We start from the raw sequence: 115,199 nt of genomic DNA, 5'->3' as shown, positions 1-115,199 counted from the left end.
CATCTATCCTCAAGCTCGCAAGCATGTTGAAGAATGCCTCAAAATTAGTTCAATGGATGACTTCATTGCCATTTTGATCTTATACAAGTGTCGAACAATGCATTGAAATTCTATGTGGATCCTTCAGTACTTCATTAAGTCCAGGCTCATTATCCTTTGCCTTTGTAATTTCATTTTGGAAAATGTAAATTTCCAGACTTTGGTAGTTTTGCTTCTGTATCTCAAAAAGTTTCTCAAGACCTCCTTATGGATAAGAGAAGATGTAGATGCTTCCATCAGCCAGCTTAATAATTAACTAACAAGTCAAAGTTCTCTTGCCAAGCATCGCTGCATTTATAGAAAGATGGAAGAACTTTGACACCAATTTTCTTGTATGACAATTAAGACTTCAGTAAATTTGCATCTACAACGATAACAAAAGAGGTATGAAAAGCATGAACCTCGTTTCACAGAGATGAAAAGTATATAGAGATTAAATATCTCATACTCTTTGGATAATGTCTATATACTATGGTTCCATGAATCTAAATAGAAGCACCATTAGTATAATAAGCAGAAGATTAAAGAGATTTCTTTCTAAATCAAGCAAGTGAAAGATAACAGAAAGAGAACAGAATTAATCATTCTGGATCCAATCATCATAGTTAGGGTTTAATTCTTTAGTAGGTTTCCCATCAGCAGTGGTTTTGAATTGAGAAGGACATTTGTTGGTGCCATCGACAAAGCCAATAAGATTTCGACTCCGCAAAATAGGGACAATATGTGCCAACCAAAGAGAGTAGTTGGTACGGTCTGATAACTATATGAGAGAATTGCATATTTGGGAGAGAAGAAATCAAATCTATTACTGAATGGATAGGAAAAACGTTACAGTCTGAGAGTGAGAGGCTGTTACATATACACCATGAGAACCAATGAGAGGAAGACATGTGTCAGTAGAGTAGGTACTACCTAACCATGCAACTAATCCTGAAGCAGTAGGTAATTAACAGATTACGCTAATTAACCCTAATTAGACTAGGAAACGACAAATTGAGCTCATATATTCTAATACCCCTCCTCAGCTTGAAGGTGAGTCATTAGCTTCAAGCTGTCACAAAGATATTGATGTTGAGACGTGCCTAAGCCTTTGGTGAACAGGTCAGCAAGTTGGTCTTTGGAGCTCACAAATTGTAGCTTGATTGTGCCGGCCTTGACTTGATCTCGAGTGAAGTGGACATCCACCTCAATGTGCTTCAGTTTGGAATGATATACAGGATTGGTGGCAAGAGCAAGAGCAGAAATATTGTCACAATGCAGAGTGGGAATGCAACTGAGAGTAATATGCAAATCATGAAGCAGATGAGAAAGCCACATTAGTTCTGAAGTAGTGTCTGCCATGCTCCTATATTCAGCTTCAGTGGAGGATCGAGACACTGATGACTGCTTCTTACTACACCAAGACACAGGTGATTGATCGAGAAGAATAACAAAGCCTGTGGTGGATTTCCTATCATTGGGATCCCCAGCCCAATCAGCATCACAGAATGCTTGCAAGTGTAGAAGCTGAGAACTAGGTGCAGTGGAGAGATTACCCCTCCTGAAACAAATGCCAAACTCAAGAGTTCCCTTCACATAACGTAGGATTCTCTTTGCAGCAATAAGATGATCTTCTGAGGGATGTTGCATGAACTGACACACAGAGTTGACACCATAGGCAATGTCTGGCCTGGTGAATGTTAGGTACTGAAGGCATCCCACAAGACTCCTGAAATGTGTACTCTCGGATGTATCTAGTTCCTTGCCCATATCTTTGATAAGTTTAACTCCAGCTTGACATGGGGTAAGATGAGTATGACAACAATCCAATCCTGCCTTGTGAATCAGGTCAGTGGCATATTTTTGCTGAGAAACAAAAATGCCTCCGTTTTTTAAGTAAGTAATCTCAAGTCCCAGAAAGTAATGAAGTTGGCCAAGATCCTTCATGTCAAATTCCAGTTGAAGTGCATATTTAATTTCGGAGATGAGAACTTCACAGTTACCTGTGATGATAATGTCATCTACATACAGCAGCAGGTAGATTATGGATTTGCCTGTGATCTTGACAAACAAGCTTGGATCGGCATAAGATGATGTAAAACCAAGAGATGGCAAATGAGCTGTGAATCTTTCGTTCCAGGCTCTAGGGGCCTGTTTGAGTCCATACAGGGATTTATGAAGTTTGCAGACATAAGAGGGAGTGAAGGAATCTTCAAAACCACCCGGTTGTGACATGTAAACTTCTTCTGTAAGTATTCCATGCAAAAAGGCATTTTTCACATCAAGTTGGTGCAATGTCCATCCGGCAAATGCAGCATATGCAAGAATCAACCTGACAGTAGTATGTCTTACAACTGGTGAGAATGTTTCATCATAATCTATGCCATATTCTTGACTGAACCCTCGAGCAACAAGTCTTGCCTTATGCCTAGCCACAGACCCATCTGCCTTTCTTTTTATCTTAAACAACCACTTGCAGGAAACTAAGTTTTTGTTAGGAGGGAGTGGAACCAGGGACCAAGTCTGTTGGTTCAGTAAAGCATCGTATTCCTCCTGCATTGCTTGTCTCCATATTGGTATATTAAGAGCTGCCTTGTATGAACTTGGCTCAAAATTTGATGGATCATCTGAAGTGGTGGTCATAATGGACAGATAACATTTTTTCTTGAATATGCCACGTTTACTCCTAGTAACCATAGGATGAGCATTGTCTAAGGTAGGAGATAGACCAGCAATGGGATGCAGAATGTTTGCATCAGAGACTTGATGAGCAGGTCTGGATGATAAGCAGTCTAGAGTAACCGAAACTGAGCCGCCACCTGGCTGAGCTTGCACAGATAAGTTACCATTGGACTCCTCAAAGTGTATGGTAGTATCAGCATGAGAATCAAAGGCATGACAAGAAGTGGATGCATCATTGTTGGCAAGTGTGGATATGTCAGGAGCATTATCAATAAACTGATGAAATTGATTGTCCACAGATTGAGCAATAGCAGTATCATTTGTTGTGCTTGTGAGAATGGTGTTTGCATGGGATATAGTAGGAGGAGCTGTCACAAGATCATCATGAGGACTAGATATAATAATCTCAGAAGAAGAAGACTGACCTGAAGTGGATGCTGCACAATTTGAGGTGGACAAGTGTGTTGGCATGAGGGACTGAGTAAGAGCTTCATCAGAGTGAGGCTGTGAAGCACTAGGGATACTTGACTGAGGCTTCTTCTTGACAGAAGCATATGGGAAGCAGCTTTCCTCAAAGAAAACATGCCTAGAAATACTGTACTTTCTGGTTGCAGGACAATAACATATATAACCCTTATATCCAGCTGCAAATCCCACAAACACACATCTCACAGTTTTAGGTTGTAACTTATTGCTTCTAGACATTAAGAGAGGGTAGCAGGCACATCCAAAAACTCTGAGTAATTCTAGGGCAGGTACACAATGATATAACATTTCAAAAGGTGATTGCATGTTAAGTGTACTAGTTGGCATCCTGTTGATCAAGAAGGTTGAGATAGCACAGGCATGGTACCAAAATTGAGAAGGCAAGGATGCAGCCTGTAAAAGTGTTACAGCTGATTCTCTAATGTGCCTATTCTTTCTTTCACAAATTCCATTTTGTTCTGGGGTATATGGGCATGAAGTTTGATGAATAATACCATTGTTGCTCATATATTCTTGAAACTTTAGGCTCATATACTCACCCCCACCATCACTTCTGAGACATTTAACTTTAGTTGAAAATTGAGTAACAACAAGAGCACACAAGGATTGAAAATAACTGAACACCTCACTTTTATTTCTCATAGGAAATATCCAGGTAAACCTGGTACAGTTATCAATGAACAAAACAAAATACTTAAAACCATCTAGGGAGAAATATGGAGCAGGACCCCAAACATCAGAGTGCACCAACTCAAAGGGAACCTGACTTCTAGTCTGAGATTTAGGAAATGGTAATTTCTTAAACTTTCCTAAAAGACAAGGTTCACAGATGACTGGTGCTGTGTCACCTACACTATGGATATTACACTTATTTAGCATTGCCCTAACTATATCATTTGAAGGGTGCCCAAACCTTTGATGCCACAAAGAGTGCTTGACAAGTTTTCCAACAAACGCAGTTGCATGAGGTGAAGAAGCTGCCTGAGCTGCTGTTGACTTCTCTGCAGGTTGATTGAGTAGTGGCAAATCAAATGGAATGGGATACAGCCCTTGCTTACTCAGTCCCTTGAATAGAATTTTGCCCAACACCTTGTCCTGTATAACACACATAAATTCATCAAACCAAACCAGACAATTATTTTGTTTACATAATTGATAAATGGATAAGAGATGAGCAGCAAGTTCTGGTATTAGTAGCACATTATTCAATCTCAGAGATCCCAACATTGTGTTACCAGTGTGAGTGATTTGAAGCTGTGATCCATTACCAATTTGTACTGTGTCATTTGCATTGAAGGGAGCTAAGTTGTTAAGCATAGGAGCTGCACTGGTCATGTGATTGGTTGCACCAGTATCTGCAAGCCAAAACTGAGGTACATTGGTAGTTGCTGCAAGCATGGCAGTGGCATCATTATTATTGTTTTGCTGCTGTTGGTCTGGAAATCCAATGAGGTAATAGCATCTTTCAACAGAGTGATTCTTCTTTCCACAATAGATACATCCACCATTACTGCCATTATTACCAAAATTCAGGTTGCCTTGAAGGTTGGACAGTGATCTGCATGTCCTAGCACCGTGACCAACCCTATTGCAAATTTGGCAAGTAAGGGAGTTGTTGTTGTTTGCATTGTTGAACCCTCCATTATAGCCTCCATTACCATTAAAGCCTCCACCATTAAGGAGTCCATTATTAGTACCATTGTTGAAAACAGGAGCAGCATTATTGGCATTGGCATTGTAGAACATCTGTGAGTTGCCAAAGCTTCTGTTCCCAGAGCTAAAGAACCTGGCAGGACCATTATTGTTTGGTCTAGGATTGCCCCTTCCTGCAAAGAATCCAAAGTGGGGAGCAATGTTGTCATTCACAGGAAAAGGATTCATGTTCATGGGTGTAAAACCATATGGGATGGCAGGGATAGAGACATAGGATGACTGAGCTGTCATTGGAATAGGCTGGGATGCAAAATTAGAGTGCACTAATGGTGTGTGCATTCCTGCCTGCATAGGAGCTGAGTGTAGCATGGTCTGAACTTGAGATTGTACTGGAACAACTGGACTTGAAAAACCAGGAGGAACTTGAGAAGCTTGCATATTAGCAAGCACAGGTGAGCTGGTGATGATAGTCTGTGGTTGTGGTACATTGGTAGTCATAACACTTGTATTGGATGCAGTTGACATCATGGTTTGAGGTATAACACCAGTTGATACCTGAGAAGGGTTGTTACTAGCTACCATAGCTGTGAGAGGAATGGAACTTTGACTTTCATTGTCAATATCTATTTCAGCAGCTTTCAGCAGAGTTTTGAGTTCTCCCAAAGTACAGCTCACAAATTGGGCTCGTATCACAGTTTTGATAGCAGCAAATTCAGCAGGTAATCCTCTTAACACAATAACCACAATATCCTCATCATCAATGTGTACACCAACAGTTTCGAGAGCATCCCTAGCAATCTTAATCTTATCCAGATAAGTTTCAATATCATCAGTACCTTTCCTCAAGTTCTGTAGGTTAGATTTGAGTTGCAAAATGTTTTGCCTATTTGGAGCTGCAAACTTGAGTTTCAAGTTTTCCCAGAGTTCCTTTGCAGACTTACTACCTACAGCACAGGTCATAGCCACTGAGCTTAGAGTTTGGCCAATCATGTTGATGATGCTTTGATCCTGAGTTTTCCATGTGATGTACTCGGTGGAAGGAATTCGCGTGGTGCCATCAGAGGCAAGAACAGTTTGCAGAGGGCACGGAATTGTGCCATCCACAAAGCCAAACAAATTCTGGCCCCTCAAAAATGATTCCATTCTAAACAACCAAGCAGGATAGTTGTTTTCATCAAGTAAAATATTAGGCAAGTACACAGTAGTGTGAGATGAGAGAGATCCACCGGCTTGAGTCATGGTTTTCTTATAATCTCAGTAATAAGTAGCTTCAATAGTAGAAAATAAGTGAACCACGAGAATCAATTTAACAAACTGAACCAGATCTAATCAACAATCAAGAGCAAATTTCACAGATCTAGAGTATCACTTCATCATTTTGCATATATGACTAAGATTAATATAACTTCAATCTCCAACTAGTGTAAACAAGGTAGAATCAAGCTTCGATGTAGGATAATAGCAACAAACTGTAATCAACTTGAAGAAATTTCCAGATCTAAATGAGCAAGAGAAGTGAAATTATCAAAGATAATAAAATACCAAAGAGACTGAGCAAACGAAAATCACTAGATCATCAGAGCAGCGGTAGTGGTTCGATCGAACCTGGCTGTTGATGCCATGATAACTATATGAGAGAATTGCATATTTGGGAGAGAAGAAATCAAATCTATTACTGAATGGATAGGAAAAACGTTACAGTCTGAGAGTGAGAGGCTGTTACATATACACCATGAGAACCAATGAGAGGAAGACATGTGTCAGTAGAGTAGGTACTACCTAACCATGCAACTAATCCTGAAGCAGTAGGTAATTAACAGATTACGCTAATTAACCCTAATTAGACTAGGAAACGACAAATTGAGCTCATATATTCTAACAGTGGGAATATCTATTGAGGAGGAGGATGAAGAGGCCATGGTAGTGACGATGGGATGTAGAGGGTAAGGGTTGCAAAGGAAGAAAAGACAAAAAAAATGTGTTGTTTAGCTTTGTGGCCGTGATACCATGAAAGATAACAGAAAGAGAATAGAGAGTTTGTGGAAAGCCTCACACAGAGAGGATCAATTGTACTGCCTATTTATATTAAGACTAAATCCAGTTTGCCCCTCTAACTTTGGAGCAAAAATTAATTTGGTCCTAACCTTTTTTTTTTAATCATGATGGTCCTTGCACTTCCATTTTCCATCCTGCCTATTTTTCAGACGTATACCCTCAATTTAGATGAAATGTCCAAACTGCCCCCTTAAATATTCTTCTCCTTCCTCTGCGCAACCCTTCTTCCTCTTCCTCTTGTTCCTCCTTTCAGCAACAAAAGCTTAAGAATATGGAGCTCATCCATATTCATGTAATCCTAAACAACACTCCATTACACTCATGTAATCCACTTGGGCCGCAAGGCTCAACACACTAATACAACATCTAAGTGGACATAGTCTCCGGCTCCGTGGGGGAAAAGTTTCAAAATTCATTCATCAAAATGTGATAGACAAATTCATCTTCTTCCTCATCGTTTTTTTTTTTTTTTTTTTTTTGACTCATTTATCTTCATCTTCTCTTTTACCTCTTCTATTGGCATCGACTTTTCGGACTTGAGAATGGTGGTGCTCGACTGCTTCTGCGACGGCAGCCGTCGGATCACCTCTCGACGCCGCCATTAATATGGAGCTCAAGTGCATCGTCTGGAGGAGATGGATCTTCTCCTACCCGGTTTTCTAGGTTTTTTTGTGTGTGAATTTCTAGGCTCATCTGGGTTTTATCAGTATACGGACCATGAGAGAGAGAGAGAGTTTGGCCGAGGAAAAAAATAGGGTCAGTGCTAAAAATTGGATCAAAACAAAACCTGTTAGTGTCTTGTGAGCCAAAACAGATTTGAATCGGTTCGTGGCGGCTATCAGTAAGGTCTGATCCCGCTCAGGGTGGCGATCGGTTTGCAGCAGCCCCAAATCTCACCAAACCCCCTCTTCTTTCTCCACCCCCACAAATCACACCAGAGCCCAATTCTCTTCCCCCCAACCACTCCATAAAGACCAACAATATGAGCCTAAGCTTTCTTTTCCCCTTCAGCGTGTCCCAATTCTCTTCCACTTTCTTCTTCGTCTCCAGCCTCCGCCGTCGTCGTACACATGGACGAGCAGCAGTGCTTCTTCGTCTTCTTCATCAAAATCCCTAACCTCTAAGCCAACTCACCTTGGTGGCTTGTTGCCTCTGTATTTCCGCTTGGACGCCGCCTCCTTCTCGGCCTCCACCGCCGCGATTCGAAGGGACGCAATCCATGGCGGGCGGGTCTTGGATGAAGATTCTTGGGGATGACGCTTGAGACATAATTAGGTGAAATTCGGTGATGGGTACCTGGAATTTCATCGAATTCTCGAGGTTTTCGACTAGATTGTCTTGGACAGAGTTGTTTAGCTGGTGGAATTGAACTGGGTCTGAAGGGGGTTTAATCGTAGTGAAGCTTGGGAAACTACGGAGTTGTTCACAGTGCACGTCAGAGTCCTCTGTAATTATATTACATGTAATAAGGAAAGTATTAAATACATAGATTAATTACAAAGAGATTACAGAGGCTAAGCTTAGGCATCAAGTAGACTTGGCCTCTAAGGCTGGAATCATTTAGAGGACTCTGACGTGTTCATCAAGACACAACGATTCTGTTCATCAGCAAGTAAACTTAGGTTCAAAGCAGATGTCACTAACCATCCAAGTTCGAAGTCTAAAATTCTTTTTGTTGCAGCTTTGTCTTCTGTTGTATTTGAATTAGGCTCAACATATATACTGACCTACAAGACACCATCCTATTCGTCCACTTTGTTTTTCCTAAGACATATATTGGCCAACAGAAAATTAATTTAGGTAAATTTGATACTAGACATCATAAATTATAATATCATTGAATCATAATGTGTTGACTCACCTGAAACTCCTCTCTAAGAGCTTAACAACAGTAGCATGGCTGCATGGGAGAGGAGAAGATTATGGCTCACAATATAAGATTCTTTAGATGAATTGTCAACCGTGCATCCAATCTGGTTTTCTGGTAGTACTTGTACATAACACTTGCCTGGTGGAGCACCAACAAGATCACATGTCATTTTTTCCATAATTAAGGCTCGTTGATTGTAATCCAATTTTTGACCCTGTCTCCATAAGTCGTAAAGCAAATTTCACTCTAATATTTGAAATCATTACTGAGAAAAAGCAATGATGAATATCAGGGTGATGGCATATTGACATGGGTTCTAGACTTTGATTGGTGAAGAGATGATATTTCTCTATTTTCACAAAGTAACTATTTGACATGATGAGTAGAAGAAGTACCTACACAGAGGAGCGATTTAGAACAATGTTATACTTGTTATTCGATCAAGCTTGTGGTGGATCAAAATGTAATAGATTACATGGGGTGTGATGCCTGCATTAATATTTTGTTCTCAATCTCGTTATTGAAATGAAACACCAAAATATAAATTATTGGTATGAACTCTTTTGTTCATTAAGGGATTGATCTCAACTTGGACACACTCTTTTGTTACACAAAGAATTCATTTAGTGAATGCTATGATTGACCTTATTGTAGAATTTCGATTGGGTAAAATAGAAATGCAGTGGTGCTTCAATAGTCAGATTTTGAAGATTTGTTTATCATGTTGTAAAGATTATATAGAGAGAATAATATTTGAGCTATTTGTGAGTGGTTAAAGCACTGGAAGTTTCATGATGTTTTTATGGGCTCTGTGGAAGAATCGGAATGCCACTTTGTGGGAAGACAAACCAAGACTGCTGGCAGACATTGCCATCACTACCTTGGGATGCTTTGATGAATACAAGTTAATCCATGCCTCAGAAGTACAGCATCACAGAGTGGAGCAGCCATGGACTTGTGTGCGTGTAAACTTAATTTTTGAAGTATAATATTGATGGTAGTTATGAGTATGGAAGCATGCAGGGAGGAATATATTGGATGTGTTATACGTGACCATCAGCGAGTTTTCAAGGCTGCGACATCAAGACCAGTCAATGCAGCAGCGTCAGCTTTCCAAGTAGAACTGCAGGCCTCACAAATGGCAGTGCAGTTTGCTATCTCGTTGCAGCATGAAACTGTCTGTTTTGAGAGTGACTGCCTACAGCTTGTTCGTACTATAAACTCTCATGAAGAAGATGGTTCCGTGATGGGTAATAATGTTGTTGATGAAGTTAGATTTTTGTTTCAGCAACATCCTAATTATCTTCTCTCTCATGTCAGTCAGTCATCGAGCAAATAGTGTAGCCCATAATCTTGCTCAGATGGCTCTTCATTCAATCATTTTCCATTCATGCGGTTTTTGTATACTCCCGAGTTTATTAGCGATGCTAGTTCAATGAATTCAATTATTTTCATGCAAAAAAAAAAAAAAACAGCCTTATGATATGAAATTGCAATAATGTTCATCTGGTCAATTACTGAACAAAAATATTTTGCTCAACCACCCTTAGATGTAAATTCAACAGTGGAAATAATTATATCTAAGTTGAGTTGTTTTATTTTTCACCGTTATATTTACATCCAATGATGATTTAGCATAGTTTCATGGTCAATTACTGACATAATATGGTTACTAACAAAGAGAATCGTTATTAGAGTTGCACTTTAATAACCTTGTAAAATATAGGCATTCATATGGTTTTTTTTTTTTGATCAAGAGGCATTAATATGGTTGATTAGTCAGACTATCCAATAAAGGAAAAATTATTATATTGTCACAGACTATGGTATATGTGGTGGTCCAGGCTGATATTATTAGTCCATATGAGATGTCCTTATTTCTAATTGGTTATCTTAATTTTTTTTTTTTACCCCCTGCATGGTTCCCACTAAATTCGAGTGATATTATTGGCTTTGACTACCACATAGCAGAGTCACGTAATAATCTGAGACCATAGAATAATGACTCTCAAATGTTGAGACCAAAAACATTTTTCAAAAAAGCCCAATTCGAGGAACTCCCACAAATAGGTGGTCGTGGTGTTTCATTAAAAGTTGGGGTCGAAAGCAATAATATACACATTGATTTGGCCACTAGATCAGCAAAGCAATTTCATTTAATTGTTTGATCAAAAGAAACAAAAGAGATAGCTAGGAAGGGAGGTGAGTGGTTAATTGGTCGTTGTGTTTATCTCTTAAGGAATAGAGAAAGTGAGCCAACAAGAAATGGAGGTTGGCTTTGACTATAATTCTTTTTGAACTTGTGAACTTATGAGCAAGTGTTCAAACGCATATGCAACCAAAAAAGACTCAAGAGTCGGTCAAGAGAAGATAAGAGCCATAACTACGCATGAAGATCGGGTCAGCTAGATTGAAATTTGAATGTACATATTCATTTTAAATGGAAGCTCATCCGATCAAAAACCAGTTCTCTCTCCATTGCCTGTAAAAAGAGAGCATACGCAAAAAAGAGGAAGGGGAGCAGAAGAGCAAAAGAAATACAGAGAGCAGAGGAGGAGACGAAACAAAAGAAACAAAAAAGAAAAGCTACCAGAGAAAGAAAGTTGCTGTTATATGTCTGTCTTCCCTGTGATACAAGCCTCTCCAATCAATCCTCATAAGTCTTGTGATCCTCTAAGACTCTAATAGGCCGTTCATGAACAACCACAGCTATTAGAGTCTTCCTAAGCCCATCGAAATGACGTTGTTGCTCTCAAATGCTCCAACACTTAATGCATAGAAACAAAATGGTTGTTCATGAACAACCTTGTTTCAATGCTCGAAGCTCCTCTAAAATGGTGTTGCTCATGCAAGATTTAATGCATAGAAATGGTTGTTCATGTTGGAATTATATCATAATATCCAATTAAATATGAATGAAAATATAATTAATCATCACCTTTTAAATTGAAAGGGTACATGTCTTTATTTTCTACAAGTTTCTTTAGGAATTACTATGTCTCTTAAGGAGATAAGTAAACAAACATGTTGGTTCACTTCGGGTTCTATATAAACCATAATCATATCTCCTTCTAGATAGATCATAGATCAAAGAGATCAAGAGAGATCAAGAGTATCAAATTTATGATTTCTTTATCATTTCTTCTACAAGTATTTTTCGTGTCAAGAGAGTGCAAAATATAATTTATGGTTAGTCAGAGTCCAAAATTATAGTGGTTTAATTTTGGATCATTGATTGTTGTATTGTAGAAGATGGACAGCCACCGAACTGCATGCACAAGGGCAGGGGCGAAATCTGCCTTTAGTCAATTGCAAGCCTCAATCGGAAAATCAAGTCAGTAATTTCAGTTCTGCTCTATCACTTGTTTCATCAATTTTTAGTAACTTCGAGTTCAGTAGTACGTTAGGATTCAAAGACTACAACAATCCTATATTAGGATTGAAAACATTACTGTAATCCTATTCATAAATTTGCAATCCTTGTCGTACATATATATAGTTGTTTACAAACAACTTATTTTTCTACATCGCTCGATCTTGGTCATTGTTGTCATTGATGCAACCAACACCATTATCATCCTTTAAAACTAATGGTGAAGCTATCAAGGAGAAGCCGCAATGGTAAAGGAAAAACTTCAACTTGCCGTCAAGAACAACAAGAACTGATTGCATAAAGCCACAAGAAGAGAAGCAAGCGTATGAAGCAAACCATAATACACATTGATTGATATTTAAAATGACTAATTTCAGTTTGCCTCCTCCAATTTTGGGTCAAAAATCATGTTAGTCCATGATCTTTTTTTTTTAATCAAGTGTACCCTTGCACTAATTCCTAAATTCATCTTCAGTGTCCAATCCTCATAGCTCCGTCTAATTGTGCTGTCAAATGGTGATGTGGCACCGACAGCCTGACATCTTTTTCACGTTAGGACCACGTACATAAATGGCTAAATTTCCAAAATAACCTTTGAAACTAAAAAAAAAAATTCACAATCTTCTTCTTCCTCTTCTACCAACAATCATAGATAATGGAATTGATTCATGAGTCCATCTCCCATCTTGAAAGAACTCCATGAGTTCTTCCCCAGCTGTCAGCAAACCAACCAAAACAACAGGTGACAACATCAGATCACCCAAATTCAGGTTCCAAGAACATGCACCTGCCTACCACAGTGCCAAACTCCTCTGCCCCTACTATCCTCTGTCGTCTAAAACCCATATTCCGGCGAGCCTCACCAACACGCCTCGATCTGTTATAACCTAGATCGACAACTAAGTCCCTCGCTGGCAACAAGCCACAAAACGCCTGCAACATCATACCAAGAACTGAGGGCCACCTTGTATCCACCAGAATCCTCTGTGCAGTTATGCTCGATTCCAAGGATTGAGGAATCCACAGCAGCAAAATACAAAAAACAAAACCAAATTCAGATATGCTCACAAAGTTTGGTGCACACATAACACTTCAGGTTGTACGTTGGCTAGTTTGAAATTACCGGAGCCCGGTCGTGGTTCTCCTCTATAAGAAAATTTATGGACTTATCACATGTTTATTAGAGTAAACAATAATTGATAAATGATTTAGACTAAATAATATGAATATGGAAACAGAACTCAATTCTAGTAACCTAATCAATGTGTATATCTATTGGTAAGAGATAGAAATCTATTTACTGGATTATTAACTTAATTACAAAGATATAAGAGTGAAGTTTGAGTCCTATTGAACTTCCTTTATGGGAGGGGTTCAAGGCTAAACCTAACTCATATATAAGGATGTCTAAGTCCCTGCAACCTCTACGACTTAGAGCATAAGTTCTTGCCCCATTCATAAGAAGCTCAAACTTGGAGAATTGCACAAGATTTGTGCCTGTGGCTGCTTCAATCACTTCAATCGATCATACAGGTACATCTCTCAATTTTAATTTATTTATCCTAGATGTATATAGAATTGTATCTATATTCTTGTGAATGATCTTGTGACAACTTAATGTATATTCTCACATCTTCCACCAAGGAGACTCCTATGACAATCCAAATAGTTGGGTGCAACAACATCCCCCGATAAGAAATGCCATCGATCAGATATATGGGGTTTGGGATTGGGGGAGTTTGAACCGTTTGATCATCGCCACGACGACCTCGTTGCATCATCACTGCCACCTTCTTTGACCTCAAGTTCCGCCTCTTCCACTTCAAAATTCTGGTCAAGCGCGGCGGAGTTCTCAAGGCGGAGCGCGTACTATTTCAACACAAGGGTGATGGTGATCGATATGTGGAAGTGGAGAGAAGGCGAGTACAACAGATCGCTGGAGCACTAGATGAGCGAGCATAAATGGTGCCGTATTTACGAGTCGGTGAATCAGAGAGGGAAAATGTCTATTTTGCCCTTCTTGTGGGTTGAAATGCTGAAAAGTGGGCCATGTTGTCGGTGCATTGTCACCATTTGATGGCACAATTGGATGGAGTTCAGAGACTTGGACACGGAAGATGAATTTGAGAACTGCAAGGGTACACTTGATTAAAAAAAAAAGATCAGAGACTAACATGATTTTCGATCCAAAGTTGGAGGAGTCAAAGTGAAATTAGTCCTATTAAAAAATGTTACAAATGGCAGAAGCTCAGTAAGTGGTGAAGTTGATATGTGACCGAAATTCAAGTAAGGGCGCAATGTAAAATAAATAAATAATTGGTATAAAGGCCAATGAGGATTGTCATAAAAAATAATTAATTAATGGATCATAATTTTTCATTAATTAATTTAACTTGAAGAGTCGCATGTGGAAAAGTCTGAAGACTTCAAATTCAGTGATTTTAGTTTATCGGGCCTCCGAGACAAGAATTGGAAGCAAGCTCATTTTTCATCTCCAGCTTAACCTCAGAAGCTCAACACAATGGATGTCTAAATAAGTTCACCTCGGAAGCTTGGGCGCGATTAATTTGTTCGTCGACAAGTGCAAAAGTAACACAAAGCCCATTTGAAATTTCGGGCCTCACTGCAAAGCTTGGTATATCGGGTTTCCAATCAGCAAACACTCTACTAAATTGGGTGTCTACAAAAAAAAAAAAAAAAAAAAAAAAAAACCATTTATGTGATGGGTACAAATACATACACACGCCAAACACAAAATTGGTAAAAAACCACAAATCCCACAAAATATGAATTACGAGTGGCTTGATTTATTTCCAGGAGTACATAGGCAACCCATTCAAATATTTGGGTGCAGCCACAAAAACAAACATACATACATCCTCACAGTTGGTTTCTTCATAAGTGGAATCAAATGGTGTTTTTATGTTACAAAAAAATGTAATTAAGAGACACATTTTGTCTTGATCAGAACAATAAAGTTATCTGTTTCTATAACTAATACATTGGTAATTTTTTGTGCTTCATCAACAAGCAGTGTAGTATTACATATCGGGAGGAAGGGTGCTATTTTAGATGAATCACTTACTATGACGAATCTTTGTAGTAGTATTTTCGTCATGAAATAAAAAATAAAAAAAATACATTAATGGATTACTTTTTTTTTTTTTTTTAAAGGGGTTTGGAACCCAGCCTAGCTGGGAGGCTCAGCCCCACGCCCGGTTCCATTTATTATATTAATAGTAGGACTTTGCATCCGGGGGGGGGACATAAAACCTGAACCCCGCGCTACATTAGAACAATTACAATAATCCTCGTAGAGAACGTCCTGAATGCATTACTCTTTTCTCCAAATAAGGCTTCTAAATTTTTCAAACCCTATTTTCAAAAGAAAAAAAAAGCTTCTGAAATTTCGTGATCAGCCCATATAATTATGATTTATTTGAGAGTAATAAAACACCATAATTAACACCATAAAAAAATTTAATCCAGGATCCAAACAATCTAGTGATTTTTTTTAAAAAATTGCCTTACAATCTTATATAGTTACCATTTTAATTGACATTGTAGGATCAAAAGGTTCCATCTCACTATTTCCCAATAGTGTCATCCATGATCACTTTACCCTACTCAAAAGAGCATCCATATCTCCCAACTGAAAATCAAAACCCTAGAAAAGGTAACTAATACAGATAATTGAGCTGTACTTTCTTTTATTATAAGAGCCTTTGATTTGTACTCTCCCCAAATTGCTAAGCTGTTTCACCTTTTACATGAGACAAATTTTAGATCTTCAAAACCAAATCCTACTCTCGTTATCATCTCCGAATTACAAGACTTAAAAATCATTCCCAACCCGACAGCCAAAATCCCCTGCAAAACCACCTCACACAACCCCCACCTCCATCCTCCAATAACTCCCCTCCACGTCACCACCACACCCTCCTCAACCAATCATCTCCAAGTGTATCTATGGCTTATCCTGGGTCGTGCTGCAGTGGATACCAAAACCACATTTCCAACACTACCCTCCCCCAGAAACAATCAGAAATGCACAATCTTTTTCTCAGAAATCTAGAGAGAGACAGAGAGAAAGGAGCAAGCTTTAAGCCAGAGAGAGATAGAGACTGAGAATTAAAGATTAGATTTTTTTTTTATCAAACCCTAACCCTAAATTTTACTTTATATATCTTTTCCATAAATGTCCTCCTACTCCCCAAAGTCACCATCTTTGAAGAAGAAGAAGAGGCCAAGAACTCATAGCCTCCCAGACCAAGTTCTCAAGCATGTTATCTTCAAGATGCATCTTCACAACGACCCCCCTCCTTCTTCCACTGCACCCACTACTCCTCTCTCCGCCGCTTTCCGGGCCCTCACCCTAGACCCGACCCGACCCGATTTCACCTCCCTGCTCTCGGACGAGCTCCTGCTCCTGATCTTCGCCAAGCTCCCGGAGTCGCAGTACCTCCTCAACTCCCTCGTCTGCCGGCGGTGGCTGTACCTGCACGGCAGGCTGGTGCGGTCGCTGAAGGTGCTGGATTGGGGGTTTCTGGACTCGGGTCGGGTCTTCGCCCGGTTCCCGAATCTGGCTGAGGCGGACATTGTTCATTCCTGCATTCGGTCGCCGAGGAGTTCGGGGATTATCGTGACGAGGAGGGGTTTGTCGGTGCATGTGGACTCGCTGTTCAGTTCGGGCGGTGGGTTTATTGAAGAAATGGATGTGTTGAAGCAGAGTGTGGTGGACGATGGGCTGAGGCTGATTGCGAATTCGTACCCGAATCTGCGGCGGATTGCGGTGATTGGTGCCGGGGTTGATGGGCTGTTGAGCGTTGCGGAGGAGTGTCAGACGCTGCAGGAGCTGGAGCTGCATTGCTGTGGGGACTTGGCGCTGAAGGGGATTAGTGGGTTTAGGAACTTGCAGATTGTGAAGTTGATTGGGTGCGTGGACGGGTTTTACAGCGCGCAGATTTCGGATATCGGGTTGACTATTTTGGCTCAGGGGTGCAGGAGGTTGGTGAAGCTTGAGCTTTGTGGGTGTGAAGGGAGCTATGATGGGATTAAGGCGATTGGGCAGTGTTGCCAGATGCTTGAGGAGCTGACTCTCAGTGATCATAGGATGGATGGAGGGTGGTTGGCGGCGTTGCAGTTTTGTGGGAATTTGAAGACTCTGAGGCTTGAGTCTTGCCAGAATATTGATTCGAGCCCGGGACCGGATGAGTACTTGGGGTCTTGTGGAACAATTGAGGAGTTGCATTTGCTGCGGTGTCAAGTGCGAGATAAGGATGGAATGAAGGCATTGTTCTCTGTTTGTGAAGCTGTGAAAGAGCTTGCTCTGCAGGATTGTTGGGGTTTGGTGGATGAAGTATTTGGCTTTGCCAATATTTGTAGGTATGACTCTTTTTCGTATGCAATTATCTCTGTTTGTTGTCTGCTCCAAAAATGCACTATTGTGTATATTAGTAAGAAAAATGCACTCAAACGTATATTCATAAGGGGGTGACTGATATAGATTTAACTTGACTGTCTGATATGCCCTGTCTGGCTTTAAATTGTTTGTGTGCAATTGGCTATCAATGCACTCAACTTATCATTTCCTTTTTGAATTTTGTCTACTACCTGCGAATGCTGTTTGCATATAACATGACCGGGAAACTGTACTATCAAAGATGGTAGGATGGTTTTACCAGAAGTCATTTTGTTGAAAAAGTAGTTGTACTAGATGGAAGAAATATACTCTTCAAATCCAATAACTATACATTGCGAACTGCGTTTCACTGAATTTATTTTTGTTTTGAACTTTTCAAATATAGCTTTTTGGTAATCCAATTTAAGATTCATTATTTCCAAATAAAGCTTTACTCAGCACTTTCTCCCTAGAATTGATGAATTGATTTAGATCTGTGGAGTCATTTATTCACTGTTACCTGTTATGGTGAAAGATCTGAGTTGAATTTTTTAGATAAGGCTAAAATTATCCATCTAAATTTTTTGGTTCTCCACTATCTTGTTCACTAAGTTATTGGCTTTGTATAGTCCAACTATCCAATGCTATATGATACTTTAAACGCTTGAAACATAAATAACTTTTGTTACAGTGATTAAGAAAATCATTACCTATACTATTTTCTGCATTCAGATGGTGTTTGGTCTAGGCACTATATACTTTCTAGAAATCCCAAACATCAGAATTCCATACCTTCACTTAATTCCTTTTTGGTGACTCATTTTATGATGCGAATTGATACCTTGATTTAGAAGTAGGATTTGATGAGTTACACTTAACTGTCAACTCTAAATCTTGATGTTTATCTGCGCATTGGAGCAAAGCCATAATAAGTTTAAATTTTCAAAGTGCTTCATAGGTCATGTTGTGCTATAGGTTGCATGGTAAGAAGTTTAGCATCAAATTCATGTCTGAACTAAGAAATGTAACTTCATAAGAATAAGGCAAAAATTTTAATCTTACTCACACAGAATGAGAGTTTAAGTAAAGAATGTTGATTCTTTTCTTGGTGAAGGTATTACTCCCTAGTTTATTGTTCTTATTATCAAATGAGAGTTTAAGTAAAGAATGTTGATTCTTTTCTTGGTGAAGGTATTACTCCCTAGTTTATTGTTCTTATTATCAAAGGCATGAGTGATTAGCGTGTCGTCAAGAATGTGTTAATGGCTTCTCTCCTTTTGAACAACCCTTGTGGCTGTTGACCCATAAGCTTAATTGTTTCACTCTGTACGGAGCTTGTATGAGTGATTAGCGTGTTATCAATATGTGTTAATGGCTTCTCCACTTTCGAACAACCCTTGTGGCTGTTGGAGCCATAAGCTTAATTGTTTCACTCTGTCCAGAGCTTGTAGTGTTGTCATTTGCACAAGCTGAATCAGGTTTAGGCCTTGCCCAAGGTTATCTTGAGGTACAAACAAGTTGAGTATGAGTTCATCTTGGCCCGCTGTTCGAAGCCTAGAGTTTTAGATTAAGACTAGCCAGCTGTATATTTCCGGTTTTGTGCCTAGTTCGGACCAGTCCAATGAGAAGTAGGCGCATGCCCTATGACTTTAACACTATCTCAAAGCAAGAGAACCACAGTTTATCCGCCAATATGATCCAGAAGACAAATTTTGGTTAGAATGATCTAAATATAATATATGTACAAGTCTTAGCGTAAAACACACTTTTATTGACCTGATTTAAGTCCAACTCTTATATGTGATTTTATGAGTTGGTGAACATGAATCTGGTATGGTTGGATATCAAATCCAGTTGGAATGGTGTTGGACTCCGTATTTTTCAACAAGGGAAAAGGTTTTGAACTCTAACCCCATCCAAAAGAATATGAATCTGGTATAGTTACATAATTATATGGTGTTACTCTTTTTCGCTAAAAGTTAAAGCGAAATTAGTGTTCAGCAAAGTTGGAACCTTGAGCAGATATAGAGAAATCATGGTTGTGGTATACATTGTTCTTGGAAATGCATTTGACAATGGTCATATGATTCTGTTCATTACCAGAACTTCCTCCGGAAGATGTACCAAGACAGTAAGAAGTTCTCACACAAAATGATTATTTATGAAGAGAAGCCGTAAGTTCTCAACAAGACATTTTTCTGTTTTTATGTTTAGACAAGGAAAAGGAATCAGTGGGGACAAAAGTATTTAGGATTTATTATGATCACTGGAAAACATGAAACTAAGACACCCTCACTCCAAATTTGTTGATCGTCAAGGTCAGCACATATAAACTCCCCTGAATATTAACAAGAATTTTTTGTTGGAAAAATGTTTAGAGTTGGTTAAAGGTTGTTATAATATTTGATAGAAAGGAACATTTTGGAAATTTATTCTAATATATTACAATAGCTTTTACTCCAATGTAGGGAATCGTAGATTTCTTGATATTTAGAAGATTTAATGGTCTTTGTATTGCTTAATGAAATGCCTTTGTGGATGTTGTAGTCATAGCCAAATAGAGATATTACTTAGGAAGTTCTATAACAAGTGTTACATCTTGAAATAGTATCCCAGGCCTATAGTTTTCTTTGACATCACTGCTTGCTGATGGATATAAATTAGAATCTGTTTGGTGTTTGGTTGCTTGAAGACATCAGTCTAATTTCTCCCTGTCTAGGCATTTTGTCCTTTGGGCCTTCATCTTCTAGTGTTGAAGAGTCTTGGGCCATGAAGAACCCCACATGAACTTGTCAAACTTGTAATTTTTTTCCCCCTTTTTTCTTTTTCTGTTTTATGTATGACCATCCATCATCTTATGTTTTAGCCAGGTCTTTCTAAGTGGCTGACTAAATGAGTCTACAATTCAAAGCATTGCATTGATTGAAATGTACTTCCTTCTTGTTTATAATATTTCTACCCTTTTCTTTTCTCTTTTGATAGGAGAGTGAAGCTGATCTCCTTGGAAGGATGCTCACTGTTGACAACAGGAGGTCTGGAGTCAGTACTCCTTTGTTGGAAAGAGCTTCAAGAGCTTAGAGTAGTATCATGTAACAATATATCAGACAGTGACATTACTCCTGCATTGGCATCCTTATTTTCTGTTCTTAAAGAGTTGACATGGCGACCAAATTCCAGGGCTCTCTTGTCATCAAGTCTTGCTGGGACTGGAGTGGGAATGAAAGGTGGTAGGTTTTTCAAGAGACTAAAGCCTTGACTTCGCTGCTTGTTGATGGTCCAGATAATTTAACCGTCAGGTGTTCAATGTTGGTCCATACACTAAATAGGTAGATTGTAAATGATCATATCTTATTTAGATGTCGGCATTGGGGTGAGTGAGGGTAATTTTTTTCTCGCTTACAACTAGCTGCCGAAGGGAGATTGTCATTGGAATGACATTCTAGGCTTCTCCTGTTCCCACTTGTGTTTTGAGAACCTACCTGTTTGTCCGAAATCAGCAGCAAGTTGTCAATGTGGTTGAAGCTAGCCTCTGTTTGTCTAATATTCAGTGAGTTTACACGGGCTAATTTTGTCATATTAATTAGTCGCTAGGAGTTAGAATAAGCTAAATCATGAGTACAGTTTATTTTATATTGTTGATCTATGACATGTACTGGGAATGAAGTTCTTTATCACAAAATGTAATACATATTATCTGCAAATGTTTGAGCTCATTGCGCCTTGCTTTAACTGCAATGCTATGTGGATGGTTGAATTTGTTTTGTTTAGGTTAACCTTTGATTAAGGGACATCTGTCATGCACTTTACAGTATGTCCTCCCACTCCATTTCCATTCATTCATAACCTGTATGGATTATCTCCTTTTTCCTGTGAAGGATTTTCACACATGCACTATGAAATGCAATCCTACTCAACTGCCACAATTCCTTCGTGGACGATAAGATCACAATTGCTGAACATTGCAATGTTGGAAATGAATATTTGTTTCTACCGTTAATCAGGAGACATATCAACGAGTCTTATTTAAATTTGGATATTATTATTTTACTCAATGAAATATGGGAGGCAACTAAGTTATCGTTACTGAGTACATGGAGGACACTCAAAATTAGTGTTGATGGACCTTTCATCAGTGGCGCTGGTCATGGTAGTATAGGCGTGGTAGAAAGAGATGTACGTGTCTGCTAACGCTTGGATGACCAATGGCCAGTGTACAATGGACCTTTCATCATCAGTGGCACTGGTGATGGTAGTATAGGCGTGGTAGAAAGAGATGTACTTGTCTGCTAACGCTTGGAAGACCAATGGCCAGTGTACAATGAGAGCTGGAAAGTTAATTATCATTCATTAGGTTGGGAGAGTATAGAACTTGAAATTGATTGTGCTTTCAACTCTCGAACATGATACTAAGGATCTCTTTGAGATTGGTTGCATTTTAGGGGATTGCAGTGCTTATTTGAATGCTTTCAATTCTATTAAGTTGAGTCATATTTACCATGAAGTAAATAGTTTTATGATTTTTCAGTTAGAAAAGACTCATGGTATTATTCAGGACGTTCTCCATGAAAATTTGTGTAGTACTTCTTAGATTTCAATTTTTATGTCCTCTCCGTTGTATATTTAATCATCAATAAATAAGTTGGGCGTAAGACTGAGCCTCCCAAATTGGTTGTGTTCCAAACCGTTTCAAAAAAAAAATATCAAACCCATAACTTAGTACAGTACAAAGTACAAACTCAGAGTTATGATTTTATAGTTACAATATATTATTTTTATCATGTAAACTATCTTCTTGGAAACAAAAGATTATTTCATAATTACTTTATTCAAAGAATAATGAAAGGCCAAAATATGCTACATTTTTGGCGACAAACAAATCATGATTAAAATTATGAAGATAACACTCTTGGTGATTACAATTCATCGGCACAAATATTTTCTAATAAAACTATGAATGTAACACTTTGGCCGACCAAATTTCGTCAGCATAAGTATTTATCGATTAAAATGAAGAATACAAAACTGTTATATATTTTTTTCTTTTTGAATTAAGAGATAATATTATTGATTGAAGGCCAGAAATGACATAAACATCAACTCCACGACTCCGATAATATCTCTAGATCTAAGCATACAAAGACTTGACAAATACCGATCATTATGTCTAATAAGCTCATTTATTCAATATGAGCCTACAAAAAGAAACAAAACCAAGTAAAACCTAACTCCCAAGATAAGAATTAGGTTGACTAGATCGTTGGAGTCCATCTTGTAGACATAAAAAAGCTAGAAAAAAATAAAAAATTAAGTAAAAAGTAAGGGTGACAGTAATTATGGTGCTCAAAATGATGGTTCTATTTGGTGGACTTCATCTCCTAGGTTCATTGTTGGATTCTATGGTCAGGATCTATCTTATGTTACTCATTATCGTGTTATGCGTAAAGACATAGGTTTTTATTTGCTTTTAGTTTTGCTAGTGTCTACGAAGGGGGTTTGTTTCTTCCTTGTATTGTTTTTGGTGGTTGGGTTTTGGTCTAATCTCCCCAACTTTTTTTGTATTTGTCAACTATTCTTCTTTTAATAAAATAGGGGGATGAGGGGTTGGTTCCCAGAGTGTGGCAGACCCTTCTCCTTCGGGATTGAGGGTGAGACTTGTTCCCTACATTGTCTGCTTCCGAGGAACTAATATTGCCTAATCTCTTATTATTAAAAAAAAAAAAAAAAAATCTTCATAGCCCACTCCAAATCAGACTTGAGGTCAGACCCCACTCTAATGGCCCAAGGGTGGTCATCAATAGCCATGATCGGAAAAGCAGCTCACATTGGCTATAAAGAGTACTACCCCTTCTTTGGAAGTTGCCGATTATAGTCGCTCCAAGCTAACCCAGGAAAGCTTCTAGTCGCAACCTAGTCACGCCAGAATGAGAGCTCACCACAGCGAGAAGGTTCGCTTACACGAACCAGCACCGCCGCGTTCCATCCCTCCATTTGCAGATCTCTTGCAGTTGAGAAGTACCACAGTATTGCCTTGTGACAGCTAACACCGTTATTGAGACCACCATGAACTAGTTAAGTGTTAAGGTTGACCATTGACAGTTGGAAGTGGAGATCCAAGCCTTGGTGGGCTAGGTTTGAGACTAGAGGGAGAGCAGTGAAACTCCCATACAGTTTAATCTAATACAAAACTCTTATCGATAATGTTTCGTCAGCAAAATATTTCTTGATTAAAATTATGAATATAACAATTTTGCCAACGACACTGTGTTGGTAGAAGTATTTTCTGCTTAAATTATAGAGGGTGATTCTAGTTGGACCTCCAAATTTGATATTTGAACCTCTAACTTTTTTCAATTATTAATAGACTTTGTCAAGTCATATGAAAAGACAAATAATTAAGGACAAAGTAAGAAAAATGTAAAAAAAAAAAATTACTCTTCTTACCTCCCCAAATATAACATTCAATTAATTTTTTTTTTTCTGGAATTTCCTTGTATTGCCATATAGTTTTATAATTTACCTAAAACAATTAAGTAAAAATAATAATTTATATACATGGCCCATCATTTAATACAAAAGTAAATTTAAAACAATATGATTTGGAGAATATTATGATATAGTTATTACTCAATCTTCCAATCCCAAGGTTTGAAATCCTTCTTTTAGAAAATTCAAAGGGATTTTCTAGCAACATATCAAGATCAAGAACTTACCCTCTGATTAATTTTGGTGGAGGAGAGACATAATCATAAGAAAGAAATATCATGTGATTTTGATTCATTCTTCCTCTCGTAGTTGAAGATAGAGATAAAAAAATAGAGTAACAAATTATTGTATCTCATGTTCAAGAGTGTTTTGGTAAAAATAAGGAGGTCTACTTAGCTTTTCAAGTATTCTAAAAAGTAAATTAAAGGTATATTAAGTATAGGAGGTCCAAATAGCAAATTTGGAGGTCCAACTAGAACCACCAAATTATAAATATAGCATTGTGGTGATGAATAAATAGTCGGCAAAAGTAGTTCCTCATTAAAAGTATAAATTAAACACTAATGCATGCGAACACCTCGTCTGCAAAAGTATTTCCTACTTAAAATTATGAATACAAAAATATTTCCGGAGACATTTCATCTATTTTCTAATTAAAATTGTGAATGTGACATTTTGTTCCGATGACTTATTCATCAACAAAAGTATTTTACAATTAATTGTATTTTCTTATATTTATGGGAGTTTTTGGCAATAGTTATTTGTCATAAAATGTGTGTCCATTTTTATGTATAATTTTTTTTTTTTACCTCATTCGATTGTGAGCCATAGGGTAAAGCCTAGTATGTGCGCCTAGAAACAGAACTTGCAGCTAATAATTTTCTATGGACTCAGACTACATATGACATTGCTATATGAAATTCTAGGCTAATTAATGTGATCACTTGAATTTGGTTGGCCCATTGCAGGGCGTAAAAAAAAAATATACACACACACTATTATTAAGACAAGAGGTGTTGTTAGCTAAAATTAATTTTTTTTACCTTTATAACCCTCAAATATTAAAATATCATGGATTATATTTTAACATCAGAGACAAAAATGTAAAAAGCAAAATAAAACAATAAAAAACATAAAATAAAAGAAAATAACAATTTCAAACTCTCCACTCTCACAATTGCAATTATAACTTCCCGCCACTTTCACACCCATCGTGTAGACATTTTCTAGTATATATTAAAGGATCAAATCAATGAGCTAGTACATTACATATGGATCAATGACATAAACTGAGACCACTAAATATACCATAATGCGGGATCATGGAATAATTTTTTCTAGCCCTGTAGATTTGCTTCAATCATTTAAAGATTGAAACTGACAACATAATTAAGGTAATGATAACGTAATTAGAGGCAGACAAAAAAAGGTTTGTGCATGGTGATCTGTATGCAATATGATCTTTTTGTTGACTTCATGTATTCCATACAGAAATTTGCATATGATACTAGTAGTCGGAGAAAGATTTGTTTGTCTATATAACCGGATGATTTGTTTCATCTTTCCAATATATATCCATAGGGAAGATTACCTTTATATGGATTTATATCCATCGAGGACGATTTGTTTCCTCGGTTACAGCAAGATTTTGTCAAGGTGATAGAACCCTAGTTTCTTATTGTCTAATAATATTCATCAAGTTTACACATAGATTTGTCATATTACGTAGTTGCACTGACTTGATAGGAGTTAGAATAAGCAAAACCCTCTCATGTTTCGAGGGGATTATCTGTTCCGAATTCAACATTATTTTGTCAATGTGGTAGAAACCGAGCTTCTTATTGCCTATAATATTTCAAGTTTACACATAGATTTTCATATTAAGTAGTTGCACCGACGTGCTAAGAGTTCGAATAAGTAAAACCATGAGTACAGTTCATTTCCTCTTTTAACATTGTTGATCTGTTACATATCATCGATTTGCATATGTGCAAGCTATGTGAGTGTCTGAATGTATTTGTTATGTTGTCATGATCAGTTAATCTCTCATCTGACTGGGCTCAAGTTTCTTGATATAGCATCAGTTGTTGGGATCTTCTGATAAACTTTCAGGTCATTTAATATTTGTTGATGATGTACCGCTCTTATTCTTTTTGCTATCATTTCTGTATTGGTTGTTCTAACCAAGGGAAATCTGCCATGCACTTTCGAGCGAGTAGGGAGGAATGAGGATCACCTCCTACTACAAGTCCAATCATTCATAACTTGTATGGGTTCTCTCCTTTTTCGTGGTGCAAGAATTTTCACATATATGCAATTTGCAATGCAAGCCTACCGAACTGTCACAATTATCTCATGACAAAATATCTGTCACAATTCTTCAACAACATGCATTGCAAGTTTGAAAATGAAAAATTTGTTTGATTTGTTTCTTAGGACAGATCAATGATGAGTCGTAGATAAAGGTGAGAAATCAGATGATGGTTTTGGATGGGAACTCAAAAACTTTCAACAGTTTCGTTTGCCCAATATGTATATGAGTTATCTGGTGAAATATTGGAGGAAACTAACAGGTACATAAGATATAATGACGCTATGTAGATTATATATCTTTTTATTTGACTAGTTTCCATAAAGAGTGCATATATTGCAAATCAAAAGTTTTCAGTTACATCTTTTGAATAGAATTCTGTCATCCACATTATAATTAAATAAAAAGTAAAACTAGCAAGGTGTGCAAGCCTATCCTTAATTCATCCTCATTTACAAACTAATGGTTTGTGTAAATGAGGATGAATTAACGATAGGCTTGCACACCTTGCTACGTACACTACTAGAAACCACACCCCACCCCCACCCCCCCCAAAATGCACACAGATACAATTTTGTATGCATTAGTACTATTACATACGCAAAACAGTGTGAATTGTCTAATTCACACAACATAGCCACATAATTTTAATTCGTATGTAATACAAGCGTCGCCAATGCTCCATTCACACGAGCAAGTAAGTCCGTGTGAAAATACATGTGGGTCCCACTCTTATCTGAGCAGCTGCTCTCCTGTCCCATAAATTAATTAATATTTATTTTTCAGAATAAATGTATTACAAAATTATTCATATTTAGATATTTATTTTTAAATTCCACCGTTTATTTTCAATTATTATTTGTTCTTCATGGTAATTCGGCATATCTTGAAAGTTGTTCTTTATGTTCTTCCTCATAATTCTGCAGATCTTGAAGGAATAATCTTGATATCCAACTTGCGTTATGTAGAGATTGAGTCTTTGTTTGCATCTAACGAATTCCTACAAGACAATCCTAGTAAGATTAGCAAATCAATCCAAGAAGGAAGCGAATTGACGCATTCAACAACCACAAAAAGGCATTTACCTATAGATCCAAGACCCATGAACAATTCGCTGAGGTAAGTTGCTGATCTGCGTGTGAATTTTCACTGATTAATAAGGCCATCTACTTCTTGGCCAGATCTACATTTAACTGAGGGAACAAAAACTGAGTCAAGTTAGCCACAATAAGGAAAACCCAGAAACAAAACCATGAAAGAGAATCAAAATTGGCTCAAAAAAATCTCCAATCACCCAGATCTCCAAAACCCAACAAAACTCAATCACAACCCAAAAATACTATCTTTAACAAAAGTCAAACAAATCAACACCACCCACAACCCAAAACCAAATCAACCAATTCAGAGAGAAACACTTAACAGATGCGCAAGGGCTTTGACATGCCTGACCAGAGCCGAAGTGCACTAGTTCTCTCTGGACTCGTTCATGTGGTGCCTCCGTATATATTGTGCCTCCATTGAATCACCCCACAGCTACTCATTCCGGCGATGGTGGAACCGGAAGCGGCTTCTGCGCTTGGACTGCTCCCTCCAAAGTCAGATTAGTCTGAGAGAGAGACATTAGAAGAGATAGATTTGAGAGAGAAATTCGAAGGAGGGAGATAAGTGTCACACCCCGAATTTTGAAATAAGGATTCAAATCCGGAACATGACTAATAACAATACAAATAACGTTCTGAATTTTTCTCTCAGAAACAACCACTAGTTTACACCTCTTAATATTACATAAACCAAATCCTCAAGCTACTTATTACAGCACACTCTCACCAAATCAAATTGTAAGCTCAAATGAGTATAATTCTCCTCACAAAAACAAATGCTGTAAATCTAACACTAATACTCTAAACCGCACGATCACTGCCCTGATTCTCCTGACCTGTGAGATTACCCGCTACACAATTTGAATAGTGTACCGGGATTGCAACAACACAAAACCCGGTAAGCTTTTTGCAAAGCTCGTGAGTAAACAAGAAAGAACTGTTGATTGATTAAATTACAATTCTTATAACTCAAGTAAACAATCAACAAATATTGCAGCATTAATATGTGAAATAACATTTAAGTAATTCATGCTTGATCACAACCAACAATTATTGCAACATTAATATGTGAAATATCATTTAAGTAATACATGCTTGATTTTCTTTTTCACAAACACCTTCACATAATCAAAATATATCATAGATAGATATTTGATCAATTTCACATAAGTATATTTCTCTTTTTAGTGAATTTTCAGATTAACTGGTAACAAATCACAAATCCACGTACTAGGGACCGACGTACTATTCCCAAAGTACGGGTAAGCCGCAGCATACCAAAGACACAACTAAGGTATGTATACTCAAAGTAAGCACACTTCCTAAGAGTATAATAGTGCATTATCTGAAGGGACTAAAGCCCACAGCTTCCACGAAGCATAACCACGAAGCACAACCACGAAGCATAACCACGAAGCACATTTACCAGTAATTCACTTAAGCACGGGGTTGTTGTAATCACCCGGCTTCATAATTATATTTTTCAGACATAATCAAATTCACATCATACAATCTTTATAAATTTTAGATTGTATAAATGTATATGCACACCCATATAAAGAGACATATTATTTCAAGATAAATCTTTACTTAATAATTTCCACATATTCACAATTGGCCATATAAAATAGCTTTCACATCACATGATCAACATTTCATTATTCAACAATTAAATGGGAGATTAATAGCTTGAATAATATCCAATCAATTCTCAATCATTTCATCATGCTAATCACACGCCAATCAACATATATATTTCACGTAAATATATATATACATAATCATCCGCTCAGGAATGACTACTAATACCAACTATAGTTCAAGTATAAAAACCGTGAAATTCATTTGTATAATGAAATCATTTTACTTACCTATGGACCGTAGTTGATCAAGTCCATATGATTTAAAACAAATATTTATTCCATAAATATTTTCACACAATTACCACAGAAAATAGAGTAATTAAAGGTACTCGGTTCGTAATATGAACCACGTGAGGTTTACTCACCTCTAATCCAGCTGCGTCTTCTAAAAAGTCGAATATATCAATATTCCGAACGCTCGTCAACTCAAACCGTCAAGTACCTGGAGCTAAGTCTGGTTCGGCCTAGATCGTCCTAGATCAAGCTTTGAAGTTTGGATTAATCTGGTGCGTCTGATCAGATCCTGGATTGAATCAGGGACGTCGAAAAAGTCAAACCTTGATCTAGCGTTCTACACACAAAATCGTGATGAAAGACTTACATGGGGATGATCAGGGGGAGGAGGAGATCACGAAAATGGGAAGGATCGGCCCATGCATCGCCGGAAAAGTGGTTTTCCGGCCGGGTCCGATTCCTCTCGTCTGGGCTCCTTCGATCCAGGTCTGGGGGCAATGGCGGAGCAAAGAGCCACCACAGGACGACTGGACGGCTTGCGGCGATCACCTGGAGGGCCGGGTCGTGGCCGGAGGACACCGGAGGAAGGAGAAAATTCCGGGTCGGGTCGAGCGGTTCGGCCGCGTAGGGAGGAGAGAGAACGGAGGTTTTTCGGGGACTGTTCCACAAAAAAAACCAGATTTTCGTCCTTAAATGAAATTTCTGATTTTTTTTTTATATTTATAGAAAATTCCCAAATTTCAAATATTCATAACTTATTCATACGAACTCCGAAAATTACGTTCCACATATGCACGCGATCGTATCGACGAGCTCTACAACTTTCATGAAGGAAGTTTTCCCAAATTCCATACGTAAAAAAAGTCACTTTTTGAGATTCCCCTAAATAACGTTCGATTTCGAAAATAAAATCGTTCGAACTACTTCCACAACTTCTCCAAGCTTCGTACTCGCTCCTATTATCGTAAAATCGATTCTAAAAATCCACGGAATTTAATTTGGATTTTTCGGGGTATTACAATAAGTGTTTTTGAGATACTAAAGAAGATATTTGACTTAACGAAAACACTTCACACAGATATCCGTGTGAAACAAAATGTTTGCCAGAGAAAATGTCCCAAATATAATAAATTAATTTAATTTAATTTTATTTATTTGTTTTTGTTTTATTTTGAAATAAATATTAACACATATTTCGATATATATATAATTAAATGATAAATTTTGATCAAAATGAGAAATATTAAAAAATAGAGGAAATAAATTTTCATACGGACATCTGTGTGAGTTTCTGACACATATGCACACAGATGTCTGTCGATCTGTGTATTATCATAATTCACACGGAAATCAGTGTGAGTTTCATACGAAAATCCGTGTGAATTTTCGCGGCCCCACTTTTAGCATATATTTCACACAGATCTTTGTGTGAATGCTGTGTTCATACAAAAATCTGTGTGTATTGCCGGTTTACTTATACAGAATCTAATCTGTGTGAATATCATCCGTGTGAATGTCATCTGTGTGCATTGGGGGGTTTTTCTAGTAGTGCTAGTTTTTCCATTAATGATGTATGGTTAGATCAGGGTCGGCCCTGAGGGCTGCCACCTGAGGCGGCAGTCTCAGGCCACAGGTCCGGGGGGAGCCTCTGAAGATTTCGTTCTATGTATATGTCATATGTAATACATATATATTATTTGGTTTAACTGGGATAGCAGAAGTGCTGCTAAGATGCTCATTCCCAACCAATGTTCGAACCTTGCTTCCCTCCCCACCCTCACTTTTTCAGTTTTTTACAATTTTCCCTTGGCCTGTGGCCCAAACCTACCTTTTTCTTTTTCTTTTCCATATAAATTTATGTTTAACTATTTTTTTTTTTGTATTTCAGAAATTTATCTTTGAATAAAAATTCATATACTTTTGTTTTGTTATTAGTTCTAGTTCTACTTTTATTTTTATTCAAAATACATGATTTTGTATTGTTATTTGGTAAAAATAAAATATTTATGTATGTGTATATACTATATACACACACACATATATATCTTGGAGGCCACATTTTAATTCTTCGCCTCTGGCTGTTAGAATCTCAAGACCGGCCCTGGGTTAGATGAAACTTTTGCTATTATTTAGAATGTTCTCTACGAGGATATGTGTCATTTTTCTTAGGATAATACTTGGCTGACCAGCCATGGGCAGCCAATCCTGACCAACGCCACTCAGGGTCCAACATGTGTATTTTTGGGCCCCTCTCTTTCTGTTCTCCTTCTTCCTCTCCTGTTCTCCTTCTCTCTTCTCCATCCCCTATCGGTTGCTCACCCCGACCAAGCTGACCATCCCCAAACCTCATTCCTCCTCCTCCTTAATCTTCAACCCCTTCTCCACTCCCTATCGCCGGTTTCCAGTCACCACCACCGCACCCACCCTCTCAATCAAAGTCTACACTGTGGATCGAGATATCTCCTTACTTGTCTCCAGTAATAGGGCTAGGCGTCTGGACCCGAGAACCCCAGAACCCGACCCGAACCGAGCAAAAAATCCCGATCCGGTTCTGTTTTGTGTTGGAAAATATCGGTTTGGTGCAAAGCCCGACCCAAATTACAGTTTATCGGGTCGATGTCGGGCTTGATATTTTCCGGGACCGAAAGACCGACCTGAACCGATTTCTCCTCCATCTCAACCTTTCGAAACTCTCCTCCCAAGCCAGCTCCTCCTCCATACTCAAATGTGCAGTGGCTCCTGAAGCAACCAGTCTCCATAAATGAAGAAGCAGAATTTCAGTAATCACCCATAAACCATGTGAATTGAAAAGAACATGGAAATGGATTGAATCATTAGAAATCAAAATTTCAGAATCTCATCCTCACTCCTCTTCTCTCCCATGCCGCCCCAACTTTTCTTGATGGCCTCCTGAGCTTGAAGCTCGGAGTGGAGTAGATCGCAGTAGATTCTCGAAGTAGATCGAAGTCGCCGAAGAAGAAGAAGAAGATATGGTAAATAGAGAACTGCATAATGGGGATTGGGGAGAAAGAAAAAAGAAAAAAGAAAAAAGAAAAAAGAAAAAAGAAAAAGAAAAAAGAAGAAGAAGATATGGTAAAGAGAGAACTGCATAATGGATTAATGGGGATTTGGGAGGAAGAAAAAAGAAAAAAAGAAAAACGAAGAAGAAGAAGAAGACGGCTAGAAAAGAGAGAGAGCAGAAAGTGAAAGAGGGTTCTGGACTTCTAGGTTTTGTTTTGTTTCATTTCTCCCTGCTAGGATCAAATAAATATAAACTCTGCACATATTATACCGAGAGCGTCTCATGCAATAGTGGTTGGGAGCAAGACTTTCTTGTAAGAGGTCGGGGGTTCAAACCCCACCTCTGACCCAATTTTGTGTGTATTTTGCATAAAGCTGGGAAACTGCATTTGGGCCCGAAAAGCCTTGAATATCGAACCGGCCCGTTTGGGGTCGGTTTATGTCGGTTTCTATTTTTGAAAAAGCCCGAACCGATTGTTTCTAGATCGGTCTCAGTCTCTCCAAATTTCGGGCCCGGCCCGACCAGAGCCGAGGCCTATCCGGTAATGGCACGTCTCCGGCAAAGGTAAATCCTCCTCCGGGGTGCTACCCTACTTCGCAGCAGTACTATACTTGCTTCATCCACCTCCATCCCCGTCATGAAGCACAGCGCCACCGACGGGATCAAGCGCGTGTAGAAGGCTTAATTGGCTTAGGGGGACACGTGTCTCCCACTTAGTGGTTATGGTCAGCCAAAGCTGACCAGGTATGGTCAGCGAAGTATCTTCCTTTTTCTTATGTAGTTCGGAGTTCAGGTTTTATGTCCACCCTGATGCAAACCTTTTTCTTTTATTTTTTTTTATTTTATAAAAAGGATGAACTAAGGATTAAAAAAAAAAAATTTAAAATAAAACCTAAAAAGACTTGTAGAAAAAGTATGGCGGATCACGGCAATCAAGCGAATACCGGAAATCATGATGGAAACCATACCCATTCAAGGATTTGAAGGGTGATTTTTAATAGTTTGTGAGTATCGTGGTTGTCATTTTTTTTTATTATAAATATTATGGTGCCACTGCTAATGCTCTTTGTATAGACTATAGAATGTAGAGAGTTTCTATTGGGACCTCCAAATTTGCTCATTTGACCTCACTCTATTATGAATTATTAAATGACATATATAACCTATTATAAAATGACTATTAAGGACAATAATTATACCCAAAAAAATATTATATTTATTTTATGTAGACTTTCCAATTCAATAATATTAGATTGTATTCCTTATCTATTTTCATTTTCCAATTTCACTACATACTCATTAAAGCATTCATATATATTTAATAAGAATTAAAAATATGATTAAGATCATGTGACATAAAAATATATGATATATATGTTGAACACATATTGGTGAGGGAAAACAAAATAAATCCTCTTATGATTTATGACCTAAATCTAAAACAATCCATTATATTTGCCAAAAAAAAAGTATTTAAATAATTAATCATGTGGTACAAAAAATACAAGAAAAAAATAAACATTAAAAAACGAATGAATTTTTTTGTTTGAGAATAAAAAAAATGATTTTTTTTTTGCACAGCTAAAATAGAAAAAAAAAAAAAACTAATAGTTCATGGCATTTTTTTATTAATTAGACATTAATTTTTGAAACTCAAGTTTGATTAAGAAATGTATATTTAGTTAAGATTTACAGAATGATTAAATCATTGAAATGACAAATTTTTTTATTTTAAAGATAATAATTTGTTTGCAAATTATAGGAGTAAGGTTATTTGAGGAAGTTTACTGAGGTTTAGTGAGTAAATTTAGTATTTGAAAATTTGATAAGAGGTGTAAAAAACATAGAGGTCAAGTGAGTAAATTTGGAGGTTCCAATAGAAAAACTCTAGAATGTAATGGCATTGTTTTGCCATATATTATTTTGGTGAGAAAGTAGGGAATAATTTTTCAATGAACAAAGCGGTTGCTTTGATTGATAGCATCTTCTTTCTTTTCAAATGTAATTGTTTTTTTGGATAATCAAGACTTTTAATTTTCTTTTTACTAAATAAATTTTATTGAAATTGTTTGTTGAGTAAGGTTAGATGAACCACCTTTTGGTGTACCATTTGGAACCACTCTATGTGGCAGTTAATGTGGCATAACTATTCACGAATCATAAACTTTCAGTAAATGATGTGGCAATTCCACATCAGCTGCTACATAAGGTGGACTCTAGGCAGTGCATCAAAAAGTGGTTCACTTTGTTTAAGGAAATAAGATGCAAGAGTGATTGATGAGAGAATTGTGTCTATTCATTGATAATAGAAACCCTATATATAGGGATTACAAAGTACAATTTCTTAGAGTACAAGGATTCTTATTCTAACTTGAAATATGAAGTCTCTCCTATTACAACTATAAAACTAATCCTAGTTTGACAAGGTATTCTAAAGTCAACATCCTTCAACACACTTAACATTATTACCATTTCCTAACCTTTAGCGTTGATGTTTCTCTGAATTTGATCGACATTAAATTGGTAAAGAGATTGAAGCTTAGTCTTCATTTGTCTGATATTTAACTATTTACCCAGACTAAAATTTTGTCATATTTTGAAGTTCTACCAACTTGCTAGGACTTAGAATAAGTGAAATCTTGAGTACAATTTATTTCAACTTTTTACCTTGGTCATCTATTAATTAGAATAGTCACTTAAATAAAATCATTTAACTATACATCACATTGCACATACTCATCATATGCTGTGGCTGTCTTCGAGTCTGAGTTTATTGTTGGTACACATTGTACGTATATTCATGTAGCTTTTCCTTACGCTTTGCACCCTAGTTTTTTACCACAAAATATGCAATCCTGCAAGCTCATTGTGCCTGCTTCACGCATGCAACTGCTATGTGGGTGGTTGAATTTGTCATGTTTTCACTAAGTTAATCTCTCAACTGACTGTGGTTGAGTTTCTTGAACAGCAGCAAGAGTTGAGTTCTCGTGATAAGCTTTTGTTGATGATATACTACTCTTTTTGCTAACGTCTATGTATTTTGTAATGGAGCCATTGATCGAAATTTGATCTGGTTATGAAATTGGTTGTTTCTAACTGAGGGAAACCTGCCTTGCCCTTTTGCGTAGGGATGATGGCCTCACGTTACAAAGCATTTACTATCTTCCATAACTTGTGTGGATTCTCTCTTCTTGTTCAGGTGGAGGATTTCTCACACTTTCTTAATGAACTGTCACAATTATCTCCTGACCAAAAGATTGTTGCAATTATACGACTATATTGCGAATACATAGATAAATTGTGTCTTTTCATTTGTTTATAAAGAAAAAAAAAAAGTTGGGAAAATAATAGTTGATGTTTCAGTTCATTTCATTCATTTACGAAACAACCTTAAAATCTTCAATAATAGATTCTTCCTTCGCCCAACTTATATATTTGGATACTATATCTTTATTTTCATATCCAGTAAAATATTGAAGGAAACTAAATGGTATATACAATATGAATTTTATTGCTTTCTATTGACTTCATCGATCCATATGGATATTTGAATACCATGGGAACGCAATGCGAGGTGATTACAAGAAAAGGAAGAGAGAGGTAAAAACCAAGATGAGGTAAGAGCAATGACTAATGAGTCTACCACAATCGCCACTAGGTTTCAAGCTCGTCATTCTTTGATCAACATGCTGCATACAAAAAGTGTTGAAAGAACTTTTATCATTAGAGGAAAATTTGAAAGAGAAATGAATGAGACTCGTAGATTTGAATTTTAAATAGAGCGAGGTTGATGTGAACTAAGCTCACATACCACCATAGCACCATAGCTCTACAGTAGAATGTTCAACGACCTCCGGCTGAACATTATGTTAGAACGTAAATACGTAGGTAAGATACAAGCTAAAAGAATTAAAGGTTCAATTCAAATATAAATTTTGAATCCTGCAAAAACAAAAACAAAAAACATAAACCTGATCCACCAAAAAGAAAAAGAATAAACGTGTAACTTTCATCAATTCAACCACAATATATAACAAAAATCTAGTTTTACTATCATTGAGGGAACACCTGTTGTCACCCGAAACATAATTTTATTACCAAAATAACCCTAAACTAATTAGAAAAATTAATATTAAGGGTTGAGAGAGGAATTAGACTCTTTGAGAAAGGGATGTCGAATCTTTTCTCAGAACCTAAAAAAAAAAATGTTCTCCCTACTAAGGCTATTGGCCTTCATGATGGTTTACTCAAAGATTGGAACAAGGTCCTCAGAATCTTTGTTGAAGGAGACTTCGAACTCATCATTAACTCTCTCAATAGAAGCAGTACGTGATATTCCTTCAAGGCTCAAGTCCATTGTTCATGACATCCCACCAATTATTAAGTCTCTCTCTTCAATCATCTTTCAGCATGTTCTAAGAGAAACAAGTTTTACAACAAATGCTCTGGCTAACTTGAGTCATTCAATTTTTGGGATAATTCTCCCCGTGTGTTAATGGCTTACAAAAAAAAACCAAAATTTTTTTCTTCTTTTTTGGTCTTTGAAAACATATCTCTACTACTATAAAGAGAAATCAAAATTTAGTGCCAAAGACTTCACTTTTAGTTTGCAATAAATGTCTTTTATAATAAAAAAATAAAAATTCATAATTAAATAATCTTAAAAGATTGTTACGAGAATCTACAAAAACACAAAAATATAAAGTTGAAGAAATGGGTGAAAAGAAAACTTTCATATTCTCCCCTTTTCAATAATAAAACTGACATGGCACATATATAAGACTTAGTAATAATAATAAAAAGAAGCCCCTAAAATATTTTTTTTACCTATAAATAAAATAAAGACAGAGATATTTGGCAAAACTGCATACGCGGGATTTGACGTGGCAGGAGACGATTGGAGGAAGAGGCGTGGAAGGGTAGTCCACGTAGACAAAATAACCTTCAAACGCTTTGCACTATATAACCAAACTAATTTCAGGGCCATTGGAGTCAAACACGCTCTCTCTCCCTTCTTCAATCTTCAAACAACTCTCGCCTTCCTTCAACTCGTTTCCTCAGGCAAGTTCTCGTCTACGCCATGCAACCTTCAATTTCGTATTTCAATTATCAATTAATTTTTGATCTGGGAATTTTGCATTGCTTTCGTGATTGGATCTTGGTTCCCATTCACGGATCTGGGGTTTAGGGTCTCCGAATTGTCTATATTATCATGTGAATTTGAAAACTTTAGAAGTTTTGTTTGATGGGTTAGATAGATTCCGGTTGTTATTTTTTGGATTTATAGCTATTTTTCTGCTGCTGATGTTCGTAGTGTGATTCGAATTCTAGATCTATACGTTATCATCATACCTTTTTGTTTCTAGTCCAATCAAGATTTAGAATTGAGCCGGGTTTTGGGTACAGAGTTGATGAGCTATGAAGATTTTTATCAATTATTGTGAATAATTCTGCATGCAATTGATTAGTCTTTTGGTTATGCTATCAGAATTGCTTATAGGAATCGAATTCGTGTGTATTTTGTTTTGTGATACCCAACATCAATCGGGAAGAAACTTGGGTTTGCATTAGGATTTGGTAGAATCAATTTAGTATTCTGTTTTAGAAGTTTTCTATTATTCTCTTTTGGTGTGGATTCTATTTGGGAAGTTTGGTTTTAGATGTGTAACAATATATGTTTTGGATTGAGAGACTAAACGTGTGATTGGGTTCTCCAGAAAAAATGGTTCTAGGCGGTGGAGCAGCTCCCCCAAGAGGAAGTGCCGCAGCTACTGCGAGTATGCGCCGAAGGAGGACGACGAGTGGTGGCGGTTCTTCTGGAGGTGCAGCCGGGACAATGCTCCAGTTCTACACTGACGACGCCCCAGGACTCAAGATCTCCCCGAATGTTGTTCTCATCATGAGCATTGGTTTCATTGCCTTTGTTGCTGTTCTTCATGTCATGGGAAAGCTCTACTTTGTGCGCTCTGCTTAGAGAGGTTCTGTGTACCGAACATAGGAAACAAAGTTCAATATGGTGTTTTTTATATGGATCGTGAAATAATAAATAGTCTAGTTATGAAAAAAAAAATGACAGTTTTATCAATTTACTTTGTACTAATTGAATGTTTGAAACAGCTATAGCTGTTTCAGGTTGAGTTTAGTAGAATCAGAGGCTGCTTTTTGGTACTGAAATGTTGGTCTCTCATCTACGAATTGAATGCACTTTTTGGCTATTCTGTTGAAATTATACAATGAGCATGGAGTTCGATTGTTACCCAGCAAAGTTGGTTGTGATGGTGTGAAATGGAGATTGTCTTCTGATTCCAATGCCATCACAATTGATCACATGTCTGTGAGAGTTCTATTCTCTTCACCATGGTCAGATGTGGTTTGGGACCAATTTGATACAAATAGCTTATTCTTATTTTAATGGGGGTGGAGTTGTGGAAGGTATAAAAAGAGGTCAGATTGTTTGGCACAGCGGTATAAATTATGCTGTGTCTAGGGTCTCTGGCATGAAAGAATAAAACGGTGGACTCAGTGTCATTCGGTGTCGGGTAGTTGACATCGTCTCCAAGATTTCAGTCTCCTATGATTGTCAAACCGAACTTGGTTGGAATTTCTCAGTTCTGATATTATTGATTTAACCAATGACGAGTTCCGTTGGGTGTTTCATGACGGAAAGAGCGGAACTGAAGCTTCTCAAATCTCAGACCAAAAAAAAGCTTCTCAAATCTATAGAAGAACAAGATTAAGGCCTGAAATCCATGATCCAAATATTTTATCCCACTTTTTTGGAAGTTCAGCAAAGGTCTCCCAAGAACAATAACAGTGGACAAACAAAGAACAAAACTAGTTTTGATATATACTTCTGTACAATTTTTTGTTAGAATCAACATGGACTTGTCACACATTAACATATAGTAAATTGATAATTAGTTTAATGTCAAAACTAGTTCAACATGGACACAAACTATAAATCAATACTAGTAGCTTAATGAAGCAGTGTATCAATTCATTAAGGATAGTAATCCATTGCTTAGTCTACAAGAAAGGCTACAAGATGTGATATATTAAGAATCTAACTAGAAAACCTAATCCGATAAGGAATGCTTTAATGGGAAGCTCCTTGAGGGTTAAGTCACATATATATATATATATATATATATATATGGATGAATTGGTCCCTGTTACCACCGACGTTATTTGCATAAGTTCTGTCCATTGAGAAGCAAGTTGGTAAGTACCTGTTATTGCTGAAGGTAAGTTTTAGTTCTTTTGTGATTGTTGTCAAGTTGATGTGCATATGTTGTGAGCATGTATATGGTTTTTACAATTGGTATCAGAGCATAGGCTCACAAATATCAAAATCGTTTTAGGGTTTTGCAAAACAAACACAAAAAAAAAAAAAAAAAAAGAGGAGGGTTTTTGCTTTACGGGTCAAGTAACTGATCAGGTAACTGGTCAAGTAACTGATCAGGTACCTGATCAAGTAAGTAACTGACCAAGTAACTGGTGAGGTACTTGATCAAAGTAAGTTACTTAATCTCTTGAACCAGTAGCAGCAAACATAAGAGCCAGGCCCAAAACCCGACCCGAAGCCTTAAGAACAAAGGACCGTTGTTCTACAACGGTCAGTTTCGATCAAGAAGAGGGTATGGGACTGGATTCGGAAGTGTTTGAGGTGTTTTCATCTTAGAAGGGATTCAAACCCCGATTGCTGTGAATCAAGATACCAAGAGAATTGTTTTGCTGCATCTGGATAACAAATTCAAGCTTCCGCTGAGATTTTTTGCAGCAAATTGGGGAAAAAGCAAAAACAGGTTTTTCGGTGAAAATTGTTTTCGATTCATAGTATAATTATTAAGTTTTTGATTGTGCTCAAGAACCCTAGTAGCATTCCCGGCATGCGTCAGGCTAGAGTAGATGGTGACCGGATGAAATTTACAATTTCTTGATTATTCTATGGTTTCTTGGAATCGAAACAATTGTTTGTGCTTGAATATGCATGATGAATTGATTGCTTATATGGTAATGTATTTGTGATTGTGTGACAATGTATGAAGAATAAGAATCTCCCAAAAGCTTTACACATTGTAGAAATTGACAGATGCAAGAGCTTAATTTTCTTATAAAGACAATCATCTGGGTAGAATATAAAGTTAAAAGCTCATGAGTTTTGTAGTTTTCTGTTGGCATAAGTGATTATGATGCACAAAGCATTCTTCATTGATGTTGGCAGAGAACACTGATCAGGTACCTGACCAAGTAACTGATCAGGTAACTGGTCAAGTAACTGACCAGGTAACTGGTCAAGTAACTGACCAGGTAACTGGTCAAGTAACTGACCAAATAACTGGTCAAGTAACTGACCAAGTAACTGTACCTGATCGAGTAACAAAACTGAAATTGTGTTTTGTGTTTTAAAACTATGCTTCAGTTTTATCTTCCAAAGAAGTGATCAAGTATGGTTTTAGAATACAAAACAACAGTATGCATGCTTGATGAAAATAAATATGAAAATAAATATGCTCAAAAGTGTTGCTTAACATTGTTTTTGTTATGGACTGACATGAATGCAAGTATGGATTGTTAAGGTTTTCTGTATGTTTTTGTTTTGGTTGCTTAAAGCTTAATAAAACACAGAAAACTTAAAGTTATTTTCTTTACAAATTGAGAACTCACATGAATTTTGTTTTGCTCCTTAGGTAACTCTTACATGAACTTGAACAGTGTCTTCATGCCAACTAGAACCAACTATAGAGTTTGGCTAGATTTTGTAGAGAACTATATGGGAATGCATGAAAACATAGACTATTGCTTTACTGAAGATAAGCCTGAAGAGTTGAATGAAAAGAGCACCAAGAAACTGACCTTTACAAGAAGTGGCATAGATCCAATAGAATAGCTAAGAACCTCATTCGTACCTCCATGTCTAAAACTGTCAAGGGAAGTATAGAGGAGCCTGAGCTAGCATCAGATTTTTTGGAACTCATAGGTGCTAAGTTTAAAGAAAGTGAAAAAGCAGAAGCAGCTAGGCTAACCAAAAAGTTTCATGATTTGAAGTACATGGGTCCAGGGGGAGTTAGAGAGGATATTATGAAGATGATCAATATAAATGGCAGACTTAGGGAACTCTTGATGGGGGTTAGGGATGAGCAGGTAGTGCATTATGCACTACATTCCTTGCCTAACAGTTTTAGTCATCTTAGGACCAGTTACAACTCTCAAAAGGGAAACTGGACTCTAGATGAACTTATATCCATCTGTGTGGATGAGGAATCTAGGATCAAGGAAGAAAAAGAACCTGCTACAACCATTAACCTCATTGAGAAGCCTAAAAGGAAAAAGCCCTAGAATAAGCTCAAGCCTACCAAAGCCATAACTAAGAGTTCAACAGCTGCAGTGGCCAAGGAAAACAGGCCATTCAGGTTCAAGTGCTACTTTTGCAAAAGAGTAGGACACATGAAAAAGGACTGCACTGGCTATAAGAACTGGTTAGCCAAAAAGGGTAAGATTTTTTCTAATACAGTTTTTTCCTTAGAAATTAATCTTATAAATGTTGAACCACAGTCTTGGTGGATAGATTCAGGCTCACCTATTCATATTACTAATTCCTTGCAGGGATTCATAAGGAGAAGAGAATCCCAAAAAGTGATGAAGTGAACCTGTGTGTGGGCAATGGCATGAGAGTGGCAGTCAAGGCTATTGAAACCTTAAAGCTCGATTTAGGATTAGGAAAATTGTTAGTTCTAGACAATGTTTTTTATGTACCTTCCATGAGAAGGAATTTGGTTTCAGTTTCTCTTTTAGTAAAATCTGGTTGTAGACTTGTTATGGATAGTAATGGAATTCTTATTTCTAAAAATTCTGTTCAAATTGGTTCTGGTGTTATCTCGAATGATTATTTACAGTTAAATTGTTCAATGGCTCAACAAGAAATTTTACTTGTTGAAAATAACACAAACAGTACTAGCACTTTAACAGGTGTTAAAAGAACCAAACTAAATGAAAAGTCTGCATTTTTATGGCATAGAAGACTCGGCCATGTTTCAAAAGAGAGACTGAAAATTTTGGTGAAAAATAACATCCTAAACGAACTTTATTTTTCTGATCTAACAGACTGTGTGGAATGCTTTAAGGGAAAAATAACTAATACTAGAAAGAAGACTGCATATAGAAGCCAAAATTTATTAGAACTCATACACACTGATATATGTGGACCATTTAGGCATCAAACTATCTGTGGGAATGTGTATTTTATCACATTCATTGATGACTTTTCTAGATACAGTTATATTTATCTACTTTCAGAAAAAGGCACAAGCATTGAAAGCCTTCAAATCTTTAAGTCTGAGGTAGAAAATCAACTAGAAAAGAAAATCAAAACAGTGAGATCAGATAGAGGTGGTGAGTTCTATGGCAAGTACACTAAATCCGGCCAACAAAAGGGTCCATTTGCCTTGTTTTTGCAAGACAATGGAATTAAAGCTCAATATACAACACCCTATAACCCACAACAGAATGGTGCTGCAGAAAGAAAGAATAGGACTCTTTTGAACATGGTTAGATGTATGATGTGTACAACTGGTTTGCCTAAATTTCTGTGGGGTGAGGCTTTAAAAACTTCAAATTATATTTGCAACAGGACATCTAGCAAAGCTATAGAAAAGACTGCTTTTGAGCTTTGGTATGGCAGGAAACCCAGTCTTCATCACTGCCATGTTTGGGGATGTCATGCAGAAGCTAGGATTTATAATCCAAGCTTGAATAAACTTGACCCCAAAACTGTTAGTTGCTATTTTATAGGTTATCCAGATAAATCTAAAGGCTATAAATTATATTCTGCTCATCATTCACCTAGAATTTTTGAAACACATCAAGTAAAGTTTCTAAGTGAAATAGTTCACAATACAAACCTTGAGGATTTAACCTCAGATTTTGAGGAAATTGTGTCAGATGAGAATATAAGTGTAGCATTGCCTTTAGAACAAGATGTAATTGATCAAGTCACTGGTCGAGTAACTGACCAAGTAACTGATCAAGTAGCTGTATCTGGTCAAGTAACTGATCAAGTAACTAATCAAGTAACTGACCAAGTAACTAATCAAGTACATGTAACTGGTCAAGTAACTGACCAAGTAACTGATCAAGTAACTGACCAAGTAACTGATCAAGTACCTGTAGCTCAACCAATCCTGAACATCCTCAGCCTAGAAGATCACAGAGAGCAAGAAAACCAACTTATGGAGGGGAAGAGAGTGACTACATTGTGTGTAAGTTAAGAAAATCAATTTATGGCCTAAAAACAAGCTTCTAGACAGTGGTACAAGAAATTTGATTATGTGTTTTCTACTTTGGATTTACAGAAAACCTTGTTGATAAGTGTGTTTATTTGAAGACAGTTGGGAACAATTTTATTTTCCTAGTTCGCTATGTGGATGATATTCTTTTGGCTAGTAGTAACCTAAAACTGCTCAAAGACACTAAGAATTTTCTGTCAAAGAATTTTGACATGAAAGATTTAGGAGAAGCATCCTATGTACTAGGTATTGAGATTAAAAGAGATAGGGCACATAGACTACTTGGTTTGTCTCAACAGAATTATGTTACCAAAATTTTAAAGAGATTTGGTATGGAGAAGTTCTCATGTCAAAAGGAGATAAGTTAACCAAGAAGCAAAGTCCCAATAGTGATGTTGAAAAGGAAAATATGGAGTCAAAGCCTTATGCCAGACTTGTAGGAAGTCTCATGTATGCACAAGTCTGCACTAGGCCAGACTTGTCTTTTGCAGTAGGGATTTTGTCAAGATTCCAGTCTAATCCAAGCCATGAGCATTGGGTAGCTGGGAAGAAAGTGTTGAGATACCTGCAGAGAACTAAAAGCCACATGCTAGTTTATAGGCAAGTGGAGGATCTGAAACTCATTGGATTCTCAGACTCGGATTTTGCAGGGAATTATCCAGACTCCAAGAAGTCGACTTGTAGATATGTGTTCATGCTTGCAGGAGGTGCTATTGCTTGGAAAACCATGAAACAAACACTTGTTTCAACTTCTACTATGCAAGCTGAATTTATTGCAACATATGAAACTGTGTGAAGGACTTTGAATTAGGAATTTTCTCATGCAGACCAAAGTATTGAGTCACATTGTGGCAGACACACTTGTGATTTATTGTGACAATGAGGCTGCAGTTTTCTTTAGTAAGAACAGTAAAAGATCAAATAATTCTAAACACATTGATTTAAAGTATTACAGTGTTAGAGAAAGAGTAAAGCATGGTGAAATAGCTGTTTTGAGTATTGACAGAAATTCACAGCTAGCAGATCCTTTCACCAAGGCATTGTCAGTGGCTGCATTCCAGAAGCATACAGTAAGCATTGGAATTTTAGCTAATTTAGATGCTTAGGTTCAGTAGAGAGTTAGTCCAGTTGGAGCAATTTAAATTTCTAAGGTTTTTGAGTTCTTGTATTTTTAGTTGTGATCTTTTAGTTTTGTTTATCACAACTTGTTGTAATGACAGATTTTATTATTAGTAAATTTTGAGGTATTTTCTGATTTTGGTTATTGCTGCAGCTTTTATTAAATGTTCTGAAAATTGTCGATTTTGTACTTAAAGTTATACTTGCTATCAGGTGCCTTAAATCATGTTTAGCATGATGTTAAGGTTCAAGCAATAATTTTAAGCCATCAGTGTTCAGTAAATTTGCTTGAGTTTCTGGTTTTAGAAACATAAAGTAGGACCTAATATATGTTTACTTGTTGATACACATTAACATATATTGTATCACTTCTGGTTGAACATATGTGGATTGCAGAAGCTTGTGTTAGTGGTTTTGAAACTCTGCATTTTTTTAAAATGTATACTGTTTCTTGCTCTGCATAAGTAACTGTGATCTAACCATGTTGGAATGGATTTTTGGTTTGATTTTGTTGTCTGGCGCGCACTACAGTAAGTTGAGTAGTATCTGACATTTTCTGGTGCAAATTATCAAGCTTAATATGTGTTAGTCCAAGGGGGAGATTGTTAGAATCAACATGGACTTGTCACACATTAACATATAGTAAATTGATAATTAGCTTAATGTCAAAACTAGTTCAACATGGACACAAACTATAAATCAATACTAGTAGCTTAATGAAGCAGTGTATCAATTCATTAAGGATAGTAATCCATTGCTTAGTCTACAAGAAAGGCTACAAGATGTGATACATTAAGAATCTAACTAGGAAACCTAATCCGATAAGGAATGCTTTAATGGGAAGCTCCTTGAGGGTTAAGTCACCTATATATATATATATGGATGAATTGGTCCCTGTTACCACCGACGTTATTTGCATAAGTTCTGTCTATTGAGAAGCAAGTTGGTAAGTAACAGAAGGTCATATTCAGTGATCAGAGTTTGCAGCTCCATAAGATGGAATCCATGCCTGTTATTGCTGAAGGTAAGTTTTAGTTCTTTTGTGATTGTTGTCAAGTTGGTGTGCATATGTTGTGAGCATGTATATGGTTTTTACATTTTTTTTCTTTTTGACTTGTCTACAAAAATGGCGGATTGACTTTGAAGTCTCTCCCTCATCTGGTTATCTGTAATTGAAGCCAATATTTGGATTCCAACTCGACTAGTTAATTAATGTTGATGAAAACAATATTTTTAATCCTTAATTCCAATGGTGAAAATATCGCATTGCTATGCCTCAACATTTTGTGATATCCAGTAGAAGGTTGACCAGTGTGATTAGCATAAACATAGTAGATGAGGATGAGGGTTAAGTGATTGACTTCTCATTTAGGGTATGATTAACAATTGACTTCAAGTTCTTACACCTAAGGGTATTCAATAAAACATAATGATGAGTTCATAGTTGCCTTGTTAGTTGGATTGGTTTAAATTAGAAGAACAAAGAAGTATTATCTTCAAAAATAACTTTTTTTACGCCTGAAATTTTTCAGTCACTGATATAATTTTAAACTGTTAAAAAGCTTGAAATATGACATGCTTGGAAAATTGATTAAATTATTTACTTTTATATTCATCTTGCAAGAGCAGTTGGACTATTTCCGTTTTCACAAAAAGAAAAATAAAAATAAAAATAAAAATTATAATAGTATAATAATAATAAAATTCCCTTATTCTCTCTTCTTGTCGAAGAGACGAAGACAACGTCTAGAAATCTATGAAAAGTAGTACTAAATACTAATCATAAGTCATAACCCAGTCTTCTCGGCTTTTTTTTTTTTTTTTCTTTCTTTATTTTCTTCAAATATTCGTGGACATATGTTGAAAATCTGTAATATGGCGTTACTAGAAGAACTTGAATGTAGCCGGAGTGCGATGTGGGACAAAGTCTTACTCGATCAGCAAAGAACTAGTGTTTACCACGGAGACAGAACGTAAGTGTTGGTTAGTCTTATCTCACTACTTGAGTCGTGAGTGGTGACTATCACATCATACTAATCTTTACACAAAGTCCATTCAAATCCCACGCAAAATTAAGGGAGAGAACAGAGGAGGAAATAAAGGAGGAAGAAAAAGTTGAAAGTGGGGGAATTTAGACTTTCACAAGCTCAAGAAGTGTCCTAAAAACATGCATCTTGAACTTCATTGCAAATTTGCAATACGAACATAGCAAAAGTGTGCGTTGTCCTCTTTAACATATGAACAGCTCCAGGATTATGGATCAGAATGGTGGTGATTCCAAGGGAATAATTTGTTAGCAGGGTCAGCTTAGTGATCAAGTTAGGGTTAGAGGTACTTTAATTAGAGCTATCAGTGTGTAGTTCAGATAATCCATATATCAATTTGTGGGAAATTCTTTTTCTATAATATTTACCTTCATATAAAAATGGAGTCATGAATGTTTTTCCCCTCGGGTTATTATTATAAAATAATGCATTTATCTCTCTCTTTCTCCTGGGTTTGTTTTTCTTCTTCAATGTTCAAACTCTAACCACCTCCATAATTTTATTTTTGGCAATGAATATATTACTTACCATTCAGAAGGATTCTCATAAAATTATGTTTAGGTTAATAAATCATGTATTCGTTGAAATAACTTTATTTCTTGTCAAAATTAAAATGCAGTTACCAGTTCCCTTAATTACTTAATTATTTGTATGATTCTTTCACCGAAGCATGCATGCTGAGCTTGTGGCGTGCTTCTTCCCTATTGAATCAGATTCTCTAGAGTTGGCGACCCTTCGAGATTTGAAGCATTATCAGTGCTGGGAATCTTGCTTATTTGTTAACCAAAAAACAATTATTCAAATCTTTCTACAAATTTTTTACTAATATCATCAATCAAGGTCGACAAAAAAGTCCCAACTTATAAAAAAGTTCTACGTTTATAAGAATTGCTAGCCCTTACCTCGCTTGTTTTTTTTTTTTTTTTTTTTTTTATAAATAATAATAATAAAAAGGTCAAGGGAAATATAGGTTTCAAACTTGAGAACTCATTCAACATTATCAATGAAAAACTATTTAGTAACTGAACACTTTATCGAACTTTCATATTTTGGCGGTAGTTTTTGCGCGCGCACTTGTCAGAATTCAAATGAAATTAGGCTCATAGGATGAAATAGGAGAGATGACGTAGTTTTCATTTAAGTCACTTTGATTCTATTTTCTTTTTACTAAAATAAAACTTATAACTTTAATTGTTAAAATCAATTATTTATACAATTTTAATTGTCGCGAGCCACTCTGTGACCTTAACATCTTTACATCCGGAATCTTTACATGAAAACAAGATAAATTAAGAAATTAGTTTGGTGGGATTAAATCTCATCATTCAAGAGCAATGAAACCGTTGAATTTCACATGGGAAGATTGAAGGAGAGACGATAACAATGGTAGGTGAAATCCAACAAAGTAAAAGCACAATCTACATAGTGTGGCTCAAATATGTATGAATCTTCCATAATGGGCCACTCAGCCTATTTGACCATCCTACAGTCTCTCCCCCAACACCATTCTTTCCGTCACTTTTTAAAGCATCAAAATCTGAGGCACTTCCCACACTCCTCCTCTTCCCCCCATCACTCTCTCTCTCTCTCTCTCTCTCTCTCAAACCAACCTCCCACCCATAAAAACAAACCCACATTTTCAAGAACGGAGAGATAGAGAGTGAGACAACGCAAGAACAATGATGTCCGGAGCAAGAATGAGATCAAGTTTGTCTGATAGCCCCAAGACCACCAAAGCCACCAATAATGGACCACCCTTGTCTGCCAGGACCTTCAGAGGCTCAGCAAAGCCGACCAGTAAGGTGACGCCGCGTGTCGCCGGAGCTTGGAGCATGAGTCCTCTGATGGAGGCTTTACCTGGCTCTCCACCACCTGTTGGTAGCAGTGGCTCCAGCCCTATCAGCTCGTTGAGCTCCAAGACTTGTTCTCCCAAATCAGAGAAGACTAGTTTCTTCTCTGACATGCCTACAAATGCGTCCACCCCAAGAAACCAGGTATTTACTCCTTGAAAGAAAATGGTTTTGTTTGATCGTAGAAAAATGGTTTCTTGCCTTATCTCTGTTTGACATTGTTATATGGATCATGTGAATTGAGAATCATGCAAGGTGTGGCCTAAAAGGTTTGTGTGAAGATCTTAAAAGAATGGTAATTTCTCTCAAGGGTATTGAATTCTGATGATTTTTGATATTTGATGAGATGAGTATTGGATATTTTCTGATTTTGTTGATCTCTATATAACAGTTGATGATAGCATAGATTGGTTTTGAAGATGATCAATCTTCATCTTATTTCGTGTAAAAATAGTTTCACGGTTGTGAAATCTGTTAGAGTTTTGATCAATTGGTACATGAGAAAATACATGCTCTGCTTTTGATAGATTGGTCTGAAGATGATGATCATCATCCGTTTGATAATACTCAAGATGATTGATTCCTTCTTGTAAATCTCTCCTTTTCCCATTAACTTTTCTGATTTTTATGTCTATAAACGATTTTATTTGGATTGGATTATAGGATGGGTTGGAGAATGCCAAAGACTATGGCCGGCTCTGTCTCACCAATTTCCAGAACAATCCTCACAAGGGTTCCTGCCTGAGCAAGCTGTCAATGGCCTCGGATCCTCACCATGAAATTGTTGAGCACCAATCAAACTCAGAGAGAGAGGAGAGGTCTGTTGATGAAGAGGATAGCCATTTGGCATGTGGGGAGCAGAGCACAAATGAAGAATCCGATGGCGGCGGAAGCCCGATTGCCGGAAGAGATAAGCTGATGGAACGGCCGAAGCCGTACCATGAGTTCTTGGATGAAGTCAAGAAGCAGGAGCTGCAGGCTGAGGTTGAGGCATGGAAGAAAGCTGAGCAAATGAGGCTTATGACCAAGTGAGGAAATTTGACCTCCATTAATTTCCTTGCATGAACTTGACTATTTGAGTAAATGGTATGAATGGTTTTGTAAGTCTATTCAAACGTGTTGACAGGTTGAGAAGAGAAGAAGCTGCCATTGAGGAATGGGAATTCAAGCAGACCAGCAAGGCCCTGAAGGACATCAAAAAGCTTGAGGTACGAAATTGTCTGATTACTATTATGTTTTTGGGCCAATCTGCACAGTAGTATGTGATTACCAATAGGAGGATGCAGGAAATAACACAGTTTTATTACGGATTGAAAATTTTTAACCACTAAAGTTACAGTGCTCATTTTACATCCTCTACTCCGAGTTTCTAATACTGCTCAACATCTCTACCAATTTTGTAGATCGCATATTTAATTATTTAATGAAGGCGGCAAAATTGCTAAGCACAAAAAAACGTTAACTTAAATCGTACGGTTATTACTACGTCGTTAATTAACACATCCAACTGTCACATCGTGGTTTATTAATGCGGTCTTTCAAAATGACTTGAAGAATATGAGACCTACTTATATATGGATAGATTGGCAAGTCTCATTTATTATTTAGAGATGTGGTTGATATTGAACTCATTTCTATTATGTTTTTTGGTTGATAATTTGGCAGATTAAACTGGAGAAGCAACGTGCAAAAGCAGTGGAAAACACATGGAAGACAATAAGCTTGACCAAAGAGGAGGCAAACAGGAGGAAGATAAGAGCAAGGCAATGCACAATCGGAAGAATATCAGCAGTTTCAGAAAATTATCAGAAGTCCAACTCCTCCACCAAGAGCTTAATTTGGAACAAACTCACTGTTTACTGCAAGTCCATGTATTTCAAATCTGTGCAAGGCAAGGTGCCAACATCATCAGAAAGGCAACGGTCGTTAAAGTAGTTTCCTTTCTCATAAGCTATCTGACATCGAATAAAGTTAGATGTGTGCCAGAAATCGTTGTAACCTTATGTCATGAATAAACTTGGGTATGTGCAAGCAATCCCTTAATTTCTAGTGGAAAACAGAGCAAGTCTTTCAAAAGCAGAAAAAAGACTTGATCACATCCAGTTATGGATTCCAGTCAATACACCAGACTCGCATGCTGAAACATATCAAATGTCGATTCTTAGAGACCAAAGTAAAAAACATACAAGGTCTCATCACACAACAGAGAGAAAAAAAGCTATCCGGCCGCTAGAATGGAGTGAAAAGCATTTCCAAATGCCAAAAAGACACCTTTGCATCGTCGGGACTAATGGGATACTGAAAATTGCATTTTAAACTTTGCTCAGATGATCGGATCTCGTCAGCACGCAGAGCTCTGAACTCGGGAAACATATCTTTTGCATAATTTCCATGTGTCCCGTTAATTTTAAAAGCAATATTTCACTCCGAATCCAAAACATAATTCAAGGAATCACTCATATAGTAGTATTCCCAGACTTTTCAATGATGTTAGATCGAGATATCAACAGCCAAAGCTCCAAGAAAATATGTACAATATAGGACTGAATAATTTTCATTACATTTAGTTATAGTTGATTATGGAACATCTACAAGTCAAATATACAACAATAAATACAACAGCTGGGTTCTAGCCAGATAAAAATGTACATTGCTGCTGCATTTGGAAATGCATACCAATACCAAAACAATTGCCGTAGGATTCACAGAGGATCAGTGAGCAGTCTCAGGTACCCAACCTGAAACCATACTCTCATCCACAGGCTTTGCGCCACAAGACCTGGATACAGATTCAAAGAGTTTTTCAATCTCTGGTGCACACCTTATGAAAGCCCGGTTCCAGAAGTTGTACCTCGGATTCTAGCAGTCACAGAGAAACGTAGGTAAGTATGCATCATACAGAAAGTATCAAGTTTTTTTGTGTGCGCGTGCGTCTTTTTTTTTTTTTTTTGGGGGGGTGGGATGGATGTTTACCTTGATTAGCTCAATGAATGTTATCAGTAGACCCCATGGGTGAGGGCGATTAACAATGAGACGTTCCAACAATACCCTTGTGATTTGCTCCTGGATAATTTCCTGCTGAAAGACAGTACATTGACAGTTTAACACATGCAGTAAAATTATCACCTACTTGAGTCATCAAAACATGGCAAGTACAATACTCAAACCTAGATACCAAAAGATCTTGAAGTGCAATAATTTAGGAAATTGTCTCACCTGGTTTGACTCCGCGAACAAGTAAAGAACAATGAAGGAGAAGTAATGTGTATGGGTGTTCGGATAGCGCAGTTGGTTTGCAATTGCATTTAGGAAAAGGTAGCGTCCTTCAGTATCTAGGTCCACTATCAGAGTCTGGAAGATATCCAAAGCAGCACCCACCAAATATACAAATGGAACAGTTTGATTTGCCTGTGCGTGAGGTGTTCTAGCCTGAAGCTGCTGGATAGCCTGCAAATGTAAACCCCGACAATAAGCATCAGAACATCCACAATATTATTACGATTGTTCACTGCTAAAAGTTTAGCTATAAAATATGCAAATCAAAAAATTATAGCAATTAGGTACAAGACAAATGATTCAAAAAGGAATTTGTATACTTCACTATTAAAAAACTAGAATCTTGATTTTAAACAAACTACTATAAGAATGGTTGGATATTAAAATGAAAACTCAGTACCTGCATCCCCACATAGAGTACAAGGGAGTTGATGAGGGGTACATTGTAACGAGTACCAGCTGAGGCAGCTTCGGTTGGTAAAAGGAGCAATTTTTGCTTCAATTCGGTCAAAAATGAAGAACCTTGTTGCCTTGTCTGCAAAGTATAAAAATGATATAACTTGTATCAGAAGAGCAGACTAGGAACACATAATGTAAATTAGAAACCCTAGTAAAATAAGAACCTTAAACCTAATTAACACAGAAGGAAAGCAGTATCTGTCCATGATGTACAGAAGTCTACATACCTTGAGATACTCATCCACATCGGTCTTCATCTGCTTTAATTTCAGAGCTGCATCAACCTCAGAAAGAACACGTGGAGATTGAGTGATTTCAGCAAGCAAATCAATCTGCAAACATAAGGGAGAAACCAGACCCCATTCCGATCAGTTCCATGACCAAAAAAAAAAAACATAAAGTTAACTATTCTGTTTGTGTAATTGGCAGTTAAATACAACAAGCAAATTTCTGTAAAATAATTAAGATTTTTTGGACTATCTTTTTTCTCCTCAACTGCAAAGAGAGAGAGAGAGAGAGAGAAGCTGTATTGAAAGCAGTTAAACAATGTTCAGAAGTTCCTTCCTCTTTTTGTTTTTTTTCTTTTCTGTTTTTACTTTCATATTTGTAATTTACCATTTTACCCATCATACCATTCTAATATATTTTCTATTCTTAAAGTTTTAACCAACCAAGGGTGCAGGGTTTTTAAAAATGAAACCATAAGCACTATCTGCTTAATTAATATATATATATATATATATATATATATATATATATATATATATATAAAGGATCATCAGCAACCTTTAAGTTTGGAGTAGATGGGTCAGGAAGCCTCATGTTACGGGGAAATGCACTGAGGATGATATTTCGCATTTGAATGCAACTCGGGGGAATAACATCACAGAAAGTGAAGTGATAATCACAAAGGAACTCAGGGAAATCATGGAGCAGCACAAGTAACACTCTAAGGGTGCCTTTATACAGGAAGTGAACCTACATGGATAAAGAGGACAAAAATGATGTGAGATAGCAATTTAAGGTATACTTCGGCAAACAATGAAATCCAACAGAATAAAAAGCATACCGGAACTCCTAGTTCAGCATTCCTCAAAAAAGGCTCCATGAATTGAAATAAGTCAACCAGCAAACGTTGGATATAGGGCCAACCCTTCTGACCATTTCCAGCTAGCATTTTAGGCATGAAACTCCTATGACTCACCAACTCGAGCCATGCAAAGCTGATGTTGCCAAAAGAGAAATATATCAAAAATTTAATCATCAACACATCAACAGATCTAGTGTTGGTACACCAGTATTAAATTAAAATCTTCCCAAACACCAACGCCAACAATGCACAACAGATAGAGACAACAGAGATGAAGAAAGGGGCATTAGAAAGAGAAGATACAAGGTTCATGATCCCAAACTATGAAATAAGTCCCCAAAACAGATAACTTGATTTGATCATTAATTAAATAAACCCCAAAACTTAGAACCCCACCAGCCAATCATGGATAATGACAGCCTATAAGTTCATAAACAGATGGCCATAATAGAAAATGATGCTAACCTGAATGTAGGAACTTTGAGGGGTTGCAACGCATGAAATGCATTTGCGAAGGCTGTCAATATCTGGAACATAGACAACAGAGACACTAGTGAATTGACATGGCCAAAATGACAAACCAGAGGCAAAAGATTATCTAATCCAGTAGATCTAGACCTGAAAGTTAGCACCATCAATAACAGGATCCAAAGACCCAAGGTCTAGCAGCCAGTTAACAAACAATCTAAAATACGGTCTTGCATTGAAAGATGATTTCTTCTCCTCTGCATCCTTTTGAATAAATCTCACTGTAACTGCCAAAATCTGTCAAAATACCAAATTGTCATACAAAACCATTACTGGATAAGCAGTAAAAATATTCCAACCAAAATGGCGCTGTGCTCACCTTGGACAAGAGCATTAGTTTACTTGATCCCGGCTCCATCTGAAATAAATGTACGTTCCACAACGGAGTTAGGCCCAAATACGTATGTATGTATGTATATGCATATGTATATAAATGAAGAAATAATTACCTTGAGAATTAAAAATACAAGTTTAGCATAAATATCAATGGCAAGGAAGGATAGATTCTGCACTTGTTGAGGAGTTTGCAGTGTGCCTGAATTAATCACCTCAGAAGATAGACAATGTGCAACAGTAAGCTCCTGAAAATGAAGAAAGAAAAGGCAACCCTATTAAATTTTTTTAACTCTTAATATAATCCAGAAGTACATCATAATAAAATTGAAAACTCACTGTGAGTAGCCGGAAAAATCGGTCCGTAAGATCATCCCCATTCAGCATGCCACTTGAGTGCAACTGTATGATTAAATGGGCACAACTATTTTCGTTTGCACCAGGAAGTTCACAAATCCGGTACCACTCAGCAAACAGCATAGACACCTACAAATTATTCATATAAGCAAAAAAGCAAGCAAAGGCAAAACAGATGTACAGTGCACTTATATTAAACATGCTGACGGATCTCCATTTTTCTTAATTTGTTAACCGATGAATATTGTGTTCTTTGTTAAGAAAAAGGAACCGCAAGAATGTCTCATGGTACCTGCTCGCGAAAACCAGGAGGATCTGGTTCCGCAGACTCCACAATACTGAACTCTTCCCTGCTTACTGGGGAGTGAACAGAAGCCTGCATCATCATAGAAAAAAAATAAAATTAACATCATTTGAGGCAGAAAAGACACCTAAAATAGGCCAAAATACTAAAGACACTAGCCTTTTTCTCTCTCGATTGTCTGGCCTTGTCATCCTTCCCAACATTAACACCAGATGGAGCAGCTCCATTAGCAGCAGGATTCTTGACAATTTCAACCACCTGCTGCAGTGACTCGGGAGATCCAGGCTTCGCAGCAGCCTGTGTTTCAGAATTCGTCAACAAACTTGACTAACAGATGATCAGAAACAGATGTTCTTTTATACACAAACCTTTCCCAATGCATCAACAAGATTTGCGAAAAAAACTCTACTAACAGATAACATAAAAAGAAGTTCTTTTATACACAGACCTTTCCCATTGCATCAACAAGACTCTGAAGTTCTGAGATAACTTTAGATTCTTCAATAACCAAAGTTTGGAGCAAGGAAGTGGCGAACTCTGTTGCTGGCTCTGTGGATTTTAATACAAGGAATCAGTAAGTTGAACATCTTCATGTACTTGCCATGTAAATATTATATTCATTTTACTTACTATTCCTGCCACCATCAATAAGTTTTGCCATGTGAACATTGTACTCTGCAAGGTTTAGCAGTTCACTGCGTATAAGGCCAACAGTAATTTCTTTATTAAACTTCCGCTCCTCATCAGAATAAATCACCTGAAAGAAATTGTAAATAAATGTATTACAAGCGAAGGCCAGTATTGGAAAAATATAGCAATATGCCAATATCAGTTTCTAATTGTGACTAAGGTGACATGATCATAGAACTATGAAATAGCATTTACCAACTAAGACTAAACATTTAGGTCATTGAAAAGTTGAGTGACCAAAATCAACATTCAAACCTTCTAGAGAAAAAGAAACCAGAAAAAAAGAACATGATTCAAAGGGGAGGGCTGGACTGCGTAAACAATATCTGCCAGTGTAATAGTGCATACCCAACTAGTGAGCTGCGTAAAGACAAGCTTGCAAACATCACGAATCGCAGTCAGCATTGCTAGATGTGCGCCAACATGAATCTGGTTTGTTGCATTCTCGTACAAACCCTTGAAAACCTGTATGAAGATTAGTAAAGCAAATTTATAATCAATGGACATTATTTAAAGCAGTTGCTCAAAACACAACAGAGAAACTCCATAAACAATCAAGCTAACTCACAATTATCTTTATAGGCGAACACATGAAAAAAAAAAAAAGCTTCTTCGAAAGAGTAGCACTGACCTTTTGAGCCACAGCCAAGGCAGCCTCATCTCGACTAACACACCTGAGTATAATATCAGGTACTTCACCAATGACTCCCTAGATTGACATTTATGTTAGTGGACATGTAGATACGAATGTATAAATGCAAGTGTGAGTACAAAATGGAGAACTCTCCAAGTAAATGGGAGCCTATATATGGGAACAAAGATATACAGTACCTGGATTTCTGATTCTCTAGCATCGTTAGTCACCAGAGCTTCCAACTGAAACCATTACAGAACATGGGTCAGGCTAAGATTGCATCATTACGTACTAAAATAAAAAGGCAAAATAGAAATATTTATGCGTGAACTGAGTATCCTTTGCAACTCCCATATAATGTATTGATGGTTGCTGTGTGTCATTATGCAAATTCAAATCCACGTTTACTGAGTGTTTGGCTGTGCAATGCCTTTGTCCCCTTCTCCGATCCCCCCTCTCAAAATGGAAGAGGATAAAGAGTGCCAACCCAATTTGGGTAATGTTACATACATGAAAATGAATGATATGCCAGACAGGGACAAACACAACACTTCTGGAACCTTTATAAATAGACCAAGAACCCATCCCCAATACAAATAGGACTAGACAAACATCAGATAAGTAAAAGCTAAAAAGGTTGACCTTCTGTGCAACAATCTGGTATTTTTCCAATGCAGCCCCTGTGGTGAGGGAAGGTTCTGAGAGACTTCCAAGACGTTCAGTTACAGCAGGTGAAGGTGGTGGCTGTGAGGACACTCCAGATTCCTGGAAACAAAATAAAAATTTGGGCAACAGAGAAAACATGAAACTTAACCACCCTACAATCATGAAAGAAGTTTCGTCAACCTTTACAGCATCAGATGACTCTACAGAGTGCAGCTCAGGGGCAGAAGCAGCAGAAGGAAATGAGGCAACAACAGAATCATTTTCAGAACTATGCTGGGAAACACCATCAGCCATCCCAACATGAATAGATGGAGCACTGTTACACATAATACTGTAATGTCAAACATTTCAGCAATTAATACTTCATCATGCAGTACAGAACTATGAACACCAACCTAAGATGGAGGGCAGAATTGGATTCCATCGCTTCATCTAATGGACGAGAAACAGCTTCAAATTTGCTTCCAGGTCCTGGTGAGTAGCCCGTGTTAAGTTGTCCGGATGCTGAACCATATGTGCTAGTGAGACCAGTACTACCAGATGAAGCTGTGGTAGCAACTGGCAGAACGTGCGAACTTTGAATAGATTGGTTTTGCCAGGGAAGCCGAACAAAATCCTACATCATTTAGATGGTGTAAGAAGAAAAGAAGAACCACAAGGCATTCTTCAAAGGAGAAGATCTCCCAAGTAAAAGGTAGCATCTTACCTCATAAACTCGTTGCTGAGAAAGGGACAAATGACCAGGTTTAGGGCGGAGAGCTTCTGGCACAACACCCATAGAACCTTGTGGATACATGTTTGCATCAAAATAGGTTGCACCAACACCTTCTCTCTTTCTTCTTACTGAAAGCTGCGGACCTATTTCCCCGTCAATTGTTGCTACCGCCTGAAACAAATAAAACACCATTAAACGACAAAATAATTGAAGAGAGATGTCATCTAAATACAAGAATGATTTAATCTACTAAAATTAGACCTGATTTAATTTTCAAGGCTCCAAGAATTCACAAGAAAAAATTCTCATATGAAATTTAACAACTGAGATCAGTTGAACTGTTGAACAATTATGAAAACTGGATGTAAATTAACCAAACTGGATGTAAATTATGTAAACTAACCCCCGGGCCCGGGGGGGGGGGGGGAGATATTCCTTGCCCAAAGTCTCTCTCTCTCTATTGTATGGTTCAAGCAATATAAGTGAGTTAAAAAAAAAAAAAATCAGAAATTATCCACATTCATGGAACTATCATGATTATACAGGTGCCATTGCTTGAGGGAAGAAAAAAGCAAAAAAGGAAAAAATAAAAAACAAGAAGAAAAAAAGCAACTTGAATTCAGTAGATAGAAAAACAAAAACACACCAGGGCTAAAATTTAAAAAATGATATAAATTTGAATAAATAAATTGAAGCAGGTTTGGTTGTTAAGAGGGAGGGAGGGAGGAAGGGGGGAATTCACTCACCCCTTTTTAATGTACATACAAACTTAATATACAAGTAAAAGCATTTCTTCATCAAAGCAAACCTTATCTGTAGCAGCCTGCTCAATGACTGCACAGCCAAGATCCAGATTATCATTGGTTACAAGTTGAACAGCTTGTTCTAGAAGATCACTTGCAATGTTTAATCCCTGAAGAGAATTTCTTAGCTGACTTAATATTGAACTGCGCAAGGGTTCCTGCATGCAGAAAACACAAACCACTCAATGAATGCCAAAAAGCATCGCAATTACTGCAAATATGTGTATATGGTAACAAAAATCAATCAAATAGGACAAAATTATAATAAAGAAAAATACCTTGCATGTGACATGAGCTAGACTTCCTGCCAAACTGGCGACCATCAAGTGCGCTGCAGTAAAAATTCTTGTGTCATCTGATTCCATGGCATAGTCCTGCAAACACAAATATGGAGATGTTAGATAAATTAAATATTCTTGTCACATCTGATTTCCATTGCATAATCCCCACGAATAAAAGCATAAGGAGAGATGCTACATAAGTTACTAAATATATTAAGAGTCATGCTACACAAGTTACTAGATAGAAGAGTTCTTTACATACCAATGAAACAATCTTTAAATGCAAAAATCTAGCTTGGGCCCCACTCTAACGACAAAAAGAGCAAGCTAAGGGAGGCTTTCCTAGAGTGGTTGGTTTTATGAAGTTTTACTCTTCCTCTGTGAAACCATCTAACTAAATGCAATGAGTTGATAATTACAACTAGACTTCACCAGAGCTCCATGCATTATTACACTAAAAAACCAATAGTTGCACTTTAACCTTAACTTCCATTCTTAGGAAATATAAATTCCAATACTTCCTATCCAAGAACATATGTATATGGTCCAGAAGATCCAGATTGAATTAGTGTGTTAGCAACACAATTAAAAGCTCCACATTGCAGTGACCCCAACCACATTTACAAAAGCAAACAGTACAATATAAGAAGATGGTTTGAGCATAGTACAAGTGAACTATTCAGTACAAACACTCCTGAATTACCAACGACAATGCAAATTCAATACAAGAATGGCAAAGCGCAAGGATAGACTGGTGGGACTCGACGCAAAGACAAAAGTACAAATATGCTTCTAAACACTGACATTCTAGAGTAGAAGAATATCTTGCAGAACGGGGCAAACCATACTTGATAGAACACTACACTTGGGTCTAAAGAATCAGCATGCGAAAAAATAAAACTGCTACTGTGACATGGTGATATCAATAGAAATATGTGGCAAAACAAGAACTGACACTGACTAGATGACGAAGGAACATAGAAGCTAGAGTAGCAACAATCGAGGACAAGAAGACAAGTTAGAGTCACCAAAGAGCATGAATGATGAGAGACATATAGTAAGACATTGCACAATAATGACAAGACTTGGCATGCTACATAACCTAAAATCCCAGGTAGCAAAATCATTCTTAAGATGGATCCCAAGTAGAGGAAATTGACAACAAGTTGAGTAAACTAACCTTTAAAACAAGCTCCTTAGTTGTCTGGGTAGCTATAGAAACACTGCGCTGAACAATACCAGAGACAATTTCTTTGATAGCTCTATCCATAGCAATTGGAACCACTCTGCAATATATGAATAACAATTAGCAATTCTGCCAAAGAACTTGCAAACGTACTTGATAGGAAAGGACTTTCATAGCACCTTTGGAAATGCACGTGCAGCCCCCCCAAGGCACTGAGCTTCTGGTTGATAATTACGTGGGTTCCAATGTTAGGTATTGCTGTGGGATGCTGCAAAGAAAAAACAGCCAGCCAAGAAGTGAGGATGGGAAGAAACATACTAACTAAAAAAAATAGGGATTAAAAAACAAAAAAAAAACACGGATCTGCACCTGACTAACAGAAAATGGGGACTGTGATGGAGTAGCTTGTAACAGTCCTTGAGCAGAAGTGATCTGATCAGATAACCCCAAAGCAAGCTTGTCATCCTCCATCAAGGTAGCATACTAAAGAATATATAAAAAATCAATGCATACCCAATATGGAATGAAAATGTACAACAGCTATCCAGCAAGAAGATCTCAAGCAAAAGTTGAAAGCAAACCTGAGATAACAGATGTGTGTGGCTCCCAGAATTAGATGGAGCAACGTCAAGTGGTAGCTCAACTTGGTTTAGTGGAGAAATAATTCCAGATTTAACTTCAGCAATCTGTGGTTGAGATGCTCCAACATCTTTGTTGGAGAAATCTGGATTCCCTTCAAGTTCTCTGTTGCGATCCTTGAGAAGAGAAGTTGGTGTTATCTCCTTCAAATCCACTCCTAGATTCTTGAATAGAACCTGAAAATCCAAATAACAGCCTCATAATGAAGTAACTGGACTAACGATTAAGGCAGGCAAGCTCCAATAGAGAACTTAAGAGACAAGTGTAAGAATACCTCTATATCAAACTTGAGGTTCATCTTCAAGTTTGGCATGGAATAGATCTCAGCAAGTAATCCAAGAATACCCATTGTCCAGGGATTCGGTGGTTGATATGCGAGGCTATTCTGACATGGTTCCAAAATCTGCAACCAGTAAAAGAAAATAAGCTGTACGCACACCTACGTTTACAGAAAGACGAAGCTTAATAATAGCACCATACTATACCTTTGAAGTAAAAGGTATGACAGCAATCATCAACCCTTTCTCATATGCCTATTAGAAAGGAGGAAAATTAGTATCAACCACATAGTAATCAGTTAATAAGTAGGATAACAAAAATACTTTTAAAAAAATCTCTAGGAGCATAGCAAAATCAAAACAAAACAACAATGTTTAAACTAACACCTCTATGATCAAAGATTTGGGATCAATTTCACGAGCCCTTAAGACTTGATTCCTTCCAATAGTAAGCTTCCCAAGCCAGCTACCTAAATTTTTTAGCAATGAACGCTCCTCTGAGCTTGATTTTATAAGCTCAGACCCTAGAAGAACCTGAGAGGATATTCAAAGGCGTTAGACAATGCTGTCACACAATTATCTCCAAGTGCACAAATATGAAATACATGGCAGACCTTGCAGTTCTCATACGTGGCTTGAACAATCTCTTTATTCAAAGCCTTCGAATTAAGTTTGTCCAGAAATTTCAGGTACAAGTCATGAAAATTGGGCTCAATGCTTGCCCTGCCAAGAGTTAGGTATGTAATACATGTTAAGAGTCAGGACAATAATCACATAGTGGAGCAACCAGCATTGATAAATAAAATTTATGAGTTAGTATTTTATGTGAAGTACCCACCTTTTCATAACCATATACTGCGCAAACCAGGGATAGTATTGCTCTTTCAGTATCTCAGAAAACTCCTTCGACTTAACCTCAATATTAGCAAGTGATATATTATTAACTATAAATAATACTTTGTCCTGAATCTCTGCTGGAGCCTGTAGGGAAAAAAAAAAAAGAGACACATATTTAGTAGAATACTAATATCAACAAGATAAGTATCTGCTCTAAAACTACAAATTTCCTATATAACATCGACCACAGACAATTAAGTATTCCTCCAAAACATGCAAAGCAAAGACTAAATAAAAAAATAAAAACTCTGGTTCTGTTTCTTAAGAACACACTGTTGGTCTATAATGCTCCCTGTTCCAGCACCATATCAAGTAGGAAAAAATAAAAACAAATATCACCAAAAGAAAAAACTGGACAAAATAATCATCTCCTAAGCTCTTTCAATCAAAGTAAAGATAGGAAAAGCACGTAACTAGAGAAATACCACAAGAATCACCACTTTGTTAAACGCCAGTGAAGGGTACAAAAGCAAAGAACTAATAGTAGATGTATATATTGGACCCAGAAATCAAATACTCGTCAAGGGCGTCATGAAGTTATGTGGAAAGGAGGCCAAGAACTACTGACTGAAAAAAATACCATTGAAACCCGGAAATCAGATATATTGGCAATAGTCCACACTAATGCCAAGACTAACATGGAAAATTTACCGCTGGAACACAAAATACCATGATTTTCTAGGCCCTCATAAACATCTCTATCTCATGCATACTTGTGGCGAACTATAGTTATCCAAAGATAGCACCTCACTTAACAAGGATGTATTATATATATCCATAATAACAACATTGGTTAGCAGCTAAGACTAAATGGCAGTACGGTCAGGTGGAGTTGGATACTAAGAAAATATAGCAGCTAGGACTAAATGGCAATACGATCAGGTAGTGTTACACAAGTTTTTAGAAAATGCATGTGACGGTGAGACAAAACTCAACACATACTACTGCACATCATCATGCATGATATATAAGGCTAACTGGGTACCTCAACGGGAGCATCCCTTTTCTCAGCTGCTGCAACCAATGTTTCAATGCTCAAAGCAGAGCCAAACCCTGTATTGTATTGCAAAGGTTTTTTAATTAACATCACAAGTATGATGATTACTTAGAAGTGACGAGGTAAAGAAACTGAAAATTACTAGTAGAGGTAGCTCCTCGTGACGGACGAACAAAACCAGGGGAAGCAGAAGACAACATTGATGGAGCACTAACTGCATTTTGTAACTGCAATTATACAAAAAGGAAGAAAGAAATGTGATGATATAGGAGCTCAATCATAGCATATAACCCCGTGGAAGAGAAAAAGGTAAACAGGCATACCTTCTGAATACTCGGAGCGTCACTAACAGGAACAACTGCCGGTTGCGTCACAGAAGATACAAGTGGCTTTACCTCATTAGATGGAGTTGAGGACTTGTGACGGTCATCAAAAGAGCTTTCATGTCTCTGATGGAGCTGGAGCGGAGCAGATAGTGTCTGCCCAGTTTGTAAGATGCTTGATCCATTTAACTGAAACAGTAAGTCAGCATATAAGCAAGAAGGCGAAATAGCTCAGAGCGATAGATATAACTGACATGGATAAGTTCGAAGGTCCAGCATTTATTTAAAAACTCATATAAAGAGATTAAAATTGTGATCTTAAAAACAAACCAAAAGAAATGTCTTCCTAACAGACTGCGTTAGACAGTATAGACTTGCACTTTAAAGGAAAAGGTAGACATTATGAAGATTCGTGAGAAAATAAAATTTGAAAAGCATATGCAAATGATAGAAACATTACAGAACAGAAGGCGTTGACAAAAAGACCATTGGGTCTCAGAAGGGTTAACAAAGGAGAACCTCGAGGCTTATCATTACTCTTTTACCAGAGAAGAAAGAAATTATATGTTTGTCATGAAAGAAAAAGCTTATAAGACCTCTGTAATCATCCCTTCTCATACTAATTGGTAACAAAATTGAATTAGAGACACAAGTCACAAATCTGACCACACTTACCTCCACATTTCCTGAGGTAACTTGACTGGGACCGTGATGATGAACGGCAGAAGCATGGTTACTTCCATCTGAATCTGAATGACCAGATGAAATCCTGGCAAGAGCCTGTTCAATGAATACCACCAGCTCTGAATGAGTATTGCGCAAATGGGATATCTGAAGAATGTGATTGCAGTACTGTGGCCATTCAATCAGACGCTCCACAAACTGCTCCAGAGCCTTTGTTCCAAACACAAACATCTGCAAGTCAAGAGACTATTTAGCAACGTAATGATATGAAAATGTAATGAGAGAAGTTAAAAAGAGATGATACAAACTTTTGAATCCGCAGGTTTGCGCAATGCATCTAAAACACCACGCAGAGCAATCCCTAGAGTCAGATGAGTTACAAGCTGCTGCTTGATGACAGACCCTGAAATATGATTGTGAAAACATTACATGCAGAAAAACTGACTTAGTAATATCAATTCAGAATAGCATCTCACAGTGATTCTCACAAAAGTCTGAGAGTAAATTACAGTCAACTGAACCACATTTTAATTGTTGCTGCAAATTTATGAAAGTCCTTAAAGCTTGGATATAAAAACACAAGGGTCAGGAAATATTCTAAGCTTTCAACACAAGTTTAAAACCGTTGAAAACAATATTTCAACAGTGAGGATTAAGAAGAGATAGACCGAAAAGGGACAGAAAAGAGAACTATTGTTTTCATTATTATTTTTTATTCAAGACAAAATAGCAGCCATGTCAACACTTGCTCCTCACCGATTAAAGTTTTTATTTCCAAAGTGTAACTTGTGTATTGAATATTGTGCCAGAGATCCTGACCCATATATAATCAATAGATGGACACACATTGACCCATATAATCACACATGCGCCCAAAAAACTTGTGATCTATCCAAAACTGAAGCATCAACCACGATCAGTGATGATGGATATCCATTTTACATTACAATACATAACCTAAACTTCTAGTTCCAGAGAAAAAGGTTAAACATGTATTTGGACTCAAAGAGTCATTGATAGCAAATTTTATAACAAAACTCACCAAATAAAATTGCAGCAATTTTGAGCTGTCTTTCAGGATATTTCGGAAAGAATCTGTACTCTTCAAACAGATTAGCAATCATGCACTCAAAAATGGATTGTTCCCTGCCATTTGATGCAAGAAAAAGAAATTGTCAATTAAAAACATGCTAGAAAGTGAATATAAGAGTATTCAGCAGAAATCAGTAAAAACCTCCATGTTACCACTTACACTGAACCAACAAATTCCAAAAGCAGTCTCTCCAAGTTTCTAAATCATATGAAAAGTTTGACTTTAAAAGTACATTTTCTATACCAATGTTGTGCATATGGCACGTAAGACAATGAAATTGTCAAAACCAGCTTGGCTCCTCCCGGTGGGGGCTGGAGCAAAGAAATGGATAATTCATTACAAATGTACAAGCTTAGATGTACATTATTGCTCTCGAAAAAAAATATCAATATCAACTTCGACTACAAGACAAATAATATCCTGTGTACTTCCAACTATTCTAATGTACTATCAGAAAATCTACAACCTTCTTCAACAGAAGAGAAAAATCTAAAATAATGGTAAGGCTTTCAAAACCATTTGAAGTAAGCAGATGCAAAAGCTTTAATATACATACCTTTGAACAGAAGATTCTTTGAAACGGGCAAGCATTTGGACCATTGATTCAATAGTCAACTGACCAGAAAACATTTGATGGAAGTAAGAGTTGGCTTCAGCTTCAATGTCATCTGCATATCCATCTGTTGATGACTCTGTAGGCCCACCATTCTGCAGCCTTGGATTAGAATCCATAATTGATAGAGAGAGTTTTTCCATCTCCTCAGTAAGGTGGCTAGAAGTAATCTGGGCGACATGAGCTTTAAGAACCTACAATCACACACAGACGATGAAATTCTGCACAATAGAACTCCCACATTATAGAAAATAAAGCTGCAAGCCAGGTTGTAGAACCTTCGAGAATGTAGCAGTAGTGTCCCCATAGAGAGTTGAGACAGCACCAGCATGTTGGAAAGGTCTGGTTGAGAAATCTTGGGTCCCTCCAGCTTGAATCTCCTTCAGGAACTTGAGGCACTCCTGAAAAGTTACATTAGGTTTATAAGGTGGTAAATACATTTAAAAAACATATAAAAAAATACAATTATTCAGCATACTGCAATTATTGTGGCCCAACTATACAGCAGGGAATGGCAGCCAAGAGTACATTACCTCAAAGAAAGTATCTTTATATGTATTCAAATTACTACTCAACCACTTCTCGAGTTCTACAAGCTCTTTTCTGAAAGCAAGGGCCGCCAGTCTGATACTAAAGGGAGAAGGAATCATCTCCATGACGGACGACAAAATCTACAAATAAAAAATAATTACCTCATAAGTAAGAAATAAAATAGCCATTCCACCAAAGTTCAGACAGAAATAAGGCAGTCTGTTTTCAGATTATACAGAGACAATTACAACAGACAACTGGTTAGGAGACAATTCACAAGTTCACTCCAAACTCACCTTAAGCTCTTGACAGATATCCAATATTCTAGTCATGCTGTCTGGATCGCTATTGTAGGCATCCACAAATCCCCGCAGCACCAAAGAGGGGTTAGTATGCCAGAGGTCAACAATCATGCCATTACCCATGACATTTTTTACTATCATGGGGAAAACAATGAAAGACACTTCATATTGCAGCAGGTTGTATGGAGTCTGAAAACACAAAAATAGATTTATTAATTGTACTGGGAGAAAACAAAGGGTTAGAATTAATGCTCAAATAAATTTCAATATGTACATTAATGTGTGCCATCCCAAGAAGCAGGACTTCAGGACAGTGTTGAAGAGGATACTCAAGTATCGATCGAACAGAAAGAGCATGACCCCTCTCTGCTAGGTGACAAAGTACATCCAAAAGGTCTAGACACAACCATGCATGATTTGCATGTCCAAGTTGTAGCTTGTGGCCATTCACCGTATCCATATAGGGCTGAAAAGATGATAGGTAATTCAGAACAGTCAAAGTTATATAGAACATAAGCTGGATAACAGAATGAGCAAAGTTTAAAACATAAGAGGATACAGATAAGCTCGATGAATACAGGATCTTACCAGCTGCCTAACAGAGTGAGCAAAATTAAATACTTCAGGTGGTGATGAAACAGCATGTTTGAGAAAAGATAGCTGACCCTCAGTATTCTTCCAAACAGACCCACAGATGGCATGTAGGGGGAATGGCTCCTGCAAAGATCAAGAGACAGTTAATATGGTCCGAAACATCATGTTTTGCATATTAGTAATCTTAAACTTGCAAGTGTGCAAGACATACCTGACACACATGCTGATATACAGACATGAAAAAAGAGAATGCCTCCTGATTAGGAATGTAGAACCCCTCATGATCCAAATTTTCAATAACACTTATCCAATTGGTGTCTGGAGCCTGTATTCAGAACATAGGGATAAAAAGATGAATTTCCTTCACTGAACCATAACTAAATGAATTACTACAAGATTAGAAGTGGACTCACAAGTTGATTGATCATATCCACAAGGACATCAATGTTCCAGGTGTTTAGCATAGGCAAATCAGATGAAGTACTATAACCAAGCGCCAACCGGAAGGTAGAAAATGTATTCTGATTATCCTCAAGACCAGCATGGGTGCAGGCAATCGTGCCAAGTATTTTGGAGATAGTAATCTCATTGAGGGGTAAGAAAAGGGATAAAATCTCTTTGCACTGAGATGAATCAACTGTGCATCCATAACCTAATTCCTTCATAATATCTCCCATATTCATCTCCTTCTCCATTTCTGCTAAAATAGCGTCAAAATCATTTTCTCCACTTTCACGGAACAAGTCCATGTTCCTGCAGAAAAGGCGAAATCTATTGAGCAAAGGATGCATTTTATCATAACAAAGGAATAGAAAAGGCAAGTGTAAGGACTGTCATCTATTAGCCGACTTGAATAGTAATAATACCTCAAAAAATTGGCATCACGAAGCTCATCTGAAAGCAATGGACTTAAAACAAAAGAGTTTTCATCATCTTTCAGCTGCAGTAAAGATAATATCTGCATAAACGAATCTACATGCTTGGAAAGACCCTCAGACCGCTGAAGGAACATAACAATATTCTGAATTTTCTCAGAAGAGATCCTGTCAACAGGAGTTTCACACAATTTCTCAATCTGAGCCATACAGAAGTTTTTGCCTGGAAACAAACAAAAGAAACATTAAATACACAACACAATGGAAGAAGCAAAAATAAAAATAAAACGTACAAAAAATAAAATCATCGACCAACAATATTTCAATCCACCAGTCCATTTAATTACCGAAGCTTACCACATATTCTGGTGTCTAGGTTTTCTGAATCTGACAAAGCAAGACCAATGCCAATTTTCTCAGGTACAGACAGTTGCAATACACTCGAGAAATTCTCCACAATTCCTTCATTGACCTCTGTATTTCTTAGTGATTCACAAAACATAGTACTGAAATTTGGTTGGTCGATGAGATATTTGAAAATTGAGGCAAGAACCCGTTCCAGTGCCACATTCTTTGTATCTGTTCTGTAATGATTCAAATGATCCAGGCAGGTTTGGAGCAGCAAAACGCTTCCCTCAACTCCATATTCAATAAACTGGCATGAAACAGCAGACAACATCAGCAAGAGCTCAGGTGAAATGCAAGATTTAGATAAGGTTACTCCAGCGTTCTTGTATCAAATAATTTATTTTCTATCCTAAATACAGATCATAATTTTATAATCTGCGATTACAAGGATTTGACTCGAAGTTTTAAGCTTCACCCTCAGCTTGAGAAGAAGTAAACCTTCAATTGCCCACGTTTAAAAGTTACATATACTGCAGACTACACTAAATGTATCGTGCACTATCAACCATTCACTCAGCTACAAACATGAATTTCATACATGCGTGTGTGTGTGTATTCAAATTTCATATATGGACTACAGAAGCTCTAAAGTTTCTAGAGCTGTTGGGTAAAAAGCAAACAGTGAGCCCAATCAGAAATCAGACAATACAAACGGAGAAGCATGACTATCATAATATTTCATCTGCAAGCCCCATAATACTTTACAACAACAAATAAAATATAAAATAAAAACACTACATAGCATACGATTTTGGCACACAACCCTTAATTCAACCTTCTCTTAATTCATCTCTCACTGCCCCGCCACCCACCCTTCTGACTAAACATGATTTCGCCCTAGAAGTTCTACAATACTTATTCCAGTAAGGCCCCCGGCCTAACCACCGTAGCGTATCAGTTTACGACACCCCAGCAGAATCATTGCTTACCGACTCAGCTGCTGTAAACCAAACTCTACACAACTCTTAGTACATTCACCATTTTTCCTCTAATTTTTCAAAAAGTCTTTCAATTTCAGCACCTGTTACTTCACACCTAAACCATGAAGCTAAACTTGAACAAAGCATTCAATCACACCCAAACGGCCAGACTACCGCCTTGAGAAAATAGCACAGAGCTCACCGAGTAAGCCAAAACGACAAACAAAACCCCCGTTTTGAGTTCTAAAACTCTCACTAAAAGTCCAAAAACGAAACCGAACAAAATTGAAGTTGCGTTCAAATTCCGAACACTCCGAAACCAAAACAGAGAATTCTAGGGCTCCGAAATGAGAATCGGAAGCAAACAGAGCCGGAATTGAAAGAAAAGAGAGAAGGAGAGAGGTACTACCTGAGTAAGCTCTCGGTGAACAGTGTCCGAGTTGGCGTCATTGAGGCTTTGCAGGAGGAACCGAATCTGGTTCGCAGTGGCCTGCGAAAACTTGAGCATCGCGGAGACGACGAAGGCTCGACAGAGGGAGATAGGGTTTGCTGAGAGAGCGAGCGAGATTGGGGAGAGAGCAGAGGTTACGGGTGCCGGGGGGAAAGCGAAATTTTGGAGAGAACGGAAGGGTATTTCTGGGATTTTCGAGAATCGTCGACAAGCGCAATGGTGAGAGAGAGACTTCGGGTTGATGTGGGGAGGTCTGATCTGAATTCGGAGTGTGCGTAATATAGTGGTGAGCCCAGTGGGCTCCACACGAGAATCCTTCTTTCGCAATTTTTCTCCCTCACCTGCGGGTTATTTGTCTCAGTGAGCCCAGTGACGTTTACCTTCTATGGACGTCTGTGATTCTTTTTTCTTTTTCTTTTTTTCATTTTTTCATAATGGTGCCTATGAGTTTAGAAAACTAAAAATGAAAAGAGAGTGAAACTGTTGGAACTGGCATTTGATATAATGGTTAAGAAATTAGTGTGTATTTAACTCGTCAAACTGCTAAAGAAGATGGATCAAATATGCTCGGCTTGGTATAGTTCGAATAGCAACATTTTCACTGATAAATGCGATTTATAAGTTGAATAAAATTAACATTAAAAATTCACTTATGCTGAGTCAATCTTCGCCATAGTACAAACATACGTTTATAATCACTACAGAAATTAAATTTTATTTTAGATAAATAATACACTTTTTAGAGTCGAATGACGTCGGTTCAAGTTTTTATTGTTTTTAATTATGCAACAAATGTGAATCGAATGGAGGTGATCATTTTCAGTTGTGGGTCCAATAATTTCTGATAATATACCGACCTAGAGGTTAATCTTTAAAATAATAAAGGTTTTTTTTCTTTAATTTTAACAATATATATCTATCTATACTATTATTAAGAGAATAGAGTTTGCTCTCTATAACTGTTTTTTTTTTTACCAATTTGCCTCTTATATATTAAGATACCTTGAATCAGAAATAAACAATGCTGCAATAGGAATAGTAAAGTCAATTAATAAAATTAAATTTCAATTATATGTAGTGGACACATGGTGGGAATTTCTACCATTTTTAACTACCTACACCACACACTGAAGAAAAAAAAAAATATATATATATATATATATATATATCCCTGCACACGCTGTGTGTAGGCCACTGCTAGTCTAAAATAAATCTACTTGGATATGTTGGATTCACTATGCTCCAAATTTGGTTTGAGTGATTATTGGATTCTTGAAAAAAAAAATACTGAACCGATGTAAACCGATCACTAATGGATTGGTTACACCGTTACAGTTGTGGATAAAGAATTGGCAAACCAAGATGGTTGGATCGGTGAACAGTTTCACCAGAACTTTAGTCCAATTAATAATCTCCAGTTTTCGCTTCAAAGAAACAAAAAATAATAAATAAATAACAAGGTTACAATGGCCGCGCCCAAAGCGAAAGACGAAAGTAGTCAACTAATCCAAACTTCCATACGAGCCCATTTTCTCCAAAACAAGGCCCGTAACTCTAAACCCGACCCGATCAATAACCCCGTTTAGCCCCAGGTCTATGGTCCAACAAATTCGCCGGAAACCAAAAAAAGAAGAGGGAGCACAAGTTCTTTGCGTCTGCAATGGCGACGGAACCAGAGACTTCCGGTGAGGAAAAGCCAATCTTCGCGCCGACCGACTCCTTCAGCCACGGCACCCAAACCCTAGAGCAACCTGCAACGCCGTGGATCGACTACGCGATTGAGCAGGCTCGGGTTTACCAGAAAAACATCGAAGAGACCCTAAACTCCGCCCTCGAAGCTTCTAGATCACGCCTCTCCGAGATTCGGGCCACCGGCTCTGCTCATTTGAGCCAGACCATTGTAAGAACACGGATTCCCTCAATTCTCATTTTCTTTTACTTTTTAAACTGTTTGGTTTCATGAAGAAACAATTAGAACAATGTTTTTGAAGCTTGCAATTCTCCATTGCAGTGTCAGATAGTTACTGCAAGTTCAAATTTTTAATGTTAATTCTACAATTTTGCGGAAATTGAGTAAATTAAACATTATGTGTTTTTGTGTGTGATTCGGATGATTAGAGATACTCAGTGTTTCATGAATGCACATGAAGCACTTGTTTAGTTGGTTTATTCGGAGTTAATCAGCTTAAACTATAAGCATAATTGCTTTAGCAACCAAGTGAGGAAATTAATCCCTTCTTTTGTTAAGAAAATTATCATTCAAAAAGAGTGTTTAGTTATTTGAGCGGAATGTCTGAATGCAGGACTCATTGGAAGATGTCAAGTCTAGCTATGCTGATTATGAGGATATTTTACTTGCAAAGATTAAAGGTTAGTCCCAATATCTCGTCTTTCTTTGGAGGAAAAAAAAGAGGGTTGAATTGCCGGTCTCTTTTTTGTTTAGGTGTTAAATTAGGAGTTTATATCTTCACTTTGGTGCAGAGGGTGCTTCTGTTGCTGCTTCACATCCGGTGATTACTGGTGGAGTTGCTGCTGCTTTGGGGTTTACGGTTCTAAAAGGTATGATTCAAGTCCCTTAGCAGATTCTAACATATCATCTGTTTTTTGAAAGGTTGCTTGCATTCGAACATTTGTTGTGGAGACCATATAAACCTTGAAACATTTATATAGCACTTCTAATATTCTTTTTATCTCCTACTTATACATGAACTGCAAAACCTGCTCATATTCGAAAATATAGTTCAGGATTCCATCTTCGACTCCTAACTAATATCTTTGTAGATCTTGGAAAATCCTAGAATGCATTATCATTAACCCTAATTACCTTAATATTTGCAGGACCACGACGCTTCTTGTACTACAAAAGCTTACGCCTTTTCATGAGCGAGGAGGTAAGCATCGATGCTATTAAAGTTACATTCATTCAAATCTCTGTCATACATTCATTCACGAAGGCACTTAATGGGTTGGTGAATGCCTCTTTTTCTCCTGAACTTGTCAGAATTATTCGTAATAAGATATTGGCTACAATTGAAAAGGTTTTATCAATAAAATTTTCATTTATCCCTGTTTTATTGATAGCATAACCTCTTTTCATAGATAGAGTGGACGTTTATATTTAGTGCATCGTCTAGCTGGTAACAGTGACCAAAAATGAGTGTACTGTTTAATGGAACTTGATTAGTTCATGCATCAATTTTAAAGATCCAAAAGGCCAGCTAATCATGGTCACTCTTGATATAAGCGTGCATTCTTTGATGACTTCTACTGTTGTTGGCAGCAATACAGCATCTTTGCATCCAAGTGGAAAAATTGATTCATACATTTAATTCTAGTGGGAAAAGCAGAACAAGAAAATGATAAGGGACATAATCTCAAACATGAAAGCTATTATCCATTAGGTTGATACTGGATGCACTGAAGAATGGAAATTTCTTTGATGAAGTAGTTTCCTAGGACGAAATTACGATTGCTCAACTTTCTATTGTTTTAGATTGGAAAGCAGTTGTCTTTTAGGGGTTCTAGATTGATTAGGCTGGTTTGGTGGCAGTTGAGGTTTTGTGTTTGCCATCTCTCTGCATTTTGTAGTTTTATTGTTTTACTCTTTGTGTGTCATGCTTTATGATTTAATCAATAAAAGGTGTTTCTTTTCAAATCATGCTTTAAAGCTAGATGTGAATCAAGTGAAAATGGATACAAATAAGAAAATGATGATGTGTTTCCTAACATGACAACCTTTAACTAGACAGCTCAATGCAACTTAATTAGTTAGTGTTAATTAGGTTGACTTGACTCTCTCTCTCTCTCTCTCTCTCTCTCTCTCTCTCGTGGTTAAACCAACTTTCTCTTGCAACAAAATTTTAATAGAAACAAAAATTCCCCAATGTAATATTATATTGTAGTAGTGTCAGAGCTCCTCTTAAGAATGCTATCTCTGAATGAAATGAAAGTCTATTTTATATACTTTCAAACAAAGCTGTAACTATCAAATGACTAATAAGAAAAACAATAAAAATTATGTTGTGATATTCTTTATTGTCAACTTTAAAGTTGGACCTTCCTCCCTAATGGTTGGATTAAAAAAAGATGGAAAAGGTTCTGTAGAATAGAGTATTGTTCTGAAGTGGACCATCCGTCAATCAAGGTCTAAACTTTGTAGCTACAGTTTCAATGAAAATTAATTGAATTTTTGTGTCATGATCCTTACTAAAGTTAATAGGCAATGCTTGTGCAACATATATTAAATACATTGATGATCTGCATGTATGTTATTCTTTGGATGCTGTTGTCTCAGCAGTTGAGAAGTTGTACATCTAGATCTTATTTGCTTGATATTCCTAGTTGAGATTGTGTATTTATTGTGTTTATATATTATAGTGCTTCTTGTTGCCAGCAGATCCTGCATAGTTATCATATCATTTGTGGATATTCTACTGATCATTTGTTTCTGGGTGCAGTCCTTACTTTCTAGAGCTGATGCTAAAGTGAAGGAGTTGCGACATTCAATTGATGTTCTAAAGGCTGAAAGTGAACAATTAGAGGTAATCTCTCTCTCTCTCTCTCTCTCTCTCTCTCTCATTTTTAATCTCGATTGATGATCGTGACCGAATTTGTTGATTGATGTGTTTGTTTTGGCTTTTCTCTGTTGATTCTAAGTGACTCATGGAGGCAATATCTTCACTTGAAAAAAAAAAAAAAAAAAAAAACCAACATTTTATTGGAAAAACAGCAGTTACATTGACATGGAGAAAATCCCAGATGATTTTTGTTTAGGTTTATGGTGGGCTTAAAATAATAGGAATTTCAACTAGTAACTGGCTAACCGCAGGATATTTTAGAACTCAGAAGCCTTAGAGTTGCTGTATTTTCAGAGAACTTAGAGAAATAGAGTCAGGGGAGCAAAGGAGAGAGGATAAGGTCGGGATGGAGATAACAAGGACCACTACTTGAATAATAGCAAACTCATATATTCAAATCTTTCTTTGGAGGTAGAGGGTCAGAGGCTTGGATGTGGAGGAAATGTTGGCTATGTTTATTTACTGGTCTTCTCTATGGGCTTCTGTTTCAGATGCTTTTAGTGGGTTGGTCTTTCTTATATTCAGTTAGATTGGAAGGCTTCTTAGAAGCTTCCTAGTTCTTAGCTTGGGTGCGTTGCAATGTGTTTTTATTGTACAGATGCTTAAGAGTGGACTACTGCTGCTTTTTTTTTTTTTGGGGGTACTGTTTTATCTATAAAAAGGTTTCTAATTTGCCCTGTACTGTAAACAGCCTCTCCACTTCGTGACTTGTGACACAAGTACACATAGATTCAACAGTAACATTTTTATTTCCAAAAATAAATAAGAGGCGTCGCTATTCTTCAGTATGGAATTTTGGAATGTAAGGTTGTCACTGGCTGAATGGGCATCAAATACGACTTGAGAGGGGCCAAAATTTTGTGTACAGTTCATCACTTCATTGTTTTATATGTCACTTATGTTGGTGCTCTCTTGCCTACTATTACTCTGATGGTGTTTTAAAGCCTGCTTGATTGATCATGTTTAAATGAGCAAGCACTCCTGGGAATCCAACTCATGGTATAGTTACTATTTTCAGAAGAGGGCATCAAATGCTGAAAAAGAATTCATACGGGGGAGGAAAAAACTCAGGTATGCTCTTATAAAATGGTAGCAGTTTATAATTCACTCTACTTTCCATTGCACTTACTTTTCATGTTCAAAATGACAGACAAACGGGGAAGCTAATTCAAAGTGCGATTGGAACAGGTTATAAGATTGAAAGACAAGCAAGAGGTATGCAAATACATGAACTCTTTGTTGACATTAATCAGTTAAGACTGGAGTAAAATGAATACTTCAGTTGCTTATGCCTTGCTCTTATATCAGGTTTAAAAGATATTATAGGAGAACTTCCTAGAAGTGAAGCATCTATGTTCCGGGACCAAGTAAGTTCTTTCTTCCGTAGAAGTCAAAAGATCAAAGCACCTGAACTCAAGACCACTAATAAAAATGACCTCAGTCAACTTTGAAAGTTCACTAGCAATAGAGGCAGCAAGCAAGAAGAAAAAAAATTCCTGGTTTTATTCTGATGCACGGACTTGTAAATGACATGCACACTTTTGCTTCTCGCTTGCAGGTTACAAAATTGGCTAAAGAGGTAGAGCAAGAAAGGACTGCCTTATCAAAGGAGGTCACAAAAATTAGCAATCATGGGATCTCAGTTTGAGAATTGTTTCACTGATATTCCCTCATTTATGAAACACCTGAACCAAGTGCCAATAATTGAACTAAATGCAGTACTTGGAAAATTTTGTTCATAAGTTTTGTAGAAGGCGATTTCGCTTACCAACAGAGAGTGTCGGTCTCAATCTTCACCCTTGGCAGGAGATGCCTTACAGTGAATGTTTGAGTTCTGTTAAAAGTTCCCACCTGTGGTCATTAGCTGCAGATTCTCTGCCTTGTTCGGTATTGTCATTTATACCTTGGAGCCGTGATTATGTCTCTTCACTATTACCAAATTGCTTTCAGGAAGTATAATCCAACAGCTCAAGTTATGCTTACTTTTATCTAGTTATGTCAGTGCCCTTCCCCGTTATTATCACTGCTGTATCCTAGATCAAAATTTAAATACAATCAAGTTGTGGTCATTGGGTTTACACATATTCCATTTGTTTTTTCACAATTTGATTGTCCCGGTTACAGAATGCCATTGGTTTGGTTTGTCAATTAGTTCTGAAGCAACCTAAACAAGTTGCCAAAGACTAAAGAGTTAACACCATGAAGAGCCTGTCAATTGTTGCAACAGTAGCTTAAGAAGATTTCAATTAGACAGCTCTTGAAATAAGTTGTTATCATGCCGAAGCCTTCCCAGTTTGAAACAATCCCTTAACATCAATTGCATTGTAGTGCGATCATGAGCAAAATGATTCGCTAGTCTTTTCCAAAAGACTTTGAAATCGGAGATCAAACAAATTATTAAGTGATTGAAGACAAGAAATGCGTGGCTATATTGCATTAAAGCGTTGCCGTCTTAAGCCTTAATTACCTGATCAAAATCCAATACAAAAGACTCGATTCCATGAATATCCCAAACAGAGTAATAGGATGTAGAGAAGGCCGTCGCGTCCGCCGGAGAGTTGGCCAGCCGGCGGCAGAAACGTGCCATTGTACGATTGTCGTGCAGACCCGTTCACCAGCCATCAGTGGCAGAATCTGCAAGTCACTGAAACAAAGGATAGGTTAGGCCCATCAATTTGTTGTTCATTTGATAGGTCAGAGTGATTTATTTCTAAACATCGTGATATGCTGATCAGTTTTCTCATGCGTTTTTTTCTTGTTACCCTTTAAACTCATCATTCTCATTGATCTCATCATAATAGCCTATTAGGTTTGATTTACATCGACCTCTAAATAGAATCAACTTCTGCATATTGATTAGTTCTGCTTGTTGTTCAATTTTGTTTACCATATTGCATCTATTATAATGAATTGAGATGTGCAAAAGTCAACACCGTGAAGCTTGCAATCACACAACTCCTAATTCAACAAGATACTGTATATATATAATGGGTGCGGCTATTGCCACCCTACCATTTTCTTTGTTCACCATACTTGCTCATTACACCCTACATTTTAATTTCAATTATTAAATTTACTTATTTAACCCATTTCTCTTTTCAAGAATATCCTTATATGACATGAGTTTTTCTATTGGAACCTCTAAATTTGCTCACTTGACCTCTATGCTTTTTACACCTCTTATCAAATTTTTAAATACTAAATTTACTCACTAAACCTCACTAAACTTCCTCAAATAACCTCAATCATATAATTTGCAAACAAATTGTTATCTTTAAAATAAAAAAGTTAGTCATTTCAATGATTTAATCACTCTATAAATCTTAACTAAATATACATTTCTTAATCAAACTTGGGTTTCAAAAATTAATGTCTAATCAATAAGAAAATGCCATGAACTATTCTTTTTTTTTTAATAATTTTTTTTCTATTTTAGCTGTGCAAAAAAAAAAATGAAGAAATCATTTTTTTATTCTAAAAAAAAATCATTTGTTTTTAATTTTTTTTTCTCTATTTTTTGTACCACATGATTAATTATTTAAATATTTTTAGTTTTTTTTTTCTAAACTACTATTTTTTTTTTTTTTTGCAAATATAATTGGTTGACTTAGATTTAGGTCATAAATCATAAACTCACCAATATGCATTCAACATATATATCTTACATTTTTATGTTATATGATCTTAATCATATTTTTAATTCTTATTAAATATATATGAATAGTTTAATGAGTATGTAGTGAAATTGGAAAATGAAAATAGATAAGGAAAATAATAAGAAATACAATCTAATATTATTGAATTGGAAAGTCTACATAAAATAAATATAATATTTTTTAGTATAATTATTATCCTTAATAGTCATTTTATAGTAGGTTATATATGTCATTTAATAATTCATAATAGAGTGAGGTCAAGTGAGCAAATTTAGAGGTCCCAATAGAAACTCTCATATGACATATCCAATTAGAAAATAAATATTTTTAATAAAAATCTATCATTTAATTTATACTCATAAAAAATTTAAAATTTATTAAAGTTTCCTAATAAAATCATAATCTAATTTACTCCCATTTTTTAAATTTTTTCTTTCAATTTCAATGTTTTTTTTTTTTTTTTTTTGGATCAAGAACTTCAATGTTCTCTATTTCAATCTATGTAAAAAGATTAGTAAATTTACAACTATGATCAATGAAGAAGAGAATGATTTTTTTTTTCTTCCTGTTTTAAATTTTTACTTTCAGTGTTCACAAAGAATATTGTAGAGATTTTGATGAAGTTAAAGGCAATGATTTTGTGAATTGAATAATGAATTAACGATGAAGAGGCATAAAAAGACAAAGAAATAGTAATAAATTCAAATTTGGGTTAAGAACATAAAGATTAATGTTATTCAAATTAATTACTTATATATTTATTTTTTCTTACATATTTGGATTTTAGAAAATTAGTGTACTTATTAGTCATTTTGCACTTGGGTAATATAGTCTTTCAATAATTCAAATGTTTGCAGGGTGAACTAAGAAAATAGTAGGGTGGCAATAGCCGCACCCATATATACTTTATTATGAAAATTTATATACTTTATTATGAATAACTTCTACAGATTTCCTAAGATGTACAAAATATAAAAAAAACAAAAACAAATGCAGCCCAAACACAAAACAAAATAATAAATTATTGTCTCTTCAATGCTCAAATATCTTCTAATAGAAATTGACTCAAATAAATGATTGTTAGTCTGTCTAGCGAGTTTGTTCTCATTCCTAATCTCCCAACAACATAAATATACAATATAGATCACTTGAAATTTATGGTTAATTATTCTAATCAATTTTGTTTTCGTCGATTAACATATATTGTAGCAATATCGGTCAATGTCTTGATCTATAATCAATCAATTGAAATTCAATTGTTCAATCTTTTTTTGAACCATAAGATAAATTCAAATTAATGAGAATAATTAATTAATAAAATAAAATTTAGTATGGTTTAAGGTCTTAGGGTTAGACCACAATATTTGAGTTTTAGAGTTTCATAAATCATTTTTATTGCTATTAGGGTTCAAAGTATCACAATTGAAAAAAAAAAAAAAAAAAATCACATTCAACAACTACAATGAACATGTTGGGTATCAAAAAAGGTTGATATCATAAAAGATTAGAGAAAAGACAAAAAATTAAAAAAAAGAGATGATGAAGGACAAACTTCTTCGTGCGTAGAGAGAAGAACTTTGATAGTTTTTTTTTTTTTTTTTTTTTTTAAGAGGAAATTTTGATAGACTTTTTGAAATCTTTGGTCTGGAGGCTGGAAAATTATTGGAGTTTGGTATGTATAGTTAACACTTCAAAGTCCATGATTTTCTAATGGGTCTTTCTAAATGTACCCAGCAAATTTCTATGTAGACCCAGCAAATTTATTTGTTTATAAATATTTCTAATTAAACCACCTAAATTCCCATACTAACCTTTTCTTGTACCCAGCTAAAGAATTAATGATCATAATATTTATTCAATATATACGAAGTTCAGACTATAAGAAATTCTTTTAAATCACTTAAAAATCCAGTCTAATATTTCCCAGTCTTTGCCCTCCCTCTCGTTGAAATTATATCAAGCCATTGTTACTGGTGGTGTCTGATTCCTTATTAAGCTTTCAATAAGCTGCAACTCGATCAATATATTTCCTAGCATAATGCTTCTTCAGTTTTCGCCTTGCATTTCCAAAACTCAAGTATGTCATGTAAATTATAATCATCAGCTCCTGAATTTCATAAATAGCCCAAGTTGTGTAACAATAAGCTGTGCATTGTCGAATCATCAAGTTGAATTGGGTGTAGTAGGGATACAGAATACAGGCATTTCATGCTACTTTTGCACCAGAAATAAAAATGCATGACTCACTCACCAGTACTGGTTATGCAATACAAATGCGTCAGTTGCCATTTTCTTCCCGTCATCATTGCGGTTCCAGTGGTAAAGTGTATGTGTCCGGTTATGAATCTCCAGTGTCGAATGCCCATAGCTCGCTTCTCGGAATGCAGAATATTCTGGTTGTGGATCTCTAAACCTATAGAAACCATGTAACAGTACTTATTAGACAAGAATTAGAGTGCTATACGAGAACTTCATAAAGAGTGATCAAGTAATCATGGTGACGTTTGCCTCATCTTTACTTATTAGAGCAAACATGAACTGTAATTAAAGAACTATAACTAGCTTACCTTCCAGCAAGACCTTCTTGGTTCCCTCCATCTCCAACAGTTATGTAGACAGGAGCCGACTTGTCTGGTATGAAGTACTGGTAACCACTTGTTACGTTGTAGTGTATATTTGAGATTCTATACTGTAAAGAATGGAAAGAAAAAAAGAACATGAATCTCATTCATTATGAAGATGAATAGATTATTTGACCCCAAAAAAGATTGTACATTAAGATGACTGGAAAATAAGGGTAAAGAAAGCATACTGGTCTTTCATATGCACGGACATGGCCAACAAACACTACATCAACTCTGTAATGAACAAACCGACTCTCACCTCCTACTTCTTCGATTGCCAAGAAATCTGATCGTAGCATGAAATAAATTAGATTAATTTGATTGACAATTTAACAATATAACAATATAGTTGAATTGGGTGTAGTAGGCCGCCGCCGATGGATTCCTCAAGACTTCGCTGCCAAACGTGGCCTTTGTTTCTTTGCTGGTTACAAGATAAGGGCAGTTTGGGAAATTAAGTGTTTTAATTAAAAATATTTATAAACAAATAAATTTGCTGGGTCTACATAGAAATTTGCTGGGTACATTTAGAAAGACCCTTTTCTAATTCCATAAGTATGAATCATATTTTGAATACCTCTGTACTTTTATTCATTTTTAAAAGTCCTAATTGAATACCCCTAGATTTTGGTGGAATTCATGAAGTCTTTAAAAATCCTAATTGAATACCTCAAGACTTTCATGGACTGTTAAAAATATATATTGAATACACCAAGACTTTTAAATTCCATAGATTTCTTTTAAAAGTTCCACTAATTCTATATACAATACATTGTTTGAACTCTGAAGCAATTGAAATGATCAAAGCTTTTGCAGTTGACTTTTGAATTTTTATGGCTTTATTTAAGTTTAGGCCTTTGCAGCTTCATGTCACATCGTTGTTTTTATTATTATTCTATGATACAAGTAAAGTCTCTTCTCATTTGCTTGACTGAATCAAAGAAATGCCATGTATATGTATGCAAACTGATAGAACCCGAATTCTCAAATCCTTCAATTTTCACTTGAAAAGCCAGCTGAGGTGATTAATTCATTCACTGATGGCTCCTGTTAGAATTCAAGAACCCTCCTCTACCAATGCGTCTCCTTTACCATGTAGTTATCATGTGTTCTTGAGTTTTAGAGGCCAAGACACTCGAAAGACATTCACTGACCACCTCTATACAGCTCTGGTCAATGCTGGATTTCGCACTTTCCGAGATGATGACGAACTGGAAAGAGGCCAAGATATAAAGCCAGAGCTAGAGAAAGCTATCCAACTGTCACGAAGTTCTGTCATTGTGTTTTCTAAAGACTACACATCTTCTGTATGGTGTCTGGACGAGCTTGTCAGGATTCTTGAACGCAAGAGGACCTCCGATCATGTTGTGTTACCAGTGTTCTACGATATTGATCCATCCCATGTGAGGAAACAGACTGGAAGTGTCGGAAAAGCACTTGCCAGACATGGAAAAAAGCAATCACCGGAGAAGTTGCATAGATGGAGGACAGCACTTAAAGAAGTTGCAGATCTAGCAGGCATGGTGCTACAAAATCAAAGTGATGGGTATGTGATTCTATTACAGTTTGTTTTTTTTAGCCAGATAATTCCATTACAACTAAAAACTTTGTCAACATTTCATTTTACCATGTTATCATTTCCACATAAGATTTTATAATCAAATATCCTGAAGTGTAGCCATAGCATGTTTGATTGAATTCAGTTTCATTGCAAATTCTAGGCACGAGTCAAAGTTTATCAAGAAAATTGTTGAAGTGATTGAGGAGAAATTATGTCGCATACCCTTAAGTGTTGACCCTTATCTGGTCGGAATCCAATATTGGGTTGAAAGCATTAATTCATGGTTACAAGATGGATCATCTGATGTTGGCATACTTGGCATTTATGGAATTGGTGGGATAGGAAAGACAACCATTGCACAAGTTGTATATAATTCAAGTTTCAAAAAATTTGAAGGTAGCAGTTTCCTTGAAAATATCAGAGAAACTTCTGAACAATACAATGGCTTAGTTAGAATACAAAAACAGCTTCTTTATGATCTTTCAAATCGAACAGGTGTGGAAATACATATGGTTGCTGAGGGAATAAATCGGATCAAAGATGTCATAGGCTCTAAAAAAGTTCTTCTTGTTCTAGATGATGTGGATCATAGGGATCAATTACAAGCAATATTTAGCATGCGAAATTGCTTTTGTCCAGGAAGTAAAATCATTATAACGACTAGACATCCAGGGCTGCTAAAGCTTTATAATGATGTTAAGGAGTATTGCATTGGAACTCTAGATAGTGATGAATCATTGAAACTCTTCTGTTGGTACGCTTTTGGACAGAACCATCCAATTGATGCCTACATCGAACTTTCGAAAAGGGTCGTACACCACATAGGAGGACTTCCATTAGCTCTGAAAACTTTGGGTTCTTCTTTGACAGGGCAAAGTGTAGATGTATGGGAAAGTCAACTACAGAAGTTGGAAACTTTTCCAAACACTGATATCCTAAAGAAACTGAGGATGAGCTATGATGCCTTACCAGATGACCATGACAAAAATGTATTTCTCCATATTGCATGTTACTTTATTGGAAAGGAAAAGCATGTGATCATCAAGATACTAGATGGATGCGGTTTCTCCTCAATTGTTGGCATTCAAAATCTCATTGATAGATGTTTGCTAACAATTGATGGATACAATCATGAGGTGAATATGCATCAAATGATTCGTGATATGGGAAGAGAAATTGTTCGCCTAGAATGTGCAAAGTATCCAGAGAAACGTAGTAGGTTATGGTATCATGAAGATTCTCTCAATGTGTTGAGAGAAAAGAATGTAAGAAGCATGCTCATCTTAAACCTCTATTTTTGTTTATATCTTCTTCTTTTTTTGGTGCATTATAATTTTGGGTTTTTAATTTTTTTATCAGGGTTCTGAAACAATTGAAGGTCTTGCTCTGAATATGCATATGGACACTGCAGACAATGCTTCAAGAATTTCAGATATGGAAGTCTTGGAAACAAATGCATTTACAAGCATGCACAGACTACAATTACTCCAACTTTTTGGTGTACAACTGAATGGAGGTTATGAGGACTTTCCTAAACACTTGAGATGGTTGTGTTGGCTTCAATTCCCTTTACACTCCATACCCAGTCATTTTGTTTTAGAGAACCTGGTTGTTCTTGAAATGCAGAATAGCAGCTTGAGACAAGTCTGGAAGGGAACAAAGGTATGTTCCTTCACTATTTTCCTTTTTTCTTGTCAAGGTTTTAGATTATTTGTATTGCATGTGGAAAGATGAATAACTCCCCACTTTGGTTTGCTTGCTTGCTCTTTTTTCTTATTTCACAGCATCTTCCATCACTGAAGATCCTTGATCTCAGCCATTCTAGTGACCTTACGGAAACTGGTGACTTCTCATTGGTTCCAAATCTAGAGAGACTGTTTCTTGAAGATTGCAGAAATTTGGTTCATGTCCACAAATCCATTGGGAAGCTAAAGAAACTTGTTTACTTGAATATGAAAAAATGCCAAAAAATTGAAAAGCTTCCGAAGGACATTTTGCTGAAATCACTTGAAACACTTACTTTGTCCGGTTGCTCAAATCTTTATGAGTTTCCAATGGAAATGAGGAATATGATATCTCTGAAAGTTCTTGAAGCCGATGAAGTTCCAATAAATCGAATACTCGCTGGGGAGCTCAAGTCATGGCCACCAATAGATAAACTTATTGATAATTTTTGGGCTTCTTTTCCCTGCACTTTAGTTGAGTTGAGTCTTGCAGACTGCAAACTTTCTGTTGATGCTTTTCCTAGGGATTTTGGTAACTTATCCTCACTGAAGAAACTGTATCTATGTGAGAATCCAATTTGTAGCTTACCTGATTGTATCAGAGGCCTTGGAGGGCTAGATTACCTTGGATTTTCGCGGTGTGTATATCTCAAATCACTTGTAGGGTTACCAAGAGTGAGCAGAGAACTGTTTACCGACGGTTGTGTATCATTGAAAAGGATTACTTTTCAATCGATTTCATGCTTACCAAAGAGTATATCTGCGTATTGTTGGAAGTCCAATGTAGTTGAGATTGGTTACTGGTACAAGTTAGTACCTATTGGATTCGTTGACATAGAAATGATCAAGCTTTTGGGCTTGTCCCACTTGAAATCCATTGAACCCATTTTATTGTCCATCCCTGCAGGACACAGCTCTTCAAATCACCTAATGCTTCCCATCCAGGTCGGTCTCTCTCTCTCTCTCTCTCTCTCATTATTGTATGCAAGAGTAAAGATTTTCTGTAGTATTAATGTTTGCAAAGCTATATCTGTAGGGACTGTATGAGTATGATATATTCAGCACATTTTTTTATGGAAATGAGGACGAGGTTCCAGGGCAGTTCAGTAATAGATTTGTGGGATCATCCTCAAAATCTTTTATAGTGCCTAATCTCAGGATCCGAGGCTTGAACATCTTCTCTGTCTATAAAAGTTCACATAACTATTCACCTCAGGATGTATTAATTACCGAAATCAACAATAAGAGCAAGCGTCTGAAGTGGATCTATGGGCCTTCATGCTATGGCATTCCAACTGAAGAAAATAATGTGATATGGTTAAGCCACTGGAAGTTGAGGAATCAGTTGGAAGCTGGCGACGAAGTCACTGTTTCAGTACATATGGGTACGCGGTATAGTTGCCTTGAGATAAAAGAGTGGGGATTCGAGATTGTGCATGAGGCAGAAGACCACCAACACATCACCGCAACAGATGCAAATCTTAATGAGGACGACATTCTTTTGTTAGAAGCCTATCAGGTGGTGCCAGGAACATACTTCCTCCGTGGTGGACCTATGGAATTCAATAGGAGAAATTTTAATCTTTGGTGTCCTTATGAACAATATGCCAAGTACATAGAAAAAGGTGCGTTGTTACTGATCATATATATGTAGTTAGCATCATTTTTTTTTTAGAAGAAACAGAAATTTTATTAACAAATAAATTTGTCTATTAGAGAACAAGAAAGAATGTCCTCAGAACCTAAAATTAATTTCAGAACGAGTACAACTACACTAATTATGTCTCTGCAGCTTTCCAATCTAGCAATTAATAAGGCTGAAAGGGAGTAATTTCACTCCAACTATGTACTATGTAGTTAGCATCATTGTGTTGATCTATATATTCGTGACCTTTCTGATATTTGGATGTTTTATAGAGACACAATGGAGGGAGATTCACGAAATGCTTCTCTTGTTAACAATTAAAGCAGCGAGAGACGGCACTAACAGCTGCGGTTGCAGAGAAGGCAAGATCGCCAGAGCCAAGAAGGTCATCATTGGGGTTGTCGCACTCGCTCCAATCACTCACTTCTGTGTTTTTCTTTTCATAGTTTATCAACTTACATATATTTGGACTCTACATGGATTGATGCAACGGTAGCTTAAGAAGATTTCAATTAGACAGCCCTTGAAATAATTTGCTAGTTGCTACCATGCCAAGCCTTCCCATTCTGAAACAATTTCTTAACTTCCAATTGCATTGTAGTGCATTAAGCATGAGCAAAATCGTTCATCAGTCTTTTCCAAAAGACTGAAAAATCGGAGATCAAATCAAGTGACTGAAGACAAGAAGTGAGCTTATTGCTTTAAACCGTTGATCAAAATCCAAAATCACTGTAGAGAAGACTTGGTTCCATGAATATCCAAACAGAGTATTACGATGCAGAGAAAGCCGTCGCGTCCACCGGAGAGTTGGCTCGCGGCAAAAACGTGTCGTTGTACGATTGTAGTATAGACCTGTTCACCAGCCATGAGTGGCATAATCTGCAAGTCATTAAAACAAAGGATAGGTTAGGCCATCAATTTGTTGTAATTCATTTGATAGGGCAGAGTGTTTCATTTCCAAACATCATGATATGCTGATCAGTTTCCTCATGCATGCTTTCTTGTTGGATTGAGCTCCTCTACGTGTGTAAATTTCATAAAATTTAGGTCAGATAGTTGCCACATCATCTAATGTCATATTTAGATGCTTTCTTTCTCAAACCAACGTTAAAGTCCCCGACCGTTAACAATAACAAAAACCCTTTTGCTTCTAATTTGAACTGGGAGATCGTTCTTGATCCAGCATTCCAGCACCTCTTTGCACACCAACGTGGCCAATTAGAAAAGCCAGATATTGGCCAAAAGAATAAAAGCAATGCAATACTGAAACCTAAACAAGACCAATCAGTCAATTATGGATGTGTTTTGAGATTGAAATCTGAAGTGTCGTCTTCTCCGCAGTGACTAGATTGCAAACAAAGCTTGATCCTTTCTTGTTACCCATGCTCTTTGTTGAATATGATTTTCTTGTTACAAGACGTTACCAATAGAATTCAATGCTATAAATACAAATACTCAAAACTAATCTACAGTTACACAATCAGTTTTGATTGTGGAGAGGAAATCAATGTAGGAGAGTGATTTTCTCTAACACCCCCCTTCAAACTGGGTGGCTCGGGATGCACAAGTTTGGTACATAGGAGATTATGGCACTGCTTGTGAAGTGGTTTAGTAAGAAGATCAGCTGGTTAATCAACGGAAGGGACAAAATGAACCTGATGACTCCCAAGTGCTACCTTTTCACGAACAAAGTGATAAGTTAACTGGATGTGCTTGGTGCGAGCGTGGAAGACCGGATTAGAAGCCATGTATGTGGCAATTAGGTTATCACAGTAAAGCAAAATGGGGTACTGAATATGGACGCCAAGTTCATATAGTAAGAAGCCTAACCAAGTTGTCTCGGCACTGGAATGAGCAAGGAATCGATATTCAGATTCTGCACTGGAGCGAGCAATGGTAGGTTACTTTTTGGAACACCAAGAGACAAGGGTATTGCCAAAGTAAATGAGAGAGCCGGAACATGAACATAACAAACTGAGCCAAAGACTTTGAAATGCTTTACACTAGGCATCTCTCCAAACATCAGCTCATAAGGCGTCTTCATGTTATTTGGACTCAAAGGCAACCGATTGATTGTATAGGCTGCACACATAATACCCTCTGCCCATAAAGCCTTGGGTAAATTTTTGGCATGTAACCAACTTCTACATGTCTCTGTAAGATGCCTGATCTTCCTTTCGGCGATGCCATGCTGGGGGGGGGTCTCTGCACATGACAGCTCTCTTCTTATCCCAAACCGACGACAAAAAGTAAAGAATTCATCAGAAATAAACTTTCCCCCATTGTCGGTTCGCAACCGCTTAATTTTCAAGCCAAGAACACCTTCAACATTCTCTTTGAACTCTTGAAACTTTGAGAAAGCATCTGAGTTTTGCTTAATACAAAAGACCCATGTAAATCTTGAAAAATCATCAACAAGAATCAACATGTACCAAAGACCAGAAAATGAAAAAGTTCTAGTAGGACCAAATAGATCACCATGAATGCATTCCAAGGGAGCCTTGCTTCTAGATTGAGAAATTCTGAATGGAAGGTGATGAGACTTACCGAATTGGCACCCTTCACACACTTCTTTTGAGGGAAAAGTTATCAAACTCGGCAGGCCTTTCACCAAATTCTTTTGAACCATAACTTTCAACTTATCAAAGTTCACATGCCCCAATCTAGCATGCCATAAGGATGCATTCTCATTGTAGCTTACTTTATCAATATAAGATGAAGAGGCAGATAACACAAATGTATCTTTTACTCTCCTATCAGTATGCATAACATCTACCTTTATAAAATTAACATTTTGGAGAAATTTAACATCATGTGGCCCAAACAAGACACTATAACCAGCATCCACAACATTTGAAACTGAAAACAAATTTTTCTTCCTGCCAGGAACATGGAAAACATTATTTAAGGTGATAGAATCGTTATCTCCATCTGTACTTACATGAACATCTAAGCATAATTAGCTATAATGAGCCACGCTCATGCTACCACCAAAGGTACCAACTACCGCCAATGGTGTGACCTGTGGAGACACAGCCAAGCAGGCTATCACCTGAGCCTCGGCTCACCCCCAGATCACCGCTGACACGCTGACACGCCGCCACGCGCCACGCCAAGATCACCTCGCTGAAGCATCAGAAGCTGGGAACTGAAGCATATCAATCCCACATCAAAAACAAGGAAGAGGTCAACCTCTTTCCCACCTATAAAATGTTCACTCATCTCTCCTCATTAATTACGCATTTACTACTTATCTACTGTTATGCTGTCAACACAAATACATTGACTAATTTAGGCATCGAAAAAGAGAAGATCGCCAACCGCGGTCTCCCTCTGACGCCCTTTGTATTTCATTTGATAGATAGCGGGAGTCATAAAATAATCACAAGTAGCGATCCGCCTATCAGACCAGCGTTAATCAAGATTTAGCTACCGCTGAATCTTAGACATTAACACCATCAGTCCATCATTAAAGACTACGGTGCCTTCATTCTCAACCTTGTGAACTATATTATCTATTGTCACCATAGCTTCATTGCCATTGTGTGGTTGTAACTTGGAGAACTTTGATTCATTACCTGTCAAATGATAGCCACAGCCGGAGTCCACGATCCAATCATTCTATAAATTGATAGAAGCCATGACATTGAGAATTGATGATTCTGCCATAAAGTATTTCCCCCAACTGTCTTCATCTTCACCACAGCTTGAGTCATGAGAGCCACCATTTTTTCTTGCATTTCCTGAATTGAGATTCACATTGCAGAACTTTTTGATATGACTAGGCCTACCACATCGATGACACTTGAACTTTTTTTTTTGTAATGAAAGGAAGATTCACCAGGTCCATCATTAACATGCCTCTTCAACTCCTTCTCAAATATGAAATTCTTCTTTCCATGAGCAGAGAGTGCCTCCCCTGTGTTGTTGGAGTTGCTTGATATTGTAATTCTAGCCATTTGTCGTGCTAGAGATTCTTGAGAAGACAAGAGATTCTCAAATTCTTCCAAAGAGGGTTGCTGATCCCATCCTTGAATTGAAGTAACAAAATAAGTGTACTTCTTTCTCAACCCACTAATAATATGTCTTCTCACACGATCTTCAGAGATAGGTTCATTTGGATCTAAAATTGAAATCTCCGAACACAAGATTTTAATCTTCAAGAAACATTGAGAGATTGAAAGATCACCTTGGCTTGAATTTGCCAATTCATTCTCCAATATTTGCAGGCGACCGATATCTTTCTTGTTGAATAGTCTGTTGACAGTCTCTCAGATATCATTTGCTGAGGTGCACTTAATAATATGGTTGAACAACGCAGGAGAAATGGATTTCTTTAGCATGAACTCTGCCTTTGCATTTATAGTCGTCCACTTCTTCAAGTCTTCAGTGTTTTCTGCATTATCCTTAGGCTGAACTGTATTTGCTCCACCAATAACATCCCACAGTTCTTCACCAACCAAATAAAACTGCATACAAGATTTCCACATCTTATAATTTGATTGGTTGGGTAGCTCTATGACAAGTCCAACACTCTGACTTGAAGACTCCATCTCTTACAGCAACACCGGTCGATCTTCTTCACCAAGGGATTGACACGACACCTATCGCCCTTGGGGCTCTGATACCATAAAGAAAACAGTAAATAAAACTTTCTCTTGCCCAAGATTAAAAACTAACTCTGAAGAAGAACGAACCAAAAACACAGAGATGATAGCTGAATGAAAACTACGCTGCTCAAAACAGAACTGAATACAAAAGAGAAATACAAGACCTGGACTGTTGGTTTTCTCCAACCAGACCAAAACACTCTTAAATAAAGACTAAGGAGAGTTCTGGACACATTAATATTCTAGAGTGATCCTCTAGCAAATAGAACAATGGAAATAACATAAGGTTAAAACATGCTGCAACATAAACGACTGTTCAGTTACCAAAAAGAAGTTTAATCTTAACAACAAGTCTGGAAGGGAATAAAGGTACGTTACTGCATGATTTTCCTTTTTTTTCTTCTTCAAGGTTATAGATGATTTATATTGCATATATGAAATACAAAATAAACTCCACTTTGTTTGCTCTATTTATTGATTTATTTATCTTTTTCATAGCATCTTCCATCACTAAAGATCCTTGATCTCAGCCATTCCAGTGACCTAATGGAAACTGGTGACTTCTCATAGGTTCCAAATCTAGAGAAACTGTTTCTTAAAGATTGTAGAAATTTGGCTGATGTCCACGAATCCATTGGGAAGCTAGAGAAACTTGTTTAATTGAATATGAAAAACTGCACAAAGATTGAGAAGCTTCCAAAGGCATTTTCACTCCGAAATCACTTGAAACACTTACTTTGTCCGGTTACTCAAATCTTCATGAGTTTCCCATAGAAATGAGGAATATGGGATCTCTGAAAGTTCTTGAAGCAGATGAAATTCTGATAAATCGATTACTTGCCACCACTAGGGATATGATCAAGTCAATACCAATATATAAAAGTATAGACAACTTTTGGGCTTCTTTTCCCGGCAGTTTTCTTGATTTAAGTCTAGCAAACTGCAATCTTTCTGACAATGCTTTTCCTATGGAGTTTGGTAACTTATCATCGTTAAAGAGAATGTATCTCACCGGCAATCCAATTTGTAGCTTACCGGATTGCATCAGATTCCTTGGAGAGCTAGATTGCCTTGGATTTTCAGGGTGTACAAACCAGTGCCTTGAAGGACTACCAAGAGTGAGCAGAGAACTGCTTGCAGTTGTTTGTATATCGTTGGAAAGGATAAATTTTCAATCAATATCATGCTTACCAAAGCCTATAGTTATACTTGGTAGCAAATCCAAAATAGTTGAGATTGGTTACTGGTTCAAGCTAGTACCCATCGGAAGAGTTGACATGGAAATGATCGAGCAACATTTTGGGGTTGTCCAACTTGCAATCTATGGAACCCATTTTGTTATCCATCCCAGAATGGCATTCTTCTAATTACCAAATGCTTCCCATTCAAGTGCTCCCCCCTCTCTCTCTCTCTCTGGGGTAGAGATTTACAGGAGAGAAGCTATGGAAGGCAGTGAAGCTCAATGAGTTTGTTACAGATGATAAGCCGAAAGAATACTAAATTAAGCCCAAGAAAATAAAAGAACTAATTGACCCTTTTAGATGTAATGACCTGCCGACTGAGAAATAAATAGAACCATATGATTCAACAAAATCACCAAACATAAGATGAAATCCAAGATTTAAAGTTGAAATTTCAAAGAAAATAACAATTATTGAAAAATATTTATCAAATTTGGGGTTAAGGTTTGAAATTTTATAAGTTTTGGGAGTAACTGAGTTGGGAGATGCGAAGGATCGAATGAAATTGAAACTGAACGATCTAAATCAGTTTTAAGACAATAAAAACTCCAAAAATGACGTCGTTTTGGTTTTTGAAAAAAAAAAATCTGGGCTTGCGCTTTTAGCGCCTTAAGCAACGCGTTTTGCTCTTTTTACATCTTAAGCAGCGATTTTTGCGCTTCTACGCTTGAGCATCAAAACTGACACATTTTTATAAAAATTTTACAGTTAGGAGGTGCACTTTTTAAAACATTGTTATTTTGGTTAAATATTGTTTATTCCCTGAACTTTTACTCAAAAAAACGCTTCAATCCCTGTCTTTCTAATTTCACACTTTTACTCCTTGTACTCTCAATTTTGGACCAATAGGTCCATTCCGTTACTCTCCGTCCAAAAATTCCGTTAAATTGCTGACGTGGCAGTGTTTTGGTTGTAAAATGTCTATTCTACCCTCGCTTACTGCTTTTTTTTTTAATTAAGGAGAAAACTTTTTTTTCTTTTTTTTTTGGGGTCGTGACCACTTACCCAATTTCAACAACAAAATTGCCCACTTACTCCACTAAGAGTTTTTTAACCCCACTTACCCAATTTAATATCTATTGACAATTTTGCCGTATCAATTCACCTAAAACTCATCGATCTCTCTCTCTCCCTCAAACTCTCTCTCCTCCCAGAGTGTCTCTCTCTCTCTCTCTCCAGCCGGCAGTGCCGACCACACCTTCAACACCTTCATCGTCGACCTCGAGCCCGGCGCCGGCTAGCACATCCCAAGCCCCATCTTCGTCGACCTCAAGCCCACCGTCAATCGCCGAACACCCATCTGGTACCGATCACTGATCTGGACTCCTGGTAACTCTGATGATCAAAAGCTCGCACTTTCTGATGCGATTTAGGGACCGGTGACCGCAGTTTCTTTGCTTCTTTGCTCCCGGAGCTTACCGAATTCCACTTACCCAAAACCCCGCAGTTTCTTTGCTTCTTTGCTCCCGGAGCCTCTTTGCTTCTGGAGGCTCACTGATCTGGAGTTGCTTTGCTTCTGGAGTTGGTCGTAGTTTCGCCCCTTAAATCCCCGGAGCCTCTTTAGATCGACTGGAGAAGACGAAGGCAGCCGGTCGGAATCGTACCGGAATCGAACTGAAGGAGCATGGGTGTCTAAAGGGGAAGCATGGGTGACCGGAGGAAAAATTTGACGGTTTTTTTTTTTTTTTTTTTCTGATTTATCCGGTTGCTGCGTTTTTTTTTTTTTTTTTTAAGAATTGTTGTTCAGTTTTTTTTTTGGCAACGAATAGCAATTTTTTTTTTTTTTTGAATGTCTATTGGATTGGAGGCCAATGATCTACTATATGTTCAACAATGTGAGTAATCTGACATTGCAATGTAACTGTGGGGTTTGTTTGATGGTCTACTGGGGGGCAGTAGACACATTATTGGCCCCCAGTAGACTTTGATACGATGGACAGGGATCACTATAGTGTGGTGTTTTGATAAGTTACCTGTTGTTTTCTGTGTATTAAAGTCAAATTATCTGTGAATCCTACAAAATGGTGCATTTTTGGTGGTCTATTGGGAGGCAGTAGAGACATTGGACTTTGTATTGGGGGGCAATAATATGATTACTGGGGGCAGTAATATGATTATAAATTGATCAATTGTTCCTGTAGTGTATTCATTTTGGTTTTTGGAGTTCATACAATTCACTGGACGGCAATAATATGATTTTTGGGAGGCAATAATATGATTACTGGGGGGCAGTAATATGATTACTGGGGGGCAATAATAGCCGGATTCCGGATTCCAATCATCGGTCTCCGGATTTCTGTTATCGGTTCCCGGAATCCGGTCACCGTTCGCAGGAGTCCGGTCACCGGTCGCTGGTCGCCGGAGACCGCGCCGGCCACTGGTCACCGGAGCACAGTAAGGTGGAAGGTGACTTCTCTCTCTAAGTGAGAAAGAAGGAGAGGGCAAAAAAGTCTCAAAAAAAAAGAAAAAAGAATTAATTGGGTAAAGGGGAAATAATCCCTTAGAGTGTTTTGGGTAAATGGGGTTAAAAAACAGTTGGTGGAGCAAGTGGGCAATTTTTAGCCTAAAATCGGGTAAATGATCATTTTCCCTTTTTTTTCTCTTCTTCCTGTTCTCCTTCTTCTTCCAACTCCTCCTTGTTCACCTCCTCACTTCCTCTTCCGACCCAATTCCCTCAAATGCCACTCTCCGAATTCCTCACTTCCTTCCAAGCCCACTATATCAGTCTTCACATCAAACTGTTATATCCTCTCATCGGCACATAATTACAATGAACCTAGAACCTTGTCAATCGGATTCTCCAACTTCGTCCGGTCCAACCCCCGGTCTGATAGCTTCAAGGTCAGCCGCTTTCACCACATTAAGTATCCGTGCACCGATGCCACCAACGCCACCCTCCGCTTCTCTTCAGGCCTTAGCATGCCTATGGTTGCCAAGGTCTCGTCTTGCCAGAAGCCCAAGCCTAACAACTCCAAACCTGAAACGGATTCGGCGACAGAGTGCTCTAAGATGGAGCAGCTATGAATTCGGAGCTCCGATTCGAACCCGAAATCAAGGCCGAGAAAGAAGATGATCCAATCCAGGGAGAAGCTTATCCAATCTAGGGAGAAGACGATGAACGAGCTCCAATGGGCTTGGGTGGTGGTTGAGCGAAGACGACGTCAGCCGGTGATCCTCTTCTCTTCCTCGCCAGCTTACTCTTCATGAGCGAAGATGATACCGACCGGTGGGCTTTGTGTTCAATTTCTATCTCTGGGAAAAAGAGACAAGCAAAGGGTCTGAAGACCTAGTTGGAGTCGGTCAAACATGGAATGGATGAAATTAGATGGAAACAAAGGGAGGAAGGAAGGAGTTGAAAGAGTTCTGCAGCTTTGAACAGTTCTGTAAAACGTCAAAAACAAAAACCCAAGTGAATAATTTTGAAAGAGTTAGAATATGTGCATTTGGGAAAATTCAAAAAAAAAAAAATTTACCTTTAGTTTTGAGGACGACAATGGTGTTGTCAATGGCGGATTCGAAAACGGTGTGGGAGGCTAAGTTGGAGAATGGGTTTTGGAGAGAGAGGTGGTGGGCTTGTTCTGATTTGGGTGGTTACTAATGAGGTAGGAGTTGAAGAAGTGAAGGGTGAGGGAAAGTCAGATGACCCATTTGCAATATGTGTAGAAGGAGCTCTTTTCTTAAGGCCGGCCATTTTTGCTGTTAGTGCTAGTGCTGGAAAAAGAAGAGATAAAGAGGTGGAAGAAGAAGAGGAAGAGGAAGAAAAGAAAAAAGAGAAAAATAATAAAAGGAGAAAAAACTAAATTAAAAAACAAAAAACAATAAGCGAGGGTAGAATTGACATTTTACAACCAAAAGACTGCCACGTCAACAATTTAACTGAATTTTTGGACGGAGAGTAACGGGATGGACCTATTGGTCCAAAATTGAGAGTACAAGGAGTAAACGTGTGAAATTAGAAAGACATGGACTAAAGTATTTTTTGGATAAAAGTTTAGGGAATAACAGTATTTAACCCTTGTTATTTCAAGGCGTGCTTCTTAGAAGATTTTTAGTGAGTCTTAACATCTCTCTCTTTATTATTTTGACCTAATCTATATTAGTAAAAACATTTGTGTAGGGACTGCATGAGTATGGTATATTCAGTACATTTTTACGAGGAAACGTGAACGAAGTTTCGGGACGGTTCAGCCACAGAATTAATTGAAGGCTCATCTGAGATCTTCATATCTTTTACAATACATACACCTTTACTACCTAATCAAGGGATCCGAGGCTTGAACATGTTCGCAGTCTATACAAATTCACGTAATTATTCACTTGCCCGCGGGTGCCTTAGCTACTGAGATCAACAACAAAAGCATGGGTTTGAAGTGGATTTATCAGCCGTCATGCTATGGAATACCAAATGATGAAGAAGGCGTAATATGGTTAAGTCACTAGAAATTGGGGATCAATTGGAAGCTGGCGACGAAGTGATTAAGATAAAAGAGTGGGGCGTCCAGATTGTGCACGAGGGAGAAGACAAGGTGATGATCAATAGCCAACCCACCACCACAACTAGAGATTTTTCTTACCCATGTGTTAATGAGGTTGTTTGTTTGTTAGACGCGTATCAAGAAGAACCGGGAACATACGTCCTCTTTGGTGGACCGATAGAAGCTAACAAAGAACATTTTAGATATGTGAATTGATTCCATCGGAGTCGGGAACATACTTCCTCTAAGATTGTGGCAGATGCATTTCATTGTTGCAAACCGGTTATGTCAACTGCGGGAGAAACAACGAGTGGCCGTATTATTATTTACTACTGCAAGGTCATCATTATGACCGCTCTATTCTTTGTTCTTCATTTTCTGTCTTTCAATTTTTGATGTATGTTTTTTTAACCAATACGTGTTCTCTGAGGATCTTCAAGTTAAATAATTCAGTCTTAAGACTCAAGAATGGTAGTCTATGTTTAGTTGTAGTCAGGAGGCTATGGTGAAATTATTATAATTCCTGAAGCTATAGTCAATTTCCATGCGCCTCAATTGGGTGTTGTTATTGCATTATTTAAGTAGTGAACAATAGGCGGGTCCTTGTGATTGTATCTGATTTTTAATTGAAGTTCCTAACTAATGCTCTAATTTTTTTCTAGCATTATGGAACTCCTTTGCCGGCAGAGCTACAAACTGAAACTCCCTCAGCACGCCGAAATCTGGAGCATGCCCTAAATCATGTAGAGGTAATACCGCACGCTGGGCCGATGTTGGTCTTTGGGCCACTGAGTACCCCCCAAGTCGGGTTGGAGAGGTTTATGCCAGCTGCCAAGCCTAAGGTGAGGAAGGAGCTACGTCGGCGGCCTTCTGTTGGTGGTGGAGAAGGTAGCTCTAGGGTGTAGACAGACTCCAACACTGATGATTTGGACTATGGCAGCGAGCCAAAATTTGCTGGCTCGGTTAAGGAGGCAAGTGGAGTCGACAGTTCGATAAACCATGCACCAAATAATGTAGTGACCTCTCCTAGTTGTGGAATGCGGCGCAAGCATGTAGAGGAGGATGGAATTTCCCCAAAGAAACTGCGATTGAGCTTGGCAGTTGGAAGAACCAATCTGGATGCTATGACTATGGGTTTGTGCAACGTGAAACTGGTCAAGAAGGTGTGTAAGAAGAGAAGTGGGCCAAAAGGTTCAAAAAATAAAGCAAAGGAACTCAAGGTTGTTCAAGCTTCTCCACCAAAGAAGGATAAGTCTCCAAGAAAGGATCTGGTTCCTCTAAAGTGAGGAAGACGTAAAGCTACGTCAATTTCATAAAATCTAGATGCTCCATATAATCTAACAGTCTTAACAGTTACACATCACTTCACCACCAATTTTTGGGATTAGTCTAAACTCCGTAACTTGCCATTAACTTGAGGGAAAAAAAAATTAGAGATTTGACCTAAATTTCTTCCAACGCGTGTCAAAGTTCTTTCTCTGTGCTGCATAGAGCAAATGCAGCATTCTTATGCTTCTATGGAAACTTATCCATGGTTGAAGAAAAATCTTTCTAGGATCATTGGTTTATCGATCTTAATGATAATACACGATTATATTAAAATTATATTGATAAACTCCATTGAGGTAGTTGATAATACAAGATTATTCAATCATCTAGGAGTGGGATAAACTAAGGACTTCACTTTAGCAAATGGGGGTATTCGTTGATAAGGATTTCATAGATTTGTAGAGTTTAAAGTTTAACTCTTTTAACTCTTATGGTTTAAAGTTTTTTGATTGAAACTCAAAACGGATGCAATTGCATGATTCAAATTATTTTCTTTTCTTCAACCATGGATGAGTTTGTTGGAAAGTAAATCTTGCAGTATTGAATTGGGATTGTCTTGATATGCAATAATATATTGTATTAAGTTTTTGATTCGTTAGGATAGTCTGTATAGCATTTGATTCCAATTGTAATTGCAATAGTTTTCTTTCCTTACTGGTCTCCTAACTTGTTGGAGAACCACAAAGATACAGTAGGTGACCTGTATATATGTTGCACGATTCAATGCAATTATTCATTCAGCCAAAACATCTTTTCCTATATGGAATCAAAGCGAGAATAATTCCTGGCTCTTCTTCTTCTCTTTGCCGTCACTAGCGGCCTCTCCATTCCAATTTTTCTGCTAATTACAAGCAGCCTCTTCTGCTATTAAGTAGCAGCCTCACAACTTCTTTTCAATGGCAATTGGTGACGAGTTTTTCTCTGAAACTCCTAATAGTGGAATTGGCACCAGCAACACTTCCTCTGATGAAACTGCCAATCCGCTTTTCCTTCATCATTTAGACCATCTCGGTCTTCTGCTTGTCTCTAAGAAATTGTCAGGTGACAATTATAACTCATGGTATCGCGCTATGAGGATATCCCTGAGTGCCAAGAATAAAATCGACTTCATCAACGGAACCATTAAAGAACCCTCTGCAGAAAAGAAACCTGATGAACATGCACTATGGCAGAGATGCAATGACATGGTGCTTTCATAGATTCTCAACTCTCTTGAACCCAAGCTTCAAGATTCAGTGCTCTGCTGCACCACACCACATGCTGTTTGGGAAGACTTGCGAGAGAGATTCGAATTGGGCAACGCCCCTCGCATATTTCAAGTTCAAAGAGACATTTACCGTATTGAACAAGGTCAATCATCTATTGCAGAGTACTACACAAAGCTGAAAGGCTTATGGGACGAGCTTGCTTCATACAACACTGTCACTTGCACTCGTGGAGCGCAAAATGATCTCAGTAAGTTGATGCAATTTCTTATGGGTTTAAATGAGTCTTATGCTGCTACTCGTGGACATATTTTGTTGATGAACCCCTTGCCTTCCGTGAGACAAGCTTATGCTTCCCTCGTCCAAGAAGAAAAGCAACGGGAACTTGGTTCCCCTCTTATTGCCCCATTTAACACCGCAGCGATGGCAATACGCAGCTACTTTAGATCACAACCTCATATGCAAGGGAATCAAGGCAATACCCAAGCAAGCAATTTTTGTCCTTATGCCCCAATCAAGCATTGCACTTATTGTGGCAAGGATTATCATACTGAAGCAACTTGCCATAAAAAGCATGGTTACCCTCCTGGTCATCATCTCTACAAAGGACCTAAGGAAGCTAATTCTACAAGACAACGTCAAGGAAGTCCCTCTTCTAATCATGTTAATGCTAACCCAACATTCAAGGAACTTCAAGGAATGCTTCCTAATCTCACTGAGGATCATTACACTCAAGTAATAGCTGCCTTGACTCCTACACCACAAATCCCTCAAGCCAATGCTACTACTTCTGCAACTGAATATGCTACAGGTTTGTTACATGTTGCTCCAAATTGTTGTATACTCGACAGTGGGGCAACTCATCATATTACTTCTTCTCCTACATCATTGATAAATATTAAGCATCCTTCTTTGGCACCAGTTTCTTTACCTAGTGGAGACACGGCTAGAATTACTATGACTGGATCAATTCGACTTAATGATTCTTTTCAATTAAATGATGTCCTTTGTGTGCCAAGTTTTAGAGTTGATCTTATGTCTGTTGGTAAAACAACTGATGATTTATCTTGTTCAGTGACATTTTTTCCATCTTGGTGTATTTTACAGGACTTGGCTACGAGGATGATGATTGGTGTGGGTAAGCGACGTGGTAACCTCTACTACCTTGTGGCATTGGCTTCAACTTCTCCTTCATCTTACTTCGCTTGCAATCTTATCATATCTTCTGATCTTTGGCATCGTCGTTTGGGTCACCTTTCCTCTGCTCATCTCCAATTTTTAGCTAATAGTTCCCTCCATTTTAATTTTGATTCTAATCATAAATGTGACGTTTGTCCATTGGCGAAACAAACTCACCAACCTTTTCCTTTTAGTTCAATTTCAACTTCGAAGTGTTTTTCCCTTATTCATTGTGATATTTGGGGACGTTATAAAATCCCTTCTCTTTCCGGTGCTCATTATTTCTTGACTATTATGGATGATTTTTCCAGATTTACATGGATTTTCTTAATGCGACACAAAAGTGAAACACAACCTTTACTCCGTCGTTTTTTAAATTATGTCAACACTCAATTCGACACAAAAGTTCAACAACTTCGTTAAGATAATGGGGCTGAATTTCTTTCATTACAAAATTTCTTTCTTGAAGAAGGTGTTATTTTTCAACATTCTTGTGTCTATACACCGCAGCAAATTGGTGTCGTTGAGCGGAAACATTGACATATCCTTAAAACCGCTCGTGCCCTTCGTTTTTAGTCACATCTACCCATTAATTTTTGGGGAGAATGTGTTCTCACTGCCGTATATAACATCAATCGTCTCCCCACCTTGCTGCTTCAACGAAAAACACCTTTTGAAATTCTTCATAATAAACTTCCTGATTATTCTCGAATGCGAGTATTTGGGTGTATTGCTTTCGCAACCATTCCCCATTTGTCTTCAAAATTTTCTCCTTGTGCTACCAAATGCATTTTTCTGGGTTATCCCATGGGACAGAAGGCTTACAAACTCTACGACATTGAGACCCGAAAAATTTTCACTCATAGGGATGTTATTTTTCTTGAAGATAGATTCCACCATTTGCCAACCACCAGCCCAATCGAACCGAACCGAAAGGCCCAGTCCATTCCTCTCCCTTTAATCTCTGACCCTTTCTTCAGTCTTTCTTCTTCCCCAAACACTAGTCATTCTCCTTTCCCCGATTCAGAGACCACGCTGTCTCCATCTTCACCATCACGTACTCGGCTGCCCTCTCCACCGCCCTCTCCTCCACCCAATCCATCTCCCTCTCCTCCACCCAACCCGTCGCCGCCCTCCAGCCCCAGCACCGCCGATTGCGCCGCCCTCTTCTCCTCTGCCTGGGTCACACAGTTCTTCTTCGATCTCCTCCCCTTTGTCTTCTCCTCCTCATTCCAATTCTTCCATCGATTTACCCGACCAGCCTCCGGTTGATGTCGAACTTGGCGATGTTTTTCCATATGATCCTCTTCCACTTGTTCTCGCTGAGCCACTTCGTCGCTCTTAGCGCTCTCTAGAAGCCAACGTTCGCCTCAAGGACTACGTTTTCTCGCAGTTGATTCTGCCTCCACATCAATTGTCCTTGGCCTCCTCTAGTTCCACACCAGGTACTCGGTATCCCCTTTGTCACTGCATTTCGTATGATCGGTATTCTCCTGCTCACCTCAGTTATATTGCTAATGTTAGTCGGGATGAGGAGCCGATTTCTTATTAGATTGCCTCAATTGATCCAAAATGGCAGGAAGCTATGAATTCTGAGCTTCAAGCTCTTGTTGATAATCGGACATGGAGTCTTGTTCCTCTGCCTCCTGGAAAACACCCGATAAGCTATAAATGGGTGTATCGAATCAAGCGTAAGGCTGACGGCTCTGTCGAGCGCTATATGGCTCGTCTTGTTGCTCGGGGTTTTACTCAGACCATAGGTATCGACTATCAAGATACTTTTTCTCCTACTGCAAAAATGATCACTGTCCGTTGCATTCTTGCTGTTGCTGCTAGTCTCAATTGGTCCTTACATCAACTCGATGTCAATAATGCTTTTTTGAATGGTGATTTATTGGAGGAAATTTACATGTCTCCTCCCCTCCTGGTCTTCTGCGACAGGGGAAAAATCTACTGTGTCACCTTCACAAGTCGTTGTATGGACTGAAACAGGTCTTTCATCAATTGTTTTCTAAGTTCACAGAGGCCATTCTTGCTGCTGGTTTCTCTCAGTCTAAAGTTGATTATTCTTTGTTCGTCCGCAAGCATGGTACATCTCTCACTGTATTGTTAATCTATGTGGATGACATTCTGATAACAGGAAACAATATAGAGTCTATTAATGCTTTGAAACAGTTCCTCCATACTCGTTTTCGCATCAAGGACCTTGGTGATCTGAAATTCTTCCTTAGCATTGAGGTAGCTCGTTCCAAGAAAGGCATCTACATATCTCAACGCAAATATGCCTTGGAAATTATCAAAGATAGCAGCTACTTGGGTGCTAAGCCGGTTGAGTTTCCCATGGAAGAATCCAAGCTTTCAGACAAAGGAGAATTACTCAAAGATCCTGCTCATATCGGCGACTAGTTAGTCGGCTGATTTACTTGACCATTACTAAACCCGACATCACGTACTCAGTACATATTCTTAGCCGGTTTATCCATGAACCTGGCTTGCAACATGTGACTGCTGCCCTGCGAGTTGTTCGTTACTTAAAGTCATCTCCTGGTCAAGGTTTACTTCTCCATGCCAATAACTCTTTAAACCTAAAGGCAATCTGTGACTCTGATTGGGCGGGTTGTCCTATTACCAGCCGCTCTACTACTGGTTATTGTGTGTTCCTAGGAGATTCTTTAATTTCATGGAGGACCAAGAGGCAAAAGACTGTGTCTTTATCAAGTGCAGAAGCTGAATACAGAGCAATGGCAGGTATTTGTTGTGAGCTTACTTGGCTACGCTATTTATTGATTGATTTGCATATGCCTATTCCAAGTCCTGCTGTGTTACATTGTGATAATCAGGGTGCATTACACATTGCTAAGAATCCTGTGTTTCATGAGAGAACTAGGCATATTGAAATGGATTGTCATTTTATTCAGGACAAAATTGTTAAAGGTGAAGTTGTTACACGATTTGTGATTTCTTCACAACAATTAGCAGATGTGTTTATAAAAGCTTTGGGAAAAGAAAAGTTCAAACAGCTCATGTGCAAGTTGGGAGTTATTGATATACACTCTCCAACTTGAGGGGGAAAGTTGGAAAGTAAGTCTTGCAGTATTGAATTGGGATTGTCTTGATATGCAAGAATATATTGTATTAAGTTTTTGATTCGTTAGGATAGTCTGTATAGCATTTGATTCCAATTGTAATTGCAATAGCTTTCTTTCCTTACTAGTCTCCTCACTTGTTGGAGAACCACGTACAAAGATACAGTAGGTGACTTGTATATATGTTGCACGATTCAATGCAATTATTCATTCAGCCAAAACATTTTTTCCTATAGAGTTTTCATGGAAAGAGCAAATTAAGCAGTGCAGCAAAGGAGAAAGAGCACGTCATAACCCTAATTTTTTTTTTTTTTTGGAGTTAACGGCAAGTTGGCGTTATTTAGACCAAAGTTCTAAAAATTAATGGTAGATTGATGTGTCAATTGTTTAGACCGTTAGATTATATGAAGCATCTAGATTTTATGAAATTGACGTAACTTTACGCTTTCCTCACTTTAGAGGAGCTAGATCCCCAAGAAAAGAGGAGAAGTTGGTGAATGGATTGCCGGAATTCACCCTAGTTGAGGTTGTCAATGGTCCTAACCCAACAAAGGGGAAGGACCCTATAGTTTCTTAGTAGGTGTTCCTAGTTTTGATTGTCTATGCTAGTAGAAATGTCTCTAGGAGTCTTGTGGAAGTACTTAGCTTTAGCGTACCACAATTGCATGCTCGGCGTATAAGGTTAGATAGAATATATTGCCTGCAAGGCAAAATGTTTTTATGTGGCATAGACTACTCTGAGCAGAAATGTATTATTTGAGTAGTATTCTGTACTATTCTTGATTTATGAATAGGGACATAATGTTGGTATGCTCCTATTTTATATAAAAAAATTGCTCTAATTTTTTTCAAGTAGAATGATGAGTACAAAGTTGTCATATATTAACACTCCATTTTAGGTACATTTTTCACATTTGGACCTTCATATAAAAAGTGCGAAGTGCGGTGACTAGGGATGGCAAAAATCCCCGGCGGGGCGGAGCTCCATTGGATACCCGCCCCTAATGGGGGGAGAATTAGGGGACAAATGGAGAATGTGGATGGGGATCCCCAATCCCCACTATCTACGATTGGGGATGGGGCAGGGATGGTATTGTAGTATCCATCCCCAAACCCACCCCAATAATATATACATATATTTAACTTATATATTTTTTAATTTATTGTTTATAATATAAATCGCAAATATATACATTTATTACTTTACTTTAATATCTACACTTTTATTTTAATGATGTTTTGAATTTTGCACTCACTGAATTATGATTTATGAATTTAATCATATTTTAAATGTATTTTTTGTAGATTTTGATTTTAAAAAATGCCATATGAGAAAAAATTATTTTATTTATTAAATTCTTATTGGGAATTTGGAGCGGGTTTGGAGGCTTAGTCCCCAGTGGGGATGGAGACGGGGAATCCCCAATATATTTTTATTGGGGATTGGGCGGGGATGGGGATAGAGAATGACTCCGCGGATGGGGATGGTATTGTGATCCCCATCCCCAACCCGTCCCATTGCCATCCCTAGCGGTGACCTCAATCCAATTTTCACCATACATGGAACCTTGTTCTCCAAGAAACCAATACCTTGACATATTGTTATGGGCTAGGCCTTTTCTTTCAAAAGACACGATCCAAATCTGTCATATTGGCATATCTATTTGGTGAATCATCGTTTAATGGTTCATAAGCATCAACATTCACTGACAGAGCATTTTCATTCACCCAGAAATTGATCAATAATATCATTGCTCTCATCCCTTCCATTTAATCCCCTCCTAGTGCCATTCTAAAGTCGTCTTCCTTCCCATTTCAATACAAGGTTTTATTTGTGGCGAGATTTTGGACCCCAAGAGCCCAATTTGTGCTCTAATCCATGATCAACCCTCAAATTTGCCTCATCTTCGCTCCATTGATCAATCCCCAAAACCAGTCAAAAGCTTCCATCCATCTATCTCATCCAAAAATCCTAATTCCATAATACTTTCATTCTTAATAAAAGCTGTAACACCCCAATTTACGCCTCTTTAAAACGGTTATGTTACAGTGCCACTAACCATTACATCGGGGTGATACAACTTACAAGAACAACGTGAACTTTTGCAACGTTGAAAAAAAAAAATTATAATGTGTCAGCCTAATCTGGCACTTTATCACGTGCGATTCCACCCCCATCACGCCCGCTCTAGTTTTCAATTTAATAAAAAGCAGCGTATGGGTAGTTGAAAATCTGAACCCCATTAAATCCCTCCACCGGCCCACCCCATATTCATTTATTATTTTCATGCATATATATATATATATATATATATATATATTTTTAAATGGCCCAAGCATTTATTTATTTATACGCAAAAATAATAAAACCTGGAAAATAAATTTAAAACCTTTCGAAATTTTGATAAAATAACCACAGAGGTATCAAAACCACATTACTAATCCCAAATTTCACATTTCACCACACGCCGACACGTCAGCACACTCGAAACCCATTCGGGTGAAGATAGAATCGCCTCTGCTGCTCCTCCTCCTCGGATTCCTGCTGCGACGACACCTCCTTCTGCCGCCGGAGCTCCATCACCTTCCGGTGCGAGTTCGAATGCTGAGTCAGCACGAACGTCGGGCTGGCCGCGGGCCGGTACTCGGGCACGAGCCGACCCGACTTGTACCGAACACCGCAGGCATTGCACAGCGTCTTCGGGCCCGATGGGCCCGTCCGCCACTGCGGCGTCTTCTCCGAGGCGCAGTGGGTGCACCTCCGGATGGACCCGGAGCCTTCCGCTTGACGAATGGGCTTGGCGTGGCCGCGGTTGGAGAACGACTTGTCGTTGGGGAGGGACATGGATCCGGAGAGCTCCGGCGGCGCCGGGAAGTCGCTGAAGGAGTCGTCCACGAAGCGCGACAGCCACTCCAGCTCCGCCACATCCTCGCTCTGTTCATAAACATAAAAATGTTAGACAATCAAGTTGGCAAAAATTTAGTTGAAAAATGCATGGGGATATAAAGGGGAATGTGGGGGGTGTACCGGGAGGCAGAGGGCGTTGGTGAAGTCGGTGGTGGAGGGGGGGTGGAAGAGAGCTGGGGGAGGTGGCGGTGGAGTGTAGTAGTGGTGGTGGTGGGAGTCGGTGGAGGAAGTAGTGGAGGAGGAGTTGGAGAAGATTTCGTCGTTGGATAAATCGAGGAGGTCGTCGATGGGGAAGTAGTCATGGGGTTGGGCTGATGATGATGAGGAGGAGAGACCGTACATGTCCTCCATTGTTTATTTCTGATCGAGTTACAGAGAAGTGGGTCTCTCTCTCTCTCTGGCTCTGTATCACAATAAGCGAAGAGCTCAGAGAGAGCGAGGGAAAAGAGAGAGAGAGAGAGAGAGGGAAGGGGAAGTGGGGAGTGATATATTGATGGGGATGGGGAGCAGAGGAACGTGCAGAGAGAGAGACAGGGGCTTGCTCTGCTCTACTGCAACACACTAGCGCTGCTACTGCTACAGTCCAAACAGGAGGAGGGTGTGGATAATATATATTGTTTTTTTTTCAGAAAATAACTATTGGTGATATGGGAACGGGGGTTCATGGACTGTTTCATGCAATAGTGGACACCTGGCTACTCATGCAACATTGCTGCCTGTACAACACTGCCCGGTTCACACTACCACAGGTCCGTTTCACCAAACGGTAAATAAAAACTAGAAGCTTTGCCCTCTCTGATTAGGGTTAGCTGCACGATTTCTCTACCCTTGTGATTAGACGGAGATCGATAATCCAGCAATAAATTGCTGAAAATAAAGAGAAAAGAAAAGTTTACGGGATGGTTACACTAGCGTACGTGGTGTCAGTTAAGGACCATTTAAGACTCCAACAGTTAAGATAGACAGTTTGAATTATCTCTTCATGTCGCAAATAATAATTTATATAAAGTGATTTTAAAGGTCCTATAGCAAATTGGAGATCTTTAGAGGTTAAGTAAACTTGCTAGGATTAGGTTACTTGTTTTTCTTATTTCTTGCAGGATTAGGCTTCTAGATTTTTCTCTTATAAAACTAGCATGTATTGCGCACAACATATATTATTAATTGATTATATTTCTGAATAGACTATTTGAATGTAGGCTCATATAATGTATTCTTAAGCTTTATTAGAGATATCTTCCTGTATTATAAGTTGTTATTTTCTTACCATATATTTAATATAGATGAGAGCTCTCGCCCTCTCCCCTTTGCGGCCGCTAACCCTAGGGTTTCGTCGTTTGATTTCCTTGGCCTGCGACGATGGCGCTCAAGGTCCTTGGCTGTCGAGTCCTTTCGATTCAAGAATCTCCTATTTTCAACCTTGGGGTTGCTGCATCCTAATCTCATTGTTTTGGCGATGAGATTCATTCCCTCCGGGATTGGGTCGTACCGCTGCTACTCCTTGTTTCAGTGATGATGGTAGGCGGCGCCTTGATCTGGTGGATCCAAACCAGATATGGGATCCCAGTTCTGTCATGGGTAGAGGCACTGATTTCAGATCCTCTATGATGGTGGCATTTCGATATGTGGTTGCCGATGGGTCGCTGCGGTGGTGGAAGGAGATCCTGAGTTCAGATCCTTTCCGGCGGTGGCCTTGGTTACAACTGCGGTCGAGTTCTTTGGGCCATACGGATTGGAGGATTGGCGTTTGGGCCTTCAGGTTGTTCCCATAATATCGTTCTGGTGTCGGCTTGGCTTCTTCAGAGTTACGGCGGCGGGATGGCTCGCTGGGGTGGCGACGCAAAGATGGATGGATGCCCAGACGCTTGGGTGTCCAAGGAAGGGCTGAAGCTAGCGTTCTCATGGTTTTGGGTGCCCATATCAGGATAAGTTGGGCTTGGGTCTTGGTCAAGTTTGCCTTGGTAGATTGATTTTGGCTGCGGGCCGAATTTGGATCCTTATTTGGGACCCGGGTCGCTTTCAAATCCGGATCTTGAATCCAAGACAGCTGCTCATATTGATCTGGTATTTGTTCTGGTATTTGTTCTGGTTCTTGGGAGTTCGTTTGCTAATTTTCGAGTTTTTGACACACTCGGTTACTTTCGAACTCTCGGTGAGTGAATTACCTCTCCTAGGTGATCATATCACTGGTTATAGTTACAGTTACTACTATATTTTCACTGCTCTCGTGACATATGCAGTGCAGCGATGACGTTCGTCATCAAGTCACATCCTGGTTACCTTTCATTCTAGATGCGTCTGTGCATCTTGTTATCCTTTATTGTTTTTCTATATTATAGATGCGTTTGTGCATCTTGCTATGCTTTATTATTCTTCTTTCGATGCTTTTGCATCGCTCCATATACTATTTAATTTTATTTAATATAGCTTGTCATCCTTCCTTTAAAAAAAAAAAGCTTTATTAGAGATTTGTATTTGTCAAGTTAACCTATTACTTCCGGAATACAAATGGAGATTGTTGGAAAATCAATTTAATTTCAAATTTCTCGAAATTATTTGGTTGTTGCTCGTAATTAATTACATATTGATATTAATTATATTGTACCTACTTTTTTTTTTTTTGAGTAAAATGATCAGCGGAATGTTTAACAATAAAACCTATAAAACTATTTGTACTTCTGGAAAAAAAAAATTGAAAACTGGTTCATCGAGATGATTAAAGAGCAAAGGAAGATGCATGGGATTTCCCTCAAATAAAGCTGGACACATAATTCTAAGCTTATTCTCAATTCCTTATATTGATGCATGATGCGATGAATGATCAATCTTGGTAATGCAAAACCCTATCACTATTTAATAAAATGATAATTTCTTCTTGCAATGAGCATTAATATTGAGGATCCCAAAATTACATGTAATAAGAGTCCACGCTTGTTCATAAATTATACATATATTGTGCATTCACTAGTAACATGTCTAGGTCAACTTTTGAATTTATTCTATGTTTTTCATTAGCCTTGTTTACTCCAATATAATTCTGGGTTTATTATCAAATCAAATCAAATCATGTGATTGGATTTTCTAATACGACGTGGTATACATATATGACTTGCCCCAAACTTTTTTGGTACCAAAGTATACTAAAGTATTCTCTGAGATTTTGGGATTGGTAGTAGTAAGTATTATAAGTTCTAATTAATACCCCAATCCAATGAATTGATGATGATTCTATATATTAATTTTTCCGCAAGCATTTCAGATATTTGTTAGGCAAATTATCTTAGGGATTATATTTAGATTGCTTTTCAATTACTTAGACAAGTAATGAGTTATATTTGGTTACGGGGGTTCGAAATCTAACAAAATAGAGGCCTACTAATTGATATGATTTGCTTTATATAGATTTTTCAGATGTATTTCTCAAAACATAGCCTGCACTACAAGTCGCTCAAAAATTTGTTATAAAATATATGCAATATCAAATGTATGTAGTATATTTCATATTTTATAGAGGCGGCGAGTTGCATGTCAATTAATCACATATTTCACTTTTTAGACATGATCAAATAACAGATAGTATGTAGTTTATAAATTAATAAACACATGCGAGTGCTGTTACGTACCCTCTTTTCTTTGTGAATGTTGGCAAAAGATAATCGTAACGCTTTCCCACTCATTCTTATTTAACGTCACACTTGAGCTATTAACCCATGGTGAACAGATACCAATTAGGTCATGAAACTTTACGATCAATTACTGGAACCTAACCCCACCAATTAACTTGAAGAAGGAGAACCAGTCCACCAGATGGTACCATCTAACTTTTGAGCACATGAGATAGATGATAAAAGAACTGATTCCCAAATAGGAACGTAGACCAGACTTCGATAATAATACCAAGAGAAAGGATAGGTGACAGTAATAAGTGATCGATCACGTGGAAACCAAACTGGCAAAGAAGGATATGAGCACATAAATGTAAAGATGGACACTGAATGGCGTAGGATGTGAAAGAAAGAAGAGTATTTAATGGACTTCAAAAGTATTATAATATAATAATGTTCAGAATATTAAAAGTTCAGAGTTTAAGATTAGTCGTTGTTTACTGTGTGTCATACATAATAAATTAATTTAAATTATGTAATATACTCAATTCTTAAATATTAATACTCAAAAACATCGTAGAATACTTCACTAGCTTCGAAGCTAAACATAGATAATGGTCATGGCCTCGTCTGCTTGGAGTCTGAATCGTGAGATTAATCATTATTCGATGTATATCACGTACACATAATAAACTAACTCGATTCACCGGATTCCGATATATCAATACTCGAAACTTCGAAAGCATTATAAAAACACCCCATTAGCTTCGAAGGTAAGCAGATAGAGTCAGTATAGAGACGAAGGTTGCGGTCTCGTCTGTTTAGATTTTTATTATCCTTTCTTCTTCTGACGCCATCCCACTAGTCCCTTGTTAATTTGTCTCTGGCAGTCATATGCTCGCTATTACTTCACCACCTTGGACGTTAATTACCACCGACAGCTACTCCAGGTCTCCAGCTGTCCAAACAGTTTTTCTATTCTGAAAAGCATGCAATACATGCAACCAGCTGGAAATAACTAAGATAAACATGCATCGATCTTAAATGCGAAATGTAATTTGGTTCGAGCATGAAGGACCACAATGATTTTCTCATCTAATTCTTAGTCATGCAATAGAGGATGCTTTATAGCCCTAACAACATGATCAATTATGATTATGAGCATGATCTCATAGATCCATTTCATGCAGTAAGTATCAGAATTATTCATTCTCGATCTATAGTATTTACGTATCGGCTACATGCATGAATAATTCGTTAATTATGAAAATTTTGTTCGATAGACTGCAATCGGTCACATGATTTGGCTCTTAGCTCAAACAACATTCTAGGCATTTAAATGTAAAATTTAACGCTTGTGAATTTAACTAAAATTTTGCAAAGATAACATAATGAGCTGTACATATTGTCAAACTAGAAAATAGTTCTTCGAAATTCTTCTCTTCAAAACGGGGATATCTAATCCATCATTAATTTTTCATAATATCGAACTAGTCCCTCACTGCATTAACGAATTAACATTTATATCTTCCATCCGTGAATGAATTTTCCATAATCGAAAGAATTACTAAAAAAAGGTGGTCTTGTTTTGGGGACTAATATAAAGGAAAACGATGTGCTGCATATGAAGCGGCACGTGTAGGGAGCATGCAGAAGGTGGCGGTGGTAGTGGCGCATTTGGATAGTCATCAATTTTTTTGGGTATTATACTATTATTATTGTACTGTACGTTCTTGGGTGCATTGCACAAAAGCTTAGCTTTGCTCAGCTAGGGGAGAGTACCAGGCCGTACGCTGCGCCACCTGTTCATGCACGAAGAAAGTATAATGTACCTCTCTGCCTTTTCAGATTTTTGTCTTGTTTTCGTTCTGTGATTATGATTTGATTGATTTTGATACATGCATGCATATCTGACCAGAGGAAAATTATGCCTTTGGATTTCATGTACGTCTTGCTTGATTATACGTTTGTTTGGTCACACATGCATTTGTGTCGAACAAATAAAGGATTTTGGTTACTCTTAAGATGAGATGAATCGTATGATGTTGATGAGTCGTGATATTTTGTTGGGTATTTAATTAAATTATATATGAATATTAGGAGAAAAGAAACACAACCGGATTTTGGATAATCAAAACTTGTTGATATTTTTGCTGAGCACTTCAACTCACAAACGAGCGGTTGTTACATTTCTAATTATTGATGTAATAAAAGAAATAATTAATTTGTGTTTCTTGGTGTCTTAACAATGACTTCTTATCCACCCTCTTTGATCTTTAGCTTTAAATTGACTTATTTTATTGTCAACCGTCTCATTATCCAGTGCGACTTCAAAACAAATCGTTAGGTTCATAAGCAATTACGCATCATGGATTCTTTCTCCCAAAAGTGTTAATTTTCGTCCATAACTTGTCTACTGGATGGCTTGTTTTCTCCTTCACCAACCTGATTGACTACTTGTTGATAACAACCTTTATGGTCTCTTCTTCTTCGAATTTCAATCAAATGCGTTCATCTGATTTTCTTATTTAAAATAAAAGAAAATATTTCGTTATGCACGACTTTAAACTAATTAAGATTTATAATTAGGGGAAAAATGTGTTCTCTCACGTACTAGAAATTAATGATACAATAAAATATGCACGGTAATAACTTTGTAAGTTAAGATAATTAGTAATTTTTCATGTCAATAACTCAATATATCTTTGTTTGGGTCAATAAGTTTTGGACTTTTAGAATGAGGCAATGCGGCATCGATATTTCTATAGCGAGGTTACACTCTCGTAAATAATGTCATTTTCAACATTTGGTCACATACTTATGAAGATCGGCCAAGAAAAAAAGAAAAAACTTGTAAGAGAAATTGTTATATATTACTTAATCATCACTAGCCTCCTTTTCTAATGACTCATTTATCATTTAATAGTTAGCTAGTTGCAAACTTGCTAATGGCCAAAGAGAATACAGATAACAGACTTATGAAAACTCAAAATTTTATATGCATATCAAATCCTCATTTCCCTTCTATCTTTTTGATTCCATGAACGGGTGAACCTTTGTCGAGTGATACCTCGAGGCACGTGACATGACAGAAAAATGGTGGTGATCCCCAGGTTACACTATACATGTGCATGATCACGTGCTCATTAAACATTATCAACTAAACAGATGAACCAATCAAATTGGGCAAATTGATCATTTAATATAATTATACCATGAACTAATTCTGATTCTCTGAAGTTCGAAATGGAATTATGCATAGTTTACATGGGCTATGTCGTTAGGGGATCTGGGTGCAAAGAAATATTTGACAATTTGAAGACTCTTTTAAGTGGTTCTGTTTTTAATATATATTTGTTTAATTTGTTGAAAGATATCAGAATTATGTATGTCTTACTAAATTATGATTACTTTATATAGTACGTTGTAATAGCAGAGAATATTCTAGATTCCTAGTTCTGTTTAGAATATGATTATCTGTACTAAAAAATTATGTACTTGTACTCCCTATATATAAAGGCTCCTATTATCTATGAAATAAACAACTATCCTTCTAATTTTCTTTTCCTTAAACACGTTATCAGCATGAGCTCTAACCCTGAATTAGAAGCCAACAATCATTCTTTTTTCTTCTCTAAGCTGTGAAATCCTAGAACCCTACCCTAGGATTACCTAGTGCACCGCCAGTGCCTACCTGCGCACCTCTTGCACGCCTACGCAAAACTGGATCAGCCTTGCATGCTTGCATCAACACGCACATGCGCACATGCATCAACCTCGCTAAGCAAGATCAGGTAACAAGAAAACACCAAGTAAGTTTTTATAAACGTTCTTGCTTCTTTTAATTTTTGTTTTCTTGTACTCGAGGACTTCCAAAATCCTTTATCCTACATCCCACCTTTCTTGTAACGTGGATTCGATTCATAAAAGCGGAACCGTGGGGAGTTCACACTAAACTACGAACTAAGAGCGTTCGTGAGCATCAAAAATTGACCATTTAAACATCATTGTTTTAGTTTAATCCAAATTTCTTGGAAAAACGATTTCTTGGTAGCTAAGAGACTCAGAAATCCTTAATTAGTTGTTGTGGAAGTATTATACTACGAAACTAATTTATTCTCCTTCGTTTTTGAATGTTGAATGCAAACCTGCAAAAACTTGACTTCAATAAACTAGATTCGAATGACATTGGTTATCACTGATGAGTGAATAACGTCAAGAATCACCTCACTGCTAATGTGATTCTGTTGAGTAGAGCTCACAGAACTGGAATTAATTGTGAAAAACTCTCTCAACCTTTCCCGTTTCAGCATTAATAGTTGCAAAGCAATATAGGCTTGAGTGCAATGCTAGACGGTTCATGAGGTTTCATCAGCTTATCATTACTATGTCAGTTGCTGAGAAACATGAAAATATACTCGTGAAAAATATAATTTAAGCCCCGTTGGAACTAAGAGCGTTCACGAGGAGAATTATAATAGCGCACATAAATGATGGCGCAAGGAGCGAAACCCTAAACTTAAGGGACAACAAAATAAACATGTGGGTTCATGGCGAATTATAATAGAGCACATAAAGGATGGCGCAAGGAGCGGAACCCTAAACTTAAGGGACAACAAAATAAACATGTGGGTCCATACACCACCCTACAAAGGAAGAAAAACCGCCACATTAATGCGCGGACACGTGGCAATGTTGGCTAGCGTAGGAGACGCAAAACCAGCGCAACCGATCTTGGTGGCACTGTGCCGCCACCAACGTCCCTAGTGGAAATTTAAATGCACAAGGTGCGTCTAAATTAATGGGTGAGGTATGCTATAAGATGTGGATCTTCAGTGCATTGGTTTGAGTGCTATAGTGAGAGTGAAAAACAAGCTGCACAATACAAGGTGTATAAAGATATGAGAGAGCATGCATGAGGCTCATCTCATAGCTGAAGGAGATGACAATGACGTCACTCTCACTATTGCAGACTTCAAATCTGGCAAGGGAAATAACAATGTTGATGCGCCAGATTTTGATTAAATAGTCTTCTTTTTCCAAGAATATATGTAATGGCAATTTGCCTAAGACATTATCAACAAATGTCAATAGTTCTAACTCTTTCTCTATTAGGCTCATCCAATTAATTGTGATGTCTAGGAAAGGTTTGATCTGAGAGAACGATTTTACAAGTGAGCATTGCTCCACCAAAATCTCGCCTTACCTTACCTGGTCACTATCAAATTAGAGTTACCAAAAGGATTGAGTAACTACTATTTGTCTACATTTGATTATAGTTATTTTGGATTAGATTTTGGTAAGAAACTTTGATGTAATAGTTGGCTATTATTAATAAAGTGTCGATTCTTTCAATTTGAACTTATTATTTTAAAGATATTAGAGCCAACGGTTTTCATGTGTAAACACATAGTGAGAATGGACATAAGTTCCTTTGCATTGCCTTTAATGACTACGGATGAAAACGAGTATTAGTGAAACTTATATGTTACTTTATTGGGTTATATGTACCCATTATTCAAGTAATTGAATCCAACAACGTCATAAGATATGACCTTTGGGATTCCGACACAAATAGGTTTTAGCATGATCGTTTGGGACACGCAAGTCGTGACATGATGATCCGTATATTAAAGACTTCACACGGACAACCTTTCTTCTGAACGAAGAGAAGTACGAATCAAAGATCGATTCAAGGAGAGAAACAGACCGCCGCCGCGCCTCACATTGGCGCCACCATCCACCATCAGCCGGCTAACCCCGGCGCCATCATCCCCCTACGGCGTAGAGATGGAATTGACACCATACATGCTAATTTGTCTCCTCTCTCCACTTCCCAAGTCAATTGTGACTTTGTGGCTCAATCAAAATCCTCATTGGTTGCTTCTAAAGCTCATCTTTCATTCTGCAGAGCCTTTTTGTTAGCTAAATTAGGATCGAGACCATCCTACGTAAATGATACATGCTTTCTCATAGAATTTAAGGGGATTGTGTGGATCGAGTCAACCAACTTGCAGGCCATTTAGATGTTTTATAGTGTTGGTTGACGCGTAGACACGCTGGTCATATGTCTCGCTATCGTCAACTCATAATGCTACTTATGATAAACTCCTGGCCTAAATCATATGGCTACAGGCTCACTAACGGGATCATCTCATTCAGTCAATTTGACTTGATAATGCTGGAGAGTTTTATATCGAAGACTTTCGATGACTAT

General features: G+C 37.5%; 9 protein-coding genes across 14 annotated transcripts; 6 read left to right on the top strand and 3 right to left on the bottom strand.

Annotated features, from left to right (window-relative positions):
* Positions 1-16,211: 16,211 nt before the first annotated feature.
* On the top strand, positions 16,212-21,251 carry LOC112175886 (F-box protein At5g51370). The gene is made up of 2 exons (XM_024313632.2): positions 16,212-17,522; positions 20,521-21,251. Exons 1-2 carry the CDS (start codon positions 16,336-16,338, stop codon positions 20,792-20,794), a joined length of 1,461 nt encoding a protein of 486 aa, XP_024169400.1. The 5' UTR covers positions 16,212-16,335; the 3' UTR covers positions 20,795-21,251.
* Positions 21,252-37,268: 16,017 nt separating this feature from the next.
* LOC112187325 (protein transport protein Sec61 subunit beta) lies at positions 37,269-38,505 on the top strand. 2 transcript variants are annotated; one of them, XM_024326111.2, is made up of 2 exons: positions 37,269-37,392; positions 38,050-38,505. In XM_024326111.2, the coding sequence occupies exon 2, from the start codon at positions 38,054-38,056 to the stop codon at positions 38,303-38,305; it is 252 nt and encodes an 83-aa protein (XP_024181879.1). In that variant the 5' UTR covers positions 37,269-37,392; positions 38,050-38,053; the 3' UTR covers positions 38,306-38,505. The 2 variants fall into 2 exon arrangements, with proteins under 2 accessions (XP_024181879.1, XP_040368205.1); XM_040512271.1 differs by having other exon boundaries at positions 37,311-37,427; positions 38,049-38,505.
* A 9,816-nt stretch (positions 38,506-48,321) lies between these two features.
* On the top strand, positions 48,322-50,709 carry LOC112175823. The gene is made up of 4 exons (XM_024313574.2): positions 48,322-48,774; positions 49,294-49,658; positions 49,757-49,838; positions 50,296-50,709. The coding sequence occupies exons 1-4, from the start codon at positions 48,460-48,462 to the stop codon at positions 50,563-50,565; spliced, it is 1,032 nt and encodes a 343-aa protein (XP_024169342.1). The 5' UTR covers positions 48,322-48,459; the 3' UTR covers positions 50,566-50,709.
* A 438-nt stretch (positions 50,710-51,147) lies between these two features.
* LOC112175793 (CCR4-NOT transcription complex subunit 1) lies at positions 51,148-69,803 on the bottom strand. Of its 5 annotated transcripts, none has more exons than XM_024313543.2 (51): positions 69,516-69,803; positions 68,136-68,433; positions 67,770-68,001; positions 67,317-67,656; positions 67,115-67,228; positions 66,898-67,026; positions 66,584-66,775; positions 66,304-66,498; positions 66,010-66,147; positions 65,755-65,877; positions 65,420-65,670; positions 64,813-64,916; positions 64,079-64,173; positions 63,762-64,001; positions 63,087-63,275; positions 62,906-62,990; positions 62,752-62,819; positions 61,708-61,850; positions 61,484-61,592; positions 61,257-61,403; positions 61,077-61,124; positions 60,866-60,994; positions 60,534-60,767; positions 60,322-60,435; positions 60,132-60,220; positions 59,947-60,052; positions 58,764-58,859; positions 58,491-58,643; positions 57,674-57,853; positions 57,363-57,583; positions 57,148-57,298; positions 56,944-57,066; positions 56,499-56,543; positions 56,299-56,376; positions 56,016-56,132; positions 55,608-55,734; positions 55,426-55,526; positions 55,137-55,274; positions 54,966-55,049; positions 54,656-54,802; positions 54,433-54,564; positions 54,303-54,341; positions 54,074-54,220; positions 53,921-53,982; positions 53,435-53,588; positions 53,152-53,343; positions 52,593-52,697; positions 52,307-52,441; positions 51,847-52,077; positions 51,604-51,708; positions 51,148-51,489 (listed from the first exon to the last, which is right to left on the bottom strand). In XM_024313543.2, the coding sequence occupies exons 1-51, from the start codon at positions 69,612-69,614 to the stop codon at positions 51,343-51,345; spliced, it is 7,221 nt and encodes a 2,406-aa protein (XP_024169311.1). In that variant the 5' UTR covers positions 69,615-69,803; the 3' UTR covers positions 51,148-51,342. The 5 variants fall into 5 exon arrangements, with proteins under 5 accessions (XP_024169311.1, XP_024169318.1, XP_024169322.1 ...); XM_024313550.2 differs by having other exon boundaries at positions 51,604-51,705; XM_024313554.2 differs by having other exon boundaries at positions 57,148-57,283.
* A 1,349-nt stretch (positions 69,804-71,152) lies between these two features.
* Positions 71,153-76,218, top strand: LOC112182056 (RGS1-HXK1-interacting protein 1). The gene is made up of 9 exons (XM_024320485.2): positions 71,153-71,457; positions 71,861-71,927; positions 72,039-72,116; positions 72,396-72,448; positions 74,015-74,098; positions 75,153-75,205; positions 75,285-75,349; positions 75,443-75,501; positions 75,693-76,218. Exons 1-9 carry the CDS (start codon positions 71,218-71,220, stop codon positions 75,780-75,782), a joined length of 789 nt encoding a protein of 262 aa, XP_024176253.1. The 5' UTR covers positions 71,153-71,217; the 3' UTR covers positions 75,783-76,218.
* Positions 76,219-76,665: 447 nt separating this feature from the next.
* LOC112188990 (disease resistance protein RUN1-like) lies at positions 76,666-85,893 on the top strand. Its single transcript, XM_024328247.2, has 7 exons — positions 76,666-76,794; positions 81,427-81,960; positions 82,136-83,240; positions 83,335-83,637; positions 83,760-84,644; positions 84,736-85,324; positions 85,617-85,893. Exons 2-7 carry the CDS (start codon positions 81,455-81,457, stop codon positions 85,838-85,840), a joined length of 3,612 nt encoding a protein of 1,203 aa, XP_024184015.1. The 5' UTR covers positions 76,666-76,794; positions 81,427-81,454; the 3' UTR covers positions 85,841-85,893.
* On the bottom strand, positions 80,038-80,713 carry LOC112167046 (bifunctional purple acid phosphatase 26-like). Its single transcript, XM_024304002.2, has 3 exons — positions 80,603-80,713; positions 80,358-80,479; positions 80,038-80,203 (listed from the first exon to the last, which is right to left on the bottom strand). The coding sequence occupies exons 1-3, from the start codon at positions 80,711-80,713 to the stop codon at positions 80,038-80,040; spliced, it is 399 nt and encodes a 132-aa protein (XP_024159770.1).
* A 10,814-nt stretch (positions 85,894-96,707) lies between the features above and the next one.
* Positions 96,708-99,346, top strand: LOC112167035. Its single transcript, XM_024303995.1, has 3 exons — positions 96,708-96,941; positions 98,199-99,015; positions 99,312-99,346. Exons 1-3 carry the CDS (start codon positions 96,708-96,710, stop codon positions 99,344-99,346), a joined length of 1,086 nt encoding a protein of 361 aa, XP_024159763.1.
* A 5,501-nt stretch (positions 99,347-104,847) lies between these two features.
* Positions 104,848-105,956, bottom strand: LOC112181714 (GATA transcription factor 4). Its single transcript, XM_024320101.2, has 2 exons — positions 105,498-105,956; positions 104,848-105,404 (listed from the first exon to the last, which is right to left on the bottom strand). The coding sequence occupies exons 1-2, from the start codon at positions 105,726-105,728 to the stop codon at positions 104,946-104,948; spliced, it is 690 nt and encodes a 229-aa protein (XP_024175869.1). The 5' UTR covers positions 105,729-105,956; the 3' UTR covers positions 104,848-104,945.
* Between the last annotated feature and the right edge of the window lie 9,243 nt (positions 105,957-115,199).

This window comes from Rosa chinensis, chromosome 1 (genome assembly GCF_002994745.2).
Source record: "Rosa chinensis cultivar Old Blush chromosome 1, RchiOBHm-V2, whole genome shotgun sequence".
Lineage (NCBI taxonomy): Eukaryota > Viridiplantae > Streptophyta > Magnoliopsida > Rosales > Rosaceae > Rosa > Rosa chinensis.
This window is presented reverse-complemented; position numbering and strand designations above follow the sequence as displayed.

Excerpts from the sequence above, each read along its gene's own strand:
- LOC112175886 (XM_024313632.2), top strand. The coding sequence starts at position 16,336 with ATGTCCTCCTACTCCCCAAAGTCACCATCTTTGAAGAAGAAGAAGAGG. Across the intron at positions 17,523-20,520 it reads GGCTTTGCCAATATTTGTAG|GAGAGTGAAGCTGATCTCCT; the intron begins GTATGACTCTTT and ends CTCTTTTGATAG.
- LOC112187325 (XM_024326111.2), top strand. The coding sequence starts at position 38,054 with ATGGTTCTAGGCGGTGGAGCAGCTCCCCCAAGAGGAAGTGCCGCAGCT.
- LOC112175823 (XM_024313574.2), top strand. The coding sequence starts at position 48,460 with ATGATGTCCGGAGCAAGAATGAGATCAAGTTTGTCTGATAGCCCCAAG. Across the intron at positions 48,775-49,293 it reads CGTCCACCCCAAGAAACCAG|GATGGGTTGGAGAATGCCAA; the intron begins GTATTTACTCCT and ends ATTGGATTATAG. Across the intron at positions 49,839-50,295 it reads AGGACATCAAAAAGCTTGAG|ATTAAACTGGAGAAGCAACG; the intron begins GTACGAAATTGT and ends ATAATTTGGCAG.
- LOC112175793 (XM_024313543.2), bottom strand. The coding sequence starts at position 69,614 with ATGCTCAAGTTTTCGCAGGCCACTGCGAACCAGATTCGGTTCCTCCTG. Across the intron at positions 68,434-69,515 it reads TTCACCGAGAGCTTACTCAG|TTTATTGAATATGGAGTTGA; the intron begins GTAGTACCTCTC and ends GTTTCATGCCAG. Across the intron at positions 66,776-66,897 it reads CTCACTCTGTTAGGCAGCTG|CCCTATATGGATACGGTGAA; the intron begins GTAAGATCCTGT and ends TCATCTTTTCAG.
- LOC112182056 (XM_024320485.2), top strand. The coding sequence starts at position 71,218 with ATGGCGACGGAACCAGAGACTTCCGGTGAGGAAAAGCCAATCTTCGCG. Across the intron at positions 71,458-71,860 it reads CTCATTTGAGCCAGACCATT|GACTCATTGGAAGATGTCAA; the intron begins GTAAGAACACGG and ends GTCTGAATGCAG. Across the intron at positions 75,502-75,692 it reads CATCTATGTTCCGGGACCAA|GTTACAAAATTGGCTAAAGA; the intron begins GTAAGTTCTTTC and ends TCTCGCTTGCAG.
- LOC112167046 (XM_024304002.2), bottom strand. The coding sequence starts at position 80,713 with ATGCTACGATCAGATTTCTTGGCAATCGAAGAAGTAGGAGGTGAGAGT. Across the intron at positions 80,480-80,602 it reads TCCGTGCATATGAAAGACCA|TATAGAATCTCAAATATACA; the intron begins GTATGCTTTCTT and ends CATTCTTTACAG. Across the intron at positions 80,204-80,357 it reads CAAGAAGGTCTTGCTGGAAG|GTTTAGAGATCCACAACCAG; the intron begins GTAAGCTAGTTA and ends TGGTTTCTATAG.
- LOC112188990 (XM_024328247.2), top strand. The coding sequence starts at position 81,455 with ATGGCTCCTGTTAGAATTCAAGAACCCTCCTCTACCAATGCGTCTCCT. Across the intron at positions 81,961-82,135 it reads CTACAAAATCAAAGTGATGG|GCACGAGTCAAAGTTTATCA; the intron begins GTATGTGATTCT and ends TGCAAATTCTAG. Across the intron at positions 83,638-83,759 it reads AAGTCTGGAAGGGAACAAAG|CATCTTCCATCACTGAAGAT; the intron begins GTATGTTCCTTC and ends CTTATTTCACAG.
- LOC112167035 (XM_024303995.1), top strand. The coding sequence starts at position 96,708 with ATGCGGCGCAAGCATGTAGAGGAGGATGGAATTTCCCCAAAGAAACTG. Across the intron at positions 96,942-98,198 it reads AGTCTCCAAGAAAGGATCTG|ATTCTCAACTCTCTTGAACC; the intron begins GTTCCTCTAAAG and ends GTGCTTTCATAG. Across the intron at positions 99,016-99,311 it reads TGCAACTGAATATGCTACAG|GACTTGGCTACGAGGATGAT; the intron begins GTTTGTTACATG and ends TGTATTTTACAG.
- LOC112181714 (XM_024320101.2), bottom strand. The coding sequence starts at position 105,728 with ATGGAGGACATGTACGGTCTCTCCTCCTCATCATCATCAGCCCAACCC. Across the intron at positions 105,405-105,497 it reads CCAACGCCCTCTGCCTCCCG|AGCGAGGATGTGGCGGAGCT; the intron begins GTACACCCCCCA and ends GTTTATGAACAG.